This window comes from Myotis myotis, unplaced genomic scaffold (assembly GCF_014108235.1).
Source record: "Myotis myotis isolate mMyoMyo1 unplaced genomic scaffold, mMyoMyo1.p scaffold_m19_p_20, whole genome shotgun sequence".
Taxonomy (NCBI): Eukaryota; Metazoa; Chordata; class Mammalia; order Chiroptera; family Vespertilionidae; genus Myotis; species Myotis myotis.
In genome coordinates, this window is record NW_023416325.1 from 7810786 (window position 1) to 7934392 (window position 123607).

The 123607-nt window shown below is 50.7% G+C and overlaps 2 protein-coding genes across 2 annotated transcripts; one reads left to right on the forward strand and one right to left on the reverse strand.

The window, feature by feature from the left end:
- Positions 1-28336: 28336 nt before the first annotated feature.
- On the reverse strand, positions 28337-53130 carry ADAMTS15 (ADAM metallopeptidase with thrombospondin type 1 motif 15). Its single transcript, XM_036354075.1, has 8 exons — positions 51792-53130; positions 40512-40644; positions 39869-40036; positions 39349-39632; positions 34465-34642; positions 33317-33498; positions 33034-33209; positions 28337-31047 (listed from the first exon to the last, which is right to left on the reverse strand). The coding sequence occupies exons 1-8, from the start codon at positions 52746-52748 to the stop codon at positions 30273-30275; spliced, it is 2853 nt and encodes a 950-aa protein (XP_036209968.1). The 5' UTR covers positions 52749-53130; the 3' UTR covers positions 28337-30272.
- Positions 53131-70320: 17190 nt separating this feature from the next.
- On the forward strand, positions 70321-91433 carry ADAMTS8 (ADAM metallopeptidase with thrombospondin type 1 motif 8). The gene is made up of 9 exons (XM_036354228.1): positions 70321-71444; positions 79734-79973; positions 80825-80960; positions 81466-81633; positions 82656-82957; positions 85265-85448; positions 87789-87961; positions 88100-88275; positions 90272-91433. Exons 1-9 carry the CDS (start codon positions 70713-70715, stop codon positions 90840-90842), a joined length of 2682 nt encoding a protein of 893 aa, XP_036210121.1. The 5' UTR covers positions 70321-70712; the 3' UTR covers positions 90843-91433.
- Positions 91434-123607: the final 32174 nt, after the last annotated feature.

Consider the following 123607-nt stretch of genomic DNA (forward strand, 5'->3'; position numbering starts at 1 on the left):
GGAGTGAGGGGTAGGGGCCTTGACACCGCCTTCTATGATGTGGCACCCGAGGCCTGGGCTGGACAGTCCGGGCTGTGCGCTGGCTTTCTGTCCCTGGCCTGGGCTGACCTATAGTGAGGCACCCGGCTCGCCCCTGCTTCTGTGCCCTGGGAAGTTCTGATTCCTTATTTGGAATACCTTCCACCCTCCCTCCCCATCCCCAGTGCAGGTGCAGACCCAATCCTGGAACACCAGTCTTTCCACAACCTGTGCTCTGAAGCCCCTCTGGCTCCCTGGGGCGGAGTTTAATGTTCTTATTTTTTACTAGAGGCCTGGTGCACGAAAATTCGTGCACTCGGAGGGGGTCCCTCAGCCTGGCCTGCACCCTCTTGCAGTCTGGACCCCTCAGGGGATGTCCACCTGCCAATTTAGGCCTGCTCCCCAGGGAAACAGGCCTAAGCTGGCACTCACACGTCCCTCTGGCAGCCCGGGAGCCCTCGGGGGATGTCCAACTGACGGCTTAGGCCCGCTCCCTGAGGAGACAGGAGAGTCTCCCGCCGCCACCACCACTACACTCGCAGCTGTCAGCCCAGCTTGTGGCTAAGCAGAGCTTCCCCTATGGGAGCGCACTGACCACCTGGGGGCAGCTCCTGCATTGAGTGTCTGCCCCCCTGGTGGTCAGTGCACGTCATAGTGACTGGTCATTCCAGGTCGTTCCACCTTTAGGGTTAATTTGCATATTACCCTTTTATTATATAGGATTTCCTCTTGAAGCCTGTGTCCACCTCTACAGAGAGGCTGTATAGGGGAGTAATTAAGAGGTAGACCTGGGGCAGACTGCATGGGTTCAAGTCCAGTCATGCCACTTACTAGCATAGAATCGTTGTAGAGATTATCTGAGTTAACAGAGGCAGAGGTTCATGGAACAGTATTTGTATGTGTGTATATACATATACTAGAGGCCTGGTGCACAACATTTATGCATGGGGGGGTGGGGGGGGGGGAGTTTCCCTCAGCCCAGCCTGCACCCTCTTGCAGTCCAGGACCCTCTGGGAGTTCTTAGCGCTGCTGCGGAGGCAGGAGAGGCTCCCACCACCACTGCTACACTCGCTAACTGTGAGCCCAGCTTCTGGCTGACACTCTTGCGTTGAGTGTCTGCCCCCTGGTGATCAGTACGCGTCATAGCGACTGGTCATTCTGCTGTTCAGTTGATTTGCATATTAGGGTTTATTATATAGGATATCCAAATCAGAATATAAATAGTGTATGTATGTATGTGTGTGTTTACTATCTAATAGGCTATATATGTACAGGGTGTCCCCCAAAAATGGATTCACACTTTAATAGCTGATAGCTCAATTTTGAAAATGAAATGTATTTTAATAAATACTGGCTTTATAATTATTCAAAGTGTGTGTATACATTTTTGGAACACCCTATATATGTGTATAAGTGTATATATGTATATGGTATGTATATACTATTGATTTGCTATGTACAGACATATAATTTACACATATAAATTACATTATTATTATATACTAAAAATTATGTTACTAGTTCATTAATATGAGTACCACTAGTATATTATGCACTAATAAATATAGTATAGATAATATACTACTGACATTTTCCAGGATGAGTAATATGATATCACATCATCATCTATTTATTTGTCTACATTCTTCCCTCGACTCTGAGCCCTTTAGAGCAGCGGTCACCAACTGATGGTCCATACATCCCTGGGGGTCTGTGAGGTCCAAAAGGTTGGCGACCGCTGTTTTATCTGTCCCTCAGGCCAGGGTTTGGAACATAGGTGCACAATAACCAGTTGAGGAACGAGTAAATACTAAATTACTGTGCCACCCACCCAGCATATATGCTGTCCCCTGAGGCAGAAAAGCCCACTCCCTCTCCCACTGCTCCCCGACCTCTCTCATTTCCCAGCAGACTCTCCAGTGAAGCTTCCCGCAGAGGCCTGGCTTTCATTTGAAGAGATAAAGAGAGCCAAGAGCTGGAGGAATGCCTCATCGCGGTTTTCAAGCCCTGTTCTCCTTATTCCCCCAGGACTCCCCCTTCTGCCTTCTTCCCTGGCCCCTCCCAGGCTACACCCAGCGCTGTCCCGTCCCCACCCTGGGCGTCCCTGCTTTCCCACACAGCCTGTGACACCTCTCCCGCTCGGGGACACAGAGGAAACCAGCTACCTCAGAGGCCGGGCGGGCTGGTGCCATTCCCACAGCCATCACCCCGGGCCCTTCAACACCAACCCGCTCCGCTGGCAGCGGCCCAGGCCCTCCGACGCTGAGAGTGACATTGAAAACAGAGCCTCGGCCCCAAGGCTGGGAGGACCACACACAGCAGGACGCACCCGCCCCCACCCTCCGGCCTCGCTCCCCACCCAGGCCTCACACAGACACCCACCTCACACACTGTGCTGCACACGGAGCCCCTCTCGGGGGCACCCTGCTGCCTCCGCCTCTAGACAGAAACAGCCCTCCTGGCTCCTGTGTACACAGCCCACTTAACGCTGTCGTTGGCCGCGTGTGCAGAACCTCCTGTCTACCCCACTCCGGGGTCAAGTGCTTGTGGTGCAGCCGAAAGGGGAGCAGGAGCCTTCAGCAAAAACCTCACCGCTAGGTTGCATAACCTCACAGGAAAATGTGCAATTCAAATGGGCATGAAAAATGCCAGGTCCAGCGCTGGCTGGTTTGGCTCAGTGGATAGAGCATTGGCCTGTGGACTGAAGGGTCCCAGGTTCGATTTCGGTCAAGGGCACATGTTCGGGTTGTGGTCTTGATCCCCAGTGTGGGGCCTGCAGGAGGCAGCCGATCAATGATTCTCTTTCATCATTGATGGTTCTCTCTCTCTCTCTCTCTCTCTCTCTCTCTCTCTCTCTCTCTCTCTCTCTCTCTTTCTCTTCCTTTCTGAAATCAATAACAGATATTTTTTTAAAAAAAAAACTCAGGTCCTATCCACCCTGATAAACTTTAACTTGAAGAAAGATTGATGGAGCTATGACATAATGGGCTACAGTTCCCAGGTCCCCGCTTCTACCGAGTATCCAAACATATGGGTTCAACCTGGAAGCAGATTTCGCCCCACCTGCCCCTCCCCTTCCACCGCCTCTGTGCCTCTCACCCTCCCGAACCAGGCTGCTTGTCCTTGGCTGGGAGAGAGCCACTTTGAGTCCCCAGGCTTAGGCAGAGAAGGCCAAGGCGGCCACCAGTCTTTGCTTTGGGACAACGCGTGCCTGGGAAGGATGCTGAGACTTTCCTTGCTGAGCTGAAATGTAGCTTTCTGCAGCCTCCTCGGGCCCTGGGGTCCCTGCATCTTTGGGGTTCCTGCAACCGCAGAACTCCACGCTGGGAAATGAGGGTGGAGGGTAGGACGCAAGCAATCTTGTTGGGAAATAGAGGAATCCTTGGCGTAAACACTAGGCTGTTCTCGAGTTTGTCTTCCCACAAAACTCGGTACCAGAGGGGAGGAGGCATGTGGCTCTCTGTGCGCTGTCAGATGCTGCTGCACGCAGGATGCAGTGCTTGGACCAGAAGGGGATACAAAGGCAAGACTTCTTGTCTGCAAGGGTCGAACCATTGCCCTAGCCGGTTAGCTCAGTGGATAGCGCATCAGCCTGCGGACCAAAGGGTCCTGGGTTCGATTCTGGTCAAGGGCACATACCTTGGTTGCAAGCTCCTCCCCAGTCAGGGTTCGTGCAGGAGGCAACCAATCGATGTGTTTCTCCCACATCGATGTTTCTGTCTGTCTTTCCCTCTCTCTTCCACTCTCTCTAAAAATCAATGGAAAAATATCCTCCAATGAGGATTAACCAAAAAATAAATAAACAAATAAGAATGGAACCATCTCACTGGAGAGAGAAGACCGCATCTGCTCTCGGGGAGGCTCACATTGACCCCAAGCTGCCTGTCATCAACGCCAAGGCAGGAGGGCTTTCAGAGGACAGCAGAGAACTCTTCACACAGGAAGAAAACGTTGGACAGAGAGCATTTCGGGGGACAAAAAGCAACCTGGAGAAGACTAGAGAGGAAATGAGCAGGAGGTTCTGAGTAGAGCCGCAGAGCCGCATTTGGAGAATGAATGAGAAAAACACCAGCATCTCCCAGGGTGGCTCTCAATGATGACGTAGTGCCAGGCACCCGTTGATTGATTTATATCAATAATGTCTCTATTTCTAATCATCCTGGGAGGGATGAGTTGTCCCAGACACCATGCCCCTCAGTCCCCACCCTCTCTGGGCATCCCCCTCCCCCACGGAGACACACTCAGAAAAGGCCAGGTCAGAAGTACAGCATCAAGACCCTGGGCAGCACAGTCTGTGAGCAGAAGGCAAAGCTGAGGTTGCTGTCAGGCACTGAGCCACGTGACCAAACCCCAAACCCGGCCAGGGGACAGAGCGGTGTTGGAAGAACAGGATACATGGCAAGTATTCTCCTGAAATTTCGGGCAAGCAGAGGGGCTCTGGGATGGGGGAGCCCAGTCTAGTTTTTCTCCCCTGTTCTGCCTATAGGTCTTCATACTGCAGCCCAGCCACCTCACCCCCTAGTGACCATAGCATGACTGAGAGGGAGGGAGTGGGAAGTAGGGGGCTCCAGCAGCCCCACACCCCTGCCCAGTACATCCCACGTTATATAAGAATCCATTTCTGGCCCTAGCCCGTTTGACTCAGTGGATAGAGTGTCAAACCGTAGACTGAAGGGTCCCAAGTTCAATTCTGGTCAAGAGTGCATACCTCAGTCGCAGGCTCGATCCCCAGCCCTGGTCCGGACAGGTGCAGGAGGCAATCTTTCTGTCTCTCCCCTTCCCTTCCACTCTCTCTAAATAATCCATGGTCCTGCCGACTGAAGGGTCCAAGGTTCGATTCTGGTCAAGGGCATGTACCTTGGTTATGGGCACATCCCCAGTAGGGGGTGTGCAGAAGGCAGCTGATCAATGTTTCTCTCTCATCGATGTTTCTAACTCTCTATCCCTCTCCCTTCCTCTCTGTAAAAAATCAATAAAATATATTAAAAATAAATAAATAAATAAATAAATAATCCATGGAAAAATATCCTCGTGTGAGGATTAACAACAAGTAAATAATCCATTTCTATAAGAGCTTTCCCATGTGTGTGTGTGCATAGGGCAAACCATCCTAGGAACCTATAACTTCCGAACTCTTGTCTCTTCAATACTCAGCCCTCTCCTTCCCCACAGCCCAAGCCGCTTCCCCAGTAGAAACAGGCCCCACACAGGCACCCGCAGTGAAGATGGGCTCTCGGCTCCGGCCAGGGACAGGGATGCGAAGTATGAAGGGTGTTCCTTTTTTGCTTCACCACATGTTTTGGAATCACAACTGTACTTTAAAGAGAATGCTAGATTGGTGGAGTTGGTTAAGCTCCAAGACAAATGTTAGATGTTTGTTTTTAAACCAGGCCTCCTGAGCTAAAACCCCCGCAAGCTCTGCTAGGGGAAACCTCCTTTTCCAGGCATTCGTGGGCACGGCCAGAGGGCTCCTGACACTGAGGCAGGTTTTCTTTTCTAATTGAGAGACTCGGGGGCACGAGCAAAGTCAGGTACTAGTGCCAATCATGTGGTCAGACTTTCAAACAAATTCCCTTTCCCGTGAGGTGTGCAGATGGGACGAACCGCCGGTGAAGGAAAGAACTTGTTTGGGTTCGGAGCCTGGAAACGAGGGAAGTGGCCCTGAGACCCTGGGTTCTACCCCTGACTTTCTAAGAATTGTCCCCAAGTAACCTCCCGGGTCAGTGGCAGTCCTGAAAGGCACCAACCACCACAGCAAGTTAAGATTCTGGCCAAACCACATAACTCTTTTAGTCAACAATCCATCAACAAGCCAGCAGCCCGCCAGGCCTCCAAGACAGAAGAATGCGGCAGTGAGCCTCTCGGGCGAATCTTTCAAATCAGGTGCCGGTTCAGAGCCCAACCCTGCACTGACCTTCTGAGCAACCCTGGGGAGACTGCTCACCAAGCTCCAGTTCCCTAATCTGTGAATCCAAGGTGATGAGAATGTGCACACAAAGGGGGATTGTGAAGGTGAAATGAGAGGGTATTTGTAAAGCAGCTCACACAGTTCCTGGCCATAAAATCTGAATGTTAAATGTAGTTAAACTAAAAAAAAAAAAAAAAAAAAAAAAGTGTAAAAGCTGCCCTTCCCCAGGACCCCAGTCCCCAACTTAGATCCGTGTGATAACTTTTGAGCAGGTTCAAAAAGAAGGCTAGAGTTCCATTTCCAGGAAAATGGAATAGACATACGTTTCCCTATTCCTCCTGCATGTGCAACAAAAAGCCCTGGACAGAATATAGAAACCAACGTAATAAGACTGAAAGGCAGAGAGAAGAAGGCAGACTGGCTAGGGACTTCGGTACTCCCAACACAGTGATGAATTCCCTGGGCTTGTTATGGGTTTTGGGTTGGTTGGTTGTTGTTTTTTTGCCTCGTATATACCAGACTTGGAACAGAAGAAGGTGGCAAAAAGACCAGAAGACAGACAAACCCCCAACAAAAGCCTTCTCTCTTTGACGAAAGAACCATGAAAGGGGAGGCTAGCAAGACAGAAAACTCATGGACAATCACTGCTCTCCTGTGCCACAGAAAAAGCTGTGGCCCCACTCCATCTCTGCCCGGGAAGGTTGAGTGGGGAGCAACTCTTCACCACCCTCCTGAGGCTATAATGAGATGCCCCCAACGTTCCCACAGGGCAGGGTCATAGGAGGTCAAGAAAGGAGCTGGGAGCTTTATCCCTACTGGGAGGTAACAAGTCCCCTTCCCTCGAGATATAGGTAAAGACCCAAGGAAACCTGGATGTCAAGTCCATGTGGAAATAATGAGGTGCTCCCCTCAGCAGAGTTTGTGTCAGAGGAGACCTAGTGGAAAATCAGAACTTAGTGTCTCCTAGCCATAATAAAACCAACACACACCCCCTCCCATGACAGACTTAAGCCTAAATATATCAATTATGACATTAAATGCAAATGATCTAAATACACTAATATTTAGATCATTTACATCTAAATATATGCAAATGCAAATATATGCAAATGCAAATATATGACAGTAAATGCAAATGATCTAAATATACTAAAAATACAGATATTGAAAGCAAAAAAAAAAAAAATGGGAATTCTAAGAAGGAATCAAAGTTTTGATAAAAGAAAAAACACTGTAACAGAAATAAAGAATGCCTTTGATGAGCTTAATAGTAGACTGGGCATGGCTAAAGAAAAAAGTCTCTGAGCTTGAGGATATCTTGATAGAAACTCCCAAAACTGAAAAGAGAAAAAATCCTGAAAAGAAAACAGAACTGAATATCCAAGAGCTGTGGGACAACTACAAAAGATATATAACATGTGCAATGGAGTTACCAGAAGGAGAGGAAAAGAAGACAAAGAAACAAAAAAAAACAAACATTTAAGGCAATAATGACTGAGAATTTCCCCCCAAATTAATGAAACCAAACCACAGATCCAGAAATCTCAAAAACATCAAACAGGATAAATGCAAAAACAAATAAGACACATAGGTATATCATATTCAAATTGCAGAAAATCAAAGATTATTTTTTAATGTTGAGAGAAGCCAGAGTTTAAAGCTACTTTACCTTTAGAGAATCAAAGAGTTATATCTGACTTCTCAGAAACCATGTAAGCAAGAAGAGCATGAGTGAAATATTTAAAGTATTGAAAGAAAAAATCACCAACCTAGAATTCTTTACCCTGTGAAATTATCCTTCAAAAGGAAACAATAAAAACTTCCTCAGACAAAGAGAAATTGAGGGAATTTGTTGCTAGGACTGTCTTGAAAGAAATGTTAAAAGAAGTTCATCAGAGAGTAGGAAGGTGATAAAGCTCAGAAACTCGGTTCTACATAAAGAAAGGAAGAGCATCAGGGTAGGTAAAATAAAAACTTTTACTTTCCTTATTCTTGATAATAGTTTGTTCAAAGTAATAATAGCAGCAAGGTATTAAATTATGTATGCTTGTGTGTATATGCATGTATGTTTACATATAAGTGAAATTAATGGCAGCAATGATACAAGGGACACAAGGGAGGAATTTGGATTAATTTGCTATTAGAAGGGACTTGGAGTACCTGTGAAGCAGCATAGTGTTATTGGAAAGTGGACATGGATTAGTTGTAAATGTATGTTGCAAACTCTATGTTTTTACTTTAAAAGAAGTAAAAAAGTAAATATAACGAATATACTAAGAAAGGAGAGAAAATGGAATCATAAAATAATCAGTTAAAACCACAACAGAGAGAAAAGAAGGAAGACAAAAATAAGAACAAAGATAAGGGTAACACATAGAAAGCAGTCACACATATGGTAGATATTAATCCAACTATATTAATAATCACTTTAAATGTCAATGATCTAAATGGATCTAATCAGTCCATTAAAAGACTGTCACAGTCAATCAAAAAATAAAACCCAAGTATACATTGTCTAGTTAAAAAAAACTTTAAATATACACATATAGATTAAAAGCTAACAGTAAAGAAACATGTAGCATGCTAACACTAATCAGAAGCAAGTGGGAGTAGCTATCTTAATTTCAGAAAGACCAGACTATGGAGCAAGGAAAGTAATCAGGAATAAAGGCCTCCAATAAACTTTTATCTAAAACACTCCTGCCATTTTTATCTTGTGCTATAATAAGATGAACATGTCTGATATTCCCTATTAAGCTGTAAACTCCCTAAGGACAGTGTCTGGTTTATCTTTATGTATCCACTCATGGTGCCTACTATGATATAGATAAAGTGAGCAAAGAGTATTTGTTGAAAGAATAAATCAAGGACAAATTGAGACGATTTGCTCAAGACCTGAGGAAGCCCTTTTAAAAGTGAAAACTGTAAACTACAAGGTGTAAATGTACTGCATATAACTAGGTCTGCTGACTCCTCATCATCACCTACTGATTGTGTAGTCTTGGCCAATACTTTAACCCACTGGTTCCCAACCTTTTTTTGGCCATGGCCCCCTAAGCATCTCTAAAATCCTAACCCCCCCCCCCCCCATGACACAGAATTCTTATTATTCAAAAAGTGAACCCCTACTCACGTGGAAGAAGCTAAAAGGCCATTAACTTGGTCTAACCAAGCTTCTAAAGAGCATGGCATCCATGAAAGAGAAAAATAAAAGAACGAAAGGACAGTTGAAGTCCTGAAGAAGAAATCACTAAGAAATTGTTTAAAAAAATAATAATATGAAGGGATATGAAAAATAGAAAGTAAAGTTTCAAAACATATAATAGAGAACTGAAATGCATAAATGTGTCACAATATGTATTTATGCATTTCAGTTCTCTTATATATATTTATATATTGTATATGAGACCTGTAGAACCATAAGAAATGCAAAAAATTCACTGTTAATAACTCATTCTTGAATTGCCCCCCTTAAAAATCAAATTGTCCCCCTTGTGGGTCGTGTGCCCCACATTGGGAACCACTGCTTTAATCTCTGGATTTCTCCCAAAGGATCTACGAATAGGGAAGGTGCAGTTACATTCTGTTTGCTTTTATTTTTAATTTCTACCACTCCTAATTCAAAGAAATGAAAAATGAAGGTTGGGTACAATAAAACCCCTGTACCCAAGGCATATAAAGATAAAAGTGAGAAACTGGAAATCACAGACCGGAAATGGGGGGAGGTAAGTTACCTGGACCCTAGGTGAAACAGTCACTGTAATTGAGCTATAAATTAAGTACCAAGCTTCCTGGTAGCCAAGGCAAAAAGCAAAACCCACAGTGTTCTTAGTTCTCATTGTCAGAAAAGAAAAAAAAAAAAAGATCATGCCAGATAATCAGGAAAGACAAACCCTTTCCCAGAGCTGCCTTTTGCAAAAATTATCAAGTCATCCCTTTAAAAAAAAAAACGGATGAGTAACATCATGGGCAACATCCTCAATTGCCCCCTCCCTGAACCATCAAGTCCGCAGGAGAACCTCGAACCCAGACAGGCCTGCTCCGGGGGCAGATTGGAAAGGGCTCTTAGTAAAGACCCAGCCCCCAGCCAACCCCCCGCGCCCAGCAGCTGCATAACTTGGCCAGTCACATCATTATTTCATGTTGTCTGATTGGGTGTAGAAAAATGTTTGCTTAAAACAACAATTTTCCACTTGGCATTAGGCTGGGCTGTTCTTTCTGACAATAATCTGCCATTGGATTAAGCGCTCTGCTAAAACAGACCATGTCCCCTGAGTGTAAAAATAAATAAGCCACGAGAATAGCATTAGTTTTCTGTTTGCTGTGGCAGAAGGGCATGGGCCAAGGTTATCTAAAAAGTCATCAACTATTTGCAAATTAAAGAAAAGGTATTGCAAAGAGAGAAGTGAGAAGTGGGGCGCCCTCCCCCACCCCACCCCTGAGGAAACTCCACAGCAGAAAGTCAGGGCCTTTTGAAGCTGGTGATGAGGTACCTGAGCTTTCATTATTCTATTCTCTCTGCTTTTGTGTGCTTATTTGTTTGTTTATTTGTTTGTACCTAAGAGCATTGCCAGTTATACTGCAAGATTCTGGCTATGAAAGGTGATTACAGCCTGTAAAGTCCCAGCCAAACATGAGCAGCTCTTCCCTGGGGCTGGGACTCAGTGGCCCGGGGAAACCCGGTGACTTTCCAGGGTTCATGCACAGGCCTGGTCCAGTCCTGGCTGAGCACATCCCAGAACCTGCAACAAATCTCTGACCTCAGTGGAGGGGCGGAGGCGGGGGAGTTGAGGGGGTGCGGGGAGGGGTGCTGGCCCTAGGGATCGTGGGCCTGGGTTGGGGGAAGAAGGACAGGAAAGAAGCAGGCACTTGAGGAGGGGAGGGATAACTTTCTTGTGGAGCCAAGGCCTGCAGACATGTGAGTTAGCCCCACAGCTGAGCTGCAGGAACCACAGAATCTCAAGGCAGATCCCGGAGTGGGGAGGGGCTCAGCAGTGCAAAGGTGAAGGGCTGTGACCTGGATGGAGTGAGGAGGCCTGTAGGGGCTGGTGAACTTGGGCATCCTTCCCTCCCAGAGCCAACATTCGGAGAGACTGCCAGTGAGAGCTCTGAGTGCGGGGCCTCTGACGCCAGCTCAGGCCTGGAGATGGGCTCCAGCGACCAGAGGGAAGCGGCTGAGAGAGGAGCTCGGGTCTGGCCCCTCTGGACTCAGCAGCTCCTGCTCCCAGCAGCAGCCTGGCCCTTCCTCCCTGTGAAGAAAGCAGAAGAAGAATGCGCTTTGATTTCCCTAAAACAAACACTGCGTTGAGTCAAGAGATAAGCCCAAACATGGGTTGGCTCTGGCTGCCCTGTGCAAGGGAAGTCACACTTCATGTTTCCAACATGAAAGCCGGACAAGGGCCGGGCCTGGAGCAGCAGTTAAAGCCGGAGAGGCAGCCGGCCCCAGCCTCCTTCAGGGACAGGCCTGTCCGCCCAGGGGCCTCCTGGGTGACCTGGCGGCAGTGGTGGCTGAAGCACGCTTCTCCCCGGCTGGGCCTGAGCCTCCAGAACCAACAGACTACAAGGAGCCAGGTCTCCCCAAAAGGGGCCTTGGTGACTGAGGCTCAAGGAGGTGCCACCTGGGGGATTGGAAAGGTGACTGGATCAGGAGAGGGAAGTTTCCACTGAGAACCTGCCTGAGTAACACAAGTTGTGAGCAGGAAGCTGGTGTGCAGCTGGGGACGGCCGGGGGGGGGGGGGGGGGGTGTTGGAGGGTGGGTAGCAGGAGGACACCCCCCCCCTCCAGTTCCCTTCCTCACAGGCCTGCCTGCCCCCGACTGCTCTGTATTCCCAGCCCAGCACACTCGGGGCAATGATAAAAACAGCCAGGCACTGGGTGTTCCAAGTGCTTTTCGTGTGTTATCTCTCAGTCCGCTCAGCACACCTACCAGGCAGGTACTCATATCACCTCCATTTACAGATAAGGGCCCCAAAGCACCCGGAAGAGCAGCAACCGCAAGGTCACGGGCAGTTCAGCCCCAGGAGAACCTGGAGCCCTGGCTCCAGGAGCCTGCTGACTGCTTGGCTTCCCACAGGCCCTGCTGCCCTCTGCCCTCCGCCTCCAGGTGTGAGTGGCGCCCTCAAGCCACTCCCCTGAGCGTCCCCTGCAGCTTATTTCCATTGAAGACTAGTGTCCCACCCACAGGCAATGCTGCCATGCCCCCTCCCCTCTGCTTGCTCAGCTCAGCTCCCTGGGCCTCTCCTTGCAGCCCTTTGGCCCTGCTCCCAAACCCAACACCCCTGGCACCACGCCTGTAAGTATGTACAGCCACGCCCCACGTAACGACATTTTGGTGAAAGAGAAACTGCATGCACAACGGTGGTCCCATAAGAAGACAATGGAGCTGGAAAATTCCTATCACCCGGTGACTTCGTAGCCATCCTACTATTCGAACATAAAGTATGACTTGCGTGTTTGCGGTGATGCTGGCGTAACAAAACCACTGCGTTGCAGGGGTATAAAAGGACAGCACATGTAACTATGTACTGCATATAATACTGGGCAAGGATAGAAATGCCTATGTTACGGGTTTATGTGTTTACCTGATTATACTTTTTGTCATTAGGGTATATATATGCTTTCTACTTTTTTAAAAAAAAAAAAAGTTTGCTGTAAAACAGTATGTCATCTCTCTTCATTGCATCATTTTCTCTTGTGCTTGATTTAATCTCATGCTGTTTTCCAAATGTAATGTAGCCTCAGTGCGCGGTGTTTATAAGGTCTACAGTTTTGTACAGCAACGTCCTAGGCCTTCCATTCACTCTCCACTCACTCACTGACTCATCCAGAGCAACATCCAGTCCGCAAGCTCCAGTCCTGGTGAGTGTCCTATAGAGGGGTACCATTGTTTATCTTTATCATGTCCTATTTCTACTGTATCTTTTCTCTGTTTAGATACAAAAATACTTACCATTGTGTTACAAGTACTTACAGTATTGAGTACAGTAACATGCTGTGTGTGTTTGAGCCTAGATGTGCAGTGGACTATACCATTGGGCCTAGGTTGCGGTAGGCTATACCATTGAACTTAGGTGCGCAGTCGGCCACACCATCGCTGCTTGTGTAACTGCACTCTGTGATGTTCACACAATAACAAAGCTGCCTAATGATGCGTTTCTCAGAACATATCCCATCACTAAGCAGCACGGACTGTATTTTTCTCTCTCACTGAAAAAGCCAATTCTACATGACTTCTCTCAAGGGAAAGGATGGAAAGGAAGAATGAACTGTTCCCCTCTTTCTAGCCTGATTACTCTTTTAAGTTTTTGTCAAGTTGGCCTTGATAAGCCGGTCTGTTATGATGGAATGGAGGAGTCCTTTGGCCGCCGGCTCTGGTGTGCACACAGTGGGCAGATGGGGTCAGGATGGACGCACACCTGGGCACAAAGATGAAGAACCTGGGGCCTGTTAACGAGTCCAGAAGAGCAAAGCCCCAGACCAGACGATCACCATCACCACTGACCAAGGATGATGCCAAGTACTTGACCGAGAACTGGCTAACAGGGACCACAAGCAAAACTCTTTCTCAAGACACATGGGCAAAGGACAGGAATCTGCAGGAACCTTTCAGAAGCAATCCTACAGGAAGAAGCTCCAAGAAGAAGCCAGTCTCTTAGGTTTGGGCAAAGATCTAAGAAGCTATGACATATATCTGTGGTTCAGTTATATTTTAAGAAGCTCTTAGTGACCAAAAAAGAATATTGAAAAGGACATGTGTCCGATTCCCCCCCAACCAGCCCCCAGTGTTGAGGAGATGGCACCCTGACCAGCCATCACAGGTATTCCCATCCCAGAATGATCTGGAGTGTGCGTGGTTGAGTGACACTCCCTTAAGTAATTTTCCCTGAATCTCTCCTTCCTGATCTGCCTTCTAAATTTCACTTTCCAAGTAGAATTTGTTACAAAAGAGGGAAAAGAAATAACAACAATAATGATGTATTTAGGTTTCATTTTTTTTTTTATCTTTATTGTTGAAAGTATTACGTAAGTCCCCTTTTCCCCGCTATTGACCTCTTCCACCCCCATCCCCCTACCTGGCCAGGCCCTCACCACCCCATTGTCTGTGTCCACAGGTTATGCACATACGCATACAAGTTCATTGGTTGATCCCTTCCCACCCACCCTCCCCTGTCTTCCCTCTGAGGTTCAACTGTCTGTTCCATGCTTCCATGTCTCTGGATCAGTTCTTACTAAGTGCTGTGTAGGTATTTCCTCCGTAGACACTCTTAGACTGTTGTTTTGTAGAGTTATGTTGTAGGGGAAGCCCCATCTGCCTATTGTTATGTTACTTACAGGCAGGCCCTGAGCTGACTCCTTGTTTCTCCGCAGATTTTAGCACCGTGCCTTGAATACATGGGAGAGTCTCAATTATTTGTTCAGTTGAACCAGATTCAATCAACAACCCTCTGGAATTAAGAACACACCTCTTTACCCCAAGTTGCAAGTCAGAGCTTTTATCTTTATTACCAGAGTAATAAAAATAGCTTCTATGCATTGGTCTTAGTGAGGTGCCAAGCACTATGCCTCATGTTTCACATTCATTATCTGATGTGACTGCCATAAAAATCTGGTTATTTTTCCCATGAAATTCCAGAGGTTTGGAGAAGCACCTACAGAGGGGCAAACCCAAGGCTTGAGCCCACCCTCAAATCATGAATTAAACAGCCTGACTCAAAGAAAAAGGAAAAGAGAGAGAGAACTCATGGACTTGGACAATCAATGTGGAGATTGTGGGGAATGGGAGATTGTGGGGATGTGAGGTGGAAGAGGGCATAGAAGGGATAAATGGTGATGGGAAAATTAAAAATCAATTAATTAATTAATTAAAATAAATAAAATAAAACCACACCACAGATTTTTTGAAATTCTAAAAAAATAAAATAAACAACCTGAAGCTAGGGTGTGTGCTCATTGCCACTAAGATAAAACTAAAAATAAACCATAGGAAAATAAAAATACAATAAATAAAGTGGGGAAAAATTCCCCACAACCCATCCCTACACAGCCCATCCCTTTCACTATGATGCCCACCGCTTTCTCATGAATTTCCACTGTTAAATGTCTGGCATATATCTGTCCATATGCTTTTAGGTATACATATGTACATATAGGTTACATATATACTACTTGTTTTCAAAATGGAGTCATACTTATTATACTGATTTCAATTCCTTTATTTTTAACAATTCTAGGCACCTTTCTATACAAGTATAATGAGCTTTTTATGGGCTGATTTGTGTCCTCCAAAATTCAGATGTTGAAGTCCTAACAACCAGGACCTCAGAATGTGACTGTCTTTAGGGATAGGATTTTTAAAGAGATAATTACGTTAAATCTGGGTCATTAGGGTCCCTAATCCAATATGACTGGTGTCCTTACACAGACATGTACAGAGGGAAGGCCTGTGAAGACCCAGGAAGAAGACAGCTGCAAGCCAAGAGAAGCCTCAGGAGAAACCAAGCCTGCTGACACCTTGATCTTGGCCATCCAGCCTCCAGAAGTGTGCGAAAATTGCTCCAGGCACCAAGTCTGTGGTCCTAGTTATTAAGTCCCTAGAAAATGAATACAAAGCTTTCCCACATTTCTTCTTAACGGCCACCTAGAACTCCACGGTATGAGTGTTCCATAAATGTTTAAGTAGTTCCCCTTTTAACAGGAACATAAGGCCTGCCTCGCTTCTTTTCTTTCTTCCTTAAGAATGCTGTAATCAACATTCCTGGGTGTCATCTTGCACATTTATGAGTGAGTCTTTCTATAGATTAGATTCCTCCAAGAAGAATTCTCATGTCAAATAAGAAGCATGTTTTCTAAGTCTGTACATATTGCCTGGGAGCTTTGAGTTCTGCATGCATATAGTTGGCTAAATAATTCATCACCGTTCCTTTTCTGTGTTACATTGCTTCCTGTTCTCTCTCCTATGTGGCCCATTTCAGTTTTGGATTGCATTTGACCTTTTCCATAGGGAGGGAACAAAAGAAGAAGGCAGAGGGAGAAGTCTGTCACATGCCTCACTCAATAACAGGACCCCTCAGTCTCGTAGGAGTTGGGAACCTGTTCTGTCTCCAAGTTTCAGTTTGGGCTCTTCACCTCTTGAGTTCCCTACGCAATTTCCTAAACGTACAGAGTCCATACCAAACAGCCACGGGAGCGATGCGGTCGGTGGTCATCGCTAAGTCCCTGCAGGCGTGGCTGAGGCTGGAGAGAAGCAGCAGCCCAGCAGGATTGGGGAAACCTCCACAGTTGGCCTCAGAGCCCAACGCACGGATGCCAAGACTCACTTCTGGCACAAGGCATAGAAGTCTATATTCTCTCTTCTCCTCATTTCTCTTACTTTAAAAAAGTCAATCTTATGTGATTTCAGAATGCTAGTCCTCTGTGTGGAAACCACACTCCCCGTGGCTGTGGCTCCGCATAAAGCCCCAACCTCCTGGGCAGGGATTCAAGGCCTGCACAGTCTGGTTCTCACCCCCACCACACCTTCCGGCACAGGGCCTCCGCGTTGAGCCAGCTTCTTCATCCCCCTGCACAGAGGCCTCTGAGATCCCGACCTGGTGCTTCTACTCAGGTTCATTGTACTGTTTCTCCACTAGACAGTGAACTCTCTGAGTGCAGATCCTATGTCGCACAGTCCACATTCCTGGAGCCCAGGGAGGAAATGAGAAATACTGAAAAGGGGAAAGGGTCAGAGAAAGAATAGGGAGATTACCTTCCAATCCACCCAGACTCGGCTCACTTCCCGTCCATCTCCTCCAGCCTCCACATGTGATGTGTGCTTTTCTCATCCATCGAACTCCTTCTCCTGCTCCGCCTCCATGAAACTTTCTGGACTTCCCTCACTGTATTTTGTAAGTATATGAACAACCCTCCGAGCTGGACATAGGCCCTGTAAGGGTGAGGACCACTTCTTGAGCTCCTTTCATAAGCTCCACAGCTACACAGACACTACAACAGACTGCGCTGAGCACACTGCCCAACAAAACATCCATCCTCTTCGGATGTTGAGACTGCAGTCGAACAGAAACTTGGCTGAGAACATTTTCTGTGAAATCAGAGGCCTAGGAGGAACCATTCTGTGTCTGTCCCGGAATCCTCGAACGCTAGCTGTCCCTTACCGAGGGCCGCTTTCTAATCTGCAGAATGGGACTAATTATAGAACCTACCTCATCGAACTGCTATGAGGATGCACAGCATGTAACATATAAATATTTATAACCTATAAAATGGTATGACATACACAACAGACGAAGACTTAACAGTGCTTGGGCCGGATGTAGAAACTTTCTATTATTAGCAGCAGCGGCCTCATTATCCCATCGTCCAAAATGTACCCAGGTTTCTTTCCCCCAGGCCCAGGACAAAGAGAATGCAGTGATGAGAGCCACCCACTGGGCGGCAGTGCAGAGTTCAAAATGGATTTTGGTGTCTAGGTATGAGCATGATATGTACAGGGAAGAAACAGAAATATTTAAGGGTCATTTTCCTACTCCCTGACATCCGAAATAACTTTAAAAGTCAAGAAGGACTCAAGAAACCCCAGAGGCAGTAGGAAACCTATGGATTGTGATTTCTCAAATATTCATTCTTCTTCTGAGGGCTGTCTACACATAGAAGAGCAGGTAGAAGTACTTTGGGTAGGAAACTTCCAAAATGAGTGGGGAAGCACGGAAAATTACAAAGTGTAAAGCCAAAAAAAAAAAAAAATGCATCTCCTTTTCTTTCAGAAGAAGGGACAGACAAAGGTTTTTGCAAGTCCCCTTGGAGCTGAGATATTCAAATTATGGAATCAGTGAATCTTAGAACTTGAAAGGGGGCACGTGATCCAACATCTCATCTAACAAATGAGGAGGTGGCTCCTGACTCCCAGGACCAAGGAGCCATATATAAACAGGTGGCTCTTGAAGAACTAAAAGCAAAGTGACTTCCCAAAACGTAGTGCCCTGAACTCATGGCAACCTAGAGACTCTTATTAAGCAATTGTGTATTTTTCTAATCATCTCAAAAGCAATCTGTATGTGTCACCCCTTCCCAGAAAGGCAGGGAGAAAATTGCAGTGGCCTAAACCACTGGACTCTCTCCACTTCAGACAGAGATTGGGCGGCAAGGAGATTTAGCCAGGTTGATTTAGGAAGATTTTCTTGCCCAGATACAGTACGTAAACCTGGTCATTCAGAAGATCCTCATTTTCTCACCCTGACTCCAATCCACTTGCCAATCCAAACAGAGTATGTTCCACATTAAAGCCCCAGGATTCTCTATGGGTAACATATGGAGCTATAAAGTCTCATAACCCAGTGGTATTATCCCTAGAGTTAATAAAACTCCGCTAACATATGTTTCTGTTATTCTCATCCTCAGATACGTGTATTAAAATATGTTATACACAATGTATGGTTAATTGAAAGATACAGGGGGGTATATTAAAAAATAAATCTGTTTATATGACCTATGCTGAAATACATTTGAAACACCATCCAGTTGCTTGCATTCTAACGTACGTGGACTATCTCTCTGACTTTTCCTCTAATCACTCTATTTTTTTTTCTTTCCATTTCCCATGTCTCCTTGTATGCTTTCTTGGTGCCAAGCTAACCACAGAATAGTAAGATTAGAGGTAGGGGATTGTGATGCCAGAAACCAAGGCAGTTAGTAAGGAGGTATGGTCAGAAGTGAGGAACAACAGGAGAAAAGAAAAAGCCCAGTCATTCCCTCCCTGTGAATCCTGGCTGTGCTATATTTTAGAACTTAATCCAGAGAGAAGATCAAGAATATCCACTTTCCTCTCCCTGTGCTCTGTGTTCATACCCGCATGTCAAGGCAGAGCCTAATTTTTCTTTTATTTCCTTTGCAAAGCAAGGAAGTCAGGAGAGGGAGAACAGGAATCTGCAGATTCCTCTGACCCTCCCTTCATTGTCATACCCTGTACACTGTTAGTTATCAAGTCCAGCTCACACTTAATCCTGTTCATTTGTAGAATTTGTCATCGCTTTCAATCCACTTGCACTGCCCTGGTCCAGGCTTTCATGGTCTGAAGTCTGGATTATCGCAGGAACCTCTTACTGGGCCTTTCTGCCAACCGTCTTTTCCTCCTAATCACGCTTCCTACAAGCTCACTAGAGTTGTGAGTTGATGAACATCTGACTCCATTTAAAAATCTGATTTAATATCCTTCTATGACTCTCTGTGGCCCACCCAACAAAGCACAAATTCCCATCGAAGGCCCTTCATCATAAGACCCCAGCCCAACCTTCAAGCTTCACCTGTCCCATGCATTCTACAGTCCAGCCATTCCAAGCTATTTGCATCTTTAAAACTCCTATGCCATAGTGTATACTCACCCCACAGTGAGGACTGCTTTCCCTCCTTATCTACTACCAAATTCCATTCATGCTTCAAGACCCAGGTCCTCTGTGAGGTCTTCCCCAGGTCCATTGAGAGCTACTGCTGCCATTGCTCTCCTATAATCCCATAGATTTATATACATATTTCTATTAAAGGACACAGAGGGTGCCAGGAGAGCACTAAATGGGGCATCTTCTGTCAGACTGGAAGCCACTCCTGGGAAAGGACTGAAAGGGATGCATTTGGAACCAGAGAGGTTGGGGATAGGCTATCAACCTACTCCAGGTGAGACGTGACGCTACTCTGCACTAAGGCGGCAGCACCAGAAAAGGCACAGTAGGGACCAAATTTAAAGGCATTGGGATGAAGGGGAGGGGAGGGTGGAATCAAACCATGTGACCAGATGACCCATGAAATGTGAGGGTCCCTCCAGGGAGGAGTCTGGGTGAGCACAGGTCTGGGAAAGGTTTAGGTATGCAGATTCATGAGCCACTGATGGTCAGTTTTAAACGAAGCAATGGGAGAGCATGTGATCCCCAGGGAAAGAGTTTGAAATGAGGAAGGAAGGAGGAGCTCATGAGGGAAACTGAGCAGGAACAAGCAGAGAGAGAAGAGGAGCCCAGCACAGAAGCAGGAAGTAGAGGTCTGCTTAGTGCCTGGTACCTGGTAGATATGCAGATATTTGTGGAATAAATGAATGAATCACTGTATTTAAATGACCCACTTAAAACTGAAAACATGGGAAAGGCCTTTCATAGGAACAGGAGCGCACCTACTATCTTCCCCTAACAGAATCTTCTGGGTAGTTAAGACCAAGGAGAGAGGGCCTTTGCAGTTCAGTGGAGAGCAGGGAAATCCGAGGGGAAAGGTGACTGAACTCGGTTCCATGACTGAAGGGAGGACACATTCCTCACGGCCAGCTGAAAACATCAGGGAAGCCAAGTCACCCGCCAGCCTTGTGACCGGACAACCAATGGGTCCGGGCTGCTGTCACTACGTGAGCCAAATTAACAGAGACAGGGTTGAATCATATATGAGCGTTTATTCCAATACTGCCAGCAGTATGGGAGAGCAGCAGGTCATCCACAAAAATCTGCTCTACAGCCCCCATAAGCCAGCTGCTTCTATTGGATAGAAGGTCAACAATGACGTGGGGAAGTAGGAATTATAGGCATGGGAAAGTAGGCATGGGATAATCCTTACAGGTTGCAAGTCATGCAGGCTGGGGGGGAGTTGAAGGAGGGTGTTCATCTGCAGGCACCCCGGACCAGATTACAGGTAATAGGGGCTGAGGGTTATAAAAAGTAGGTGCCTCCTGGACTAGACTGTTTCAGCCATGAGGTTGTAGATCTTTCCATCATGGTAGGCAGTTCCCAGGACAGGAGGATGGACTGCATTCCGATGTCAGCTCCTATGTTCCCGGGTGTACAACTTTCAGCCAGGTTAGAATGTGCTTTCTCTAATCAGGACAGAACCATCAGGGTGAACAGAACATGGTTAATATTTCTTATAATCTTTGCTGGCCCCCAGGATTCTATTTCTGCCCCTAACAGCCTCACCACTGGTAGGAAACCTGCCTTCCCAACCTGCAGATATGATGCAGCATGAGCCACGCAGGAAACACAGGGGAAACGGGGCAAGTCAGAGGCACCAGGAGGAACAACCAGAGACTGAAATTCAGTGTGGGAACCTTGAATGGATCCTTTCAGTGATGTTCTTGGAACAACTGGAGAAATTTCAAGATGGGCTAGATATCGATGCTACCAGGGAATGGACAGTTCTCCTGGATATGATCATGGTATTGAAACTGTCCTTGTTCTTACAAAATGCACATGAAAGTATTTAAGAGTGAAGTATCAGGCCCAGCTGGTGTGGCTCAGTGGTTGAGCATCAACTTATGAACCAGGAGGTCACGGTTCGATTCCCGGTCAGGGCACATGCTGGGGTTTCAGGCTCCATCCCCAGTAGGGGGCGTGCAGGAGGCAGCTGATCAATGATTCTCTCTCATCATTGATGTTTTTATCTCTCTTATGCTCTCTCTTCCTCTTTGAAATCAATAAAAATATATTCTTTTTAAAAAAAGAGTGAAGTATCAGGGCGTCACTTCCAAGCAGTTTGACAAAAAAAAAAAAAAAAAAAAAAAAAGTCTATGAAAGAGATGAAGCACATACAGTAAAATAACAATTATAGACCCTAAGTAATGGATGTATGATCACCCATTATTCTTCCCAGTATTGTATGTCTGATATTTTTCATAATAAAATTTTGGGAAAAGAATGAGAAATATAAGCCCGAAACCTTGGACATTCATCTCCCCAAAGCAGTTGTGCAATATTCAGAAAGCAGGAGCCATATTGACTTCTGAGGAGTGATATAAAAGGCCAGCAGCCCAGAAAAGTGCAAAAAATGTTGGGAAACACAACTACGGGAAGAATAACCTTAACCCACTTATATTTCAACACAGATTGGGAAATAGCAGCTATGGAATTTCTTTGAGCATTCCTGACCCTCTGTCACTCCTGGGTTGAAGTAATGACTAGCTGGCATTCATTGCCCACTTACTACATGTAGCTCTGTGCTAAACACATCAGCACATTGAACACACACAATCGCTGCGAGAGGTAAGTACTATCATTTCCCCTTTAATAGATAAAGCAACCAAAAGTGTGTCCCCCCCTCAAAAGGGTCAGCACCTGTTCGACCACCCTATCCACATAGACCAGCCTAACTCCGGTCCTCGCAAACTTTCTCCCCTCACCTTTCTGGCTCATGTAGAAACGGAGCCCAACAGGTATCAGCCTGGGGTGCTGCACTAGCTCTTGGGGTCCCCCTACCCCCTGCCCACAGCTTTGTAAACTGTTCTTTATTCAACTGTCTCCTCAGATTATTCTACTTTGAGTGTGCCATCTACTTCCTGTTGGAATCCTAGCTGATAGTGAGTGGGGGCGAGGCGGGGGGAGGGAGAGGGAAGGAGGTAAACTGGAGAAATTTGAATCCTCCTAACAGTAAGGTGGGTCAGGAAGCAACCTCAGTTGGTGGAGAAGGCAGCCCCTGAGGGAGGGAGGGGGCGGGTGGGCGTGGAGGGGGGGAGGCAAATTGGCAAAACTCTGGGCATGGTAAAGCCACTTGGAGAACAATCTGGAAATAGCTCACAGTAAAGTTGAAGGTACACACACCCTATGGCTCAGAAATTTCACCCCCGGCGGCTCTCCTATATACATGCCCCGGAGAACATGTACGGAATTTTCACAGTAGAACTGTTTGTATTAGCAAAATTCTGGAGGCAACCTAAATGTCAATCATTCGATCCAAATAATGAAACAATACACCAGACGGAAAAACAAGTGAACTAGAACTCCATGTATCCACAGGAATGAGTCCACCAGATGTAGCATTAAGCAAAGAGAGTAAGCTGCAGAAAACACAGGGATACGCAGGAGCTACCTGCAGATACAAGTGGGATGCATGCATTGTTTAGGGATCCAGATTTATGCAGTGGAAGGATAAACGGATGTCTAGGGATGATAAGCAGCAAACTAAGATGATGGGCGCCCTTGGTGGAGCGGGAGGAGCATGGAGGGGGAGACTCCCACGGGGGCCTTCAACTCTATTAGTGATGTTTTATTTCTCATGCAACATGATTAATAAAATAAATCACCTAAGCTTGATTTTATTATTCCTTGTTCCTTCTGTATGTCTTAAATACTTAATAATTTTGAGGAAAGGGAAGGAACAAACTTCTGGAGGTTTCCAGGGAAAAGAAAGAGCCACCGGGTTGCTGGACTCCACTTCTCACCATTCCTCACCGCCCTTTGACACACAGTAGCTCCAACCATCCAGGGTTTCCGGGGCCTCTGGACTCCAGGTTCATGAGGTGGCAGGGTGGTTCCAAAGCCAAATGCCAGCCCTGAGAATCTCAGAGGAAGCTCCACTGGGAAACAGGCAAGAAGGCAATTGAGCCCAGCCAGTGTTGCTCAGTGGTTGAGCATCAACCTACGAACCAGGAGATCACGGTTCGATTCCCGGTCAGGGCACATGCCTGGGTTGTGGGTTCAATCCCCAGTGAAGGGATCGAAGAAGGCAGACAATCAATGATTCTCTCTCATCATTGATATTTCTATCTCTCTCTCTCCCTCTCCCTTCCTCTCTGAAATCAATAAAAATATATTTAAAAAAAATAAGAAAGTAGTTGAGTGAACAGATTTCCTATTAGGAGAGATGATAGGGGTCAGGGCCAGTGTGGGTTGTGTTGATAGGCCCTTTGGAAATCACAAAACATTGCCTCCAGAACATGCTCCTAGGTCATTCCAAGGAGTCTTTCAGGGAAAACAAATGGCCAGGTAATTGTCTCCCCACCTTACCAAGAGACTGACAAGACCTCCTCAGCGGCCAGGGTGGCGAGGAGCCCAGTGCTAGAAGGAAGCAAGGAGCTTGAGTCCCGGCCCCGCCACTGGCCTGGGTAAGTTTGCACAAGTTACTTCACATTTTGAAACCCTGGTTGCATTCTGAGTTGGTCAATCCTCAGAGGAAGGCTGTGAAGACCAGACGGGACTGTGTTTGCACATCGGAACAGTGCCCGCACAGGACAGCGTCCTCACAGCTCCAGAGGCGACGGGCCGAGTTATCTTGCTCTCACGCACGTTCCCAGGAAGTCTCCACCTTGGAAATTCTCCCTGACAGTTGGCTGTGTCCCAGCCCCGGCCCCGCCCAGGCGCCGGGTGTCCCTGCTGCCTGGGGCACTGCAAACAGTCAAAGAGGGCCCTTCCAGCGGTCAGAGGTCACGTTGTTCTCCTGAACACATTTCCTTACACCCCCAAAGGCTCTTTTCTCAAAATCCATAAGACCAACACCACCAAGTCAAGATATCTGCTGGATCGCCCATGCTGCCGTGGGGCTGGGTGCTCCCTGGTGAGACCAGAAGCCCAGTCCCATGAGGCCACCTGGACAGGTGGTCAAAGTCAAGAGAGCAGTGGCCTGAACCCCTGCTCATACTGGTGGGATTGTGGCCCCAAGAAGGGGCAGAGGAGAGGGGGCGGAAGGACGGACTGCAACAACGTAAGGATGTGGCTGGAATCTCATCAGCCTCCGAACATTCCCCAGGATTCTTGTTTCCCACGTTCCCCAATCCGATCTTTCACGAGGAGGTTCCCTTCTCTCTTCCTCTCCATCCTGCCCTTCCTTTCTGCCCAAATCCCTCTCCTTTGGAAACAAAGAGTTCTGCTTCTTGTCAGGAATGCTCTGGGAGCCAGGAACTCTTATCTCCCTCAGCAACATTCTGGCCAGTGCTTGGAATGTGACTTGAGTTCCTGAGCAAACACAAGACAAACACGCCAGGGCTTCCCGGTGAGCCCCAGGGGGTGGGGCACTGAGCTCCTGGCACCCCTGCTTGGGAGCAGGGACGATGTCATTGCGGTCCCCTGGGGCTGCCCGGGCTGGGCAATGTGGTGGCATCAGGAGAGTTTGAAGGGGGAGACATTTGGCTCTCCTGGGACTCGTGGCTAGGATTGCAGGCCTCAGGGCTGACTCACCCAACAGGGCTGGGTGCAAGCCAGGGAGCCACGGAAAGACTTTCTGGGTCACACACGCTGCCACGGGCCCTGCCAGCTCAGCCTGCTGGGGGCCAGCCAGGGCTCGCTGGGCAGGGGAGCGGGGCCCAGGGGGGTCAAGACCTTTTGACCATTATTGAGGCTTTTTCTCTTCTGGGACAAAAACGCATTCCTATCCGGAGGATGAATTACAAAGCAAACTGTTGCTGCCTCTCTTCAAAGGCCAGGAGGTTAGGAAAGGACTCCTTCCCCGTGCGGAAAGCTTCAAAGGACAGCCAGGCTGTCTGCTCCAGGCGGCTCCAGTGTCAGTTGCTACCCCCCTACCCTACCTGGAGCTTCTAGAGGCGGGACCCAGCCTCCTCTCCTTTCTCCATTATTTGCTGCAACATAATAAGAAATATATAGCCTGGCTGGCGTGGCTCAGTGGTTGAGCACCAACCCATGAACCAGGAGGTCACGGTTCGATTCCCAGTCAAGGCACATGCCCGGGTTGTGGGCTCAATCCCCAGTGTGGGGCGTGCAAGAGGCAGCCCATCAATGATTCTCTCTCATCATTGATGTTTCTATCTCTTTCTCTCCCTTCATCTCTGAAATCAATACAAATACTTATTTGCTAATATGCATGCGTATAAGTCCTTTGGTTGCTCTCTAACCCCCTCACCTCCCCTGCCATTTGTCTCTGGATCTATTTTTGTTGCATGCATATTAGCATAACCAACGGACACAGACACTGGGCTGGTGGGGGCTTGCCCGGGGTGGGAATGGCTGGGGGAGGAGGGGGTCAATCAGGGAAAAAGGAGACATATGTAAAACTTTAGACAATAAATTTAAAAATAATAATAAATAAATAAAATATTTTTAAAAAGAAATATATAGATAGATATAGGTTATATAGATATGGATATAGAGATGGAGATGGAGATGAGATGGAGAGGGAGATGGAGAGGGAGATAGAGATTATATATATTGATTTCTGCCCCCTCCTTCCTGATGCAGAACTCTTCAAACCCTTGGGATTTCCTGGGCGATGGAAGTGTCTTTTGTTGTCCTGAGGTGACTCTTGGTGGGCTCCTGGGTGGCCCCCGGCTGGGAGCCAATCACCAGAAAGACCAAGCCGTGATTGCAAACCTAGAACTTTCACCCATCAGGGCAGGGACGGGGCTGGAGATGGAGGTAACAATCCCCCGTGCCTACTGAGGAAACCTCGTGCGAATCTCTAAACTACAGGTGTGGAGAGCTTCGTCCTGGGGAACACACGAGCGCAGGGAGGTGATGCCCCAGCCCCACGGGGACAGGGCTCCTGCACTCAGAACCCCCGGGTCCTCGCCCCACAGACCTCTTCCCGTGGCTGCTCACCCGTGCCCTTTATCACAGCCTTTATCATAAACCAGGACACATAAGCGAGTGTTTCCCTGGGTTCTGTGAGCCATCCCAGCCGATCACCAGCCCTGAGTGGGGACTGTGGAAACCCTCACTCTGTAGCTAAGTTCATCCGAAGCCTGGGTGTCCTGGGGACCACGACTTGAGACTGGTGTCTGCAGTGGGGCGCCTTGTGGGACTGTGCCCTTGAACCTGTGGAGTCTGATGCTGACTCCAGCTAGTTAGTGGCAGAAATAAATTCTAGGACACCCGCTGGCGTCAGAGAGCTGGGACATGGTTGGTGCGGGGGCGGGGGGGGGGCACACATTTCGTGTTATAAGTAGGGAAAGTCTTCCTTTACCCCTATCCCTGCCCTTGGGGACATTTCCATTATTGGCAATGGCTGTCATGGGAAACAGAAGGGGTGACAAAAATAACAAGCCCGGGAACTGCAGACCCTTCCGCGCTTCCCCCAGCCCGTGGGGTCACCTGGGCTCCTCGGGCTCAGGCCTCCTTCTCCAGAACCTTTATCAAGGGCTGAAGCGTGTCCAGGCCCCACTCTGGACCCTTCCCCGACCCCTCTCCATGCACAATGGGCTCTGAGAAGCCATTCTCCCTGAGGCCCCGCAGGAAAGGCATGGGAAGGGAACCTTTCCTCTCTGACCCGCAGCTGACACCCAACAATCATCTCCCAAAGATTCAGCCACAACTGTGCCTAGAAACCCAGACTGCTGAGGCCAAAACACCCTAAAGGGACATTAAATAGTAACCCTACCTTCTCACCTCTCAGACAGGAAGCGGGATTCCCGGAGAGGACCTCAGATCTGAGACCAACACAAGTCTCTGGACTCGCAGTTGGATGTTATTCAAAACGCATCCCACCCCACCCCTTTGGTTGTAACACTGTCCAACCAAAACAGAACTGGGAAGCAAGAAACATTCTCCCAACAGAATGAAACTTGGGGTTTCCTCCTAAGGCAGGTACCCAGAACCCCTGCACAGTAGACCCTCTGGCCCCTCCTGTGCCTCGCCCCTCACTCGAGGGGTCCAGGTGGCCCCAGAGGCCTTCCTGCTCCTGCTGGTCCCAGGCCCCAGCCTGCTGCTCCTCTGCTGGATGGTGGACGGCTCCTGCCCCTTCAGCAGGGCTGTGTCCTGCCCTCGGCCAGGCTCTCCCGGGTCACACACCCCACACAACCCACACACCCAGACCTCAGTTCTTTTGTGCATCAGTTCTTCTCTCCTTGGCACCCACCACACCCGCCAATGTGCTGCCTCGTTTGCTCTGCCTCCTCAGCCAGCTGCATGGGACGGGACTGCGCCTGCCCAGTCACTGCTACACCACAGCCCCCAGCTCCGTGGCTGCACATGGTGGGTGCTCAGTAGATTTGGGCAGCGTGTTTGTAGGCGAGATGAAGTCACCGAGGCAGGACACAGGTTTAAATACTTACAACTTTATTAGGAGAAGGCTGTTGTCCCCGCAGCAGCCAGCCCCCCGTATACACAGTATACACAGCCCGGTGGTACCCGGTCTCCATCCCCTGCAGAACACGGAATGCAAAGGAACCAGACACAGAGGGGGCTCCATGATGACGGTGCCTTCCAGGCCGGAAACACGCGCGTCTCTGCACCTGTGCCCACCCCACCCCACAGCAGGGCCAGGCCATGCGCTCAAACTCCTCCAATCAGTGCACACGGTGGGCAGAGGGGGCAGAGGGCTCCTGAGCCCAGGTCCTTCCTGGGCCACACCCCACAACAGAAGTTGCTCGAGCCCCCAGAATGCTCCTCTCCTCCCACTGGACACGAGACACCACCTTAGCTTTTTATCCCCATCCCTAGATGCCCGTGCCTTGAGGCTCATCTGTGCTCTGCCTTGGAGAGCACAGTTGGATTCGTGAAATGGTCAAATTCAGGACCAACCTCCCAAGTTGTCTTGGTCATACTTCTTTTGCAAAGGAAAAAAAAAAAAAGGAAAGAGAAAAACATCATGGCAGACAAGGACAGCGAGACGCAGCCTGTGTCAGGAACAAGACTGGTTATCCCTCCTTGACATGACTCAGAAAGCTGCTCTGTGAAGGGCCAAGTACCCCACCGATGGCAGCTCCGTTCCCCCGCCACCCCTTCCCCTACCCATCCCCCACGGCCCCCACGACCCCCTCTCCTCGCCAAGGACGGGTGCACCAGGCACAGGGCGCAGTGCTGCTGTCGGTCAGCAGGTCTGTGTCCGGCCTGGCACCCTGGGCTCCACTTAGCCCTGCAGCCTCCAGTGCTCACTCCTGCGGGACAAGGAACCCTCCTCCCTTGGTCTCCCAGGGAGACTGCAGCCCTGCCTCCAAGCTCAGCACGCCCCCTGCTCCAGGGGGCTCTGCGCCAGGGCTCAGCCAGCGTTAGACTGGGATGAGAACGCCATCCCAGAGGCCCGCCTGGCTGCCCGGCTGGCTTGCAGATTCTGACTAAGAGGGGAAACCGAATGAACACACCTGCCCTGATGTCACCTCGCTGAAGTCCAGGACTCAAACCTACGCTCAGAAGCAGAACCTTCCATGTGCACCCTGGGGCAGCCGAGGCCTCAGAAAGACCCTACTTGGCCAAAGGATCCGACCCCAAAGCATCTCCCCACTTGGAGAGCGCCCTGCTTCCCACTCTCCTAACATGTCTCCAAGGTAGACAGCTCGCCAGCCACTCCCACTGGCGGTTATCAAGGCCCCTGGGTCAGGTGATCGATTCTTGGTGTCCCCTGCGGCCAGGGCACCTGAGAGAGGGCACCTGTCTGCATATTTGGAGCCGCAGTGAGTGGCCAGGCTGTGGACAGCAGAGAGCCATGCACCTGAGAGCACCTTTGTGCCTGGACAGATCAGTCCACGAGGACGCGGCCGGGTCTTCTGGAAGCACCAGGACATCACTGCTGCCCCGGGGGAGGGCCAAGGCGGGGTTCCCCGAGAGTACAGCCTGAGGTAGCAACTAGTGAATCCCATTTTCCAACTGCAGAAACCGCAACCCGGGATAACACGTGACATGCCCAAGCCAGACTGCATGGAGCTGTCCGGATGAGGACCAACCTGCAGGCATGTGGAGTTTCAGCACCGGCCCTCCTGGGCACACCCCATGCCCTCTTAGTAGGCCCGGGATCCTGACCACTGGGAAGGCGACGCAGAGCCAAAGGCATCAGCCTGATTGACACCTGCCTCCCTGGAGGAGGAAGCCATCAGAACCCAGGCCTCCTCCTCCCACCCTAGGGTGACATTCCCCCAGGCTCAGCCCAGCCACAGGGACCGCAGAGCCCTTGAGATCTCTCCCCAAACCCCCTGCTTCAGCCACAGAATCCATCTCCCCTTATACGTTTCAGCATTATTTTTAAATGGTCGGATCCCTCGTGAAGACAACGGGCTCCCTATCGACGTCCTGTCCCTTCCCGCGGATCCTCAGATGACACTGGTGTGACAGCCCTCCCGCTGGAGGCCTGGATGACACAGAAGAGGTGTCTCTTTAAAGGGGGGCCCAGAGTAGAAGTAAGATGAGGAACCTCAGGACTCCCCCATACATCCAACCCTCCTCAAGAAGAGTGGCCCCGGGCTGCAGGCACACCTCACCTCCCTCTCCCTCCACGCCTGCTCACCCCCAGCCCATGTGCATGGTTCAGTCTGTCGGTCAGAAAAGGAAAGTGGGCTAAAAGCACCTTGTTCAGAGATGGCTCAGAGCCCCCGGGGCCACCTGAGGGTGCCAGCTGCTGGACCCTGGCCCTTCCGGCAGCCTGTGGCCTCCCCGACGGGGGCCCAGGTCCCTGAAGTCTGCCTGGGAGTGGCCACCCTCCAGGTCTCTTGGAAACTGGGCCCCAGCACCTTCTTGCCCAGCACCCGCACCTCTCAGCCTCTCCCGAGACTGGGCCCTGGAGGAACCAGGTGTGAGGTAGACTGTGTGTTAGTGACTTAGCTCCCCACCCAGGGGGTAAGAGGAAACCGCTCGCTCCCACCCATGATCCTTGTCCCTGGATGTGGTGACATCGTGGCGTGGGCCTCCTGCCCACAGCTCCCACTGGCCAGAACACCGGCAGCACCATAGATCCCACTCAGCACGGCCTCAGGATGCAGAAGTCCAGTTCCTGGGGCTTCCGACGCAGGTTGCACTGGTCCCGGGCCAGCAGCCGCCCTCCGCGGCCCACGCACTTGAGTGGACGCCTCTTAAAGCCGCGGCCACAGCTCTTGGAGCAGGGCGACCAGGCCCCGAGCTCCCAGGTCGGGCAGGGGTCCCCACAGGCTCGCGTCTCCGCCGGCCGATGGTTGGCATTGCAGGCAGATGCTGCGCGCTGCCCGGGGGCGCCCCGGCAGACCACCGCCCGCCTCTGCAGGCCCCCGCCGCAGGTCACGGAGCACGGCCCCCAGCTGCCCGCCACCCAGCGCGCAGCGGGCCTGTCATCCGGCTGCTCCACTTGATTGGAGAGGCTGAGGACGCTGTTGTGGATCACGGAAGGCCCCCGGGGGTCCTTGGAGTGGGAGGACTTGTCCTCCCGGGGCTCTTTGGGCAGATAGAAGGAATAGCGGACCCGCGGCGGCGTCATCTTCCCCACAGAGAGGACCTCCACGGTCAGGGGCTCCAGGATGGGCCGGGAGGCCTGCAGGCTCTCCACGGCCATGCCCGTGCCACTGTAGCGCAGCACGCTGCCCTTCACCACCAGGTCCCGCTCCATGGGTGATACCACGAAGTGCCCGTTGAGCAGGTACTTGCCTTGGCTGTTCTTCAGGGCCAGGTAGTTCTCATCGCCAATCAGCCCCCTGTAGCCCCGCTGGCGGATGTCAATGCTCGAGGCGCCTGCGGGAATGGCCACCACGAAATTGTAGCCGTGCCTGCGGTGGGAGGGGGTTGCGCATTAGACAGATGCCTGGGTATAAAGACCCGGATCCCACTAACGTCATAAAGATTCCCCTTTCACGAAACCTGGGGTGGGCCCAGCCAGTGTGGCTCAGTGGTTGAGCATCGACACATGAACCAGGAGGTCAAGGTTCGATTCCCGGTCAGGGCACATGCCCGGGTTGTGGGCTCAATCCCCAGTGTGGGGTGTGCAGGAGGCAGGTGATCAATGATTCTCTCTCATCATTGATGTTTCAATCTCTCTCTTCTTCTCCCTTCCTCTAAAATCAATAAAATATATATATATATAATTTTAAGTTCTATAGAACAACAATAAGGCCTGGGGTAGGTCATGAAGATGGCAAAGAACCAAGACCAACCAGGCTGCCTCAGCCACCGCTCAGGCGCCCTGGAGACACACATGAGCTGCAAGATGGAAGGGAGATTGTCTTCAGGTCATTTAAAACTAAGTATGCTGGCTGCATCGCCTGATGGTCTTTCTTCTTCAATACAATGATATTTTGGTGAATTCCAGCATATGAGTAAGACCGGGAGTGTTGGGGTCAGAGGGATCCCTACCACACACTTCGCCGTTGTCCTTACATAAGTTCCTTAGCTTCTCAGTTTCCACACCCAGAGACCATAGTCACATGTAGCACGTGGCATTGTAATGAGGATGAAATTAGCTACTGCACCCACAGCAGAGGAAGCACCCAGTGAGGAGGGAGCGGGGAGGGAGAGGCGATAAGTCCCTGCGAACCAGGCTGGGCCTCAGTACAGAGGTACACAATGGCCCTGGAGCATGGGGCCCAGATCAAGCGTTGGCTGGGACACCAACTCCCTGGTGGCTTTAAAGTCAGTCTCTCTGGGTTCCAGTGTCCTCTCCGATACAATGAGTAGGTTCAACTAGAAGATTGCAACGGTTCCTTCTAGCTCCCCTAGTCTGTGAAAGGAACCCCTGTCATGTAACCAGGACTTCCTCACTGGGCCTCCCCGCTGCAAATCCCTCTGAAGGGCAGCTAGGACACCCTCAGCCTGCAGTGTCCAGGTTGCCAGAGAAGTTGCCCACCTAGGGCTGAGCAGAAGCCCTGTGTCCTGGGGCGGCCGAGGCTCCTGGCCACCCACACCTGCCCCACAAATGAGGCCCCAGTGGCTCTGCCTGCCCCAGGTGCTCCCAGAACATGGGTCGGGACTTTTGAAGGAGCACATTCCTCTGGAAAATAAAAGCGAAGGTGCTGGACCTCAGAAAGCTCAGGCCAGGGAGCCGCAGGCTCCGGAGTTGGGGCTAGAAGAGGCCCAGAGACATTTCTTCCGCCGGTCCCAGCACAAGTCTGCCAGGAAGGGGGTTCCTTCAGTCCCAGCCTCTCACACTGCCTGTCTCTACAGTTTAGTGCCATTCTCACCTCCATCTGGTCCCCAAGGCCAGGGCCTCGGGCATGAGAAGGCTGTCCCATTTGGCCTCCAGTAGAGTTGCGTTTTGCTATCATCGTCATGAACATTAAGCACCAAGTACTATGCTAAGCATCTCACTTGGAAGAACTCCCTTCATTCTCCCACCAGCACTACAGGAAATACATTCGGGACATGCCCACTTCATCAGGGGAGAGATATGTTATTCTAGAGACTGTGTCACTTGCCCAAAGTCATCCAGAATATTGGGGACTGAAATGTGAACCCAGGTCAGTCCTACCCTAGGACTCTAGACAGACCCTAACAACTCTCTGCCATCCCCCTGAGCAGCATCTCCTGCTGAGGAGGGTCCTCCTTGAGCATGCATCTTTGCAGTCATCTTTGCTTGCTGAATGAATGAATGAATGAATGTCATACTCATAGAAGAGTGTGAGTGGTCTCCACAGCAAGGATACTGGCCAGGATCTGACATTTACCCCAATCAAACTCAAGCTTCCTGTGCCTGGGCGCTATGCCACTCACTCCTCCTCTCCCCTGCTCCCTGGCCATGCCCTCCAGGGCCCAGCACTCACATGGGCTTGGTGAAGAGTCCTGTCACCTTCTTACAGCTCTTATTGTCTCCCCCGCACACGCCACATTTGTCGAACTTCTTCTTGGAGCCCAGGTTCCCGTCGCAGCCAGCCTTGATGCACTTGCCCTGGACGCAGACCGAGGTCGAGTCAGGGGTACACAGCGTACCGTCCACCACCTGCAGCGCCCCCAGGAGGGGGAGGAATGGAGAGAAGGACAGGTCAAGTGGAGGCTTCCCCGAAGGCCTTGAACCTTCTCTGACCTCTTGGCCTCCAGGGTGCTCACCTTGGGTGCCAGCACGTAGAAGTAGCCGGTGCCGTTGGCTCGGCAGATGAGCTTGCACTTGTCCTGGGGAGACACCCCTGAGTACTTGGGCACCCACGACACGGTGAGGGTGAGCCGGTTGGTGCTGTGGTTGTAGCCATTGAAGGCCTCGCACTGTTCCTCCCGGAAGCTCTTGCCAGAGGCTGGGGAGGGAGCAAGCAGGTACAGAAAGCTAAAGGGAGGGGCCAAGGTGGGAGCGAAGTAGAGAGCCCTCCTGGGGCTCTTCCCAACCCTTAGCTTAGTGATCCCCATCCTTGAAGCCACCCCATCTCAGCGGACTAAAGCAGGCTGGGCCCAGGGATGCAGGACACTGATGATAAGGCATCTCCCAGGCTCTGGGTCACCTTCGCCAGGAATCTGGCCTTAAAGGAATTGTATCAGGTACCCTAACCCTCTGTGCTATAGAGCCAGCCCTATAGCAGGCTACTGAAACTATTTTCAGAATGTTATTAAATTACAGAGAATACTAATAAAATAAATTACATGGAATACTAATTACATCGATATACAATGACCAACATACTTGGAAAGATATTGTGATGTGCATGCTTCTTTGTTATTACACAGTAAATAACAAGACTCCATGAGTCTATAACCCCTGTAATTTTGAAGTAGTGACAAGCACAAAGGGCATCTTGAGAAATCCATGACAACTAAAAGGTAATGTGAAATAGCCATGATTTCTATTGGTGACAAAGTCATAGGTACTGCTACCACTACATTTTGGATAGAAAGTTTAGTAAAAATACTAAATTTCTAATAGAAGGAAGTTCTAAATTTTAAATTAAAAAGGTTAATAAAAATAAAGATGTCATTTTTCTTCCCACCCAAGGTCATGGTTCCCTGGATAATGAATTTCGGCTTACGTCTCAGCCCCTTGGGCCATGTAACCTCCCAGTCTAAGCCTCTTGCCAAGGGAGTAGACAGAGAAGTTATCCCAAAAGGAATGTGCACCTGTGCATTCCCAGGCTCTGGCCTAAGGCAGACACTCTTGACCGCAGTAGCTCTGTGGCCATGAATGACCCCAAGTGGGGACTGTGACCTCCAGCCTGACCTGCCTCCCCCAGGCCCAGGCCCAGGCCCAGGCCACCACTGCCCTCCCTCCTCACCTGAACTGGGGCAGGGCTCCAGGTTGCAGGATCGGTACTTCACCCTCACTCCCTCGCAGTACTTGCCCCCATTGGCCGGGGTGGGGTTGCTGCACTGCCTCCTGGCCAGCTGCACTCCCCCGCCACAGGTGCGAGAGCAGGGGCCGTAGGGCTCCCATTTGGCCCAGGAGCCGTCCACCTGTGAGGAAGAGTCTGTTATGCCCCTGCAGGGGTTGGGGTGCCACACCCACACCCTGAGCCCACAAGAAAGCAACACTGGTACAGCCTCTCCAACCCCCTCTCTCCGAATGAAGCCCAATTCTACAGCCTCCTCTCCCCTCACCACAGTGGTGGTCAAGGGCAAGTCGGGAAACTTTCCAAGTCTCAGGTCCTTCATCTGCAAAAACAGGGCCCATGAAATGCAGGCGTGTGGTCACACAGAAGATTTAAATGATGCAACGTGTATGAATATTCCTGGCACTGTGCTTGCCATCGTGCAGGAGTTCAAAGTGTCTCCTTACAATTAGTGTATATATGTCTCTAAATCTAAGGCATGGCCAGTCCTCAGCTGTTGCCAGTAAACCACAGATATCTGGATATTTTTTATCTGTACATGTTTACTAATGCGGACTTTTCACAAAACCAGACTGATCTTAACCTCACTTGGGGGCTGAATTTGAAGTTTCACTATTAGCAGCTCTGATGTTTGTGTTAAGAGGAGATACACATAAGAGACTATGAAGCAATCTTACAACTCGACTTGGCTCTGGGCTGAATTATGCAGTGTTGTCTTATTTTTTAAGAGGGTGGAGAGGGGATAGAAAATTTATGGCCTTCGGGATGTTTTCCTTATGATGACAGTAAAGTGGGTTTGTATCCCCCAAGCGCACATCAGTTGGGCAATAAAGGAATCAGCCCTGAGAAACAAGCCTGGGATTAAAATGCTGTCACACATCATCCTAAAACCACTAATCCACATGGAGCTCATGGGGAACTGGCCACATGCAACAGAAGAACTTTAATTTATATTCATAGATTCAGCGTATCTGCGCGATCTGTCCTTCTGTCAGAGAGAGAGTTCTGGCTTCATTGTGTCATGTGGCGGTTCCATCCTGTAAAAAACACTTTCCCTGGGGCCTGCTTTCTCCTCAAGCGGGAGCCCCACCTCATTCCAGCCTTTTATTTCTAGGACAGTCCTCTGCGTCTGTTCTTTCTCCCTCCTCCCCGCTCTGTGCTGGCAACGGGGGTCTCATTGCACCAGGGAAGCCGCTCCCAATCAACAACGACCTCTAAAGACTGAAACTGCCCTAGCTGGTTTGGCTCAGTGGATAGAGCATCAGCCTGTGAACTGAAAGGTCCCAGGTTCGATTCTGGTCAAGGGCACATGCCCAGGTTGTGGGCTTGATCCCCAGTGGGGGACTTGTAGGAGGCAGCTGATCCACCATGATTCTCTCTCATCATGGATGTTTCTATCTCTATCTCTCTCCCTCTTCCTTCCTCTCTGAAATCATAAAAAATATATTTAAAAATAAATAAATAAATACTGAAATAGCCTGTGGCTAGGCCTTGCCGTCTTTACTATATATATATATTTTTTTTTTTAATTGATTTCAGAGAGGAAGAGAAAGATAGAAATATCAATGATGAGAGAGAATAATTGACCAGCTGCCTCCTGCAAGCACTCTATTGGGGATCGAGCCCACAACCTGGGCATGTGCCCTTCACCGGAATTGAATCTGGGACCCTTCAGTCTGCAGGCCAATGCTCTATCCAGTGAGCCAAACCGGCTAGGGCCATCTCTAGTTTTTCTGCAGTTATTTAGCATTGGTCCCATGACTTCTGAGACGATGCTATGGTTTTTCACCTGGCACCACTTCTTCCCAATAAGCCTGTGCTGCCTGGCCAGCATGGCTCAGTGGTTGAGTGTCAATCTAGGAACCAAGAGGTCATGGTTCGATTCCTGGTTAGATCACATGCCCGGGTTGCAGGCTCGATCCCCAGTGTGGGTGTGCAGGAGGCAGCCCATCAATGATTCTCTCTCATCATTGATGTTTCTATCTCTCTCCCTCTCCCTTTCTCTCTGAAATCAATAAAAATAAAAAAAGTAAAACATAAAAAGCCTGCGCATAGTGTCAGATGGGGTTCAAAGCAGGTGGGAGAAAGAGAGATGGGAAGGGCCTCGGAGAATTGGGGTGCTCTGTATTATAAGGGGTCTCAGAGGCCTCACTACTGAGGTGACATTTTTGCAGAGGCCTAAAGGGAAGTACAGGAATGAGCTGTGCAGGGGTTAGGGAAACTATGGCTTGCGAGCCACATGCGGCTCTTTGGCCCCTTCAGTGTGGCTCTTCCACAAAATACCACGTGTGCGCATGTACAGTGCGATTGAAACTTCGTGGCCCATGCGCAGAAGTCGGTATTTTGTGGAAGAGCCAGACTCAAGGGGCCAAAGAGCCGCATGTGGCTCCCGAGCAGCAGTTTGCCGACCACTGGGTTAGGGAAAGGGCACTCCACGCAGAGGGAACAAATACGAAGACCTGGAGGAGGCAGGTACCCAGAGTGCTCCAGGGTCACAGAGCGAGAGCAGCAGGAAAGGAAGAGAGTCCGGGCTCATTCGTTCTAAGAGATGAGTAAAGCCGGGAGGGGCACGACCTGGCTCACACTTAAAGGCTCCCCTGCTGCTCTGGTGGAGACAGTCTGTAAGAAGGTCGGTCAGGGAACAACCGCAATAACCCAAGGAAGACGTGACGGAGGCTTGGACCAGGCCTACAGCAGGTGAGGTGCTGAGCTATGGCTGGCTCCTGGCTCTGTTTTGGAAATAGAGTCCGTAGGAACGGCTGAGGTATTGGATGTGAAGTGAGAGGAAAACGGTGTTGGTGTGAGCCACGGGAAGATGGAGTCCCCAAGGCAGGTTTAGGGGAGCTGATGGGGAACGCGGCTTCCCTGATGTTATGTCTACACTGTGTATGAGTTCCCCACCACGCGGAGATATCAAGATTGGGTGGGGCATTCAGGTCTGTAGTTCAGGAGGCAGGTCTGTGCTGGAGGTAGCCATCTGGGAGTCTTTGACACAGAAATATAGTGTTTCCAGGCAGTGGTTGAGATGAATCGCCTAAGAAGTTAGCGGGAGGAGTGAGGAGGCCTGGGGACTGAGCCCTGGAGGTCTTGGGAGAAAAGGAGTAACAGTGGCCCAGGTGGAGGGCTGGGCTTCAGTTGAAACAGGTGAAGAGACTGTTCAGAAAAGAGGTTGAGGATGTAGTGCAATGGTTTTCAACCTCGGCTGCCCATTAGAATCACCTGAGAATCTTTTTAAAATCCTGATTTCTGGGCCTCACCCTCCGGAAATTCTGTTTCTTTGTTATGGGGTGGGGCCACAACATTAGTAACAAAGAAACAGAATTTCTGGAGGATGAGGCCCAGAAATCAGGATTTTAAGAAGATTCCCAGGTGATTCTAATGGGCAGCCGAGGTTGAGAACCACTGATGTAGTGGATTTTGCGGCTGATGGGCTGAGAATTCCAGAAAGCATGGGGAAAAGATGGTGCCTCTCAGATCACACTTCCTATATCTAATATTCTTAAGAAATTTTAATCTTCCTTATCCTCCTGACTCATCTTATCCTCCGGAGCAGGAGCTGGCCAGGACCTTCTAGTCTAAATGCATCAGCCTGGTGGTCAAGACAACTGCAATCCAGCCCCAAACCGTCTGCCCAAAGCTGGTTCTGATAGAGCCCTCATCCACCCAACGCTCCAGCTGGCCCCGCCTCCCTGACGTCTCTGCTCCCTCTCGCCCTACTCATCCCTCAAGGCTCCCTTCAAATCTGACCCCCTCATCCAAGTTTTTTTCAGACCCCTCTCATGATCATCAAACTCTCATCCCGATCTCCCATGACACACATTCATGCTTCTGCCTTAACACGTAACTCACGCCTCCCTGTGTCTTGTGTTACAGTTCCATTTCCAGCTTCCCCACCGGCCTGTGAGCCCTCTGAGACGCGGCCCATTTTTATTTGTTTTTCTGGCCACCACTGTGTCTTACCCAGTCCCCTGAACACAAGGGGTTGTTGCCTAATAAATGGCTAAAGTTTAATTAAGTATATATTCCCAGAACACAGAAAAAGATTTTACATAATTCTGTACCACACCCATCTCAGGGCAATTGCTAATGTGCTTGGTGAGTGCTTTTTCATTATATTGCTTCGGTGTACACACAGCCCCAAGCCAAGCCCTCCTGCGGCCCAACCGGGGTGGGGAGGCGATGGTCTTCCCCAGGATCGAGGGAGCAGACGGACTTCTTATTCCTGCCTGGGAACGTACAAACCCTTCACCGTCCCAACCCAGGACCTGGAGAAAGTGTTTACTATATTCTGAGACTATCTGGGGTTTTGAATGTGTTCTGGTTTGATCGCTATTCCTGCTTATCAGGAAAAATAAAGTTTCTCCCATTGTGGTTTGGCCTCAAAGACCATCAACCACAACAGAAACTGATGCTTGGCTCAGGGTGCAGCAAATATGGAGGCTTGCCCAGGGGTCGGCTTCCTTTCAGCTCAGAGCCTTGCTCACCTCTGGCCCACAGCTCCCTGAACATGGAACACACTCAGAGAGAGCTGATGAGGGAAGAAAGGAAGGAAGGAACCAAAGAATGAGCAACCCAAATATAATTAGCTTTGGTCCAGAGCTCCCAGGTAGGATGAGGTGCAGAGTTTGGCACGGGGACCCCTCGCTTCGGGTGAAGGGCTTTGCCCACCTGCCTTAGACCTACCATATCTTTTCTCTCCAGTCTTAGAGTCAAGAAGGTAATAGAACCGCAGACAGGGAAATCGAGGCACAGCACGGCAAGGCGACACAGTTATGGTCCCATAGCAAAGCTGGGATGAGACCACCAGGGTCTCCCCTCCAGCACGCTCACCCTGTACTTATTGAGGTTGTGTCTCTCCACGCAGGTCCCCTTGAGGCAGAACTTGCCCTCACCGCAGCTGGTGCCATCTGCCCAGGGGAAGTGGCGGGTCTGGCACACCATCTGCCCCTTGGCCTTGCCGGTGCACCACAGTTTGGTGCAGTACTGCATGTAGGGACAGGGCTTGGAGCCCACACCGAAGGCCAACTCGCACTGCTGGCTCAGGGTGTAGCTGGCCCCCGGCAGGTCCTCGGGCAGGGCGATGGGCTTGCTGGGCTGGTCCAGGAGGCAGTCTCCTGCAGAGAGCCAAGGGCATGCATGAGGGATGAGCTGGGGAAGGCGGGGCGTGGCTAACCAGTATCTGAAGGGTAGGGAGAGAATGAAGCAAGGGGCAATGGAATGGGCAGACCCTCTTCAGAGCCCGCCTCTTCAGAGTCATGCACACGTTGGGTAACAGAGGACAGGTCCAGAGAGGTGGCGGGCACCACCAACAGTGGCAGACTGACGCTCCTGCTCGGTTGCCCTGGCTTACCGTGCCCACTGTCCAGGAAGTCGGTGATGATGGCAGCGCTGCAGGCTGACCAGGGGTTGGCACGGTCGATCTGGATGAGCGTTGGGGACATCATGTGGTTGGCCCGGAGTTTCCCGAACACCTCCTCACACACTTTCACGTTGTCATGGGGCATGTTGAACACATGGCCTGTGGGGTGAGGCAAGAAGGCTCAGTGGCTGTGTAGTTAGGAGGCAATGGGGAGAGGTGGGGGGAGGAGGACCAGTTGGGAAAGCTAGAGAGCCGGGTCAGTCAGGCTGGTCATTTCTATGTATTGATGGATTGCTTAGCAGATGTCCCCATCATGTTCCTGTGTCCTCTGTCCCATTCAGGAGGCTGCAGACTCAGTGAGGACAGCAGTGTATTGAACATATTTTCCCTTTAGTGCCTGGTTGATGAGACACACTGACGTTCTCGGACAATATCACTGGCCAACTAAGCTGGGGCAAGCAGAAACAAAGCCATTGCTAGGGAAGACGCCAGCCCTGAGAGAGGATCCCTAAGGCTTCGGGCCATGAGGAAACACAGACATGCCCATGTGTCTCCCCGCCAAGCACCCAGGGAACCCAGAGAGACCCCCAAGGGGAGCTCTCCCACCCCACCCAAGAGCCCCCTCCAGCCTCACCCAGCTCGTGGGCAGTGGTGAAGGCTGACGGGAGCCCATCGTCCTCGATCACAGAACAGCTTCTCTTGGGGTCGCACATGGTGCCCACGTCAGCCATGCCCAGCGTGTCACAGGTGGTGGCTCCACACAGGTCCTGCCAGGCAAGGGAAGCAGAAGCCAGCCAGAGGTTAGAGACAGTAACAGGCAGGCCTGAGGGGAGAAAGAGCATTCCAGCTCGCTCCCATTCCAAGCCTAACCGGGTGCAGCACCTTTTCAGCCAGGCCCTCTCCCAGGGGGCTGTGGGGCTGGCTATTCATGGGATTGACCCAGGCTGAGGGAGGAGGCCTCGGAAGACAGCTCTGTGGCTCACAAGTCCTCTGCTGGGAGGTCCTGTGGCAGGAAATGAGGAGGTACCGAATTAAACTACAGGGCCACTGCTTTATATAGAGTCGGCCTTCCAGACCAGAAAATGGTGACTCCCACAGCTGGGCGAGTCTCTGCTTGTGCCTAACGGAGGCAGGTGGGGGTGGAAGGCAAGCACAGTATCCATTCAGTCAGCTCTGTGCAGCCTTGGTCTTGGCTGAGTGGCTGCTTTCGGACAACCATGAATTAAGCTCAGACTCTCAGCCAAAGGGTCACAGGCCAAGGGCCCACCCATGCCTGCCATTCGGCCTCCTTGGTTTGGGAGGAGGCAAAGTGAGGTGGGCCTAAGCCTCTGTCCAGACACAGCTCACTTGCTATGGAAGCTCAGGGGGACCGTGGGCCCAATGGCTGCTAGGAAGGAAAACGAATTAAATGGATTGTGACCTAAGCAGGAAGGTCCCTCTTTTTGTACTGAAAGGTAACTTGCAACCGAAAGTAGGGCTTCTAGCAGCACCCCTGACAGGAGGCACTTCCGGGGATATGGAAGTCCTGGGTGGCTACCTCAAAGAACCTATTAAACAATATAGGCCAGCGATGCATCTAGAGCAGGGGTGGGCAAACTTTTTGACTCGAGGGCCACAGTGGGTTCTTAAACTGGACCGGAGGCCGGAACAAAAGCATGGATGGAGTGTTTGTGTGCACTAATATAAATTCAAAGTAAACATCATTACGTAAAAGGGTACAGTCTTTGTTTTTTTTAGTTTTATTCATTTCAAATGGGCCAGATCCGGCCCGCGGGCCGTAGTTTGCCCACGGCTGATCTATATACTGCAAAGCCCAGGACCTGGAGCTAGAATAAGACATTTGCACACATTGTACTCCTCTTTTATATATATATTTATTGATTTCAGAGAAAGAGGGAGAGAGAGAGAAACATCAATGATAAAAGAGAATCATTGATTGGCTGCCTCCTGCACGCCCCCTACTGGGGATGAAGTCCGCAACCCGGGCATGTGCCCTGACCAGGAATCGAACGCTGACCTCCTGGTTCATAGGTTGACTCTCAACCACTAACCCACACTGGCCGGGCCATTCTGCTCCTCTTGAGAAGACACTGTTGACCAGTGATGCTGGCTTTCTCCTCTCTCCATCTTTGCCTTCCTTGTGGAGGGCACTTTACAGCTGACAGGAAACTATTACATCCCCGCAACAGTCTTAGGAGGCAGGTATATGATATGCCTATTTGTCAAAGGTGGAAGCTGAGAGTCATGATCATAGTTCATCGCGGTGATGATTTCTCAAATGCTGACACTGTGCGTGCACTTCTCACACATGACCCTGCTGAATCGTCACCACATCCCACTGGAATAAAGACTACTGTCACCTTCTGCAGACAGGAAGCAGAAGCTTGGAGAGGTTCGCGTCTCAGGCAAAAATGTGCCCTTGAGGTCGGTAACAGTCAGCACTATTTCCAGACTTCACAGCCGACTGCCTGGTGCCTCCTGTGTGAACCCTCCAAAGAAAGATCTGTGCATGTTCTCCTCTGGGAGCCCAGGTGTTTACAGAAACACACACACACACACACACACACACACACACACACACACACACAGCTGTTAGCTTCCTTCTCTTAAGGGCTGTGTGTGTGCGTGCGTGCGTGTGCAAGTGCGTGCTGACTTGGGGAAAAGGTGGGCAACCCAGTTAGTGAGGTCAGGGGGCAGAGGAAGAAAGGGGGTCATGGGTCAGAAGATCAGCAAAATTTAATCCGAAGCCCTCAGAAGGTTACCACCTGAGCAGTGGAACTTGGCTTCCCATAGTCAGGTGAGAGTCACACCTCCGCATGAGCGAGGTTATCCGGCCAGAGAACCGCCAGGGTCATCAGACTGAGCCCACGGTCAAGGACGGGCGAAACGCCTGGGCACCCTTGATCTTCTGTCCTGTGCTGGCGTGTGGCCCTCCCTCCACTTCTGGGAGCCTCACGGACGAACTTCAAACTCCCTTCTTTTCCCACTACCCTTCCCTCTCCAAGGCTCAGAAAGGTCTCCTTCCCCGGGATTCTGAAACCTAAAGACAACCACTGCCAAAGCTTGGGGGGAAGAGGGGAAGTGCACCTGACCAGCAGTTTAGGGAACCTGACTGCTGGGGAACAGCAGTGAGTCCTATGGATCTGCTTGTGATGCAGCTAAGGGCCCACCGTGAAGAAAGGGGAACAAAGGTTCATGCAGGGGCACAACGAAGGCGGTTCGGCGATGGGGCCCATATGTCCGTGGACACTAGAGTACAGGATCCCGTAAGGCAGTAGCCCCGGAAAAGTCTAACCTCTAATGGTCAGAGCCTGTAGGACAAGCATGTTACTTGGCCCTGGGGCACCACGAACACTCCCTGTTGGCCTATGTGAGAGAGAGGACACAGGACTGGAGGCCTAGATTCTGGTCCTGGTCCCAGCCCCAAGTACATGTGTGATGTTAGGCAAGTCTGCTCTCCTCAGGGCCTCGGCTTACAATGCTGGGGAGGGGCCCATTGTCACCTTGAACCAAGACTGTACTGGGGCCTTGCACCTCTGCTCCCTCCCCGATCCCAGATGCTCAGCCCCATCTGGCCTTCTGGGCTGTAAAGGGACCCAGAGACTGGTCTACCTTCAGAATGGAAAACAGGGAGGATCATCTTGTCTACTGACCCATGTGGGGTTAGAGTAAAACGAACTCACAGAAAGTGAAGGTCACCCAGGTACAAGTTCAGGGTCCTGTCCCCCTCTACCCACAGAAATGACTAGAGCAGGTGGGGAGCTCAGCCTGAGTCTAGGCAGCCGCTGGGGCTCAGTGGCCTGGCCAGAAGCCTCCTTCCAGCCTCCTTCCTCTCAGGGAGGGTGGACTCTCTGTGGAGCAAAGACAAGCAGCTGCAGGCCGTTCCTGGCCAGGAGCAACCTGTTCTTTCCATTAAGAAATCCCAGTTTCCCTGGATCAAACAAGAGGAACAAGGAGAGAGCCGGCAAATGTCCTGCGGGTCAGGGTGTAGCTGAGAGCAACTGTCCTAGAGTAGCCAGTTCCTTCACTGTGGCACGATGCAGCTGTTTGGGGTCAGAGGCTCTGCTTGTCCCTCTTCCCCCGGTGACTTGGTGACTCGGTGACTCGCTGAGCCACAGTGCCATGAATGCCTGCAGGTGTGTGTGGGGCCAGTGGGGCCTCATTGGTGGCAGCGAATGCCTCCACCCTCCGGAGTGAACTCAGATGCACTCAGACCGCATTAACCTCTTCAGCGCAGGCTCTCGTCTCCATAAATGAAAACTGCTCTGGCTCTTCCCGCCTCGAGAATGTGCTCACTGCTCAGCCCAGGTCCTACCTGCCTCACTGTTTCTGATCATCCGTCATTTCTCCACGTAGCTGCAGCTGCTTGTTCCAGGTGGCCCAAGAGTCATCTTGGCCAAGAACCTAGTCCTCTTGGATTATTCTTGCCTAACTGTCCCTTTCTATGAAATCATTCAAGATTGGAGCCACGATTTGAAAATAGATAAAGAAGAAGAACACCTTGGCCCTGGCCGGTGTGGCTCAGTTGGTTCAGCGTCGTCCCGTGCACCGAAAGGTTGTCGGTTCCATTCTCGGTCGGGGCACACGCCCAGGTTGGAGGTTTGATCCCCAGTGGAGGGCATGCAGGAGGCAGCCCATCAATGACTCTCTCTCATCACTGATGTTTCTATCTCTCCCTTACACTCTGAAATCAATAAAAGGAAATTTTTTTTAATCTAGCAATTCAATGCTAGGCCGATGTGACTATGGCTGCCTGGTAAAGAGAGAACTTGCCCTATAACTTCTATATGCAGCTTGGGCATCACTGGAATATACAGATGGTATTATAGCAAGAGACTGAGGCCATCAAAACCCCAAGAACTCCCTCAGTGAGGAAGAAGAGGAACCCAAAACCTGCAGGAAGACCGAACTTTCTCTAGAAAGCATCCAATCACAAGGGGCACACACCAAATGCAATGACAGTGGCTAACGTTTCTTGAGCCGCTACTATGCGCGGGACGCTGCGTGAGGAGTCTTACCTGTGGTAGCTCATCGAATCCTCACAACAGCTTTAGGAGGAAGATGCCATTATGAGGTTCCATTTTACAATGAGATCCAGAGAAGATAAACAACCAGGCCAGGGTCAGTGAGCCCAGGGTTGGGCTGGGAGGGAGGGACAGAGGAGGGCTGAAATCCAGGCAGCGCAGCCTCAGAACGGAGCAATTCCCACGAACCTGCACTGCTTCTGGTGCACGTGCACCCCAAGCATGAACATGCTGGGGAACCTCAAGAGGGCAAGGCTCTCCACCCCAGCCCCAGAGCAGCTGATCTCAGAGTGGGGAGAGGCCTATCTCCAAGGGCAAAGCGGCAGGATTAGCTTCAGAGACTGCTCATAGCGCAGTGTCTGCACCACCCCCCTGGATGAGCAAGACTTGGCTCCGTGCCCCACACCTGCACTGACACACTGACCCCATCCCTGCCGTGTACCCTGCCTGCTGGCTCCTCCCGGGGCCCCTCCTTCCTCCAGGGAAAAGCCTGATGGCAAAGAGCCCAGATGAAATGCCAGAGGAGCCTAACTCCCTCTCCCAGGCCTGCAGCCTGACAGCCTAAGACAACGTTGGATTAATGAGCCCCAGGCAGGGAGGTGAACTACCAAGCCCTGTGGCCACGCGCAGCCCTTACACTGTGTCGGCGCCTTCCTTCCGTGGACGCATACTAAACAATGGCGTGTGCATGGGGCCCAGCAGAGGTAGAGCGGTCCTGCCTTACAGGAGCTGACAGGTCAGGGGGAGTGGCAAATGCTGGAGCCCGCAGTTCCCACACCAGAACAGGAATGTCATCAGACGGGTGTCAAGGAAACTTGCAAGGGCCACAGGACAGAATGCTTTAAATCAGGCCTGTCCCAGATGGAAGTTCTGGCAAAGGACCTGTAGGTAATCATTCAACAACGGCAAACAAATACAGTTCGCCCTCCATCCACGGGGCATACGTTCCAAGACCCCCAGTGGATGCCTGAAACCATGACTAGTACTGAACTCTATCTGTGCGATGTTTCTTCCTAGACATGCACACCTAGGATAGAGTTTATCACTTAGGCACAGTAAGAAATGAGCAATGAAATAGAACAATTTTAACAATATACTGTAATAAAAGTTATGTGAATTGCGGTCTCTCTCTCTCTCTCTCATAATATCTTATTTTGATATTTTGCACTCATCTCTACACTTAAAAGAAGCACTTTACAGCTTCTCATTGGCGTACCAAACTGCCGGCATTTGGAGCCATTATTCGGTACAATCATGCTGACTTGAATACAAGCACTTCAATACCGCAACAATAGATCTGATGATAACCCAGAGGGCTGCTTGGCGACTAACAGCGTTCAATTTAAAACATACGTTGCCCTAGCTGGTTTGGTTCAGTGGATAGAGCGTCGGCCTGTGGATAGAAGGGTCCCAGGTTCGATTCGGGTCAAGGGCACGTACCTCATTGGGTTGCAGGCTCCTTCCCAGCCCGGGCGCTGGTCGGGGCATGTGCAGGAGGCAACCAATCGATATGTTCCTCTCACATCGATATTTCTCTCTGTCTTTCCCTCTCTCTTCCACTCTTTCTAAAAAAATCAATGGGAAAAACTATTCTCAGGTGAGAATTAAGACAAAGAAGTATGTTTATTTCTGGTCTAATATTTTCAGACCTCAGTTGACAGCCAGTAGCTGAAACCGTGGATAACGGGGGAGGACTGTCCTGAGTGAGGTAGTGGTGCTAACAGCTGCCAGTACCTGGGTGCCTACTCGGGAACACTTGGTAGCTTATCCTGGCAACAGCCATTACGTTAGGTCCCTTCATTGTCATCCTGGTCCCCATTCTATGGATCAAAGAGTTGATTCATTCCATGTCTTTTGCTTAAAGAGCAAGTGTCGGGATTCCAACGCAGCTTGCCTGGCTCTAGCCTATGTTCTTCCCATCGTGCCAAGAACAGAGGCAGGTGTCAAGGTGAGGAGAGGGTAAGTGCTGACAGTGATACCACCACAGGGAGGCTCGAAGGAAGGAGAAGAGCAAGAGCTAAGGAGGGAGAAAACCTCACTTGCTTTCCTGACTAAACTAGTGTTTTTTTTAAAAAAAAGAACAAAAAAAGATTCCCGTGCACTCTACCATTGGCCGACTGACTTGGTGTAAGTGAGAAAAGGAGGGAGAAGGGGAATCACCCTGAAAGTCAGGGAGCAATCCTATTCCCCGCCTCTCTCCCCCTACCTTCTCCCTCCCAGAAGGAAAGGTGTTAAGTTTCCATTTAGTGATATTGACAAAGTTATTAAAAAACAAATCTGCAGGTGCCCTTCTGTGTTAATATCTTCCACATCCTGACTTGGGAAAAGATCCTGACAAAATTACGATTCTTTTTATTGTATTGGGAGATATGTGTAAAATACATATTATCATTTTGGTTTTTAACATTTTATTTTTTTAATATGTTTTTTACTGATTTCAGAGAGAGGAAGGGAGAGGGAGAGAGAGATAGAAACATCAATGATAAGAGAGAATCACTGATCGGCTGCCTCCTGCACGCCCCCTACTGGGGATCAAAGCTAAAACCCGCATATGTGGCCTGACAGGGAATTGAACCTTTTCCTCCTGATTCATGGGTCGCGATACGCAACCACTGAGCTACTTCTCTTTTCTTTTTTTTATCTGAGCACTAAATTTCACTGCCATATTGCAACTAGTTTATTATAGAAATAACTGGCTTCTATTTCAAATGAGGTTCCAGAATGCTGTTCCACTCTGCATAGTCTAGAGATGCATAGAGCCCCCCACAAGACATGGAGGTACCCAAGGCCCAAACAAGAAGATAAGTGCCGAGCTGTGGCTGGGGAGAGGCAGAAAGATGAAAATGTGAATGAAGACAATAAAAGAGGAGAGAATGATGACAGAGAGCCTCCTCAATAATCCTGAAAGTGGAAAAGAAGAGAATGGAAGAAAACACGGAGAGGAGAGGACAGGGCATGGGATAAAGTGGTACCAAGCGCAACAGAAAAAGCAAAGTAAATGAAGGGCTGAGAAGACAGAGAAACCACAAAGCACAAATCCTAAAAAAAAAAAAAGTGAAAAAAACAAAGTCCGTCCAAAGGAGGAAATGTCACAAATTGCAAAACAGATGGTTGAATGGAGGGGAGGTCGCCTATGAGGTCCAACAAGCTTCCTTCCCCATCACCACCAGCTCCCAGCCTCAGCGTCTTTTTTTTTTTTTTATCCTCACCCTAGGATATTTTTCTATTGATTTTTAGAGAGAATGGAAAGGAGGGGGAGAGACAGAGAGAGAGAAAGAAGCATTGATTGGTTGCCTCCTGCATGTGCCCTGACCAGGACTGGGAATCGAGCCTGCAACCCAGATATGTGCCCTTGACGGGAATCGAACCCGGGACCCTTCAGTCTGTGGGCCAATGCTCTATCCACTGAGCCAAACCGGCTAGGGCTCAGTGCCTTTCTTGAGGCCTGTCCCTCTGAGTGCTTCACAGGCTCTAGTTTAAGAAGAATGACCCCCCACTTGACTTCCAGCAGAGGAGCCCCAAGCCTCCCAGTGGGACACTGTACCACACCGTATGGTAATGAGCTGTTTCCTTGTTGGGCTCCCTGACTCCCAGTCAATTCCTGGGGGGCCAGAGGCCACCTCTTACCAATATCTCTATCTCCACGGCCCAGGATAGCTCGGTGAGTATTAGAAGAATGTACGAATGCATGAATGGAAACCCGTCTATCACAGTTACCCAAGCAGCGGAGGCGCTGGGCTTGGAGAGAGAAGAGGGTCTCGCATGGACTAGCTGGCTCCGGCCACCGGAGCAACAGGAAGCCTCAGAAACGTCCCTCCTCGGAAGTCAGCGTCCACCCAGAAAGCCTGGCTCGGCTTCCGCACGGCCCTGGTTCCCATCCCGCGCTGACCTCACCCTGCTGTTATGAGGCTGCAAGCTGATCGCCTCAGAAAATCAGATGTGCACTTTCTCCAGGAACATGAACTTTCTTTGAATCGTTAAGCAAACTCCTCAGATTGTCAAAATACTTGTCGGGTGATCCATTTCTTTCTCCTTTTGTGCACAGGAGACTCCCTGGGTCTTGTCTTCCCAGTGTTTTGATTTCAACACCCCACGCCCCTCCCACTGCCTGCCAAGGACAGCAGCATCTCCCACAGCCCCGCCCAGGCTTGTTGTCATACACGGCCGCTCGATGGGCAGTCCAAGGGGGACTGGGGCGGGGGGGGGGGGGGGGGCTCCAGTGTTGCAGGTCCTGTCATTCTTACTGCTCTCCTTGCAAATACCCCTGGCACCTGGAGCTCCAAGGGGCCAAGCCCGGCCCCTTCCTAACCTCTCTCTCTCTCTCTCTCTCTCTCTCTCTCTCTCTCTCTCTCTCTCTCTGGAAACCACAACTAGAGTGTGCAATCGGTTAGAGAGTCACCAGCCAGTTTTCCCATTTCTCTGGGAGAATCAAGCAATAGGTGACTCTAAAGGTGTCCCTCCTCTCCGGAGCCCTTATAAACAAAAGCTGATTTACAAAATAAGTGCATTTCTAAAAACTCCTCATCCAAACAAGCTACATGCGTAGAGTATCTATCATTCAAATTTTAGTTTGAAATGCATTGATTACGCCGCCATCATAAGCCAGGTTTAAGCAGAGCAGCTCATACATCTGACGTAAAGGATCACGACTGACCCTCACGAAGCAAAACAGAAGTCCCTCCTGTGTCGGAGGGCAGCAGGCGACTCCCCCCGGGGTTCCCGGAGACCACATCTGGAAAGCGCAGCTGTGCGCGCATGTTCTCATCGCATACTGTACCTTCCCGGGGGAGTTCAGGAATGAGCAGTTCCTCAGGCTCTGGGAATGCAGCGGGTTCTGCAGCCTGTGCTGGCCAGGCGGTGAGGGAGGGGCGTTTACTCTATCCCGCAGAATACATGCGTGGAGGACGGATCTACCCACGCGGCCTCCCCACGGCCTGGCTCTGCCCTCTGGACGACGGAGAGGAAGAGAGCCTCTGAAAGTCACATCTTGCTCGTCACCGTCTCTGACCCAAGCGGTCATACATCTTGGACCCATTATGCGTTGTCAACATAGTCCCCGGGGGTCTAACTCACACGCTGACAGACAGAAGCTGGCGTGCTGCTTGAAGAAGACGGCTTCTTGGTCACAAGGGGGGTCCTTCTAACGGCATGGCCCGTGGTCCCGGCAGGAGTCCTCTTCCCAGGGCTGGTTCCAAAAGTCGCCTGGCCCCTGGGCAGCAGAGACCGAGGTCTGGTGCTTTCGAGCCAGCGAGGGCCCTCCCTCCACAGGGCATCCCAGGCAGCAGATGAGCCGCAGCTGCTTTGCCCATTAAGCTATCCTGTTCTCAGCTTTTGCTTGCTTCCCCCGGCAATCTGCCTGCCGAGTTGGCCTGCGTGCAGAGGTCAAAGCCACCTCCTTTGTCGTTTCCCCATGACTCAGGCGGTGCTTGTGAGGGCTGGGCAGTGGCAGCTCCATAGACCTCAATTGGAAGAATGAGCGCAAGGAAACAGACTCAGGCCAAAGACCTCCCTAGAGAAACCAGGTGGTGGGAGGAGAAGGCTGGGAAAGGAGGAAGTTCAGCTGCGGGAAGGGACTAGCTGTGCCAAATGGGTTAGTGTAGAGGACTCCACCTCCAGCCCCAAGTGCGCCAGTCCAGCTTCGAGGGGCCATTCGGAAACCATGGAGATTCAGAGCCCCACGGGTAACCATGGATTCTGTGCCTTCCCCAGGACGCTGTGGTATGGCACAGATTCAAGTCGCAGACCCCAAAAGCAGAGGGAGCGGGTCATGTGAATGCCCCTTTTTCTCCCAGTCTTCAGTATCTATCAAATTTTAAGAGTCCAGAAGCTTCACAGTACCCAATTACTCCAACATCTACAAATCTACACTTTCCCAGATCCATAGCAAAGGCACAGCTGCTTTTCTGATCTGCTTTCTAATCCCAATATTCAGTCTCCTTCCAACCCTGTAGCTAGGTCCCCAGTGCCCTTCCCTGAGCTCACACCCTGCCACAAGGCCAGGGGCAGAAGCCAGAACGCTGCGGTCCCGGGCAGTCGCAGGCGGTTTCAATGATTCGAGGCCAGGAGCAACCTTGCCTGCTCTGCTCCCCTGCATACATTGGGGCCAAGGGTCACCCTCCACCAACAAGGACATGGGAAAATTGAAAGAGATCTTCCCAACTCAGCTCCAAGTGAAACCTCAAGCTCCAAACAGGGTCCCCTACATAGATGGCCTGCTCCGAACATACTGGAAGCCCCTCAAACAGAAGGCAGGCCCAGCACAAGAGGGTATAGAGGAGGCAGCAGTGACCAAGGGGGAATGGTCCCAGTACTTGAGTCTGTCCTTTCACTGGAACCTACAAAATATCCCACATCCAAGTTTTCCAGGCCCAGAACAGAGAGGACAAACTGAACATGTCACCCATGAGAAACGTCGCCAGGTGCTTCGCCTGGCCATTTGGATCACCTGCCAGTTAGTTCTACCAGCAGAGGGAGGGAACCTGGGTGCCTGAAGCAACTTAGACGCCCCCATAAAAAAGGGCGGACTTTTCCCCACCCGCCCTCTCCAATGCCTCCTATCTGCCTGGAGACAAACTCCAGCTCCTGGGCGGCAACTTCCTGGGCTCCGGCCCCTTGGCACCTGATCCAGGAGGCGCTGATTGGCCACGCCAGGCCTACACCTTCTGACCGCCCACGTGCACCCAGATGCCCCTGAGCCAGAGTTCGCTGAGCCTAGGAGCGGGCTCTCCCTGGAAGATCCAAAGCGGGAGTTGGAGGAGAGCAACGAAATTTGAACTTGGGGGAGAGGGGGCAGGGACATGGCACAGCACAAGGCGCATCTGGAGAGCTAAGGGCAGTGACCTGATGGAAATGAAGCCGCGTGGGTCCAGAGAGGTGACAGATGAACTTACCTGCCTGGTGAAGAGGATGGCGGTGTCCCAGTACTCGGGGTGCTTGTCGCTAACTTTGTTCAGCTTCTTCTGCCAGGCACAGAAGTTGCGCAGCGTCAAGGCCGCGTTGCCTGTGACCTTGGGCCCCGCGTCGCGGTCTCCAAGGAGCAGCACCTTGACCACGACGATGCTGATGGGGTTGAGGATGCTGGGATGGCGGTAGAGGCGCGCCGCGGTGGCCAGCAGCGTCAGCAGGTAGTGCTCCAAGTCCTCGCCGTGGAACTTGACCATGGACTCGTCCGCCACCACCAGAGTCTCCACGTAGCGCGGGATGGACACGAAGCGCTTGGCGCGCCCAGACCTGCGCCTGCTGCGACTCTCCCGTAAGCCGGTCCGCCGAGGCTTGTAAGGGTCCAGAGCCCGCAGGATGGCGGGGTTCCAGCCTGAAGCCACCCCGCAGCGAGAGGTGGGGTCTCCGGGAGGCCCGCCAGGGGCGCCGCGGCGCTGGAGGAGGTGTGCGCCCTGGCGGTTGCGCTGCGCCGCGGGCGCGCTGGCGTTGGGCAGCGGGCTAATGACATACTCCACGCCCCGGTAACCGAAGGCTCCGCGCAGCCCCCCGCACAGGCTCACGGCCGCGAAGGAATCCGGCTCGGCGTTCACGTCCCCGGAGTAAAAGCAACGTCGCAGGTCCGGGGAGTTCGCGGGGAGCCCCTGGAGCGGGACCCCCAGATGCTCAGTGGCAAAGGCGGGCGCCAGGAACTGGGCATCCGGTGTCAGGTGGAGGTAAAAGTCCTCCTGAAACGCCGTGATCTGAAAAATGAGCCCCTGATCCCCGGGGTCCTCGGGGCCCCGCCGGTAGTACTGGCGGCCGTTGATGTCCGGGTCCAGTAGGATGGGCACCACCACCTCCCGCTCTGGCTCTGCACCGCCCGCGGGTGCCCCGGCGAGAGCCAGGGTTAAGATGCCCAGCAGAAGCATGGCGGCGGGCAGCGCACAGCCCCGCTCTCGGAGCAGGAGCAGCCGCCGGCACGATCTCGGTGCAGCCCGCACCGGCACCGCCGACGCTCCGGGCAGCCCGCAGCTCCCGGGAAGGAGAGCGAAGGGAAGGCGACGGCTCCCCGAGCGGCGAGCGGTGAGCGAGCGCCCTGCAGCCCGCGCCTCCTACCTGTGCCTTCCCTAGCAAAGCGCGCCGCAGAACTTAAGTGCAACCGCTGTCAAGTGCAAGGCGAAGATTTGCAGCCGAGAACTAGAGGGAGGTGCCGGGCCGCTTTTCCCAACTGCAGCCACTCGTAGCGCCACAAACCGGGCGCTGGGCGAGCCTATTAAAGGCCCCCTTCTCTTTGGACTGCCCAGTCGGCGCCCCTCCCTCTCTCGCCTCCCAGCCTCCCAAAGCTTGCAGCTGGGAGCCTCCGGGGGCCATCGAAGAACTCGGTCCCGCCTCCAGAGCCGAGAGCCACTAGGCGGGGAGGGAGTGGCGTTGAGCTGAGGCAGGAGGCGTGGGCTGGCCGAGAAACAGGAATCTCAGTTCGCGTTTTTTGCCCTCAAGTTATGCCCTGGTGGCCGACACGCCCGACATATCGGTTACGTCTGCCCCAACGGACATCTGCCCACTGCCACTCTCAAGGCAGTTCGGTTGAGGAGTTGGGGATGAAGACCCACCACTGCCGGCCACCCCCACCCCTCCCAGGCCCTCCTGTTGCAACATCCCTGCTGGTTCTTCATGACACTGTCCCCTGAAAGAACCAAAACCAAGAATGATCCCTGTGAATGTCCTAATGCCAGAAGGGCAACTTCCCAGGAACATGGAGAGCCCTTCTGAAAACCAGGGCCACCTACGCCCACGGTCTGCCCAGGGGGCCAGTGGTGTGCTGGCTGGGTTGGTGCAGATTGTTAAATTGTCAGGCAGTTTGCCAGTCAGCTGTGAAACACAGCCGTTATTAAAAAGTTAAATTCTATAAACTTACAATTACAAATTATGTTTCAAAACAAACCTCGTCACTCCCTAATCGACTATTGGGCTCTGAACCACCAACCCTCTCCAGGACAGCCCACAGCTTCCAGAGAGCAGAAGGAGGCGGGAAGAGGGTGGAAATGCTGAACGGTGTGCTGCTCTTGGAAGAGATCCTGGTGGAAGTATTTACACCACAGAAATAGGCGAATGCTACCCCCTCAGGGCTTAGGGAAGAGAGTGGAGAACCTTGTGCAGCAATGACTAGCACACCGGTGCCTGGTGAGGATGTGGACAAAGGTGGTGTTCCTGCCAAGGAGAGACTGAGGGACTGGTGTACAGTAGAAAACCCAGAGGGTACTTCTCCCAGGAGTTTATTTCATTTGATCCTCAACTAAGTACCACGCAGGGCACTGGCATGAAAGACAGACCATCAAGCCATGAGCTCCCGACCAGTTTTGAGTGGGGGGTTCTAGGAGCCCTGTTTCAAGTGCTGGTCCTTGAGATCCTCTGTGTCTCTCAGTAACATCAACTTCTTTCTTCTGGCAGATTCTTTCTTCTAGGTATCTCTCCTGATACCTAGAACATCGTCACAGAACCAAAAGGCTCTGAGTTGAGTTTACAAGAGAAGACAGGATTCTGATGCCTAACAAGGAGGTGTGTGGAAGAATTTTGAAATTTTCTTAGAGAAGTGGCTGCTCAAGTAAACAATTCCACTGCTGAAAGGAAGAGAGCGCTGGGACTGGTCCATCAGTGAAGAGCACTTTTTACCCATTATCTTCTCCCCATAAAGGACCCACTCTTCCAAGATTTCCCTGGGGCCTTGGAACAGGAAGCTACCCAGATGCCCATCAGTCTCCAGGGGCCCCTCTTCCATTGAGATTCACAGGGCTGAAAATCATTATGTGAATGAGTAAGACGCGATGATTATGCTCTGTAAATGAAAGGGAGAGTGTGCCTACAGGAGGATTGTGTGTGAGAGAGAGGGAGTTCAAGTCTACAAAGGCCTTGTGTGTTTGGGTGTTTAAAGAGGGACTATAATTAAAGAGAAACTCAGACAACCAAGGGCAGTCATAAGCCACTTGTAAAGGGCAAGCAATTGTTTTCCTATACCCAGCCGTTATAATGGTGGGTTACAAGGTTTCCAGACATTTGACTTTCACTGTGATCAGTGGGGTTTGGCGGGGGCTGCAGCATGTCAGTGAAGCTTCCTCTTCCCTAATCACAGCCGACTGTCTCAACCCTGAGCACAGAAACCCCAGGTGAGGACTTTCTCAAAGGCACTGGCGTGCATTGAGCACTTCCTCGGTGCTCAGCACTGCACCAAGAGTTTTATACACACGCTCTTATTTAACACGTGTCTTTTTCCCTCTTGGGAAGCTGCACTTCTATTCAATTGCTTTGCCAGGGCTTCCTAACCAGGAATTGAGGATCTAGGTGTCTGCTGAAGTCCAGTGTGGAGAGTACTAGAGTAGAAGTCAGGAGAACTCAGCATCGGTACTCCATTCGCATCACTGATCTGGCTCTCTGGCTTGATTTTCTCACCTGTCCAAAGAAGAGGGGTCATCTGAGATCAGAGGTTGTCAGTCACAGACTGCATTAGAATTCTGGTCTATGTAAAATCTAAGCTCACTTCCAGATCAAACGCTACATGACTGTTGGAGGCTGCAGAAGACAATGTAGCATGATGATTAAGAGCCCAGGCTTGTTTAAGCAATAAAAAAATAATTAATTAATTAATTAATTAATTAATTAAAAAAAAAAAAGACCCCAGGCTTCGAGGACCCGATGTGCATCCTGACTCCATCGATTTCAGTTGTGCAATTATGGATAAGTTACTCTACTCTCCAAAGCCTCAGCTTTTTCATTGTTAAAGTTAGGATAATAATACTACTACTAATCTCTCTAGTTATTATGAACACTGAATAAGTTAATACTTAAGCAGTGCTCAAAAGGACTTAATACATTTTGTTGTTAATCCTCGCCCGAGGATATCTTTCCATTGATTTTTAGAGAGAGTGGAAAGAAGGGTGAGAGAGAGAGAGAGAAAGAGAGAGAGAAACATCAATGTGAGAGAGACACATTGACTGGGCCTGCAACCCTTGATCAGAATCAAATCCGGGACCCTTCAGTCCACAGGCTGACACTCTATCCACTGAGCCAAACTGGCTAGGGCAGAAGTGCTTAATACATTTTTTTTTCAGGTGTTTTTTTTTTTTATTTCAAGAAAAAAGTTTTAAATATAATAATGTTACATGCAATAAGCCTTAATATTTCAAGAAAAACGATTTTAAATATGATAATGTTACATGCAATAAACACCAATTATTCAAAAAAATGATCTTACATATAATAATATTACATGCAATAAACATTAAGAATAAAAGGATTTTTTTAAAGTTCACAACTGTTATCTAAGAGTGCTGTTAATATTTTCATTTTTTTATTCCTATTTTTATTACCACCAAGCCTTACTCGGCCCCCCAAGATGGCCGCCATCATCGCCCTCCCACGTTCTCTGGTATTCCTAATGGAAGGGAGGAAAGCTAATGGGAATGGCCTCTCCCCGCTTTGCTCATGGATTTCCCATGATACATTGGCAGCCTTTCGTCCATATTTGGACTCTATAATCGCCATCCTCCTGTTTCTCTCTGTCCTCCATGATCTTTGAAAAATAAAAAGCAACTCCTTCCCCAAAGGAAAGATTGAGCTCATGCCGTGAAATCTAAACTCCTCCGCTGGGCCTTTTATGCCCTTCGACAGCTGGGCTGACCGCTTCCTGTCCTTCAGGTCTCAGCCAAGTGCCACCTCCTCAGCAAGCCTTCCTAGACCACCCAACTGAAGAAGCCAAACCATGATCGGGATTCCATGTTGTATTTCCTCCGTAGCATTTACTTCTATGTACACCTGTTTTGTTCACTTGAATCTTTACTGTTTTGTTGCCTGTATTCCCCTCCTGCCCCAGCTAGAATGAGAGTGGGGCCTTATCTGTCTCATTCACTGTTACATCCCCCGGGGCCTGGCACAGAGCTTGGCAAGTTGGAGCTCTTCGTTCATACTGATTGACTACCTGGGCTCAGTTCTACTCTCGGCGTTGTCACTCACAGACTGTGAAACTTTGGGCAAGACATTCCATCTCTACAATGGGGATTGGCTCTATCCCCTGGGAGAGTTTGGAATGCCTAACGCACTGCTCCCCATTATCATTAACTTCCTACACCTCTGTGACAGAAACCTTAGCCCAGGACCCTTGTCACCTTACCCAGGACTCTCATCTCACCGTGGAGGCAGCTGAGGACCAGAAAGATAAAGTTACTTGTCTAAAGCGACGCAGCCAGCTGCTTTGCTCATCTTGCAAACTCACTTCTCTTTCCCCTTGACATGGAAACCTGGCTCTAGCGAAATTAATTAGCCTGGCTTCTGCTCAGAGCTGCTATCCCAGCACGTGTGGCTCCATGTAAGCATCTCACCCACGGAGGCTCGCTCAGCCTCATCTCTGCGTGTGTGTAACTCTCACCTCCTCTAGGAAGTCACTCAATGGACCTCACATGGATCTGACTGCTCCATTTTTCTCTGTATCTTCAGCAAATGTGGACTCCATGCTAGCCCAGGAATATTCCATGTGCACTTACCTGCCCTTTGCTAATTAAATGTCAAACTCGTTTGCTAAGATTGGACGACAGCCACCCTAAACTGGAAACTCATCAACACCAAGGCTTCCTTTTCTTTTAGTTCAGTCTCCATGGCAATCCCCATAGCAGATGTGGACTGCTTGGCAGAGCCAGATGGGTGCAGGAGGTTCAAAGTAGATGATGATCAGCCCAAAAGGAGGAGGCACTGAGGCCAGAAGGAGGCAACCACAGAATTCGGTTTGGAGACTTCGAGTTCCCTGCTCTCAGGTCCTGATGATTCCCCAACATCAGGACCAAGCATGACTTCCGCCTACCTGTAAAACCCAGCATCCCGGAGTATCTCCCCAAAAAGAATTAAGGAGAAAGAGAGGAGGCTAAGAAATGAAGGAGAATAAGCTCTATGATCTCAGCCATGGGGAGGGACATGGCTGAAAGAAATATCCCAGCCCTAGCTGGTTTGGCTCAGTGGATAGAGCATCGGCCTGCGAACTGAAAGGCCCCAGGTTCGATTCTGGTCAAGGGCACATGCCCAGGTTGTGGGCTCAATCTCGAGTGGGAGACTTGCAGGAGGCAGCCGATCCATGATTCTCTCTCATCATGGATGTTTCTATCTCTCCCTCTTCCTTCCTCTCTGAAATCAATAAAAATATGTATTTTTTAAAAATCTCCCAGTTCCTCAGATTAGACACTGTTAAGTCACTGATTTACCATGTGAGGATTTAGACCAGGTTTTACACAGAAAAGAGATTTCAGGACTTGCCATTTGTGTGCGTGTGCGCTTTACATCGCCACCATTCTGTGTCAGAGATCCCTGAACATCCCAGATGTGTTTCATCTGCTCTTCGTGGAAACTGCCACAGAGCTGGGCACGGCAGATGACAGCTCCAAAGGCCCAGGCTCTGGGAAGCTGCTTGGAAGGCTCAGGCAGTGAGCCGCCTCATCCACTGGCTTCCTCACGTGCTGGCCCCCTTGGCCAATCCTCTCCCAGATGTGGAGACAGCTGAAGCAGCTGGACACGCATCTAAGGACCCGTGAATTATAGCTCTGGGCCTGGGTCCATTCTTCTTTGCTCAGAGGAAATATTTAACTCTACTTTCCCCCTCTCAGCCACCCACTCTGTCTTTTCCTCTGGGGTTTAACTCCTGCTTGTTCTCTTGGAGCTAGGAGGCTAGAACAAAGGGTCCTGATTAGACTCTGGGAAACTCACCGAATAATGCATCCAGGCTGCCTCCTGCTAGCACCCTGACTCCACCTTATACAGCCATGTTCCTCGCAGGGGGAGGGTAAATTAATAGAAGAGTAGTCTTACAATAGTCTCACACATCAAGTCTGCAGAGTAAAGAACATCATTTGGTACTCTTGCAATTAGAAAGCATGATAGATACCATTCTCACCTCCGGAGTTTGCAATTTACTTGATCAGTTCTGCCAAGAAAACCCGAGGTGAGCTAAGGCTCTTGCTCTCTTCATTTCGGTAAATTAGGGGGTAGGCACTGTGTTCCTCCATTCTCTCCTCTTAGCACAACCCTCTCCCTTCCACTTCTCTATTCCCTGCCTGGCCTCAGCACCCCCATGCTTTCTGTCAGCTCTCTCTCATTCTTCTCATGCACCCACACTCCCCTTTCTCAAAATTTGCTGCTGCCAGCATCTTCATTTACACCAGGGTGAAAAAATAGCTGATAACAGCTTTACAATGTTTCCATTCACATATATTTACACCTTAAAAAGATCAAAGCCTTTTTCTAAACAAAGCTCTGATAGTAGAATGTCAGACAGTGACCAGAGAGGGGTACTTTAAGAGGGGAGGGGGGAGAAAGGGGCAACCAAAGACTCCTGAGGTCAGGTCACCCCTGGGGTGGTGCAGGTTGCCCACCAGGGGGCACAATTCTTATAAATGAGAAACAAATGATTCCATCTTCCCCCCCCCTGTCACCCATCATTCTCACTGAGCCAAACAGGTTGGGAGCATTCTGACTGTGCCTTCCAAGATGAGGGGTTTCCAATTAGTGAGCTACTGCCCTGTTTTGTCCCTCTGGCATCTCATTTAGAAACACTTTGCAGAATGCCTGCCTCCTTCGTCCCTATCTCTTACTAACCTCATCCATGCACATTACCGCACTCCATGCTTCACACTCCCTCACCTCACTCTTTTATTTTTTAAACTTTAAGCTTTTAATTTTTTAAAATATATTTTTATTGATTTCAGAGAGGAAGGGAGCGGGAGAGAGATAGAAACATCAATGATGAGAGAGAATCATTGATCAGCTGGCTCCTGCACGCCCCCTACTGGGGATTGAGCCTGCAACCCGGGCATGTGCCCTTGACCAGAATCAAACCTGGGACCCTTCAGTCTGCAGACCAATGCTCTATCCACTGAGCCAGATTAGCTAGGGCTTCAGGTCACTCTTGAAGTGGAGAGGTCAGTGGGCAATGGGGATGAGTGGCATGGACACCAAGGTGAGAGTGGGGAGTCCAGCCTGGCAAAGGAAATCTCTAACTGAGCATCCACAGTCTGACATACATGAGGCTTAGGGGCGTGAGTCCTCTCTGATCCTCAAGACCATTAGAAATTAAAGGGCAGGAAACTCTGGTGTTTAACTAAAGAAGAACATGAGACCATCCCTTGACCCAGGCCGGTGGCAGGAGGAAAGCTGTTTGTGGCTCTCACGGCTCAGGCCCACCTCCCACCTGAGTGTGGGTCCCAGAGCAGAGCCCTCTCTCCTCTCACCCCCCACCCCCTGGGCTCCCCCGTGCCCTGCTGAGAGGCCAGATGTGATCTCCTGTTTTTCAAAAGGCTGTCCGGGCTTTGCCTGCCCTCGCTTCCTCTTCCCTGCACCTCAGTGCCCCTCCCTTGTCACTGCTGAGAGCCAAGAGGTGATGGGATCCAGGAATGTCGCTTCTTAGCCAACCTGGCGGGAGCAGCCCAGCAAAGTGTCCAATACTTTCAAGCTGTGGTTGGGGAGACTCCAAATAGCAAGTCACTCCAAGCAAAGATCTCTCCCTCCCTCCCCTTTGCTGTCCACGCCAGCCAGGAATCTTCTCCACATCAGGACAGCCCACCCTCAACGGACCAACTGGAAGGCACCTGTAGACCACAGAGCCCAGGTGGGTGAAAATCACTGCGTTTCATTTAAAAAAAAAAAAAAAAAAAAAAAAAAAAAAAACATGGTACTCCTGCTTCCGGAAAGGCCCCAGATGTGTGTGTGGGGGGGAGGGGGGGGCGGGGGGGGCGGGGCGCGGGGAGTGGGGGAGACAGCAACAATGGAGACTGGACAGGCAGTCTTCACCTCTGCTCTCGGAGCTGTGAAAAGAAAGAAAGTGGAAAATCAAGAAGCAAAGGGATGAGTAGAAAATTAAAAGGAAACAAAGAGAATCCCTATTTCACACATATTCAAATAGCAGAATGTACGCACAGCTTCAGGCTCCCAAATTCATGTTCCCAAGCCCGTCACTGCCTGAGCTTCATTGAGGTGCATCCATCCCGCCTCGCAACCCCAGAGAGTCCTTAGATCTAAAACCAAGCCCCCTTCTATGCACGTCCCCAAAACAACATACACGTGCATTTTACCTCTTCCTCCTGTTTTCCTCAACTCAGCCAATGGCTTCCCTATTCACCTCACTACTCAATCTGTCACCCTCATCTCCTTCCTCGGCCCCCTGCACCATCACCAGTTACCCCGATGGGCTAACTCAAAAAGGCTCCAAAGGATTTCCTGTCCATCTCCACCACCACTTCCTTCACTCAGACCATGCCATGCCTGGAGAGTCCAGCCTCACAGGTCTCCATCACTCCAGTCTCTTCCTCAATGCAACCGTTAGTCTACATAATCGCTAGCTACCTTCCTAAGAGACAAATGCAGTCCTATCACTTCCCTGCTCACAAGTCTTCAATGAGTCTGCATCGCCCTCTGGGAGAGAGCTCATGGTACCCAGGTAATGAATATGCCCCTTCAACTGGCCGCAGGTGACTGTTCTGGCTTCAATGCCTACCACTCCTTGGCACCTGACACTCCAGGCCTGCAAGACTCAATGAACTCAATTACTTTCCCAAATGCAAAAGGTTCGTGTGTGTGTGTGTGTGTGTGTGTGTGTGTCCATCTTTCTGAAATGGTTCCCCCCTCCAATGTCTGGTGAACGACTGCTTATTCATTAGGGTCCAATAAAAATAGCACTTAAGTGGATACTTTTCCATCCTGATCTCTGCCCATCAAAACACAGCTATCACTACCTTCTCTGGGCTCTCATAACTTATTAATCAATCCACTCAGCAAATGTTTCCTGAATTCCTACTCTGTGTGCCAGGCTTTTCTGCAGATAGCTTTAGTATTGTACTTGCAACATTAGATTATCATTATTTTTCTCTTTGACTTTCCCTTTCACCAGACTAGGAACTGTCTGGATAACACAGATGCCGAGGATGCAGGAACTGCCTTCCGTATTTCTTTGCCCATGTTGCCTAGGACCATTTCTGGCACATAGTAGGTTTATGAAATTATTTACTAACCTGAAAAATACAGGGAATGGGGAGCTGAGAAAGGAAAAGAAGAAAATTTAGTAAATTCCAAGGAGAAGAGAGAAAACTGGGACAGGAGCTACAGAGATGAGAGCAAGAGAAAAGGAAGAAAGAGGAGAAATGAAAGGTGTACCCCTCCTCTCACCACCGAGAGAGAGAGAGACAGAGAGAGAGAGAGAGAGAGAGAGAGAGAGAGAGAGAGAGAGAGAGAGAGAGGTGGGGAGAATGAATGGATGTGTGAATGTGCGCACATACACACACACAAGGCAAGATACTAAAGAAGTCTTCAAAGTTGGAAGCACCAGGCCATTTCTATCCCTCTCCCCTTCCCATTCCTCCCCTGCCATGTGGCTGCTCCAAATCCCACTCTTCCTCAATCCTCAGGCCTCCCCTGTGTCCCCATCACGCTTTGAGACATCCAAGAAATACCCCCACATTCTTAGTGTCACACCAGGGAAACACTACTTTGTGAGTCACTGACATGGCTAAATTCTAAGTGCTCGGAATGCTCCCATAATGGAAGGTTCTTTTCCTAGGGGGAAAACAAAAATACCAAAGGGAGAGTTCTGAAGGAAGGCAGCGTGGTCAGGCTGGGTGACAGGGTTGCTGAAATAGAGCCGCGTGTCCCACTGCACTCCGTGGGCCTGGATTCTGCTGCCAGGCCCACCTCCAGGCAGCTCTGTGACTCGGGGCATTTCACACAAACCCTGGGAGCTCGGGTTCTGCTTTGCACAGAGAGTGGGATTAGCCATGACATGGAGAGAACATGGGACTGATGACCCAAGTTCCGGCCCTAACCTTCTGTCAGCCAGCTGTGTGACTCTAGGAAAGTGACATCCTCATAGGTCTCCACTGACCATCTGCAAAGTGAGAGGCTAGAAAAAGGTGTTTCCACCTCTGATGTCTATGTCCTTCTTTAAAATTGTCTAATGCCAATGAGCCCGATGAGACGTCACACGGAGCCGAAGAACATTCTGAAAAAAAATCACCCCAGTCATCTCAGGAAGTGGGGTTGGCAGACAGCTGCACAATTTGCACTAGACCTGGATGTCTAAAAGAAAAAGAAAAAAAAAACTGATTTTTTTTTATCCAAAGTCAAAAGAATGCTAATTTCCTCTACTACTCAAGAATACGTGAAAAGTGAGATGGATGAGGCTGTAAAGTCCTCATAATCTCACCTCCCAACCCCACTCATGAATCCTTTTTCAACACACCTGCAAATACTTAGGAGCCCTGACATATGTCCCTGGCTCCCTGATTTCTCCATCGTGCTACAGCCACAGTGTCTGAAGTTCTACCCTTAGTGGTTTATTTCTTTGGGCTCCCCTTCCTAGGGTCTTTTAAAATCAAACACCCCTAGCAGTACTCATTATCACACCAAAGTGTTCATGACTTGGATTCCGTTCTGTCCATTCTCTTCTGACAGGTGAGCACCTGGGTCAACTCTAAAAGAAGGGACACCCTGAAGGGAGATGGTGTGGCTCAGCTGGTTGGGTATTGTCCTGAGCACCGAAAGGTTGCCAGTTTGATTCCCAGTCAGGGCACAAGCCAGGAAGCATCCAATCAACGTTTCACTCACACATCGATCTTTCTCTCTTTCTCCCCATCTCCCTTCCTCTCTCTCTAAAAATCAATGTTAAAAATCTGTGAAGGAGAAGGAGAAGGAGAAGGAAAAGGAGAAGGAGAAGGAGAAGGAGAAGGAGAAGGAGAAGGAGAAGGAGAAGGAGAAGGAGAAGGAGAAGGAGAAGGAGAAGGAGAAGGAGAAGGAGGAGAAGGAGGAGAAGAAGGAGGAGAAGAAGAAGGAGAAGAAGGAGGAGGAGGAGGAGGAGGAGGAGGAGGAGGAGGAGGAGGAGGAGGAGGAGGAGAGAAGAAGAAGAAGAAGAAGAAGAAGAAGGAGAAGGAGAAGGAGAAGGAGAAGGAGAAGGAGAAGGAGAAGGAGAAGGAGAAGGAGAAGGAGAAGGAGAAGGAGAAGGAGAAGGAGAAGGAGAAGGAGAAGGAGAAGGAGAAGGAGAAGGAGAAGGAGAAGGGACCGGTGCCAAGATTCACTCCAGATACTCTGCAACTATTCTGCCAGGCCAGATGTGAACACATATCTGTGATGACAATGATGATAGAAAACAATGAACATTTACAAATGCTTACTAAGGTGCCAAGCACTTCACCTTCTGATTCATGGTAAACACATTCATTAAAAATGGACAGTTTTTATATCAAGTCCCTTGGTGACCTTGAATAAGCACCTCACCTGCTCAGAGAACTCACCCTCCATCCTGAAATCCCAGCTCCTTTCCTTTGTCTCTCTTTTCTTCCTTTTAAAACAAGGGGAAAAGGGTGCAGCCGGGCAAGTCAGTACAATAAAAAATATATGTACAGGGGTGTGTGTGTGTGTGTGTGTGTGTGTGTGTGTGTGTTATCCGAAGTGATGAACTAGACTAGACCCATTGTTGAGAGAGATTTCAGACCTTCGTAAACCAGCTGTGAAAGGTAAATGTGGTGAGACTCCCATCTGGTGGTTAGAATCAATAAGGAGGGTTTGAGGGACATGTGTTGTTTGCATTCAATAATTAACCGGGATAGAGGAAGCAAACCATTCTCACCATTAAGATGGGCCCAGACCCTGGAGACGTCTCGGCTTGACCAGCTCTCCCAGGCTGTCTGATGAGCTGAGAGACACTGGCCTGATCAAGGCAAAGAAAGGATTGTAGGAAGAGAAGCACAAGTTAGGTTAAGCAGGACAACCACACAACACCGCCTTCAACCTTCTCCAGGGACTGGTTGTCAGACATTTAACGAAGGTCCAGGCTTTTTCTTTGCACAGTTTTGAAGGACTGTTATCTCAGACTTGCGTGACATGACAGAGATTTCTAAACTTTTGAAAGAGTTGTTCTGAAAAACTGTACAAGAAGGTAAATACCAAGTTCCAACAGTGCCACCTGCTGGCCATCAAGTGGCAAGACAAGCATGACCTAAGCCTCTGTTAACATCATGGCCATGGTTATTGCATGTAAGACTCAAGATGTGCAATTAACTCTCAGCAGCCAATTACATTAGGAATCACATATTGTCATCACGGGTACATTCCACAGGTACATTCCTCAGGAAATTTAATGTTTTGGGTGCCCCACAATGAGCCCAATTTGTGGCTGTTAGTCACTGAAAATACAAGTGATAGGAACGAAAAGGTTTGCTTGCTTCTTGGTATAATAAAACCAATTACAATCTGGTCAGCAAGCAAGTCAAGGTCACAATGGCACTACAGTATGTAAAGGTCTGGTTTTCAGTGATCTAGAGCAGTGGTCGCCAACCGGTGGTCCGTGGACCACTGGTGGTCTGTGAGGTCCGAAAGGTTGGTGACCGCTGATCTAGAGAACAGGGAGCTCGCCCATTGAGAGTGTCGGTAAGCTACAGAACGCCAGGTGAAGGTAGGAATCATCAGAGTGGCTAGCGCTTCGCAGGAGTTAGAAACTGAACGTGAAGTAGCCTCAGGAATATGAATTAATGTCTTTCTATCTACTGGGTGAAGTTACAAGGTTCCGTAAGAGAGAATGTTTAGGATTAAGAACAAATTAAAAATAAACAAGAAATGCTTGTATACTTACAAATGATCATCACAAAACACAAAGTCAACACAAGGTGATTGTCAGGACAAAAGTGATGTCCAAAGTCCAACATGCCTGCCTGGACGTGTGCGCGGCAGCAGGAAACATAAGGACCGGAAAACTCTCAGGCAATGCGGGATCTGGTGGTTACACAACAGCCAAAGTTAAAGAAAATGAGCATAAATTGTGGCAAAGGGGTATTATTTTGCTTAGAAAGAGAGAGCTCAGTTTATAGTGAAATGCTGTAACAGGCTTTTGAGAAAAGCTGTTTACCCCCTTCTTGGAGCTCTTTAAAGATAAAGCCTTAGGGTCCCTTCCAGCTCTGTCCTACCACAGTTTAACCTCTGGTTCTAAACAAAGGAAGGCTAATTCAGCATGCGGCATCACCCGCAGAAAAATATTAATTTAATTAGTAGCTTATGAATGTGACCTAGGTTAAGAACACTGTTGCCACCACTTATTAACTGAGTGACCCTAAGCAGTTCCTTAACCCCTCTAAACCTCTTTCTTTTCCTGTAGGCTGCCTTTTTCAAAGGATGGTCATGATAATAAAGTGAAATACGCCATGCCTAGCTCACAGCAAGCACTCAAAGGATGGAAGCTATTATTACTAAAAATTAAAGAAAAATGAGACTTGAGACAGGAGTGGGGAACATCAGGCCCGCAGGCCGTATTAGGCCCACAAAATCATTGGGTCTGGCCCTGCCAAGGCATTAGGGGTGAGTTAATTAAGTGTTTGACCAAATAGAGCAGGCTAATTTTGAAGTTGATAATTTTGTATGGCCCAAGAATGAGGTTATAAATATCCAAATGGCCCTTGGCAGGAAATAAAGTTCCCCACTCCTGCTTTAGAACAATGCCGGGGCCAGAGCAAGCATTCCATTTTCATAAGAAGGTGTGAATTGCAAATGAAATTTAAAAGCAATATAGTTTCTTTATCCTCAGGCAGGGGGTACCCTAGTATTTTAAGGAAAGGATGCCACTAACTGTATGTGTTTGGGCAAGTCCCTAAAACCTCTGCATTGGTTTCTCCTCTGTGATTGCACGTGGAGTAGATTAGATGACCACTACGCTCTCTCCCAAAAGGAGGGAGATTCTTCTAGAGCAGTGGTTCTCAACCTTGGCTGCACATTAGAATCACCTGGGAATCTTTTTAAAATCCTGATTTCTGGGCCTCATCCTCTGGAAATTCTGTTTCTTTGTTACTAATGTTGTGGCCCCACCCCATAACAAAGAAACAGAATTTCCGGAGGATGAGGCCCAGAAATCAGGATTTTTAAAAAGATCCCCAGGTGATTCTAATGTGCAGCCAAGGTTGAGAACCACTGTTCTAGAGAATACCAGAGCTTAGTAGACACTATAAATTGATGACATACACTCTATAAAACTCTAGTAATAAAGTAAGAGATACCAGTTACTAATAGTTCATTAAAAACTCCCAAATCACTACAGACCTATAAAAGAAGGTACTGTAAACATAAAAGCCCTTTAGTTATGTGAGTGTTAATTAAAAATAATGAATAATTGCTAGGCACGGAATTAAAGACAAACATAGATATTTTCATTTTTATATAATTTTCCTTTCATATTCAGAGCAAGAAATTGTTGAGCTTCTTAGTTCATAAGAATCCCATTTACTGAGAGTCTAAATAATCCTACATTCAAAATGTGAGGACTCCAAATTAATGCTTTACCGTAATTCAGGAGTCAGCAAACGTTTTCTGCAGAGGGCTAGAGAGTAAATGTATTTTAGGCTCACTTACCCCTGCTCTTCTAGCACAAGAACAGCCGATGTGTAAATGAATGGCAATGGCTGCACTCCAATAAACCTTTACTGTATTTATGGACGCTGAAATTTTAATTTCATACTGTTTTCAAGCATCATCAAATTTTATAATTTGTTTTCCTCCCCCCCCCCCCACCACCACCACCAATTCGGTTAAAAATGTAAACAACATTCTTAGCTCGTGGACTATACAAAAACAGGCAGCGTGCAGGATTTAACTGGCCGTGTTTGCCAGCCCTGCTGTCATGTTGTATTTTGAGAAGGAACGTGGTGATGTAGAAAATCCAGAATTGGCAGATATCCCTCTGGGATTTGCACTGGGTGGTTGGTTGGTTGGTTGGTTGGTGTTGTTTTGTCCTGCTGTTCTCATCTGCCTTTTTCCTATGGGCTTGCACCACAAACCAGTTTCTCGGTCCCAGAGGCAGGGACACAGGCTCAAGCATAGCTAAGGCAAGCCTGACCCCTTGAGGTCATCCTGCAAGCGGCAGGCGCCACCCAGGCTGAAACGTTGGAATCCAGGTGGGCTGGAGGGAGGGAGAGGGCAGCCATGCAGGCTCCACCCAGCAGTAAGCCTGCCAGTTGTTGTTATTGTTGTTGAAGTTGTTAAAATGGGGCAGGAAAAGTCCTTCTCCACAGGAACTTCCTTCAAGGGCATTTCATTTTCTTAAAACAAAAACAAAACACTCCCAGAGGCTTCCTGGCTGAGACCAGAAGCCTCCAAAGAAATTCAAGACTTTCTCTGGTCTGTGTAAGCCTCCCACTTGTAGCCATGAACATGCATCAGGGAGGAGGGGAGGGAGACTGGGCACAGCCCTCCATCTGCCCCTCTTGGATGCTTGCAAGGGAGAAAGTAGGAAACCCACAGGGAACTAATTGCTATTGAGAACCAGGAGTTTAACTCTGGGAAATGGCAAATCAGGGGCTTTAGGAAGCAAAAATGAAAGATCAGAATCAGGGGGTGGGTGGGTGGGTGGGAAGAGACTAACCGAAGAATTTATATACATAGCCCATGAACACAGACAATAAATAGTGTGGTGAAGGTTTGGGGGCAGGAGGGAGGGGTGGCGGGGGGGGGGGGGGTTATGGGTGTGGGATGGAAGGGGTCAATGGGAGAAACAAGGGAACATCTGTAATATTTTCAACCATAAAGATAAACTTAAAAGAAAAAAATAAATAAAAGTTCCAAAAAAAAAGTTACAACAGGCCTGAAGCAGAATGGGATTCCCCGTGGCCTGCCCAGGTCCCTCTCCCAGGTCACACCCCTGGGCTGGGAGGGTGTGTTTTTGCTAATTTTTGGAAAAAGATGGCCAAGGCCACTCTTTCCATTCCCCTGCCGCCACCGCTAGAAGTGTTTGGGGGAACATCGGAGTCGCCAGTTGTTCCTCTCTTGTAAATTATCCAGGAAAGACCATTCTGCAGCCTGCTGGGTTGGGAAGTTCAGCCTTCCTTTCAGGGAGTGCAAAGCCACCCTTCCCTGCTGCGGGGTCTGCGGCCACAAAGGTACTTTGGGGCTCTGAGAGCCACCTCTGCAGAGGTAACAAGCCCAGAGAGTCTCACGTGCTGCGTGCTGCCTGCTGCACCCCCGTGGCTGCTGGAAGGACTTGGATGGACTAAGAAGAAATGTAGATGACCTCATCTGTCAGTGCCCCCAACACAGGCAGAAAACTCTTCTTACAGAACAGGACCCGGAGTCCTATCTTCAGACCCGTGCCATGAAGACTGGGGTGCCATGCCGGGCTCAGTGGTTGAGCGAAGACCTATGAACCAGGAGGTCAGGGTTCCATTCCCGGACAGCGCACATGCCTGGGTTGCAGGCTCGATCCCCAGTAGGGGGCGTGCCGAAGGCAGCCGATCAATGATTCTCTCATTATTGATGTTTCTATCTCTCACTCCCTCTCCTTTCCTCTCTGAAATCAATAAAAATAAAAAATAAATTTTTAAAAAAGACGGGGGTGCCATGAAGTGCTGTGTTTTGTGGCCTTGAGAGAGGACTGTAGACCATACCATTCCCCGTTCCTTTCTTTGTGTCTCAGTCCCCGTATCCCAGGGGGAGGTGGCAGTGTGGGGCAGAATGAAAGGTGGCTACCTTCCATGAAGTCCCCCACCCCACACCCCCCATACACACACCCCACCCCACCACCCGACACCCCCCATACACACACCCCACCCCACCACCCGACACCCCCCATACACACACCCCACCCCACCACCCCACACCCCAGGAGTTTTCAGGACCAGACATGCAGTTCCAGGTGGCCTGCTACCTTCCTCGTGGGTGACTCCACTCGGCTGCCAACCTCACTTCTGATCATTCACTACTGGGCTGGGTTCTGCCAGCCAGCCCTGGAAGGGGCAGTAACAGCGTCTTTGGTTCCATTCACCAGGTGGTATCTTTCCCTATCCTCCGCTTGGGATGAAAATGTGGTTTTTAGTGGGGAGCATGATTTTTTTAAATATTTTTTTATTGATTTCAGAGAGGGAGAGAGAGAAACATCAACGATGAGAGAGAATTGTTGATCGGCTGGCTCTTGCACGCCCCCTACTGGGGATCCAGCCCACATGTGCCCTGACCGGGAATGGAACCGTGACCTTCTGGTTTATAGGTGGGCACTCAACCACTGAACCATGCTGGCCTGGCAGGGAAGCATGATTTTAACATGATCTTTCCCATCTCTCTCCGTTGCTTCACAATTAAAAGCCCTGGAACCTTTTCTGGAGGAGACCTCTCTTCTACACAATCAGATGCCCAGAGTGGCTGCTACAGGGATCTGAATGCTGTCGCTGGGGGCCACACAGAAGCCACTTCGGAGAATGCGTCCTGGACACTTGGCCTTAAAGGGGGCAGCGCCTGGGGCCTCCCTGAGGACTCTGAAGGGCCGGCCCAGCGCCGTAGGAGTTAATGTGGGACCGTGCGTAAAGGGAAGGGGAAAAAAGTTGGAGTTGACACTTGGGAGGGTGGGGAATGGAGAGGGGAGCGAGGCCCGCTGACTCCTGATTGGTTTTACATTTCATCCAATTTTTTTTTTTTCCTCTCTCTCTCTCTCCTCTCGCGCTCCCTCTTTTCAAGTTTCTCTCTCCCATCCCAGGGGAGGGGAAACGGGAATAGTGAGCGATCAAAAATAAACCTCTTATGTCAAAGCCGGGAAGGAAGTATAAATACGAAGGGCTCGGCAGCCCACTCGGTGCTTCCCGGGGTGGGGACGAGGCCAGGGCGAAGGGCGGACGCGCGGCTCGGGGCTCCAGTTACTCGCGCTCTGAGCGGCGAGCAGGCGCGGAGGAGCGGGCTGCGCGGCCGGAGGGGCCGCCAGGGGACCGGGCGGCCACAGGGCCCCGCGGGCCGAGTCGCTCGGCGACCCGATTGATCTCCTTTTTCCTAGAGGGAGCGGCCCGGCCGCGCTCGCGCCGCCAGCACCTGCCCGCGCCGGGCCGGCTTCTCCCCTCTCGCGCGCCGCCGCCGGAGCCCCCATGCCCCGCGCCGCTCCCCGGTGGCCGCCGCTCCTGCTGCTGTCCCTGCTGCTGCAGCCGCTGGCCCGCGGCGCCCCGGCCCCGCCCGGAGCCGGGGGCCCGGCCTCGGAGCTGGTGGTGCCCACGCGGCTGGCGGGCGGCGCGGGCGAGCTGGCGCTCCACCTGTCCGCCTTCGGCCGGAGCTTCGTCCTGCGCCTGGCGCCCGACGCCAGCTTCCTGGCGCCCGAGTTCAAGATCGAGAGCCTCGGGGGCTCCGGCGCGGCGGCCGGGGGCGAGCGCGAGCTGCGCGCCTGCTTCTTCTCGGGCACCGTGAACGGGGCGCCGGGGTCCCTGGCCGCCGTCAGCCTGTGCGGCGGGCTGAGCGGCTCGTTCCTGCTGGACGGCGAGGAGTTCACCATCCAGCCGCGGGGCGCGGGGGACGCCCTGCAGCGGCCGCACCTCCTGCGGCGCTGGGGCCCCGGCGCGCGCCGCGCCCCGGCCCACCCCCTCCCCCGAGGACCCGCGTGGGGGGCGCGGATGGGCGACGGCCCCAGGCAGGAGCGCGAGGAGGAAGGCAAGGACGAGGCACCGGAGGAAGAAAGCGAAGAAAAGGAGTCAGAAGGCGCCCGCGAGCTGCCGGCACCTCGGGGGGCCGCGAGCAGGACCAAGCGGTTTGTGTCCGAGGCTCGCTTCGTGGAGACGCTGCTGGTGGCGGATGCGTCCATGGCGGCCTTCTATGGACCCGACCTGCAGGTAGGACTCGATCTGACCCGGGGAGGTCCCCTGTCCCCTCCCGGAGTCCCCAAATGCTCCCCTTCTCTGTCCCTCAGAAAATCCTTCATGTTCTCCACTCTTCCCAAACAAGGTTCTTGGCGTTCTGAGAACGCGCGGGAACTCTTGGCTTAACCTCTGACACCTGGGCTACCTACTGCCCCCCCACGTCCCTTCCAAATTAGGGTGAGGCCCCAACGTCTCCCCCTCTCAGCTGCTCTTCCCACCCCTCCCACCCCCCCCCACCCCCGCCATCCCTCCGTTCCTAAATCTCACACAGTTCTCGGCAAACTGAACTGAAATGGGTTTTAAGCACCCCCTCTCCCAACACAGATGAAAACTGAGCGTTTTGGGAAAACGCCCACCCCATTTCTCAGCCCTCTGCTGTCTCCAGATGGGAGAGGCTGCCATGGGAAGATGTGGCTATTTCATTCCCTTGCAAACAGCACGGAGGTTCCCATAAATAAGATATGGTTTGGAGGGAACTGAACCTGGAGCGGGGCTGCCCCACTTCGGGGTGCCCAGCTGGTTCTGATCAGGGGGCTGGGGGTGTGGACTACCTTGCCAACCTGGCGCCCAGCCCCGCGGAACTTGGCAGTGCCAGCATCTGCACAGAAGGGAGGGAACCAGAGTTTCTGCCTGGGGGCTCAGTCCAGGAAACTGAAGCTTCAGTGGGAAAGGGAGGGGAGGAGGGAGTGGGGATAGGAACTCTTCAGGGACTGTTCTTAGGGGAACCAGAACTATATACTTGGTCCACCCCAGCTGATCAGAGCCCAGACCCAGCTCTCCGCCTAGCTGGGGCAGGAAAGCTACATCCAGGGCATAGCCCCTGTGGCCAGATGGTTTCTAACTAGATTCAAAGGTGATGCAGACCCTGCAGGAAGGTGTGTTGCCCACAGACCAGGGGAAGTATGGGGGTGGCACTCTCTCTTCCCCGGGGAACACAGAACCGGTAATGTGCCAGGTAGAGAACTGGCCCGCCTGGAGGTCACAGTGCCCTGAACCAGGGTTCGTGGCCCCTGGAGCAGCTCAGTGAACACTGACAGTGATGGCAATCTTGGCTGGGGACCCTATCCGAGCATTTCGGCATCACCCCTGCAAAAGAGGCCAGACAAGACGCAGTCGGCCCTTCTGTTTCGCACCCCATCTTTCCCACCCCACAGTCCCTGGGCAATGCATTCTAGGTGGAAGGATGGAAAGACTAGGGGGTGAGAGGTTCATGTGGCTGCTCCTCTGGCCACTGCAGGGTCAGGTTAAACCTGGGTGGGCCCCTCTGCATGCTATCGGTTGTGTCTGTTTATCAGTCACGGGGTTGCCTTCCCCCAGAGCATGGCAAGACAGCTGCGACCCCTCCAGGCGGTCTGCCCCTCAGGCTCTGGGTCTACACGGACCTCCTACCTGTTTCCCCGCCTACCCTGCAAGTCCTAGACAGGGTGACAGGAGGGGATTCTCCCATCCCGGGTGAGGACCCGCAGGCCTGGCTACTAGGGTGCAACAGCAGAAAGAGACTGAAGTACGTTCATTGCAAACCCAGAGCTGAGCTGCTGGGCCCCTCCCCACACGTGGACCAGTGTCCAACATCTGCCTGGGAACCAGGAGATACGAATAACAAGACCTCAGAGAAGCTGCAGAGAAAGCAATTGCTTATCAGTCCCTGGAGCCGAAAATGTCCTTCTTAATGCCTTCCTCCCGCCTCGCTCTCTGAGCTCACTGAGCTCACCTTGACACTGAAGATACTGAGCATTTGCCTCAAGGACACACTTGACCTCTGCAGACACCAGCGCCACGGAGAAGCAGGCGTGGCTTGGTGCTGGGCTCCAGGGTGCCCAGGCCCCTGAGCAGGAGGCTGGGCTGCGTTTTGACCCACGTGTGCTGCACCAGACAAGTCGGCTTTCTCCTCGCAGAGCCGCCCGGGATGCCGCCTCATAGGATGCCTGGCTGGATGGCCTAGCGTAGGCTTACCCCATGCCTGCCCCTCCGCATACACTCACAGCGGCGTAGCTCTGCGCCCAGCTAGCCCAGGTCAGGACAGCACATCAGCATGGGCATCGGGCACCTGTGAAGGCTAGGTCCCTCTCCCTAAGGTGTCTACTGCTAGGCCTTACACCTCAAAGAGAAGTCCTCTCCCTCGGTCTCCTGTCACAGCCCACCTACACCCCTGCTGGGGCGGGGCAGGGCTGAGGAACAGCTGGTTTTATGATTGCCCACAGGCCCCTCACCAGCTGTGGAGATGCCACAGGAGAAACTTGAACTTCTCGCTTCATCCCCTGGGCTTCCCAAATGGGCCCATGAGCTCAGCCGGGAATGAATGTCAAATCTGGTTCCCCAAGACCTTGCCTGCCCAGACCCTTCTCCCCAAAATAGAATAAGTAACTTTCTCAGGAGTCTCCTGGGGCCTTCATCACACGGACAAAGGCGCTTTGGGGTGTCTTAGTGACCAGGCACATGATGAGGATGCGGAGAGCTTCACCCCCTCAAGGGCTTGGGCTTCCTCATCTCTGAAGAGAGATACCTGGACCGGTTAACCTGTGCGGCTGCTTCATGACGAATCTTCGAGAAAGGTCAGCACTGTGCGGGGAAGCCAGTCTGAGTGGGTTCAGCTTGAGGAGGGGTTTCCACGCATCAGCTCAGCGGGAACACCTGTGAGGGGTTAGCGGACGAAGGTGCAGCTCGCACAGCACGTGTGACTCTGCAGGTCCCGTCTCCTGAACCGGAGGGCAGTGCTGTTTTCTGTGCCCGGCTGCCTATAGCTCCGCGAGGGCCTGTGACTATGGCTCTGTGGGCCCCTGTCCCTTGTCCATACTGAGGGAACGGGTCCCTTGAATCCAGCTGTCCAAAGATGCCCCACCAAACCCGATACCGAGAAGAAACCGCCATAAAGGCCGAGAGAAAGAAGCAGCCGGGCTCCAGGCTGGTCTCACAGCTGAGCCACAATTTCCCAGAGCTCCGTGCTCTTCAGTTCACTTAATCCTTTCTCAGAGGGGCCCCTGCTTCCCACCTTCTTATCTGGTTTCAGAGGGAAGGAGCCCAGACAAAGGGGGCTTTCTGAAAAGAGGGACCACCTCGGAAGAGAGCATTAACTCCGTCTGCCTCCGGCTGCGGCTAGTCGCTCTGGATGAAACTGGAGCGGGAGGGAGGGTGGGCCCAGCAGCTCCCCACTCAGTCTGGGAAATCGACCTGTCGGGCCAAGGGTGAGCTGAGCTTCCGAATTCCCTTCTCAACGGAGAGGGTCCTAGGAGTGGCGCCCATTGTCCCCAGAGCAGACGAGAGGTTTCCCAAGATGTCAAGCTACCTGCAAGTGGTTTCAGGGAAGGGCTAAGTCATAGCCATTTCGTCTCCCCTTAACCATATCCTCTGGGGAAAATGTCGCCCGCAAGCCCTGACGCTGAAGTGACTGTGTATCCCACTTTGCCCAGCATAGTCCCAGGTGGTCAGAAGTGACCTGCTTTGGAAAAATAACAGAAACGGATGCATGCCCCACTCTCTCTAGCCACCCAAGTCTTCGTGGATGAAAGACAAGTGTCATGTCCATGCGAATTATGTTCTCCCACTGGCAAATGAATGTCTTTTTTTTATCTCTTTTGTCTGCTGCAGTCAGAGTGATCAGCAATATGAAGTCTTTTCCAAAGAAAATGCCTTAATATGCAAAGGTTTCTGATTCATCATCTCCACCTGCCCCGGGGGTGAAGGGTGGGGTGTGTGCCTAGATGACGTCAAGGCCAGGTTGTTTGCTTTTGTGCTTTGCGTTTGTTTACTCTGTGCTGTAGTTTTCCTCCAGGCAGTAAACGGGGAGACAGTCAGTGTCACGTTGAAGAGGATCGGCTTTGAAGGGTAACGGAAGTAACTGAGTGCCCTTGAGCAAGTTACCTTAATTTTTCGCCAGAACAAGTATCCCAATGTCCTGGCAGTGTGTTGAGGATACAATAAATATGGAAAGCACCAGAACTAGTGCCCAGCACATAGTAGGTTGCTCAAGAAAGCATAACTGATACTAGAGTTGCCTTCGGTGATGGCATTTGTCAGAGTAGGAGCGCAGTATGGTCACCTGCCATCATAGCCCGCCACTGCTGTGTCACCTCCGCTGTCCCGTGGCAGAGAGGGTCTCCTTTCAGCTTGCTTGGCTCAGAGTTTCATGCTTGACTCCTTGTGGTTCTGATAAGTTTGTGCCTTGGAGAAGTGGCCTCGTCCTTGCTGTTTTTTGTTGGGGTGGCAAGAACGGCACCAGGTATTAGACCAGTGGGGTCAGACCAGACCTGGGTTCAGCAACCTCGGTACTTGAGTTCTGGCTAAGGAAAGAATTCAGAGCCAAGACCCAAACTCTAAGAGAATGTTTATTTGGAAAATCAGAGATAGAAGAAGTAATTTTTAGGAAAAAAAAAAAAAACAAAACTGGCTTAGGTAGCAAGTTATAGAGGTAAAGGAAGGCCCCTTGGAGCTTAGATGTGAGGAAGGTCAAGGCAATGCCCCTGAGGGGATGGGGAGGGGCAGGAGGAAGGGAAAGGCTCAGGCGTGCTCCCAGGAGGGGAGAGCCAGCTGGGTCCTCTGTCCTAAAGGTTTTAAGGGGGAAAATTTTAGGGGAGGTCCCAGGGGAAGATCTCAGGAGACTATTCAGCAGCTTTCCAGGTGTGTCCTTTCAGGATTGGGGGCTCCCCTGCTTAAGTGGGCACCAGGGCAAGGGGTCATTATTCAATGTAGCTGGTTCTGCGTTGGCCGTGGTTTTGCTTGTCTGGTTTTGCTGCTTTTCTGGGCCTGGAGCTGAAATACAACCGAGGCTTAGATGTTATCTCCAGGGAAGAAAGGTCAGGGGGTCCAATACACATGACCAGTGATGTGCTTGGGAAGAAAGGTCACCCTGGGGACGAGTTCCCACCCTACCATTGTCCTTTGCTGGCGCCCAGGGCCCTGGTGACCTCCGTACCTGGCCCATCGTCCTTGCTCTGCTCATGTCTAACTGCCTACACATCTTGAGAACAAGGAGAAATGAAGGAAACCCGTGTAGGACCCTCTCTTCTCCTATTGCTTCTTTCCTTTTCCTTTCTTCTTCCCACCTCCGCCTCCTCAGCACAGTCTCGGGCCCTTGAGAGATGCCCAGAAGGAAAAAAGGAGAAGAGCAGTTGCTGAGGTCAGAGGGTTTCCGTGTGTCCACCTCCCTCTCCTCACGTCTCCCAGACCCGCCGCCAGGAAAAGCGGGAGGACCCACAGTGCACAGAGCCAGTGAGCAGAGCAGAGCGGGTGGCACTGGGGGCAGAAGAGGCTGCTGGAAAGACACTGGACCCAGGCCCAGCCTCCCCTCAGCTCCACCCTCGTGGCTTTGGCTGCACCAGAGCTCTGGGGTGGGATCTCCTTGTTTGTAGCTCAAAGAATCAAAAGAAAAAAAACTTCCCTAAACTGGCTGGGGAAGGTCTCTCTTTTCCACGTCCTGCGGGAGCCCGTGGAGAAGGAGACTCCCAGAAAGATGCCCCGCCCTCCCAACAAGAGTGAAGGGCGTCAGACCCCCAGTCACTCAAGAGCAGGGAGTGTGTGTTTTTTAACACCACGGGCCTACTGGCCCTGGGCTCTGTCCAGCCTACCGGCCATGCTTGTGGGAAGTTGTCTGCTGTATTGGGACCCCATCCACAGGGGCACAATCTTACCCACACGCCTCAGCCGGCAGCCTGCACTGGGGTGCAGGGAGGTATAAATAGACACCAGGTGGTGGAGCGAGCCATCTGCCCTTCTCCTTCCTGGCTCTTGAGCCACTTCCCGGAGAGACCGTAACTCAGGCCTAGGGGGTTGGCTGAGAATCAGAGGCTTACCGACTCAGGGCCACCACCCCACCAAGGCCCAGTGGTCCTTCCCCTGCAGGTGTCAGGCATTCCTGCCACCATTTCTCAGAGGAGCTAACGCTGGGGATGGTGACCCTTCATCTCCAAAAGCTCAGTGGGACAGAAAAGGTGGGTAAGTGGGACAAGGTTTGGGGATTTTTAACAGAAACACAGGACCACAATGCAATGGAAATTATCTTCTGAGATGGCAGCCAGAGGACCTTCAACCATCCTCAGATCTAACCTCTCGTCTAAGACACAGGCAGAAGGGAATAAAACCTTAGGGCTGTCCAAACAAATACCAGAAGGCCAAAGGAAATGGCCCTCTAGCCGGCTCAGCGCAGCAGTCATTCATCTGGAGAAGATGGTAGGAGCTACCTCAGCTGCAAAGGAGAAGACCCCCCCTAAAAAAACTCTCAGTGTTGGGGAGCGTTTGATGCTTCACCCCATCCTTTGGGGGGCAGTTCACACCAGACTGCTTGGTTTACCCTGGGGACTTGGCCGTTGCATGGTGTCCACACAGCTGCTGGCCTGAGGAGCCTCGGTCTGACCTGCCCAGCTTGGGACTGCAGACTCCTCTCAAACCTCAAGTCTTCGGTTCCGTGTATAATTTTCTGGAGTCAGTGCTGAGCAGCTGGCATCTCTTATCTCCACACCTTCTTTGTGAGACATCATCTCCCCAAATGCGAGATTATGAAATCGGGACTCAAAGGGAAGAATTCTTATGAGGAGAGTGGCAGGTTGCCTGGGAAGAAGTCCCAGGAGTTGGTTCCTGGCCCATCAGACTCTGGCCCTTCCTAGGGCAAGAGGCCAGGACACTCTTTCTGCCCCCTGGGAGCCGTGAAGGGCTGGACAGGAAGTGGCCTCAGCAAGCTACCATTCCTCAGCCCTCACCCCTGGTTGCATAATGATGTGATTGCTTTTTTCCCTTAGGAATCCAACTCCAAGAGCAAGAGCGCCAAGTTTCAGCTTTGCTGATAAGATGTTTACATCAGCCTAAACATAGCCGGAGTACTTGACACCCTCAACAACCTGCCAACCTCTGTCTGTAGGGCTTACAAAATGCCTGGCTTGTCGCCTGCGAGGTGAACAGACAGATCCCATTCACAAATGATGCGATTCGTCTGGATCTCCCACACATGGCCCCAGACGGCGGAATGTCCCTCTCTAGCCTTTCACTCTCCCTTCCCCTCCTTCCACTCCCACCTTCCAGATCACCGGAGAGAAAAGGAGAGGCTCCTAGAGACGGTGCCCCAGAGAACAGAGAGCGGGGCCAGCGAGTTGGCTGCTCAGCTGGCCACACTCTCGGCTGAAGGCACTCTTGCCTCTGCCCCTTTGTCTCCTCTTCTGCAAAATAACCCAAGAGAATGCGCTCTTAGAGGCAGGAGCGTGAGCTCCAGCCTGGCCTCCTCCAAAGGCGTGGGAGCAGCTGGCAGCCCGGGGACAGGACAGAGGCCCAGCGATGACGTGGGCTGTCTCAGCTGGCCTGGGTGGGACTGGAAGCAGGTGTGAGCCTCCGCATCTGGGCCTCATTAGGCCCACAGGGTTCGCTCAAGCCCCAGGCAGAAGGGAATAAGCCCTTCAGGGCTGTCCAGGCAAATGCCAGGAGGCCGAGCACTGGGACACTTAATGAGAAGATTGTGGGCCCCAGAGACGAACAGGCCTGGGCCACATCTGGCTCGAAGAGCCGGGCGGCCTTAGACGTAGGGACTGTGGTACCGCTTCACAGGGTTATTGTGAGCGTGTAAAGAGGTGACATTGGTGAAGTGTGGGTCCTGCGCCGGAAGCAGAGTAGCTATTGTTTGCCGTGACAACCAGAGCCAAGTTTTCAGGGTTAACATTTCATCCTGCAGAGTCGGCTTGCCCCGCAGACATCAGGAGAATGCTGGGCGCTCAGAGGGAAATTCTACTCACCTGGCGCACTCAGATCACTGCTTCTGGGCTGAGAATGGAGAGGAGCGGGGAGAGGGGCATGGCAGGGAGACGGCCAGTGTCAAGGTCAAGGCTGAATAACCAGCTTGGTCCCTTAGAACTTTCCGTGAGGGTGGAACGTTCTGTCTGCTCTGTCCAATACAGCGGCCACAAGCCATAGATGGCTATCAACAGACTTGAAATGTGGCCAGTGCGACGGGGGAGCTGTGATTTCAGTTTCGCTGGCTTTTAATGGACTTTGATTTACATGGCCACATGTGTCTGGTCAAGATGTTACATGCACGCGCTTCGGAGCCAGGCAGTCTGAGCTCACATGCTGGCCGTGCTCTCCGTAGATTTGTGATCTTGGGACGCAACTGGCTTTTATGTGAAATGAAGGGTCTGGAGGCTGTGAGTTTTCAACAAGATGCTATTTATCGGGCACTCGGCCCAGAGCGGGGCACACGGGGTGGGTAACAAGAGGTGATGGCCGTGGGCAGGCGACGGGCTGGGAGATGGAACCCTTCACTCTACCTATTCCCCTCCTTCCCGACAGAATCACATCCTGACGCTCATGTCCGTGGCGGCCCGCATCTACAAGCACCCCAGCATTCGCAACTCCATCCACCTGGTGGTGGTGAAGGTGGTGATCGTGGAAGATGAGGCGCAGGGCCCCAAGGTGTCTGACAATGGTGGGCTTACCCTGCGCAGCTTCTGCAACTGGCAGCAGCGGTTCAACTTTCGCAGCGACCGGAACCCAGAACACTTCGACACGGCCATCCTGCTCACCAGACAGGTCTGTGGGCGGGCTCCGGAGACCCCGGGGAGAGGGAAAAGGTGGGGTTGGGGTGCGGTGACTGGGTCAAAGGGAGGGCCAGGGCCAGGGCTCCTGGGCCTGCCCGAACGTAGGGACTGCCTCCCCACTGGCCCCAGCTGGGAGCCTCGAGTGTGGAATGAGGAGGAGGAGGAGGTCATGAGGACAAGTTTGAGGTATTTGCAAGGGAAGGGGAGGAATGCCAAACGGGCTCTGTTCCAAATGTTTGTGACCAGCTGTCTGCTGAGGTCATAACTAGAGGACACGCCGTCCAGTAAGAGATCTGGAGTGGGAATTAGAGAAGAGGTCCCTCTGCGGTGATGGTTTAACATATGGCCAGGTAGCCAAGCCGTCGTTACCCTCACGATTTCCCCAAATCAGGAGGCTGCCTATCTACCTGGTGAGATTGAAACTCCAGGTGGGCGGCATCCTCAAGGCTAGAGAGTGGACTCATGTGTGCAAGGCCCTGTCTACTCCTCAGTCCTCACAACAACCCCACGAGGCAAGTTCCGTTGTACAGTTCCCCGTTTTACAACCGAGGAAACTGAGGCACAGAGTGTCACAAAGCGGCGGCGCCCACAGCCCAGCCCAGGCTCCGTGTTCTGAACCGCTGTGCTGGCCTGCCCTCCTCCCCCCCCCCCCCCACCAAGCCGTCCAAGCCCCAGCCAGCCCAGCACAGGCCAATGTAGAAGGAGAAACGGCCTTCCCTAAACCAGTGTCCTTTGTGAAGAAAGAGGGATCTGGGCTTAAAAAATGTCCTTCGACTCAGAAGGAGCAGGAATAGGGAGATGTCCTCTGTCCGTTCTCACGCTCTCACCCTCTCCGCCTCGCAGAACTTCTGTGGGAAGGAGGGGATGTGCGACACCCTGGGCGTGGCGGACATTGGCACCATCTGTGACCCCAGCAAGAGCTGCTCTGTGATCGAGGACGAGGGGCTCCAGGCGGCCTACACGCTGGCCCACGAGCTGGGTAAGAGCCGCCCTGCCCACCTGCTCCACGCTGCCTCTTCCAGACCCAGGCTCACCCAGCTCTGAGCAATCGCGGGCCCTCCCGGTCAGCCAGGTCCCCCTCCTGATTCCGTGGACCTGTGAACCAGGAGGTCACCCATTCCATTCCTGGTCAAGGCACATGCCTGGGTTGCAGGCTTGATCCCCAGTGTGGGGCCTGCAGGAGGCAGCTGATCAATGATTCTCTCTCATCATTGATGTTTCTCTCTCTCTCTCCCTCTCCCTTCCTCTCTGAAATCAATAAAAAAATAGATATTTTTAAAAAGGAATAAGAAGAGGGCATGCTGCTCCCTCAGTCCCTCCCTTCTCTCCCTTCTCCTCCTCCTCCTCCTCTTCCTTCATCTCCTCTTTCGCTTCTTCCTCCCTCTCTCTCTCTCTCAACCCATGGGAGCCCTGGAGCAGGGTGGGGAGGGCTGCCAAGCAGTGGAGGCTGTGAACGTAGACCGAGGGTCTCTCTCTGTCCCCAGGGCACGTCCTCGGCATGCCCCACGACGACTCCAAGCCCTGTGCACGGCTCTTTGGGCCCATGGGCAAGCACCACATGATGGCGCCCCTCTTCGTCCACCTCAACAAGACACTGCCCTGGTCTCCCTGCAGCGCCATGTACCTCACGGAGCTCCTGGATGGTGGGCACGGTAGGCCTCCCTGGCCAGCTGCTGGCAGCGGCGCTCTGCCCAGCAGGCTCCTTACTGAGCTGCATCAGGAAGCATCATAGCCATTGAGGGTTAGAAGAGGCTTCAGAGATCTGGCCCTTGCCCCTCGACCTGTGCCAGGGCCTCCCCATCCCCACAGAGCATGCTCCTCCTTGCCCATTGTCCAGCAGCCTGAGTCCCGGGCTCATCTAGACTCAGTCACAACGCAGGTGGAGTTGGCCGGAGGAGGTGGGTCTGAACAGAGCTGGGAGGAGCAGAAGAACAGAGCTGGAAGGAGCAGAAGAACAGAGCTGGGAGGAGCAGAAGAACAGAGCTGGAAGGAGCAGAAGAACAGAGCTGGAAGGAGCAGAAGAACAGAGCTGGAAGGAGCAGAAGAACAGAGCTGGGAGGAGCAGAAGAACAGAGCTGGAAGGAGCAGAAGAATGTTTGCAGCGCAGAGGAGGGAAGAGTGTGGGGCTGGAACGGGACATTGTAGGATCGCTTAGCAAGGCAAAGAGAGCAGGGAGTGGGGGACCAGGTGGGCCGGGAGCGTGCGCCCGGCTAAAACAGCTTGGTTTGTGGAGCAAAACAGTGAAACACAATTTCTTTTTGATTCTTCCCCTTGAAGGAGGCAGGCACACATATAACACAAAAATGATGGATTATCCAAACACCAGCCCTTGGGCTTCATTTTGCAGGCCATGGTTTTTAAGAGTTCATTTACACCCGCGGGTACATTGACCTACATTAGCATTACAGTTTGCTGGGTAAACACTGAGTCAGGTAAGATGTTCTGGAAAACAAAGGAAATCCGATCTTAAAGATAACTGTTGTGGCTGATAGTCGAAAATGGGACAGATTCTGTCTAGATGGCGAGTGTTGAGTTTTTAAATTGAGGTCAAGGGAAGGCTAATGTCTAGAGCTTAAACTTGTCCGTCGGGATTTGGGGGGTCCTATGGGAGCCATCCGGGGGTGAGAGAGGAAACCGGCCCCTGACTCTGGCCTCTGCTTCCTCCGTTTCTCAGGAGACTGTCTCCTCGACGCCCCCACCTCGGCCCTGCCCCTCCCGACCGACCTCCCGGGGCAACGGGCGCTCTATGAGCTGGACCAGCAGTGCAGGCAGATCTTCGGGCTGGGCTTCCGCCACTGCCCCAATACCTCTGCGCAGGACATCTGTGCCCAGCTCTGGTGCCACAGGGATGGCGCTGAGCCCCTCTGCCACACGAAGAATGGCAGCCTGCTCTGGGCGGACGGGACGCCCTGCGGGCCCGGGCACCTCTGCTGGGATGGCAGCTGTCTTCCTGCGGAGGAAGTGGAGAGGCCCAAGGTGAGCAATGGCTCCTGGGGACACAGAGGTGGGGTGGGGTGAGGGGCAGAGTAGGGAGAGCTGTCTGTACGGAGAAACCACACTTGAGAGCGAGGAACTAAGGGACTCTGGGCTAGGCAGCAACCAGGACTTCTAAGTAAAATCACTCATATTTTTTAAAATATTTTTATTGATTTCAGAGAGGAAGAGAGAGGGAGAGAGAGACAGAAACATCCATGATGAGAGAGAATCATTGATCGGCTGCCTGCTGGCATGTGCCCTGACCAGGAACTGAACCGTGACCTCCTGGCTCATAGGTCAATGCTCAACCACTGAGCCATGCCCACTGGGCCAGTCATATTGTTACAAACAAAACAAAGCATATTTATCCAAACACGAGAGGAGCCTTCGAAGCTGAGCTTGTAGTGAAAGGATGATGCCACCGGTGCCGGGGCCTCGGGGGAGCTCCCTGTGGGATGGATGCTCTGGAGCTGACCTGGAGGCTGTGGAGGTTGGTGATTATAGGAGACACTCCGGCCGCAAGACCAGAGCCTGGGCACTCGGTAAACGGAAGCCACTCTGGAGTCTTTATAAACAGATAAGAGTGGCCTGGAAGAGGACATTCCATCAAATGAAGGGGAAAGGCTCATAGCCTACCCATGTCTGAGCTGAATTTATAATGAGAGGTCGAGAGAATGAGGGTGACTGTGGGGATTCCATACTCAGGGAGGGGGAGGGGAGGAGGAACCAGACGGGCTCTGACAGGCAGAGAAAACTTGGCCCCGGACACAGCGAATCTGCAGGAGAATCCAAGGCAATGCCGCTGAGAGTTTTAAATGATTCGCTTCTTTGCCCTGCTCTTCATCCTTCCAAACCGTGGGCTGATCACATTTCTCCTGCCGCCAGTCACTGAGCCGCCCCTGTGAAACGGCATCCGTGGAGTTAGGCAGCCTGGTCCCGGCCCAGCACTGAACACCAGGGTGGCCCGAGCAGTCACTGTCCCCAGGGCTGTTCTCTGTGACAGTGTCCTCGGCACTGAGTCTCCGGAGCCCGGTTCTAAGCCTGAGCCGGGCTGGGAGTCACGGCTTCACCCTCAGCCGCCTCGCATCCTCCCATCAGACACCGAGCTTCTGGTCCAGGGGTCTCCCTCTCCTGTAGGGTGGCCTTCACACATCACTGAGGAGAGGGGTAGGGAGGGGGTCCGTGTAACCTTCCCCAGGCCAGAGCCACGCTCAGTGCCGGGAGCGGTTGACATGGATGCTCATGGCATGCTATTTCTCATCTAATACTATATCTGTGTAAAATAAAAAACACCGCACCTTTGTGATTATATATTCTAAGCAAAAATATGGAAGGATATTGATGAAAATCATGCCAATGTTTTTTTATCTGGGTAGTTACACACTTTTTAAAATATATTTTTGTTGATTTCAGAGAGGAAGGAAGAGGGAGAAAGAGAGAGACATCAATGATGAGACTCATTAATCAGCTGCCTCCTGCACGCCCCACAATGGGGATCGAGCCCACAACCCTAGCATGTGCCCTGATGGGGAATCGAACGGTGACCTCCTGGTTCATCAGTCGCCACTCAACCACTGAGCCACGTCAGCCCAGCTAGTTACACTGTTTTAATGTGTTCCTTTCTTTTTTACACTTTTCTGTATTTTTCATTTTTTATATAAGCAAATGCTACTTTTTTTTTCATTTTAAAAATTATTTTTAGTTTGAAAACCCTTGAGTGCACCAGTGGCAAAGCTTTGCCCTCACAGGCCAGCTGTAAAGTCCAAGCAGCTCTGTTTATTTCCCAGGGACCATCTGGCCCCTGACCTGGCTGGCCGACCGGCAGCCACACCTCCCAGCGGTTATTGCTTTGGACCAGGACTCCTCAACCCCGGCATAGTGACAAGGGCGGGGGGGGGGGGGGGGGGCAGCTGGAGGTAGGGGGGTGTCTTGTTCATGGTTGGCTATGCATTGCTAGGTGCTTAGCAGCCCCTCATCCTCTCCCTACTCGAGGCCAGCGGCATAGACCCTCTCCAGCTGTAACAGCCAAAATGTCTCTAAACACTTCCAAACGCCCCCAGTGAAGAACTGCTATGACAGAGCCAACCTTATTCCCATGAAAGAGTTTCATTCGACAACCAGCACTGAATGCCCTGCTGAGGGCCAGGCGCTGTTTCAGACCCTGGACGGTCGCCGTGCGCCGGCCTCTGTTCACAGAGCCCACAGCCAAGCAGGCCACGCGGCCATGAAACGAATGGTTAGGGCGGGGTACTGAACCCCATGCCCTGTTCCTATCTCAGCTCCTGACTCGGAGGCTCTGTGTTGCAGGCCGTGGTGGACGGAGGCTGGGCCGCCTGGGGGCCTTGGGGAGAATGCTCCCGGACCTGCGGAGGAGGGGTGCAGTTCTCACACCGCGAGTGCAAGGACCCCGAGCCTCAGAACGGAGGGAGATACTGCCTGGGGCGGAGAACCAAGTACCAGTCCTGCCACACGGAGGAATGTCCCCCTAGTGGTAAGCATCACTGATGGCCACACCCGCCTAAGATCCCCAGAGGAGGACGGAGCAGGCAGTGTCTCCCGATCCCAAGGCAGCGCCTTCCTGTGACCCAGATCCAGTTTTAGGGCAGCCCCTAGCGGCCCAGGACAGCTCTCCGGACAGCTCTCCTCGTGCGGAGTGGGGGAGGGGGGGCGGGGGTGGCAAAGCCCGGGAGAGGAGCAGCCCTGGCCTTCCCAGATGTGGAGATAGAGGATGTCACTCCCAATCAAACTCGTTTGGGGGAAGGAGGCTTGCAGAGAAGGCTTGGGTTTGGGGTAACATGCCTCCTGGAGGCCTCTGAACCCTCGTCTGTGTGCGGACTGGAAGCGTTTTCCAAAGCCAATGTCAGAGCCAAACCTCCAATATCTTCCCAGTCCACATCCAGCCCGGGCGGGCGGAGGGAGGGAGGGTTTCTGCATCTGATTCCAGTGCACGTTCCTTCAGGGGAGAGTTGCCCATGTTCCCTTGGGGCCGTGGCAACTGCCTCGGAACCTTCCCAGGAGGCACCGCTCCTTGGCATAGACCTCCCTTGGCGTGCTCCTACCCCGAGTACCCGCTAGAAAGCACAGGCACTGCCTCAGAGGCAGGCACGGGCAGCAGCCGAACAGGTGAGAGGGCGTCATTGGGAATTTTGTCCCAGCTCCCCCCCTGCACAGCTCCGGGAAGTACTGACAGGCAGCTGAAGGTCCATCCAAGGGCAGAGACACCCTGCCACTGGCTTGGTGTCTAATGGGGCATCTGCAGCAGTCTTGCAAGACGGGAGAAACAGCAGTGGCAGGGGCTCTGGGAACTGCCTGGAATTGGGAGAGCCTGCCTGGCACACGGGCGAAGCATTCCCTGGAATGGTGAGGGTTTGCCAGGTAGACACGGACAACAGTCATGATCTCAGATGCACTGGGAGGAGCCATCTCAATCCACAAGTGTCTTAGTGCCTCCTGTGTGGCTTCTAGACTGTAATCGATGTTATAAATGACATAAAAAAATGCACAGAGCATGGTCTCCATCCGCAAGGAATGCGCAGTCTAGCTAGAGATCCAGACCCTTTTACAAGGCCAGTAAAACTTAATCTGTGAAGCACAGACTCCTGGCTCCTGAGGAATTCCAAGGAAGGAAGAGCCGGGACTGGTCAGAAGCTCCCGGCGGCGTGAGGGCTGAGCAGAGCCTGGGGACTGAGATGGTGAGGAGGCCTGGGAGGGTGGGCCAGGAGACGGGGAGGTCTCCAAAGGGCTATGACTCACCAGGTGGAATGGGCCGGCCTTTCAAGAGCAGGCGACAAGGTCCATGAAAGCTAAAAAAAAATGGCATCTAGACGTTCTCAGTGCCAGGTGTCCTGGCCAGTCACCTGGGAAGCATTTTCAAACCAGAGGCCTAGGCCCCTCCGTGTACCGATCAGAATCTGAGGAGTGGGGCCCAGCCACCTGTGTGTGAAAAGTCTCCACGGCCACGCAAATGCCCAGCTGAGCCAGAGGACCTCAGTAATGAGAGCAGGTTCAATGCCAGGATTGTGAAATAAAGTCGTACTCCGACAATTGTTCTGGAAGCGGCGGGCAGCAGGATAGGACAGGAGGCAGCTGGGCATAGGAGGCTGGGCACTAGGGCCCCAGGGAAGCCACGAGGCCTGGGCCTGTGAGAGGGAGACTGAGGTGCTGAGAGGGAGTAGAGACATTTAAAACCAGATTGTCCTGGTGATAGAAGGATTTAGGGACAGCTCAGACATGGAGGATGTAGAGTCTCAGCCTGGAGCATGGAGGTGTCACCCAATGAAAATCAATCCAGTTAATGAGGGAATCGTGTGCAGCTGGACTGTGCTGAGCTGGTAATCACAGCACCTACACATGCAGTCCCCCGACAGACATCCAGAATCGCAGCAGGTGGGGCGTAGGGTGAGACTGGATCTGGAGCTGTAGATCCAGAAGTCCCCAGCCACGTGTCCAGTGTCACCGAGGGAGTCAAGAGAGAGCATGACAGCAGAGGCCCCAAAACATAATTCCGCGCGTCACTCTATGCTTCCCACACTCACTGAATTGTCCCGTTTCCACCTAAGTTTATGTATCTGTAAAACACAATGTCTTCCTCCAATAGAAAGGACATTCATCCCAGAAAGGCCAGCAGAGGCCAGATGCTCCTAAGGGTCACACGTGGACCTGGGTCAGGTGGACCTAGAAATACTGGGCCCAGGTGACACTGGACCTGTGTCCTGGGGTCGGGTCAAAACCAGGCGGAAAAAAGGCGCCCAAATCCAGTCATTTCTCCAGCTGGGTCCTCCCTGCTTCAGCACGGCATGTTCACTCCATGCCTTTTTCTTACTGTTTTCAGAGAAAAGCTTCCGGGAGCAGCAGTGTGAGAAGTATAACGCCTACAATTACACTGACATGGACGGGAACCTCCTGCAGTGGGTCCCCAAGTACTCGGGGGTGTCCCCCCGGGACCGCTGCAAATTGTTCTGCCGAGCCCGGGGGAGGAGTGAGTTCAAGGTGTTTGAGGCCAAGGTGAGACTCCTCTTGGAACTCAGAACCACAGATGAGGATGAAGGACACCTACCAGCACCACCCCCTCTCCCGACCCCCCGCCAGGGGCTGCCTCTGTGCCCACCATCCCCTCTCTTCCTTTCCCTTCTCCTGCTGCAGGTGATTGACGGCACCCTGTGTGGGCCAGAGACCCTGGCCATCTGTGTCCGTGGCCAGTGTGTCAAGGCTGGCTGTGACCACGTGGTGAACTCGTCTACGAAGCTGGACAAATGTGGGGTGTGCGGGGGCAACGACAACTCATGCAGGAAGGTCTCCGGCTCCCTCAACCCGTCCAGGTGAGCCTCCTCGTAGTTCAGTACCAAGGTCAGGAGCAGAACAGGCTTTGGAATCATGTCCCGTAAGTTTTGATTGTGCTGCTCCTTAATACCCATGGAATGCTGAGTTTCATTGTCTTGGTAAAATGTCAGCAGTCCTCCGTATCTCAGAGTCGTTGTAAAGAGCCATGAGATGGGACATGGGGAGCACTCGGTACAGGGTCTGGCCCACAGAGAGGACTGTGCACAGGGCAGCCAGAGGCCACAGGGACAGGGATAGATCATCTCTGAGTCAATCAACAATAGAGCTACACTGAGTAACCGGGACCTTTGCCAGAGAGCAGCTCTTCCAGGCCTGTTTGAGGAAGGGCATCTCACCCCATTCCTGGAGAGCCTGTGTTTTGGCAGCTGAATCTTTAGAAAAGGAGGTACAGGGAGGGCGGCCTCCGTGGCCTCAGAGGCCTCAGTGCCTTCATAAGTCTGAGCACTCCAGACGCTTTCTCACAGCTTAATGCTCCTAGTATTTAAGTCCTTTCACCTCTGTGACCTTGTTTGATTCCTAAAATAAATCCCTGAGGTGAGCAAGGCCAACACTATTATCCCCCACTTACAGATAAAGAAACTAAGGTTCCATAAGATTACCAGACTCTTCTAAGGTCACACTGAGCGTTCATAACAGCCAGGAAGAGAACCCAGGTTTCTTAGCTCCTGGATAATCTTCCTGCCGCTGCAGGCACTTCCGGAGAGGAAGGCAAGGGCAGGTGCAATGCAGCCACTCTGGGCCCCTGTGTCTTTCTGTCTCACATCTCATCAGGCTCAAGAGAACAGGATCAGCCCACAGCAGACAACCTAGAGGTCTTTTCAAATTTAAAATCGGGATATAGAAAAAAGAAGCCTGGAATATGGGATGTCCAGATACTGGGTCCCCCAGCTGGCTCTCTCTTAGGCATTAGACAAATAGGCCCATGGAGATATATATACATATACACACACACACACACACACACACACACACACACACACACACACACACACACATATATATATATATATATATATATATATATATATATATATATATTTGGTTTCAGAGAGGAAGGGAGAGGGAGAGAGAGAAACATCAATGATGAGAGAGAATCATCAATTGGCTGCCTCCCGCATGCCCCACATTGGGGATCGAGCCCACAAGCCAGTCATGTGGCCTGACTGGGAATTAACCATGACCTCCCAGTTCATAGGTCAATGCTCAACCACTGAGCCACGCCAATGGGGCCTTATGGATACTTTCATGCTCCCTGGACTAGGCAGATGGCCCCCGCTGGGCATAAGGCAAAAATAGTGAAGAACCAACTGGCTGTGTTCCTCAGTCCCTTTCACTTTCTTCCCAACCTGTGTCACCCAAATGCTTCCACCCCAGAAGATAAGAACAAGAACTAACATTCCTCCAGACACATAAATCCCTACAATAGCCTTGAAATAGTTTCCCAAGACAGCATCCTATCCACCCAGAAGCACAGCTGGAGGTATCTGGGTGCATAGGAAGGCAGCTCCTCTGTCCGGCTTCCTGCCCTAGAACCATGTGAACCCAATACAGAGAACTGTGGACTCTCAGAGGTGGGGGTGAGGTGTCAGATTCTGGAGTGAGTGTGTGGAACGCATTCTCCCACATGGGTTTGAGCTCTGGCTATGAAAGTAGCAAAGCAAAGTTTTATCCCAGTGCAAAAACGAAATGTGTTTGAGATCTCATTTGAGCCAAGAGCTGCCAGGCTTGGCAAACCCCTCTGAGCAGCCTTCCTCCCGTGCTATTGTCAAGACCCACACATCTCACCTGCTCAGCCCCAACATTGGAAATGGAGTTGTCAGCCCCGGCAGCTAGTTGATGTAGAGCTTCGAGGCGACTGCATCATTATTTGCTACTGGTTTTGTCTGCCAGCCCCAGTCACCAGCAGGTTCACTTCCTTAGGCGCTGGACTGGGAAGGCACCGGTCCTAAGGGTGTCTTTCTGTTCCTGTCCTAGTTATGGCTACAATGACATCGTCACCATCCCAGCTGGTGCCACGAACATCGATGTGAAACAACGGAGCCACCCGGGGGTCCAGAACGATGGCAACTACCTGGCATTGAAGACCGCGGACGGGCAGTACCTGCTCAACGGGAACCTGGCCATCTCCGCCATAGAGCAGGACATCTTGGTGAAAGGGACCATCCTGAAGTACAGTGGCTCCATCGCCACCCTGGAGCGGCTGCAGAGCTTCCGGCCCCTGCCTGAGCCTCTGATCGTGCAGGTCCTGACAGTCCCCGGTGAGGTCTTTCCCCCCAAAGTCAAATACACCTTCTTTGTCCCCAATGACGTGGACTTCAGCATCCAGAGCAGCAAGGAGAGAGTGACCACCAACGTCATCCAGCCACTGCTCAACGCGCAGTGGGCGCTGGGGGACTGGTCCCAGTGCTCGAGCAGCTGCGGGGCTGGCTGGCAGCGGCGGACCGTGGAGTGCCGGGACCCCAGCGGCCAGGCCTCCGCCACCTGCAACAAGGCTCTGAAGCCCGAGGATGCCAAGCCCTGTGAGAGCCAGCCATGCCCTCTGTGACCGAGTGGGGCGGGGCCAGTCTTGTGCTCATGGACTTGGGCTGCTGGGGCACAAACAAGTGTCCCCACTGTGGTGACCCTCCGTGTAGAGGTGGCATAGTCGACCCAGGTCTCACCTTGCACCAGCCCTGCCGGCACGGGGAGGGGAAGAGAGGATGGGCCAACCGAATATAATGTCTACTTTCTCGTGGATGGGACCTTGCTTGGGTTCAAGTAGAGGGCATAGGTTAAAGGTGAAAAGTGTACCAGACCCAAACGGGAGACTCACTGAGCCTGTTTGCAAAGGACTAGCAAAGTTAAATGGGAAAAAAAGTTGATTTCTATTGGGTTTCCCCTATAAATAATCTACCTCAAAGGGGAAAAAGTATCCAAGAGAGGTGTGGGGCAGGGGGCCAATGGCGAATGTCAAAGCAAGCTCCTAAGCTGGCTTCCAACGTGATCATGACTCTCTTCAGTATTAAAAACCCATCACCTGCGGGGCTGCAGGGCTGTGGAGAGCCTCCTGTGTTCTCAGGCCTCCACCTGCAGGGGTGGCTCCCGTTCAAGTATTTATGCAAATGTGTCTCTGAACTAAAGTGTGATCTTGTGCCAACATCGTGGTCTGGTCTGGTTCCGTGTTTCTTTCAAAAGGGCAGATGCCCAAAGCCCCAGGACAAAGGCTAGCACTGGGTCAGCACCTTGAACACACTGGGAAGCGGGCACTCGCCCGAGAGTCGTTTCCGGCTTCCTCCGGGGCTCTCAGACACCTGCTGGAGCAGCTGTTCATTTGCATAATCCAGACAAGTGGTCCTCAAACGTTCGTGGGCATTAGGATTATCCAGAGAGCTTCTTGAAACACAGACTTCTGGGCCCGTCGTTTCTGATTCAGCAGGATGATCCTAATGCCCCTGAAATGAGAGTCTGCATTGCCAACAAATTCCCCAGGGGACGTGGAGGCTGCTGGTTTGGGGGCTGCACTTCGAGAATCACTGCCCTGGTGGAAACTTCCAGTGCATAGGAGTTGTTATGCGATGTCTCTGGGTTCTTTTTTCTTGAGCATGTGTTCCCATCCTCACTTTTACCTACTGACCAGCTGGAGATACAAGCCCCTTAGGGTCTGAAGGATTCAGAGCCCTGGCTCTTTCTCTCCACACCAGATCCATTCCCATCTCTAGGCCCAAGCAACTGCAGCTGTCCCCACCGGCCCTTTTACACAAAGGGCATGTCTCCCCAACCCTCAGAAACCTACCTCTAAAACCCCCTCTCCCATCCCTAGCTCCTCATCTCTTCCTGGCTCACGGGAAGCGTCTGGCTCAGCCTTCCATGCGGTCTCTTGTAGATGATACGGAGTCATTGGTCATAAATGGGTGAGGAGAAACAGACAACATCAAGAAACAATATTCTAGTGAAAAGAAAAAAAATATGTACATTTTCATCTTCCCTCCCTTGTCACCTTTTACCCATTTTCCCTTCCCTTTGGTTTTCTCTTAAGACCCCTTCAAATATATGGTGACATGGACAAAGAAGATGCTCTATGGAGCCCTACGTGTTTGAGAAAAAGGGCCGGCTGAGGACTCAGGCCCTTGGGTACGAGGCAAACTGGATTTCAGCCCCTACCGTGCCCTTAGCTCAGGTGTGGGGAACATTTTATCTGCCAAGGGCCATTTGGATATTCATAACATCATTTGCAGGCCATACAAAATTATCAACAGAAAAATTAGCCTGCTGTATTTGGTCAAACATTTAATTAACTCCCCCCTAATGCCTTGGCAGGGCCAGACCAAAGGATATCATGGGCCTTCTACGTCCCTCAGGCCGGACGTTCCCCACCCCTGCCTTAGCTGGTCCCATGAATGTGGTGCACAGTGGCTGTTGACCAGTTTTCCCGTCTGCCCTTCTGATCTGCCGACTGTTTGGTGAGTGGGAGGCGGACGTACCTAAACATAAACAAGCACTCACGCAGGCATGCCGACGATGACTAGTAACACCAGAGCTGTCCTTGCTGTGCGTCAGTTTTGCTGAGGCTCCTGTATGTTTCTGCCATTCTTCATCTCCTTTCATTGCTCATTCTCCCCCAAATAATCAAGGCCAAGTGTGTCCCCCATTAACTGCTCAGGCCGGTCCAGCTGTGCCATCCCTACCGCCTGCATCACACCAGGCACAGCTTTCGCCCTGGAGTTCAGCTGGCAGCAGGGCTGCTGATGTGCAAAGCAGAAAGGAATCCAGCTTGGCTCTTCCTCGCTGTGTGGGCTCGGCCAGGCTCACAGAATACATACTTGTTTGTGTCTGGAAATCCAACAGCTGCAGCTCAGGGCCTCGGAAAACAGATCTGCAGAGAGAGGCCGCACCATTATTTCCCACAGCCAACACGACCACCCTCTTTTTGCCCAGATAGGAAAAGACTGCATTTGCACTGCTGGGAGTTTGCGTGTTGTAATTAGCGCTCCTAACTGACGCTGGTACCGGCGCCTCCTCCTGGGAGTCCCCGTGGCCCTGACTCGTCAGGTGGTTTGGTCATTCACCTGTATCCTCCCAGTACCTGCCGTAAACATCTCATCAAAGGGGTTGGATTAACGTCCAAGTTCATTTGCAACCTTTCGTCCTTGAGATAAGTGAATCCTTGCCTGAAATTTATTTTCTGCCCTTATTCCCCCGTAGCTGGCCAGAGAGTTTTGTGAATTTGCAAAAGGATGCAACACAATTGTCCCCCAACCCACTCAGCAAAACACCCCTTTCTCCCAGGAACATCTTCCAGGAGTGATGGGACCATTTTCCCACCAGCTCTACATCTTGCTCTCAGATGATGTCCACTAGCTTCTAGACCAGTGGTTCTCAACCTTCCTAATGCCGCGACCCTTTCATACAGTTCCTCATGTTGTGGTGACCCCCAACCATAAAATTATTTTCGTTGTTACTTCATAACTGTAATTTTGCTACTGTTATGAATCGTCATGTAAATATCTGACATGCAGGATGTATTTTCATTGTTACAAATTGAACATTATTAAAGCATAGTGATTAATCAAAAAAAATATGTAATTATATATGTGTTTTCCAATGGTCTTAGGCGACCCCCGTGAAAGGGTCGTGCAACCCCCGTGAAAGGGTCGTTCGACCCCCAAAGGGGTCGCGACCCACAGGTTGAGAACCGCTGTTCTAGACCCTTCGAGTTTGGGCTTTTTAACCAAGTGGGCCTCCTAATGAGGGCTGCTCCTCCTTCCTAGCATCCAGTCATCTGATGCTTCTTTCCTCTGGACTCTCTTCTTTTCGTCCAAGCTTTGCTTCTCCTGCTAAAAAAAAAAAAAAAAAAAAAAAAATGAAAGGCCAAAAAAAAATTTTAATGACAAGAACAATGGGAAAGTTCTTCAGAATATGTTGGCTTTGGCTTTGTCTTGATAGTTTCAACTTGCGGTCCAGGGAAAACAAAGCAAGCGGCTTTGTCACCACTGCACGCTTGAGTGTGCGAAGCGGGAGGCAGTGTCGCTGCTGGGTGCCAGGGCTGCGCACACGGCCCAGACGCCCGGTGTCCAAATCTCCCCCGGGTCGGAGGAAGAGAGGCTCACGGGCCACAGCCGCTTCTACTCCACGTGGTGGGCCTCGCATCACCGGTCCCTACAGGAAACAGCCGCATCCTCTTTGCTGTTTGGAGATTAGGGATGGTTTGTCTCTTAGAGTGAACAGAAATCTGGAACTTACTACAGAGAATCAGCTGTGGTATGACCCCTGAGTTTCTAGGTTTCTGCTGCCATTGCCTTAGGACTTCCTTTTGCCTCGGTGGTGCGTTGAAGCTGTTACTGAATATGTGGCCAAGATACAACGTGAGAGAGGGTGAGCGTGGTGAAGATAGTGAAGGCCGCGTCCTGAGTAAGTTAAGTGACTATCCCTGACTCCTGTCCTCCTCCCGGCCTGCCCTGCTCTGTGTAGATTGGAGGAGAGCCCCTGAGTGAAGAGAAGAATACTCCCACCAGCGTACCCCACCCCCAAGTCCACCATCAGTTGGACAATAAGCCATCCCAAGACCCTGAGCAGGCACTGCCCATGGGCGTTCGATGGAAGGTAGAGGAAGGGAGCACCACCACCCCCACCCTCACACACCCCCTCCCCCCGAGAAAGATAAGCAGGGACTTGCTCACCTTTGGGGCCCTTGGCTGAAGGAGAGAGAATCTCTATGAGAAAGCTCCCCACTAGCACAGCTCATTTCCCGGTGGCCCCTGCCTGCACTGCAGCTTTAAGAAAGTTGCATGTGCACCTTGAGGCTCCGTAGTTGAGCATCGACTTATGAACCAGGAGGTCCGGTTCGATTTCTGGTCAGGGCACATGCCCAGGTTGTGGGCTCAATCCCCAGTAGGGGGCGTGCAAGGAGGCAGCTGATCGGTGATTCTCTCTCATCGTTGATGTTTCTCTCTTCTCCCTCTCCCTTCCTCTCTGAAATGAATAAAAATATATCTTTTAAAAAAAAAGAAAGCTGCATGTGGAATGTGAAAGGGAAAGAAGTCACCAACCTCAGTGGCATTTTGAAAATTTTCTAAAAAGAACAGAATAACACACCGCAGGGGGCTCAAAGTTGGGATGCTGAGTGAGCAGGGAGATTGGGCTATGACCCCCATGCCCTCTCTGACTCACCGGTTCTGTGTCGGCCCTTCCAGGCACCTGTCTGCTTTCTAGGCTGAAGTTTCCCAACGGCCTGGCTGGACGTATCAAAACAGGTGTGCCCCTTTACACCTGTCCACCCTTCTTCAGATGTGGAGCTTCTCTGGCATTCCAGTTGCGAGGTAGTTGGCCTTCCTTGCTTAAAATTGAGTGACATGCCCTAGCCGGTTTGGCTCAGTGGATGGAGCATCTGCCTGCAGACTGAAGCGTCCCAGGTTCGATTCCAGTCAGTGGCACGTGCCGGGGTTGCTGGCTCAATCCCCAGTAGGGGGCATGCAGGAGGCAGCCGGTCAATGATATTCTCTTATCATTGATGTTTCTATCTCTCTCTCCCATTCCATTCGTCTCTGAAATAGATAAAAATATACTTATAAAATAAAATTGAGTGACAGCCAACCCACACCCCCCAAAAAACTAGGTAAAGGGGCTCCTCACAGACACAGCTGCAGTATTGGGAAGATAAAGATGAGAAGACCCCTGTACAAGCACGTTCTGCACAATAATGCTAGTGCAGGGAGAAAAAAATACAAGAGGCTTCTAAGATACCTGTCCCTTTGAGAACATACTCTCCCTCGGGGTCTGGGTTGGGCTCAGCGATGAGAGACAGGAAAGTGCCTGCTAGTCTCCCACCCCTATGAGCTGCCCAGCCTACCCTTGGAAGATACATGATTGCCCCAGGAAGAGATAGAGTCAAGAAGCCTTGCTCAGACCTTGCCATTCCTCATTCCAAATATCGTGTAAAGTCACAGGCACTCTGAAGAGTTTGTGCTCAGCCAAACACAACTTCCTGTTTCTAAGAAAGGGAAGAAAAAAATAGTTGAAAGGGTTTTTGGACACTGGCGATTTCAAGTTTCTATAAACGCCAATGAATCAGACACATGTGGAATAAATTTCTCCGGAAGTAAAAAAGATGCTGTGAGTTCCTCTTGCTGGACCAGAAAGTGGGAAAGGGTAGCTGGGATGGGAGGTGCACCAGACATCGAAAGGAGAGAGAGAAGCCATGTGAATGCTGGATCAAAGAGAGGGTCCCAGTGATGACAAGGGTCAATGTGGGCCCTCCCAAGGCCACATCCTGAGCTTGCTGATTACTCAGAACTTCTCCACCTCTGAAATCATACATGTAAATATCCTACTCCCTGACCACAACTTCCTGTCGTTCCAGATTCCTCACCAGCTCCCACTACACATATTCTAGGGACCCCCCAGATCCTTGGCCACCCCCATAGGCACACGTTCCCCTGTCTTTATTTCTGTCTCTACTTCTTTCCCTGTGCTGCTTAGAGTCTGTGTCCCAGCACCTCAACCTCAATCTTGCCAACATTCCCAACTTGACTTTCTGTGATGCTCCCTCCAGAAGCAGAGCCCCCGGCATCGTTCTCTACCTCGGGATCATTATCCTTATGCTATAACCAGGCTCCACAGACCTGAGGGGAATCACACCCCTGAGCACATAGTTGCCACTATAAACCTCCTAGTCGCCAATGAAAAGTCTGACCAGCCACCCAGCAGGCTTCCGTAGTCAGCTCTATTGCTACCTCTCTACAGTATTATTTTAAACTTTCTCCACTCTCCTCAAGTTCAGGATTCTGCCACATTTCCCCTTGCTCTGAGTAGATGACCTCACCTCCTTCTACTAAGAAGAAACCAACACTGCATCTCCCATGAGAAAAGAGAGAGAAGGGCCACAATCTCACTGTTAATAAATCAAGTTACAGGCCCAGATCTAGAGGAACATTATAATTCTACCTTATTTTGGATTCAAGAGGCATATTCCCATCACTCTGAAGTCCATAGAAGGGTGAAGATTCAGAAGATAATTTCTCTCCCAGCTCTCCTAAAGGGTACACACAGCACATCAAGCCTAGACTTCTGGGGCTCCCACGTGGCTCAGCTTCCCCGCCTCCATCATCCCGTCAACCCCTCTGTTCTCCCACCTGCCCAGAGGGATGCGTCTCTTGGGCTTGGCCCCTGACATGATTGACCAGTCACTAGGTTCTGTCTAGTTTCACTGCTCCACGAAGCTGGGTCTTCAGATTTCAAGGGTGGGGTAGGGAAGATAGAAAAATCCCTCACAGGGGCAGGGTCAAGGACAACATGTCTTTGAGACAAAGACTTCCCACCATGCTAACCTTGGGCTCCCGTGAGTCTTCCTCCTGGGTGTGGCAATGCTGAAAGCACATCTCTCTCTTCTCCACCTTGAGTTACATCAGCAAAGATCCCTTTTACTTTCCTGCCCTTCAAATGTGCTTGATCTCAGGAAGGACAATGGGGTGAAAGAAACACCTGCCCACAAGAGTCGTCAGACAAGAATGCACAATTCCTTGCCACCAATCCTAAGATCTTACCTGTAGCTATATATATCCTTTTAACATCTATCTTCTTGTCCTGTTTCTGTTACAATGGTGAGGTGTTTTCCTACCATCAGAATCAATCCCTTCTAGGTACCATAGCCCTCCACATTCTCAAGGTCCTCCACCCATCGACAATCCCTATCTCTCCTGCAGTTTGAGCTCCACTCTCTGCTAGCTCCTTCCCATCAGTCTTCGAAGGCACTGTTCCATCCCCCGGCTGCCATTTCACAGCCATACCTCTTCACTCTCTTCCTTGCTCGGGAAGGTCCCACTGCTCCCCCAGAGTACGCACCCTTTTCTCCCTCCAGACACTCACGTGGTCTCCCCTGAATTTCCTTTCTCCTTTTTCTCCTCTCCCCACTTCAACCGACTGCTACTTCTTCTCCAGGTCCCAGATGCAAGGTCACCACCTCAAAGGCACTCTGGAGTTCGGCTCAGCGCCCCCATGGCATTGTGCACTTCACATTTCAAACATGCAGCACCCTGGTGGTCCCTCCAGTCTTCACTGCTGGACCACACACTCCCTGAGACCAGACTCCATCTTTTTTTTTCTTAAATATATTTTATTGTTTTTTTACAGAGAGGAAGGGAGAGGAATAGAGAGTTAGAAACATCGATGAGAGAGAAACATCGATCAGCTGCCTCCTGCACACCCCCCACTGGGGATGTGCCCGAAACCAAGGTACATGCCCTTGACCGGATCGAACCTGGGACCTTTCAGTCCGCAGGCCGACGCTCTATTCACTGAGCCAAACCGGTTTCGGCCCATCTTTTTTATTTTATTTATTTTTATTGTTGAGAGTATTACAGATGTCCAGGTTACATCTTATCATTCTCGTCTAGCCTAGAGCTTGTCACACAAGCTAGGCACTTAAAAAATGAGAAAACAAATGATCACGTTTTTTCCACCTTAAAAACAATATGTTTAGCCCTGACCGGTTTGGCTCAGTGGATAGAGCGTCGGCCTGCGGACTGAAGGGTCCCAGGTTCGATTCCGGTCAAGGGCATGTACCTTGGTTGCGGGCACATCCCCAGTAGGGGGTGTGCAGGAGGCAGCTGATCAATGTTTCTTTCTCATCGATGTTTCTAACTCTCTATCCTTCTCCCTCCTCTCTGTAAAAAATGAATAAAATATATTTTTTTAAGTTTAAAAAAAAGATTCTTATAAAAAAACACACAAAAAAACAATATGTTTACACCTGCCCACATTCCTCCCTGCTTCTTCCATAGCCACACTTGAGAGGATCTCTCCCCTCCTCACCTCCTAACAAGTCAGCTCTCCCCCAGCTGTCCATGGGGACTCCTGCCAAAGTCATCAATGACCGTGTGGTAAATCCAGCAGACGGTCCCATCTGCTATGCCTGTACCCTGGCCTCCTTTGTCGTATCAGTCCCCCTGACCACCCTTAAGTTGTGGAAATTCTCAGGGTTTTACTCATGCTTCCTGGGTGATCCCAGATGTTCCCATGGTTTCAGTTTTTTGGGGGATACCGATCACTCCCAAATTTAAATCAGGAGGCTGTGTTCATTCAGAGATTCGCTAGAACTCATGGGACGTGGCTTGTAGTTGTACTCACGGCTGAGGTTATTATAGAGATGTAGTGAGGATATACAGCTGAATTGTAAGGGACCAAGACACAGGTAGAGTCTGGAGGCATCTATGAGCCTTCTGTATGCTCTCTCCCTTCCGTGAAGGGTCACACGGAGCTCACATGTGTGTGATGTGTCTGCCCAGGGAAGCCCATAAAGGACTCGGTGCCCATGGTTTTAGCTGGGGGCTGGTCATGTAGGCTCCCTCTCCCCAGCATGTACCGAAGTCCCAGACTCCCAGAAGAAAAGCAGGTGTCCAGCATAAATCATCTTGTCTGCACAAACAGTCTGGCCACAGGGAACCAGCCTTATCGGTTGACTGTTGACTGAGGACACTGTGAGAACCAAGTTCCCAGACACCAGCCGAGGGCCAAGTGCAGTCAGGACTTGCTAAGGACAGCAGTGCGGGCTGCTGTGTTTACTCCTTTCTGCACAGGCTGGATCTGTCTCCTGAACCACAGGCCCACGTGTTCCCAACATCCCAGCAGGCTCAGCGTCCTCACGATCACCCTCTTCCTCCAGCTGCTGCACCTATGACCTACCTCCTGTCCCCCCTTCCTCCTCACCCATCCTATCCATGTCTCTCTCTTCCTACTGCTGTTCAGGATGCCTCATACCAGCATGACTACATCAGCCCTCGGAGCAAGCCTCTCCCATTGCATTTGACATTCCTCCAATCTGATTCTCACGTTACTCAGCGTTATCTTTTAAACAGGAAAATGGGATCATTTTATCTCTCCATTTAAACCCTTTAATAGCTCCCTAATGCACTAAGACTATAAATCTCAAACTCTTAACAAGAACTACAAGCTCCTGAGTGAACTGTCTTCTAACAGCTCCCAGTCTTATTTGACGTCACTCTCCCCCTCTGGTGACACGGGGGTCTGGTCAGTTCTCACCAAGTTTTTCTCATCACAGGGCTTCACATATGCCCTTCCCAAGGCTGGGGCGCTCTCCTCTGCTCATGCCTGGCTCCCCTTGACTCGTCCTTGGGGTCTCGGGTTGACACGTGCTCAGTCAGTTCTGCCCATCTTCCCCAGTCTAAGTGAGGCCCCCTTACCTTCTTTCAAAATTAGTAACTGCATATAACTGGCGTGGGTTGTTCACTTCATGACTCCCTCTCCTCTCCATTGGGCTCCAAGCACATGAGGACAAGGACTCTTTGTTCACTGTTGGGTATCTGCAGCCAAGCAAGTGCTGGCTGTGTGTGTGAGTGTGGTCTTCATCAGCTCAGGCTGCCATGCAACATATCATGTGTTCGGTGGCTTACACAACAGAAATGTGTTTCTCATAGTTCTGGAAGCTGGAGGTGTGAGACCAAGGTTCCTGGTGAGGGCCCTCTTCCTGGCTTGTAGACAGCCACCTTGTCACTGTGTCCTCACATGGCCTTCCTTGGTGAGGGCAGGGAGAGAGAGAAAGAGCACACACTCTCTGGAGTCCCTACTTATATGGACACTAACTCATCATGAGGGCCCCATCCTCATGACCTCATCTATACCTGATACCATTGTGATTAGCTAGTTATTAATAATAGAAAAGAAGCAAAGGGAAGGCCAGACAGTATAGGCATCATCCGGGCATCTCAACTTTACTGGGCATGCATCTATTTTCCCTTTGTTGGATCCCTGGGGAGTGCAAAGTTGCATTTGGGCTGTCTCTCCCAGCAGTTTCCCCTAGAAAGCTCCCCTTTCTCCTTCAGGAGTGTGCTCAGTGCTTCTGTCCTATCCCTGCCACCTGGTGGGCAGCCCTCCTCCCTGGGCTGGCCCTGGATCTTGCTCGCAGCTCTCTCACAGCTGCAAGGGGGAGGGCACCTGAGGATTCCTCATGAATGGATGCAGCATAACAGCCAGAAACCTGTGCTTTGGGAGCTGAGGGGCTGCTGGAGAGAAAACACATCGGCAGGTGGAAAGCCACACCCATGAACTTGACCTGAGTCCCTCCTTGGAGGGAGGAGGTTGAGACAAGCACAGTGTCTAACACTCAGCACTGAGTGTCACCAGTCACACAGCCCTTTGCCCCTCTGGCCCCCACCTGTTAGGCAGAGTAGAGGTAGTCCCACCCCATCAGCACCACCTCCACTACCACCACATCTTGGTGAACTAGCTTGGCCTTATCATGACTCTGCACATACCCTTCCCAAGTTCTGTGATTACAGGTGAGCATGGCATAGAGCAGACACTCAATATGTATATGTTCTGCCCAGCCGGCATAGCTCAGTGGTTGAGTGTCAACCTATGAACCAGGAGTCTCAGTTCAATTCCATCAGGGCACGTGCCCAGGTTGTAGGTTGGATCCCCGATGTGGAGCGTGCAGGAGGCAGCCAATCAATGATTCTCCTTCATCATTGATGTTTCTATCGCTCTCTCCCTCTCCCTTCCTTTCTCTAAAATCAATAAAAATATTTTTTAATGTATAGTTCTTTTCTGCTCTTCCTGTTCCCCAGCTTGCAAGCCCATCCCCTGACTCTTACAGTACTCGTGTGTTCCAAGATCAAAGGCTTTCAACCCTGGCACTTCTCCACCATACTTTCTCCTGCTCCCTAGCAGAAAAGGTCTCTTCTGAGACTCTCACAGGAGGATGTCATATAGTAAAAAGCTTGATTTCCATGAAATTACACCCCTGGGTGTCCAAAGTCCCATTTCCCTTAGTCCAGTCATAAGAGAATTGTAGCTGGCATTTCAGTAGAGCTAGAACAATGATGGCGAACCTTTTGAGCTTGGCGTGTCAGCATTTTGAAAAACCCTAACTTAACTCTGGTTGCCGTGTCAGATATGAAAATTTTTTGATATTTGCAACCATAGTAAAACAAAGACTTATATTTTTTATATTTATTTTATATATTTAAATACCATTTAACAAAGAAAAATCAACCAAAAAAAATGAGTTCGCATGTCACCTCTGACACGCGTGTCATAGGTTCGCCATCACTGACTAGAATCAGAGCCAGGGTTCACAGTTTCCTTTCCATGTTGGAGTGGGGTTCAGTTTAACATCAGGGTAGTTGCAGTCCATTTGTCCATTGCGTGTGGGGGTCTGCATGGCCGTGGACCACATGGGAGAATGCCAGGAAGCCAAGCGTGAGCTATGAGCATTGCCCTTGTCATGTTACACACCATCCCAGGGAATCAATGTAGATACATCTAAGATTCCTCTTGCCTGAATCGCCTCAGTCTGTCTGCTGATGGACATGAAGAATTTGCTGAACTTCAGCCTCCCACCATCTTCCAAACTGAAAGCTGGCTCTCCCAGCACATCCGAGGTAAAGAGTGAGCATGCGTATTGGGAAAGCAGCAGACTGAGTTGGATGATCTGGCTTTGAGTTGTGTCTGTGTCATTTATCAACCAGGTGACCTTGAGCAAGCCACGTAGTCCCTCTGAGCTGAGTTGAGTTTCTTCGTCTAAAAAAATGTCCTGCCAACCTCAGAAAATTTGTGTGAGGATTAAATGAAAGAATGTTATTTGAAAGTGCTTTGCAAATTTCAACATGCTGCAGAAATTCCAGGAATTCAGTACCTGAAGTCTTAGGAGATTGGGAGCATCACTTGCTGGGAAAGTATTTTGGTGGCAACCAAGTCCCTAACCTGGAGGAGGACGTAGATAGAAAAGAAAAAAGAAAAACATAAAATTACCTAATTTCGTGAACTCCAGGATTCTTAGCATGAATTCTCCGCCTGATGGCAAGTTGGAGATAATTAGGGGGAACAAAAGAGCAGACCTGGATGTGTCTGACTCACTGACCTGGGACTTCAAATCCAATGCCAGTCCTGACCGGCATGTGCAGTGTGGACCACACTGCTCTCCCCTCTAAGTGCTGAGCCTTTGGGAAATAAACTCAAGGTCTGAGGATCAAATATCAACTTTATTTCTTTATAACAGCAAAAGATTGGACACTACCAAATTCTCATTGATATGGAAATAGTTAAAGAAATCATGCAGCCATTTTAAAAGGTGGCGGGGGGGGGGGGGCAGCAAGAGGGTGAACAAAATATCTATTATGTATTTATTTGCTAATGCATGTAAAACCTGTCCAGAAGAATACACGAAACACTGTAGGCACTGACTGCCCCTAAGAGGGGGCGGAACAGCTGGGACACAGGTGTGCAGGGCGGCTTTCCACTCTAGGCCCTTTTGTGCCTTTGAATGTTGAACTGTGTGACTATGATACTGCTTTGCACGCTTGTGTGTGTGTGTGTGTGTGTGTGTGTGTGTGTGTGTGTGTGAGGTGGGGTTTTTTTTGGGAGGGGGGAGTGTTAATCCTCACCAGAGGACATTTTTCCATTGATTTTTAGAGGAAGACAGAGAGAAACATCAATATGAGAGAAACACATAGATTGGTTACCTCCTGCACGAGCCCCGACCAGGGCCCCAGCCTGGAAGGAGCCTGCAACCACGGTATGTGCCCTTGACCGTAATCGAACCCAGGACCCTTTGGTCCGCAGGCCGACACTCTATCCACTGAGCAAAACCGGCTAGGGGCTATATCAGTTTGAATGGACTGGATAATCGTCTTGGACCAGAAGTCAAGGGGCTCTCTGCTTCCTAATACTTAGGTCTCCACCCTAAGTTCAGACCCCACGACCACACGTGCAGAAATCAAATCCAGACAGCAACAGGAAGGACAAGAGCAACAGAACACGCCGCCAGCCCCTGGGAAAGACGGCCAAGGCCACGGACAGCAGCGCCCCTTCCTTAGTCTCCACGGTGGGAGGCGAGGGATTGAAAGTCCCTCCAGCAGGATGCCCCGCCCTGCTGGGCAGGGTGCGGAGTGGGATGAGAAGATGCTCCCTGAGGGGACAGGAAGAGTTTTAGCATCAAGTGGAGGAATGAATACGTGATGGTCACGTGTGAAAACCGTTGGGCTGGGACCATGGTCGGCAAACTGCGGCTTGCGAGCCACATGCGGCTCTTTGGCCCCTTGAGTGTGGCTCTTCCTAAGCCTTAGGAGTACCCTAATCAAGTTAATAACAACGTACCTACCTATATAGTTTAAGTTTAAAAAATTTGGCTCTCAAAAGAAATTTCAATCGTTGGACTGTTGATATTTGGCTCTGTCGGCTAATGAGTTTGCCGACCACTGGCGCTGGGAGCTGATTGCCAAGCAGGAAGCTGATGAGAAGCTTCGAGGCTAAGCTGAAGAAGTATGAGAACAAAATAAGTGATGTCAGGGAGTCATGGGTCACAATCTTTCGTGAGGGACAGCAAATGAGAGGATGGCCCTGGAGGGATCCAAATAGTTTCTCTTGCATCCGTTGGCGAGATCAAAGAGGGGAGGGGATGTAACCTTTGCTCTGGCCCGATCAGCGAGGATGCTGACAAGATGAGACCATGACAAACGCTCACCAGAGCATGATTCAGGCGGCCTCTGAGGAAGCCCCTCCCTTTCCTGACCCGCACCGTCCTCCAGGGCACTCCCATCCCCCACCTTTCCAAACGCACTCCGTTCAGTGTTCCAGGGTTCTGTTTCCCATTTGGTTTTGTTCAACAGCAGCCTCCGCTCAGCCCAGTTTCTGCTCAGGAGCCAAAGCACCGAGAAACTACACAAGAAGAGCAGGGCCTGGGCAGGATCAGAAAATGCCAGAGCTTTTGCCACCAAGCCTCATCCACCAGCAAGACTGCCAGGAGGGTTTTGCAAATGGAATCAATCTGAACGCGGCTGATGAGAAACATCTGAGAGAGAGAGAAGCCAGTGCAAATAGAAACAGCTTGAATTTCCCACCTCAGTAGCCTGGAGTGGCTTCCCCAGAGCCTCTTCTCACATGTGGTGGCCTTTCTCTGGAAACGCTTCCGGAGCGCGCTGGTTACCATGACCCACAGACCCCACTGTCCCTCAAGCCCAGTGAACACTCTGTGCCAGTGGTCACCAACCTTTCGGACCTCACGGATCACCAGTGGTCCGCGGACCACCGGTTGGCAACCGCTGCTCGGTGCTGTAGCTGGCCAGGTGTCTGCTTGCCCTGGTGGCCATGTTCGATACCCCTTTAGAGGGGGCAGGTGGAGATGGATTTTGTTCACAGGATGGATGGGGAACTTGAGAAGTTTGGAGGGACCTAGAGAGTATTATGCTAAGCCAAATGAGCCAGTCAGAGAAAGAAAAGTATCACATGATCTCACTCATATGTGGAATCTAATGAACAAAAAAAACACTGATGAACAAAATAGATCCAGAGACATAGAAGCATGAAACAGGCTGTTGAATCCCAGAGGGAAGGTGGGAGTTAGGGGGAGGGGGAGAGATCAACCAAAGAACTTGCATGCATACATGCATAACCCATGGACATAGACAATGGGGTGGTGAAGGCCTGGGGTTGGGGACAGGGGTGACCTAGAAGAGGTCCCTGGGGGATAAAAGGGGACATATGTAATACTTTCAACAATAAAGATTTTTTTAATATATTTTTATTGATTTCAGAGAGGAAGAGGAAAAGAGAGATAGAAACATCAATGATGACAGGGAATCGTTGATTGGCTGCCTCCTGCACATTGGACCAAGCCCGCAACCCAGGCATGTGCCCTTGACCAGAATTGAATCTGGGACCCTCGAGTCTGCAGGCCAACGCTCTATCTACTGAGCCAACTGGCTGGGGCAATAAAGATTTTTTAATTGTTTAGTTTTAGCTATATTGTTAATGGGCTTGGTAGTCAATGCACATAGTAAGCTATTGTTCCAGGAACTGGGATGTGTGGCTGGACCTGTCCTGCTTCAGCAGACCTGAGAACAATTCGACCTTCGTGCCCCAGGAGGGCTGCCAGCGATCAAGAGGGTGTCTAAGCCATTGTGCTCCAGGGAGAGGACGTCCACTGCCCAGGACCCAGATAACCACCTCCAGCAGTTAAAGGGATGCTCGGAAAATCGCTAACTGCAGCCTTTAGCTGATTAACATTTTTCCCTGAATTTCAACCCCCTGGCCTACTTCCTCCTGAACTCAAACCCTTTACTACACTTTTCCTCTCCTTAAAAAAGGGTTGGCTTGAGATGAGATGTAAGACGGTCTTTTTTTTTTTTACATATTTTTATTGATTTCAGAGAGGAAGGGAGAGAGACAGACAGAGTGAGAGAGAGAGAGACATCAATGATGAGAGGGAATCATTGATTGGCTGCCTTCTGCACTCCCCCTACTGGGGATCTAGCCCACAACCGGGAATTGAACTATGACCTCCTGGTTCATAGGTTGATGCTCAACCACTGAGCAGCACGGGCTGGATATAAGGCAGTCTTTTTAGGGCATATAACCGGCCATCTTCTGTGATCGACAGCCATCTGAATAAAGTGCCTATGATGATCCAATCATTCTCTCTACTTATTGGCCCTGGTAGTGACAGGCAGTTCGAAGGTGACTTTTCTGATTTCAGTATGATGCTTCCTTTCCCCTAGAATTTGAAAAGTTCAGAAGACCTCATCCACTGGCGAGGTATGTCCCCATCACCCCCAAATAAAAGACCAAACTTAGTCAAGGAATTTGGGGCATTCTCCTGCAATTCCCTTCCGAGCAGCATACCTGATAACAAACAAGCTATGACATAATTCGCTGTAACATGTCTCAAATGAGGTTATAATAAAGGAATGCGATGATTTGCCTAGAGCTAAGGAGAAACTCATAGATACTAAAAACCTGGACAGAGGCTGTCTAGCACATTCCAAGTAAGAGAACAGCCCGATTCAAACTCAGACCTGCTATTGGATCCTAGACCGCTGCACCTCCCGAGTGGAAAATCAGAACAGAGATGCTGATTTCTGACAGAGGTTGCTTGGGCAGGACCCACTTGCCTTCTCCCAGTCCCACCTGCCCCACGCAGCCTTCTCAGCTTGAACTGAGAGCAGCTGGCCAGCTCCCATCGCCCGAAAAGATAATGGCCTTCGATACCTTGATATTGTGCTGTATGTCAGGCCCCAGGCAAATGCCACGTGGGGCTTTGGCATCTGCAAAGCTTTGGTCCAGACCTGGGATTGACGGTGATGGATGGGGCTGTGATTGAACACTTAGGAACTGTCCAGCCGCCAGTTCAGAAACAATTAAACCATTGGTCAGGGAGGTTCTCTGAAGGCTAACTTAGCTGTGTGTTACTCTGAGCATAAACATTATGCTGACCTTGATCCAGGAATTTAAACAGTGTCATTTAATGTAAACCCTGGCGAATACCTTCTTGCTGAAGTGGTCTGTTCTCAGGCTGGGTTAGGACTTCTTTCTCTACTGAAGCACTTGGGGGCACTGGCTTTTAAACTCACCGTCAGTGCATTTCTTCTCTCATTTGCATCGCTTGGCCTTCCAAGCGCCAACCCCGGCTCCTGCGGCTGAGGGAGCCCTCTGCTGATGGCTCGGGTGTAACTTCAAGGCACACAGCAAGGAAACCTGGGCGAGGTCTAGAGAACTTCAGAATCTGAAAACCGAACCGTCTCAACCTAGAGCAGACTCCGCTGTGAAAGGCGTCTAGAAGTGCTCTAGAAATGCCCTACATTTCCTCAAAGTAGCCACATTTTTTTTCATGTTTTATTCTTTTGAATAACAGCAGAAAAAATATCTGGAAGGGGATTCTCGTCCTGTGCTATGCACGCGCGCATGCGCGCACACACACACTCACACACACACACTCATACATACTCTCACACACACATACTCACAGTCACACACATACACTCACACACACACTCGTACACACACACTCAGACACACACACTCATACACACACATATACACACACACACACACTCATACACACTCTCACACACACATACTCACAGTCACACACATACACTCACACACAGACACACACACACAGGTACACACACATATACACACTCACACAGACACTCACACACACATGCACACTCATTGACACGCACACGCACATACACACATACACACGCGCGCGCACAACTCACACTCACAATCCACACACTCACTGACACGCACACACTCACAGGCACACACTCATACACACACAAACACACACACTCACACATACGCACAGTCACACACATACTCACACTCACACACAGACACACACGCACACACTCACTGACACGCACACACTCATACACACACATACACACTCACATGCACACACTCACTCACACACCACTACCCTGGTGCCATGAGCACTGCAGGAAGGCTCTGCCCTGTGTGTGTCCTGGAGTAAAGGGGCGGCGGTGCCTCAGTATATATAGAAACCCCGAATCATGGGACTGATTTAGGAACCTTTACTCTTTGTCCAGATGAAGAGCCAAAGCTTGAAAGAGGAATTCTTCCCAGCAGCTGTGGCCTTGATGCTGGAGGTTAACAGCTTAACACCAGGGTGTGGTGCCCAATTCCAAACGCTGAAATTAACGGCGATAAGGGTAGGCTGCCTGCAAAGGCCTGTGGTGTGAATCCCAAGAGAAGCACCTTCTATTTTGAGGCCTCTCTCGGGCCATGGCACGCCGGCCTTGCTTTGATGCAGGTCCCACCTCTTTGTCTGCAGGATCCTCGCACCAGCTCTTTGATTCCCATACTCTTGAGCTGTCCACCCACAGACGGTAATCACAGCTCACTCTCTGGCCCACCTAACTCACTGAAAGTAAGTCATGAGGGAATATGAACCCAATACCTGACCCGGATGTCAACAGCCAGAACCAATGGCGTAACTCTTCCCTTGCCAAAAGCATGAAAGGAAGGAGAGAGGAAATGGCAAATCGGATATCAAACCTGGGCAAAAGGGTGAAAAAAAAAGCACGATAAGGTCCTTTTCCTTCAGAAGACTCCCCTGAAAAAATAAATAAAAGTGCTCCCCTGAAAATGAATGAATGAATGAATGAATGAATGAAGTAGCCCACACCGCCCAATAATTGCACATGCAAAGGAGCCATCTCTGGAAAATCGAAAGACCTTCAGTCCTCACACTTCCTCAGTGGCTCCTATTGCCCATATAAACCCTAAAGCCGTTAAGAGGATATTCTTTGCCTCTCCTGCCACAACTCTCACTCCCACCGCTATCTGACCTCACACACGCGTGCACACACCTCAGTCTCACTTGAGCTGTTGGGCCGTTTTCCCTTCATGTTCTTCCTGCTGCTGTCTCTTCCTTCTCCATGTCTATGGGCTCTACCCATCCTTCAAGAGTGAGCGCCAGTGTCCCATCCTCTATGGCGTTTCTCAAGCTCTCCAGACAGAAAAAAATTGCCCAGCTGGTGTGGCTCAGTTTTTGAGTATCGACCTATAAACCTGAAGGTCACAGTTTGATTCCCAGTCAGGGCATACGGTACACCTGGGTTGCGGGCTAGGGAGCGTGCAGGAGGCAGCCAATCAATGATTCTCTCTCTTCATTGTTGTTTTTATTTCTCTCTCCCTCCCATACACAGCTCTCACCCCACTAATTTGTGAACTCCTGTAGGCAAGATACCATTTCAATACAAATATATTTTTTTAAATAATCACCTTCTGGCTCCTCTTACATATAGTACATGGTACTTAACACTGCAGGAGTTACAAAGAAGATAGCACCTGAGCCCAGCCCTCATGGGGGTTTCCATTCTCTGGACTCCAGAATCCAGAATTCCAACCTAAAATCTGTCCATTCTCATCAGTATATAGCGCCCTATAGAGTCTATAGTATAGACCAGCCGTGGGCAAACTACGGCCCGCGGGCCGGATCCGGCCCGTTTGAAATGAATAAAATTTAAAAAAAAAAAAGACCGTACCCTTTTATGTAATGATGTTTACTTTGAATTTATATTAGTTCGTACAAACACTCCATCCATGCTTTTGTTCCGGCCCTCCGGTCCAGTTTAAGAACCCATTGTGGCCCTCGAGTCAAAAAGTTTGCCCAACCCTGGTATAGACCATATCATAAGTTATATGATACATTGTAGAAAGTTGGGCAGGAGATATGGAAATGCTGCACTTTCAACAGGCCCTTTTGACATTATCTCCATAGTCCAAGGGATTCACAGGCAAATGAGTCTAAATAGGCAAATGAGTCTAAATAGGCAAATGAGTCTAAATCTTCTGTAGTATCAAAAAAAAAAAAAAAGATGTGGGGATTAGCTGTACATCTGAAACTCCCGTGTTCACCCTGGCCTCCCTGACCAAGGGCCAATGGGCAGCTGAAGCAGGAAAAGCCAAAAAACCTCAGAGCTGCTGGTGGCTGGAAAGAGAGCGTCCGTTCCTGGCCATGAAACCTACCCCATCCATGCCTGGGATAAAGCAGTGGGATTAGGTGGTTTGCTGGGCCCCACAGCATGGTCTGTGGTGCTGACAGCAGCCTTTCATCAAAGCATGACGGTGTAGCACGCAGGGGTGGCTGGTTTATGTTCTGGATATTAAGTGCAGCCTACGTGTCCCTCTATTTATACATGCGCACAGGCCTGCCGGAGGACTGCCATTCCATTCGAGGGAGGTAAACCAAAACCCTCCGAACAGCACGCTGAGGACACCCCACGCATTCCTGGAAACAGCAGGCAAGAGAGCGCTTAACCTCCAACCACAGACAGAAGCCAGTAGGCAAACGGCACAGTGGCCTCACCAACCACAAAGAGAAATCCATTCCGAGTGTGGAAAGCCGGTCGTGCTGAAAGCAGTAGATGGGACTGGGAACAAGCCATACCCATTTTGAAAGATGGGAGGGCAAAATGAGGGGTACCATCTGTCTCGTTCACTTCAGCTTCACCCGCCAGCTCCAGTCTTCTCGAAATCCTGCCACTGGGGAACCGTGTCGTTTACACAAACTTCATTCCCTGATTCCTCGGGGGTGTTCTCCAACACTCCTTCCCCAGAGACGAAGCCCGTATCAACTCAATGGAGAGCAGATGGCAGAAGTCAGTGTGGTTGGTTGTGTGGAAACTGGCTGAACTGAGTTTGAAAGGCCCTAGACCAGTGGTTCTCAACCTTCTGGCCCTTGAAATACAGTTCCTCATGTTGTGACCCAACCACAAAATTATTTCCGTGGCTACTTCATCACTGTCATGTTGCTGCTGTGATGAATCGTCATGTAAATATCTGATATGCAGGATGGTCTTAGGCGACCCCTGTGAAAGGGTCGTTCGACCGCCAAAGGGGTCGCGACCCACAGGTTGAGAACCGCTGCCTTAGAGATACAACTGTAGGCAGCTCACCTTGACAAAACCCACGTCTACATTGACCTTTAGTTCCAAACCACCAGCCTTCCATTCCTCTCTGGTTCCCCACCCTGGAGCATTTATGGACTGACACATATTTCATTTTATTGGCTACCTCTTTCCTAATGTTTTCCCAGATTACTAGAACCGAATGTTTCCTGTTTTGAACGTATGCTAATCTCATGACACTTTTCACAGATCTCATTCTATCTCATAACTATTTACATACACAGCTCTCCCCCCCACACACTAATTTGTGAACTCCTGTAGGCAAGATACCATTTCCCTTTCCCCCACATCACCTTAAACATCAGAGATACTCAATGAACTCTTAAAGAGAGCATACGCAAACATATTTTACACAATTGATAAATTAGGAATAGTCTAGAACAGTTGTTCCCAACCTTTTAAGTAGAATAATCTAGAACAGTGGTTCCCAAGCTTTTTTTGGCCATGCCTCACCTAAGCATCTCTAACATCCTGATGCCACCCCCCCCCCCCCACACACACACACACATAGAATTCTTATTATTCAAAAAAATGAACTCCACACCCTAGCTGGTTTGGCTCAGCGGATAGAGTGTCAGCCTGCGGACTGAAGGGTCCCAGGTTCGATTCCAGTCAAGGGCACATGCCCGGGTTGCAGGCTCCATCCCCAGCAGGGGGCGTGCAGGAGGCAGCCGATCAAGGATCCTCTCTCGTCATGGATGTTTTTTTCTCTCTCTCCCTTCCTCTCTGAAATCAATAAAAATATATATATATTTTTTTTTAAAAAAAAAGTGAACTCCTATTCGTGTAGAGGAAGCTTAAAGGGCCATTAACTTGGTCTAAACAAGCTTCCAAAGAACATAGCATCCGTGAAAGAGAAAAATAAAAGAACGCAAGGACAGTTGAAGTCCTGCTACAGAGCCAACGAGGAGACGGGAAGGGAAACTGAGAGGAGCAGGTTTCTGCCCTTTGGTGAGGCAAGTGTCGGAGCGAGCACTAGAGGGTCACACCAGGGTTTGTGGGCCGCTCAGCCCCTCAGTCCAGAGTAGGGGTGCCCATGGGATCAGTGCCGCCAGGAGAAGGCACGGTGTTCTGGGGCATTGGGCCAGGTTGGGAGCTCCTGCTCTTGCTGCTGGTGAGAGCTGGGCCTGGAATGACAGTGTGGTCAGGGTTCCCACTCCAGGCCGACATGGCTTGGGGACATCTGGCCGACACAGAGTGTAGATTCGCTATTTTAAATACAGGAACACACCCAGCATCCTAAGGCAGGAGCAAACCCATTTCACAGTTAGGGAAACCCTCGCTTGCGCCCTGGCTGGTTTGGGCTCAGGCACAAAACCATTTAGCTTTTTATCTCTGAAAGAGCCGGGGCGGCAACTGCTTCCTGACTCCAGGCTGCGGCTCTCACAGCCGGCTGCCTGTAAATCCTTTTGATTTCCTGCACACCTTTTGCTAAAACGTGGAAGAACTGTCAAAAGACGTGCAGGCCTCAGCCCAAGGGTGTTAATAGCTTCTATCTTGTTTCTGAGCTTTTATCAGGAGCTGCTGTCCTCACCAGCCCAACTGTGAGAACCTTTGCCAGAGATTTCCCAAGAGCAGGCTTAACTCTTCCTGCGTGATCAGAATGGGCCTCTTCGTGGTCTTCACACTTCTTGGGGCCGTGGGCCACTGCGACGCAGGGGCATCTGTCCCTAGAAGCTGGTGCTCTGCTCTTTGGCGTTGGTGCCGGCATCTTCGGTGGAGCCTGGGGACTGGAATGTTCCCATGGCAGTTTGCCAACAGCGAGAAGACTAAGCTTGCCCTGACAATTTCCACCCGTGGGCTCTGAACCCTCTACCAAGGGAGCCATCTACCAAGGAGACCCAAGGTACTGGATGTTGCCACACTGCTCTCCAAAATGGTCTTGCACAATGGTTCCCAGTTTCTTCCTGCATCCTCCCTTAAACTTTTAATTTTTTTGTTTGATTCATGGGTGTGAGATGCATTCGCCTTCGTACTTTAATTTGTGTTTCTCCGATTGCTAGGGAGGTTGAGATTCTTTTTACATAGGCTTTGACGACTTGGGTTTATGTTTCTACTCAATTCGGAGCAAATACGGTGGTTAAGACGACAGGAACCGGAGCCAGACTCTAGGCTCAAGCGCACACTTACTTGCTGTGTGACTTTAAACACATTATGTAACCCATTCTGCATCTGTTTCTCCATCTATAAAGTGGAAATACACTAGTAAACATCTACCTCACGGGAACATGAAAAAGATTAAATGAGCTCACATATCTCAAGTGTTTAGGACAGTGCCTGGCTACCATCACCATCATCGGTATTAGTTTGTAGGGTTTCTTTCTATATTCTGAGACTCTTTCTTTGTCAGAGTTACATTTTAAATATATTTTCCCAAATGTCTGAAATTTGTCTTCTTACAATGTTTACAGAATCTTTTATCATTGCAGAACATCTAATCCTATCTAATAAAAGAGAAACATGGTAATTAGCCGTACCTCCGCTACCCTTCCCATTGGCTAATCAGGGTGATATGCAAATTAACTGCCAGCCAAGATGGCGGCCGGCAGCCAGGCAGCTTGAAGCGAACATGAGGCTTGCTTGCTTCAGTGACGGAGGAAGCTAACGTTCCCTGCCTGCCGCTGCTGACCTCTGAGCTTGCAGTTTGAAACATTGTTACAAATATAGAAGCTAAACAAAACCCCAGAAACCTGCTTTCAGCCAGCCAGGATCTCAGAGCTGGAGTTGAAACAGTGTTTCGATTATAGAATCCAAACAAACCAGATACCTGCTTTCAGCAGCCGAGGCCTCAGAGCTGGAGCCAAGCCTCAGAGCTAAAGCTGGCCCAGAATTTAAAAAAAAAAAAAAGAAAAAAAGGAGCGGTTGGGAGCTTCAGTCACCCACCAGCCTGAAAACAGCCCTCAGCCCCTCACCCAGGCTGGCCAGGCACCCAAGCGGGACCCCCACCCTGATCCAGGACACCCTTTAGGGCAAACCAGCCGGCCCCCACCCGTGCACCAGGCCTCTATCCTATATAGTAAAAGGTTAATATGCCTCCCAGCACCGGGATCAGCGGAGCCGCAAGGCCTCCCGGCACCGGATCAGTGTGACGGGGGCAGTGCCCAAACCCCCTGATCAGCCCTGCTCTGTGCCTGATAGGGGGGAGCTCCCCAACCCCCTGATCGCCGTGCAGCTCTGTATGTGACAGGGTGTGGCGCCCCAACCCCCTGATCGCCCCTGCTCTGTGCGTGACAGGGTATGGAGCCCCAACCTCCTGATTGGCCCTGCTCTGTGCGTGACAGGGGGTGGCGCCGCAACCTCCCCATCGACCCTGCCTTGAGTGTGACAGGGGGCGGTGCCCCAACCCCCCAATCGGCCCTACCCTGAGCATGACTGAGGGTGGCATCGCAACCTCCCGATCCGCCCTGCTCTGTGCATGACAGGGGGCGGCGCCCCAACTCCCCAATCGGCCCTTCTCTGAGCCCGATCAGGGGCTGCACCTAGGGATTGGGCCTGCCCTCTGCCACCCGGGAGCAGGCCTAAGCCAGCAGGTCGTTATCTCCCGAGGGGTCCCAGACTGCGAGAGGGCACAGACTGGGCTGAGGGATCTCCCCCTCCCCCCTGAGTGCACAAATTTTTGTGCACCAGGCCTCTAGTGTTAATATAATGTAATAAAAATGTATCCTTATTTTTTCCCAATAATTTGAGTTTTGGGTATAAAGTTTAAGAAATCTCTCTGTACACAAAGTCGTAAAGACCTATATTTTCTTCTAATATTTTTTTATTGATTTCAGAGAGGAAGGGAGAGGGAGTGAGAGAGAGAGAAACATCAATGATGAGAGAGAATCATTGATTTGCTGCCTCCTGCATGCCCCACACTAGGGATCGAGACCAAAACCCAGGCATGTGCCCTGACCAGGAATCGAACTGTGACCTCCTCCTGGTTCATGGGTTGATGCTCAACCATTGAGCCATGCCAGCCAGGCCTGCCAACGATTTTTAAGGCATTTCTTCTATTTTAGTCTCCAGCTTACTGTGAAATCATGCAAGCCCTTTTTTTTTTTTTTGTCTGATATACTTCCTAACTTTATTAGGAAGAAGCAATCCGTGACCTTAGCATTTAGATTTAATGGATAATGGACATTTCTAAGGCATGACCACTCTCTGAGGATTAGAAAACTCATCCTTTCCATCTAAATGGATTCTGTTCTCTCAGGGTGGGAAGGAGCTGATATTTAGGTAGGTCCCCCTTTTTTATTCTCCAAACTCTGAGAAAGGTTGCCATGAAAGGGCAACACAACAATTAAAAGCTGTTGGATAGGAGAATGACAAGCCTGGCTGGTATGCAACACTGCACAGCTGAGATGATTATTCTCAATTAATAGGCAAACGTTGCACAATTGTCTCTTTCAAGTCCAGAGTGCTAATATATAATACACAATCAGAGGGCATTGTACAGTGCAATACAACTCATTAGCCAGTACCACGGCTTCACCCCCTCGAAACAAAATAGTCCATTGTCTCTGAAAGCCGCAATTTGGAGTCTTTTAACTTCGCAGCTATGGGCCAGGTGAGCGATTTCAATTTGGGAAAAAATCTTAATGGAATTGGGAATAAAAATTCTATTGGAATTCATTATTAAGGCAAAACCAGTGGCCAGTAGAATTGGGGGGCGGGGGGAGGATGGAGAGGGGTGGACAGTGGACTTTGACTCCCATGACTCCTACCAGGAACCCCACTCAAGGACCTTTGGCAAATCTGGCTGAGGCAGCATCTGTCCTGCCGAGGGACATCCCAGAATGGACATGTCCCTGTGTGACTGCCCAGTAAATACCAAATAGATTGGGTCATTTTACTCAAACCTGGAGGACTTGGCTGCCTGCGTACATGCTCTATGGATGAACTCACTTCTCTGTCATCCCTCACGGCGGCCCAAGTCTGAGCAGTTCAGACAGCAGCAGACAGAGGTGAGGAGAGCGCGGGCGGGCGATCAGAGAAATCTAAGGAAGGGGATTATATTACTGTCAGATCACGGGGAGGGGACACACTGGGACAGATTGACGGGCGAGCCTAACGGGCTGGCAGGGAGCTGAGACCTGTCACCCTCGGCCGTGCTGAGCCAACTGCCTTGTGTGTACAGAGTGCAGGCTAAGCGGGAGGAGAAAATCTTAAGGCTGGCTGGAAACACTCAGCCGTCCGACAGCCCACCAACTGGAAACAAAGCACGCCTTGTGGGCGCCAGATCCCCCCACCAAAGGGGTATCTCCAATGCCACCCCGTCTTCCTAAGGCACGTCTCACCAGACCTTCGGCAAACACTTGTTAAGAGCCTTCTAAATGCCAGGGCTGTGCTAAGGGCTGGGTGCACGGAGGAACTGTGTACTTCCTCCTTTTTTTGTTTTGTTGTTTTGTGTACTTCCTTCCAAAGAGCTCACCGCCTAGTAAACAATTACAAAAAAAGGAAAAGGGCCATAGGAACTGAGATCAAAGACAGCACTGAGATCAAGGACAGCGGTTCTCAACCTGTGGGTCGCGACCCCTTTGGGGGTCGAACGACCCTTTCCCAGGGGTCGCCTAAGACCAGCGGAAAACACATATATCATTACATATTGTTTTTGTGATTAATCCCTATGCCTTAATTATGGTCAATTTGTCACAGTGAAATTGGGGGTCACCACAACATGAGGAACTGTATGAAAGGGTCGCGGCATTAGGAAGGTGGAGAACCACTGCTGTAGGAGCTCGGGAAATAGGCTCCGGGTCCTGTCAGCTGTGCTCGAAAGCTAAAGCGTCTGTGAGTATCTCCTAGCACATGCACACCACTCTTCAAATGCCACCCAACATTATGCCCAGCCAGTCTCCAACCCAGTCGCCTCTTCATGACCTCAACACTGTAAAAATATCCCCCGTGGCCGGTAAGGCCTAGCAATCATGGAAGGCTGTGTTCTTCTCTGTGTATGTTCTCTAAAGATGCCTTCACATCTTGGTTGTCTTTCTTTTTGAGTGTGTTGTTTATTCCGGTTGGTAGGATGTGATATTAAAAGGGCAGGCTTGGCCCGGCTACATGGCTCAGTGGTTGAGCATTGATTGACCTAGGAACCAGGAGGTCACAGTTCAATTCCTGGTCAGGGCACATGCCTGGGTTGCAGACTCAATCCCCAGTAGGGGGCATACAGAAAGCAGATCAAATACAACAGTATTTTTTATTCTGTTGTACAAAAGATAACATACTATACACTCTGGTATTAGCCTTGCTTTTTTCATTTAATAATGTAACTTGAGGAATGAATAGAGAAAATGAGGTACATATACAATGGAACATTATTCTGTCATTAAAAAGAAGACAATCTTATCATTTGCAACAATGTAGGTGGATCTTGAGAGCATTATGCTAAGTGAAATAAGTCAGGCATGGAAAGGTAAATGCTGTATGTGGAATCTAAAAGAAAAAATGGCCCAGCCAGCGTGGCTCAGTAACATCGACCTATGAACCAGGAGGTCACGGCTCAATTCCTGGTCAGGGCACATGCCTTGGTTGCGGGCTCAGTCCCCAGTGTGGGGTTTGCAGGATCACTCGCTATAACGTGTGCTGACCACCAGGGGGCAGCACGGAATATGGCGGGCAACCAGTGGCTACAGCAAGGTGCTGAGGGAGTGGGGGGAAGGAGGAGGCAGGAGGTGGGGAGACGGAGAGGTTGGGAACCTGATCGGCCCTGATCACCGGCCAGGCCTAGGGACCCTACCTGTGCACAAATTTCGTGCACCGGGCCTCTAGTAAATAAATAAATAAATGGAAATGAACTCATAGAAGAACAGAACAGATTTTTGGTGGTTGCCAGAGGCAGTGGGTAGATGTGGGAGAAATGGGTGAAGGAGGTCAAAAGGTACAAACTTCCAGTTATAAGTTCTGGGGGCCTAATGTACCCCATTAGTAACTAGTGTTACTATTGTGTTGTATATTTGAAGGTTGCTAAGAGAGTTAATCTTAAAAGTCCTTGCCCTGGCTGGTGTGGCTCCGTTGGTTGGGTGTCAACCCACCACACAGTGACCTGAGCAAGGTAATATAATCTTCCCTGTGATATTTGAATAAGATTGTCTGTTGGAATTGTTAACCTTCGAGATAAATTTTTTAGATCTTAACTGACACATACATTCAAACTGTCTGAGAATAAAGCTAAGCAAAAACAACCAGAGCTGAAAAAAAAGGCGGGGGAGGGGGGGAGCCGGAAAGTTCTGAAGGTGTCCTTTGAATCTCTGGACCCAGCCTTGTCCCAGATTAGTGGCCCTTAGACATCCAGGAATGAAAGCCTATAAATCAGCAGTTCTCAACCTGTGGGTCGCGACCCCTTTGGCGGTCGAACGACCCTTTCACAGGGGTTGCCTAAGACCATCCTGCATATCAGATATTTGCATTACGATTCATAACAGTAGCAACATTACAGTTAGGAACTAGCAACGAAAATAATTTTATGGTTGGGTCACAACATGAGGAACTGTATTTAAAGAGACAGAAGGTTGAGAATCACTGCTCTAAATTCTTTTTTTTTTTTATCTTAACCTAGTTTACTAGTAATATACCTTTCTGTAATTTTAAATCAAAAGAATTCTAACTCTCTTCAATAGATATTATGGTTCCCACATTACGGGGGGGGAGGGGGGGGAGCAGAGGCTGGGAGAGGTTAAATTCAATCAGGGTGATAATGTATTGCCCTCTCTTCGCTCTCACTTTCTGGTATTCACACTGTTAGCACCGGCAGCTCCCCACTGGGTACTGTATCTCAAGGAAGAGTCTCCACCCATAACCGAGGAAAAGGCCATATAAAGGTACAGAGGCTGCTTATTACCCTCTAATATAGTCAAGATCCTGGATTAGATCTGTTCTATTTCTGTTCATCAGCCTGCTTTTCCTGCAGCAAGGTGCAAATCTCCCTGGCCTGCTTCTCATGATGGTCAAGGTCTTGGCTTCCTCCCTCATGTCTGCCTGGAAGGGTGTAAAAGGTCGATATTCAATGCGGTCACACTCCAAGCCAGCCCTAAAGGGTTTTTTTCATATTGGGAAGAGAAATTTGGTTTTCAAAAGCCCTTTTATAAGTTGGAATTTGTACCTAAAGTAGAGTGTACCTGGAAAACAAAAAATATTCTAAATTGGAACTAGGTCCTCTAAAAATTCTCTTTCCTGTGGAACAGCTAACACTTAGAGCTGCGGTTCTCAACCTGTAGGTCGCGACCCCTTTGGGGGTCGAACGACCCTTTCACGGGGGTCGCCTAAGACCATCGGAAAACACATATATAATTACATATTGTTTTTGTGATTAATCACTATGCTTTAATTATGTTCCATTTGTAAGAATGAAAATACATCCTGCATATCAGATATTTACATTACGATCCATAACAGTAGCAAAATTATAGTTATGAAGTAGCAACGAAAATAATTTTATGGTTGGGGGTCACCACAACATGAGGAACTGTATTAAAGGGTCGCGGCATTAGGAAGGTTGAGAACCACTGACTTAGAGCTTCGGAGTTAGACGTTTTCTTTAGCTTGAAATGCAGACTTCTCTTAATATGCAACTAGCCACTGGGAGGGTTTACATGTAAGTCTTGTTGACAGCGTGTACCTCGCCATGAATTCATTTAGCGAATTATTTCCTTGGAGCGTATGTTCATTGAGGGAGCAGGAGGCAGAGGAGGGTAAGTAGAAGAAAACTGAGAGGAGAGGCAGAGGGTTCTACTGATGGGGGGGGGGCGGGCGGGGTGAGGGGAGAGAGAGTACAAATGGAGAGATGAAGACAGTTACTAAAAGCTTCCTTCCTAAGTCACTTCTGAGATACAGCTGTGAACCACAGTGAGGACTGAGACAAGCTAATATGACAGCTACCATTAGGAATGAATTGAATTATGCAGATTCTCTGAGCTCTGAGGGGAGGCTCTAGTTTAGTGCCAGAGCCAGCCATCTTTTCACATATTGTTCTACTTGGTCATTTTTGGCGTGGCTCAAGACCCTTCATGGGCTAGAATTAATTTGCATCCAGAAATCAGATCCAATATTCGTAGCATGTAACTGCAGCTGTCCCATGTTGTCAGCAAATACCAGCTCCCCAAGCAATTTATTCTACCTGGACTGAACTCACTTCATAAGCTTATCGGTTTTCAACCGTCATCCAGTATCCTTGTGGATTCCTCATCTATCAAAGTTTAATTCCCACCTGGCCGGTGTGGCTCAGTGGTTGGGCATCAACCTATGAATCAGGAGGTCATGGTTCGATTCCCAGTCAGGGCACATGCCCGGGTTGTGGGTTTGAACCCTAGTGTGGGGTGTGCAGGAGGCAGCCGATCAATGATTCTCTCTCATCATTGATGTTTCTATCTCTCTCCCCCTCTCCCTTCCTCTCTGGAATCAATAAAAATATTTTTTTTTTAAATAAAAATCACTCGTTCTCCTGTGCGAGTCTCCTAAACGTCTTTCTCAGGATATGGCAAGAATTCCATTTCCATGAGCAATAGGTGAGGACGAGGACCCCTCACTTCTACAGGTGACAGTGGGAGGCTGCAGAAATCATAGAAAGTGACCTTGTCCAAAGCCAAAATAGAGAAGAGGGCTCTTACATAGTTAATATTTGTATTTTCCCCCTCACAACAGCTCCAAGAATCTAACACTGTGTTCTAAAGGCCCAGCAGCCATTTCTTGGTTAATTGATTCTCCAGACCTGGGGTGGGGGCAGGGGAGAGGATGATAAAATTTGAAAATGTAACATGAAAAATAGAAAAGCACAAAAGGGAAAGGAGACAAGAGAACATTCTAAGGAAGGCTGTTTTCTGTGTCAGCACTGCTAGTCTTGCCATGAAGGGAGATGACACCTCAGTCCCTTGAGAAACACTAAGTAAAAGACTTGCCTGATGGTCTTTTATTGATGGTCCTATTAAATGCCCTGGGGGAGGTAGATGGAATCTGCTTGACTACCGTTACAGAGAAAAACCACAGGCCCCAAATGGAGTCACCGGGGCTAAAGCACCTGCAGGTTCAAACTTCTCCCAGAATGCAATGTCAGTCTGTCCCTCTGGAATCTTCTACTTGGTACCAATGAGGTCATCTGTCACCTGGGCCCATTCCATCCCCCAAAGGAAGCCCAGGTAATCTGCATGACAAAACTTCCTGCCTTCAGGTAGGTAACTTGGCCTGTACCAATCTTTCTTTTCTTTTGCTAATAACTTTCTGTTCTGCCCAGCTTCAGCCTGTGGAAGCCTTACATATGGCATGGAAAGCTTGCTAGCTGGGATGCTCCCTAAAGCCAATTCGATCTTCAGATGTAAACTTGATTGAATTTTTGTTCTTTAACACTATTTTGTCCCCACCCTGATTCTTCTCCAGGTTTTAACCTTGTACATGCAGTCTAACAAACACCCCGCCAGAGCTTCAAGTTCCTGAGCCTTGCTCTCCTAGGGTACACACTCCACTTTCTTTTCTTCCCCTTCTTCAAGTCTCAGCACAAAACTTTCTCGGCCTAATTCACATCTTTCAGGTTTTCCTTATCTCCGAAATGGGATAATAAAAATACGGTGGGAACAAGTAGTAAAACCTATGTATTGCAGTTGCTGTGAGGATTAAGTATTATACATATACTTGAAAATTTGTTGGAAACTGTAAAGGACTATAAAATTAGACGTTTCTATTGTCTTTATTTCTAAAGTGGTTTTGATTGTTACAATTAAGGTGCTAGGCCTAGGGCGTTGGGCTGCTGTGTCTCAGGGGGGAGATTAAGATGCTACCAAGAAAAATCCAGTCTACTTCAAGTGGAGGTGAGCTCACCTTGCACAACGCACTTTGAAGACGAGTCGTTCTGTTTAAAAAAACTGGAGGCACGGGAAAATAAAATATGCAAATACAGAGCCCCTAGGCGCCCTGGGCCTCCAAGCCCTGAGCCCCACTCCATCTCCAGGCACCTGGCAGGCTTGTTAGGGACTGAAATAGAATATTGGGGACTAGCTATTAAGTATAAGAAATATTAATCATGCCCTGAGATTGTTTTGTTCTGATTTGAGAAAGCACATTATAACCCAGATGACAGTTGTACACCCCCAGGACCTGGGAGTCAACCTTGGAATGTGAGCCATTATCATATTATCATGGATAGATTAACAACCTTGTTGCCCAAACGACGTAATCTGTAACCATTATACCCAATTGTATTCTTTTTGCCTACTTGCCCATGCCTGTAATACCCATTTTGCATACTCATTCTCATTTCTTTTTGCCTGCTTCCCCATGTAATCTTTATCCTACCCCTGCTGACTTATGGGGGGGTGGGAGAGCATGTTTTCATGGGTGACCCACAGCTCTCACATACTGCCAGCATTATTGGAATAAACACTCACATGATTCGACCCTCTGCTTAATTGGCTCAAGTAGTGACAGGCAGCTGGGACTCATGGGTTGTGGAGTTTCAGGCTGGCTTCCTCTGGGGGGCGTTTCTCTGCTGTCTTATCACCAGGTCTTGCTTCCCAAGCCCACGCCTACCAGCCCTGGGGAGCTAAGACTTCGGGTCCTGGGAGTTTTAACACTTTCCACGATTTTGCAATTGACCAGGAACTCTAAAACTTCCCCCAGGCAGTACCCGCCACTTCGGGGTGCCCCGCACACTCCACCCGTGGAAAGGCCAGGGAAGTGATGGTGTAATAAAGTGAGATTAAAGGTCGTGGAAAGAACGGGAGTCTTTGCAGCAGCTCTAAGGGCCCTGTGTTAGGGGAAAGACAGCCTTGGGATTCGAATCCCAGGTTTCGCCAGGACGTGGGAAACGCCAGAGCAATCTCAGATCATTGAAAGGATGCCAGGGGGTGCAAAGGAGGCACGACAAGGGGTATGCGGGGCCAGGTCGGCTGTCTGCAAAGGAAGCCCCACTTGTCTGGGGCTACCTCTGAGCAGGCCACAGTTTCTAAGTGTGAAGGATGGGCGGATTACCAGCTAACCGCCTTCACCGAAAGGGTCTGGGGTGTTCCGGTTTCAGCCCCGCTACTGAAATCAGCTACAGAAACCACTCGAGAAAACAGGAGTTTCTTTCGTTTTTAGTTCCAATGAGGTTTAAAAAGAAGAAAAAAAAATGCAAGAAGCGTGAACGGTGCCC

Coding starts and splice junctions, on each gene's coding strand:
- ADAMTS15 (XM_036354075.1), bottom strand. CDS start 52,748: ATGCTTCTGCTGGGCATCTTAACCCTGGCTCTCGCCGGGGCACCCGCG. Junction 33,499..34,464: donor GGAGCCCTGCCCCAGTTCAG/GTGAGGAGGGAG, acceptor CTCCCTCCCCAG/CCTCTGGCAAGAGCTTCCGG. Junction 33,210..33,316: donor TCTACGTGCTGGCACCCAAG/GTGAGCACCCTG, acceptor GGGGCGCTGCAG/GTGGTGGACGGTACGCTGTG.
- ADAMTS8 (XM_036354228.1), top strand. CDS start 70,713: ATGCCCCGCGCCGCTCCCCGGTGGCCGCCGCTCCTGCTGCTGTCCCTG. Junction 79,974..80,824: donor CCATCCTGCTCACCAGACAG/GTCTGTGGGCGG, acceptor TCCGCCTCGCAG/AACTTCTGTGGGAAGGAGGG. Junction 87,962..88,099: donor TCAAGGTGTTTGAGGCCAAG/GTGAGACTCCTC, acceptor CTCCTGCTGCAG/GTGATTGACGGCACCCTGTG.